The 144179-nt window shown below is 38.4% G+C and overlaps 5 protein-coding genes across 15 annotated transcripts; 4 read left to right on the forward strand and 1 right to left on the reverse strand.

The window, feature by feature from the left end:
• Nucleotides 1-3800: 3800 nt before the first annotated feature.
• Nucleotides 3801-48437, forward strand: pkn2b (protein kinase N2b). Of its 2 annotated transcripts, none has more exons than XM_060867790.1 (22): nt 3801-4254; nt 20544-20844; nt 26644-26789; nt 29640-29763; nt 31227-31381; nt 31977-32187; nt 32860-33045; nt 33403-33512; nt 35626-35769; nt 35919-35994; nt 36233-36407; nt 37737-37872; nt 38051-38184; nt 38292-38367; nt 38505-38596; nt 39405-39581; nt 40597-40659; nt 40745-40821; nt 42185-42327; nt 43046-43153; nt 43280-43360; nt 46986-48437. In XM_060867790.1, the coding sequence occupies exons 1-22, from the start codon at nt 4234-4236 to the stop codon at nt 47187-47189; spliced, it is 2940 nt and encodes a 979-aa protein (XP_060723773.1). In that variant the 5' UTR covers nt 3801-4233; the 3' UTR covers nt 47190-48437. The 2 variants fall into 2 exon arrangements, with proteins under 2 accessions (XP_060723773.1, XP_060723772.1); XM_060867789.1 differs by having other exon boundaries at nt 3802-4254; nt 37737-37878.
• A 1106-nt stretch (nt 48438-49543) lies between these two features.
• LOC132844396 (kynurenine--oxoglutarate transaminase 3) lies at nt 49544-57437 on the reverse strand. 6 transcript variants are annotated; one of them, XM_060867791.1, is made up of 14 exons: nt 57369-57437; nt 56634-56721; nt 56494-56558; nt 55563-55707; nt 53499-53648; nt 53322-53408; nt 53091-53216; nt 52878-52998; nt 51996-52072; nt 51781-51870; nt 50789-50975; nt 50606-50679; nt 50424-50510; nt 49544-50115 (listed from the first exon to the last, which is right to left on the reverse strand). In XM_060867791.1, exons 1-14 carry the CDS (start codon nt 57428-57430, stop codon nt 50059-50061), a joined length of 1416 nt encoding a protein of 471 aa, XP_060723774.1. In that variant the 5' UTR covers nt 57431-57437; the 3' UTR covers nt 49544-50058. The 6 variants fall into 6 exon arrangements, with proteins under 6 accessions (XP_060723774.1, XP_060723777.1, XP_060723778.1 ...); XM_060867794.1 differs by having other exon boundaries at nt 56634-56668; nt 57369-57421; XM_060867795.1 differs by having other exon boundaries at nt 56494-56553; nt 57369-57419.
• Nucleotides 57438-63609: 6172 nt separating this feature from the next.
• lrrc8c (leucine rich repeat containing 8 VRAC subunit C) lies at nt 63610-75069 on the forward strand. Of its 2 annotated transcripts, XM_060867797.1 has the most exons (4): nt 63630-63731; nt 64409-64574; nt 69239-69380; nt 70789-75069. In XM_060867797.1, coding segments are annotated over exons 2-4 (2415 nt in total). In that variant the 5' UTR covers nt 63630-63731; nt 64409-64572; the 3' UTR covers nt 73060-75069. The 2 variants fall into 2 exon arrangements, with proteins under 2 accessions (XP_060723781.1, XP_060723780.1); XM_060867798.1 differs by lacking the exon at nt 64409-64574 and having other exon boundaries at nt 63610-63731.
• Nucleotides 75070-87143: 12074 nt separating this feature from the next.
• Nucleotides 87144-97506, forward strand: lrrc8db (leucine rich repeat containing 8 VRAC subunit Db). Of its 4 annotated transcripts, none has more exons than XM_060867802.1 (4): nt 87144-87231; nt 88012-88057; nt 88154-88312; nt 94201-97506. In XM_060867802.1, the coding sequence occupies exon 4, from the start codon at nt 94203-94205 to the stop codon at nt 96723-96725; it is 2523 nt and encodes an 840-aa protein (XP_060723785.1). In that variant the 5' UTR covers nt 87144-87231; nt 88012-88057; nt 88154-88312; nt 94201-94202; the 3' UTR covers nt 96726-97506. The 4 variants fall into 4 exon arrangements, with proteins under 4 accessions (XP_060723785.1, XP_060723783.1, XP_060723786.1 ...); XM_060867800.1 differs by having other exon boundaries at nt 87153-87231; nt 87946-88057; XM_060867803.1 differs by lacking the exon at nt 88012-88057 and adding an exon at nt 87946-87974 and having other exon boundaries at nt 87153-87231.
• A 3103-nt stretch (nt 97507-100609) lies between these two features.
• Nucleotides 100610-107339, forward strand: znf326 (zinc finger protein 326). The gene is made up of 14 exons (XM_060867834.1): nt 100610-100762; nt 100850-100951; nt 101067-101116; nt 101590-101647; nt 101740-102046; nt 102476-102626; nt 103511-103527; nt 103712-103760; nt 103941-104022; nt 104223-104370; nt 105099-105192; nt 106299-106429; nt 106532-106627; nt 106713-107339. Exons 2-14 carry the CDS (start codon nt 100875-100877, stop codon nt 106797-106799), a joined length of 1347 nt encoding a protein of 448 aa, XP_060723817.1. The 5' UTR covers nt 100610-100762; nt 100850-100874; the 3' UTR covers nt 106800-107339.
• The last annotated feature ends 36840 nt before the right edge of the window (nt 107340-144179 follow it).

Raw genomic sequence — 144179 nt, forward strand, 5'->3', positions numbered from 1 at the left:
TTAAGAGCTGTTAAACTGCTTACTTTGCTTAAGTGAAGTTTGTTCGATAAACCCTTAGAAGGCTAGAGACAGAATCAACATAACTGAACAACTCAGAAGCAGAAGTTACCAAGATCATTGTGACCCTGGAACACGACTCACCTCACATCTGTGTCCCATAAGGTTCCCCTGTCACTCATGCTACACTAAACACGTGTTGTGGTAACTAATAATGTCATCAGCTAAAACACATGTGCAGGTTACTTTACTTCCTGAACAATTGCAGATCCGAGTACGTTACGCTTACAATCACAGGACAGATCCAGTGCAACCAAAGTCACACCAGCTCCTACACGCTTCAGACAGTTTTGGTGCTGACCTGGTGTCTAATTATTGTGCTCATACCTGCCCTTGGTAAACTTTTAAGATCAAGCCCACTTTGTTCTTATTTATACTTACCGTTAACACAGGGAGACTGTTGCCATTTCAAACCTCTGAATAATCTGCTGTGTGCATTTTTATAACCTATTAGATGAAAGCCACAAAAGATTATCATGTCTGATAGAGCACCACACGGTTTAACACAGGAAGCCCAATTGTTACCACAGGAAGCTTCTGGCCTTTAGTTTCCTTAAGAGCTCATGAGCAGAAGACACAACAGTGGCAAAAGTGGTTTCATAAGTAAAATCAATGTCTGGAGCAATAAAACCACAGGTAAAAAAATCTTGGTACCGTAGAATTTTTTGCATTCTACAATAAGTGGTTTGGTGACGTTTGAGATATGAGATAGAACCTGTATCCTTACTCTCTGTAGCTTCAACAGCATGAATTAGGTTAGGTGACCTGGTCAAAGTCAAAAGCAAATTAAATCTGTTACGGGACAAAGTCTAATTTTCTTATAGAAGTGCTGAATTTTCACAATTTTGCATCCATTTTTCGCTTCAGCTATGGAGAGCAGTGCCATCAGATATCTACTGCACAGCTTTAGCTAACATCAGTACTGAGAGCAAATAAATTTACCAAATGCAGATGCACACAAGCACGCATGCACACACACACACACACATACATTCTGTACCCTTTGTTTCTTGCTGCAAATGAAGCTCTTCTTGTTTACACCCACATTAAGGTCTATTGTTTTGATTAACACCAAGACACATTACTTTAATCACAGAGTTTCTTTAGTCTGTTATGTTGGCTAAACATGTAAAATATTATACAATTTACCTTTAAACACTTTATCTGACATTATCCTAATTTACAGTTCTGTTTATATATTACAATTTGATAGGCCAATATAATAGGTTCAAAATCACTTAAGTTCCAGCTTTCTTGTTTTGTAATCATGTACAGTGGTCGGAATGATTAATTGACAGATGTTATCAAATAAGGAGGAAGTGTTGTTGCGTGAGGGAGGGCACAGAATTGTTGACATGGTGGACTACAAAGACTCAGCCCTTAGACAATCATAAACCCTAGTGTGAACATAACCCAAAACACACACTACGAAAATCAGCAAACTTCAAACTTTATGTTGTACTGTACCTGCTGTGTTTAATAATTTTTTTATATTGAATTAAGACTGGGGGGCACTGTGGCTTAGTGGTTAGCACGTTTGCCTCCCACCTCCAGGGTTGGGGGTTCGATTCCCGCCTCCGCCTTGTGTGTGTGGAGTTTGCATGTTCTTCCCGTGGCTCGGGGATTTCCTCCGGGTACTCCGGTTTCCTCCCCCGGTCCAAAGACATGCATGGTAGGTTGACTGGCATCTTTGGAAAATTGTCCGTAGTGTGTGATTGTGTGAGTGAATGAGAGTGTGTGTGCCCTGCGATGGGTTGGCACTCTGTCCAGGGTGTATCCTGCCTCGATGCCCAATGATGCCTGAGATAGGCACAGGCTCCCTGTGACCCGAGGTAGTTCAGATAAGCGGTAGAAAATGAGTGAGTGAGTGAATTAAGACTAAAAATTTTGTTGTAACATCAGTGTTACTTTACAGCATGACAAGGTCACTTTATATTCATGTGGAGTAAGAATTCATGAGGATGAAATAATTAAATAGCAGCTGAAACTACATACCTGCAATGCTTAGAGTTATGTTATCAGAGATTAGCATAGGTGAGGTATGATTTGGCTGTAATACAGTATTGTCACATTTACAATGTAACTTCACATTTACAATGTAAACTTGCATGTTTGGTTTGGTATTGTAGTGAAAGCCAGACCTAGCTTTGCTAGACAATCTAGGACTTTTCATCAAAGAGTGTGCCAAAGAACCACCTACGTTACCAGATAGAGGTCACATTACATTAACCTCTTAAAAAATAAACAAAAATAATTGTGTTTCTGTGTACCCACTGGAAACCTGCATACAGAAATACACAGAGGTACATAGAAGTTCTGAAGATTCTGAAGGTTGTGGCCAGAAAAGTATTATCTGATTTTACAGGACACATAGTGGTTCATTCAATCATTTATCTTCGATTACTGCTCTATCCTGGTCAAGGACATGTTGTATCAGAAGCATATCTTGGGAATACTGGACATGAGGTAGGAATACACACTGGACTGGACACCATATCTTGACAAGGCAAACTCATTCACACCAAGGAGGAATGTTGGAGTTAGTTGGTAACTCACACTCATGAGTGTGACATTATGTCATATGAAATTAAAGAAATACCAAAGCAAACATTTGGTGTTACAGCTATTTAATAATTTGCAGTAACATTTTTATAAAGTATTTTATTATTAAAAAATAAATTAGTGTAAACATTCACAGACGATCTGAGGTGAGATGAACTGCTAGATGTCTTTCGGTGGAATTTGAGTGAAATCTGCGAGGGGGCTTCAAACATTTTTAAGCATTATTACACAAGTGATGTAATATTACTTTTATACAGAAGTTTTATACGCAATTACTATTGATTAAATGACAATTCAGACACAATAAGCAGAAATAATGTTTGCTCAACGAACAAGCCCTTCGGCCTAGCAAGCCAGCTGACGGTGATTTGTGTTCCCTTAAACATGCAAAAATGAAATTGGCTTCTATTTCTCTTTTCATCTTCATGTAACGAAGTTTCATATTTTAAGTCAGAAAATATATTGAATAAAACTATATCGTTTGCCATGTTCACCAATGATGAACAACACATGTGCATTGTTACTAGTACTCTGGTGCTAGAACCGGAAGTTTACATGGAGAACTCAATGCAGTGACAAGTAATAAAACGTCCCAGTGCAATTAAACACAACTGACCAGAGATGGGAGTAATTCACACGTGCAAGTCCGAGTCAAGTCTCAAGTCATGAATGTCAAAGTCAATTCGAGTCTTTTTTAATATTTGTCAAGCAAGTCTCAAGTCTCAAATTTGCGACTTAAGTCTGACTCGAGTCAAGTCGAGTCCCCATCTCTGAATCATGTAATTCAAGTCCGAGTCAAGTCTCAAGTCATAAATGTCAAGTCAAAGTCAAGTCGAGTCTTTTTTAATATTTGTCAAGCAAGTCTCAAATAAGTCTGACTCGAGTCAAGTCATATGACTCCAGTCCCCAATCTCTGCAACTGACAGATGGATAAATATGAATATAATTTTAATTTGGTTGGTTTCAGTGTTCTTTATCACTAGTTTAACTAACGGTTACTTCTGGGTCAGGTGTCAGAGGTTAAAGCTACAGTGCTCAGGGCTACTTAATGTCTATTCGATATAGATAGTAACGGTTTGGGAAAACAATGGCGTCAGGATTGTCCACACACGTTATATGCTGTGGTTAGAACACAAATCCATTCGGATTAGCCTTCAGCTCGTGTCTCCTCCTCTACATGGAGTTTCTGATCACGTGACCGAAAGTGGCCGATTTGGGCTCGCGCACAGGGAGAGCGTTTCCAAAATAATATCAGCCTACATTTCCCAAAATTCAATTTTACTCGCAATTTTTAATGACATTTCGTTTCGGGCTGAGCGCGTAGTTGTTGTTGTTTTTTTTAGTTAAATTTTTTTTATTTATTTTTTTTTTAGCATTATACATTCTGGTTATACTAGAAGAATTTTGGCGCACCAACTTTAATAAGCGACCGACATGGAAATTGGGAAGCTGGGACCGAGCGGCGGAAAAGCCACACAACAGAGAGCTAATTCAGTTCTCTAACGCGGAAAATAAACGATCTCAGGGGCAGAGGTGGTGGATTTTTGACGACTTCTTGGGACATTCTGCCTCCTGTTTGCTGTCCCGAGTTTTTGATTCAAAGTTGAGGGCAAAATGGCGGCCGATTCCGTGCAGGTAAGAAAAACTTTACATTTCTGTCTCCAAAACTACTGAGTTTCTTAGTAACAGCGCTTATGTACATTTTTAAAGCCTTTGCTCTTTGTCGAAGCTTTAATAAAGGGTTTTCCTTGTATCGATTTTACATACGTTAAGAGATTCCCACTGGAGCTTAAGGCCTTTAGGAAATAACTGCAGAATCCCAAATGGAACGATGTTCCCTACATAAGTGTTCTACATAGTGTGCGAATGAACGGCGATGTACAGCCTATACAGCACGCGCCTAGTGTACTAGGAAGCCATTTGGGATTTAACCAATGAACTAGAAATCCAACTGTTGATTCAGGTTTAAGAGGGAGTTGGTTTTTTTTTCTTTTTCTTTAGTCCACAGTGTATTGATCAAGAATGATATAATAATATAAATAGAATTGAGCTGTGCATTTTATTAATAAGACTTCATTCAAAAAGTACAAAGGAATTGTGTTAAAAACAGTTGTAGCTTAAATGTGGAATGGGAAACAGATCCAGTCAAACAGAACACTGATTTTTGTTCTTATGGTTTTTATAGGAATTATAGGAAAATGTTAGTTATCTGGGTTTTTTTGACAGCAGAGCTCCATGCTGTCCCACCCATTAGCTGTACTGGCTGATTCTTTATGGCTGAGGTAATGTTAATGCTCCAAAGCCCTGGATACATAACACACACACACACACACACACACACACACACACAGTGAGAGAGTTTATGTGCCTCAATCACACCTCTACAAATAATTCTGGATTGATTTCCAACCCATAACAATTAATAACAGCTGCCAAATGAATAGGCTTAACAGCATTGACTTCACTGTTTCTCAAGCATACTGCAAAACACAATAGTTCACTTATGTAGAACGATTTGTAGTGCTTTAGGAAAATGAACCACTAAAACAGAAACATTTTAGAAAATTTGAAAGTCACTCAACAGGAAAAAAAAAAGTTAAACGCAGCATTAAACAATAATGAGATTAACACAGGTGTCCAGGAAGGGAAATGCAATGTTTATGGTCTGATTAAAGCCTAAGGGTTCACCTCCATATTACTGTTTCACAATCAGACTGAGCCACGCATGGTATATCGCTACGTTTGTCAGTAATATTAACCAAGCCAGGAAAAACACCATACTAAAAAGCAGCTTCCTAAAATCCACCCAAGAGACATACAGGGATTTAAGAGTCTGTGTAAAGTATGACATGGTCTGTAATTGTGTCAGAATTTTGCCAGTTTGTGCTTTTGTAAGTTGTTACGTTAGTGGTGAGGTGGGGAACTCAAGTCCAGATCTATTATTAGCAGAATATCCTGTAGCACATCATGCTGCCAGCTCCCCTCTAAGCTCCCGAACAATGTTAGAATACAATAAATGCTTAACTGTATGAGTCATTCTATAAAACACATGATTTCCCATGCTGGTTTGAATACTGATGATACAGCTGGACTGATTCAGGTTGTAGGCTAATCGACAACTTAACAGCTGTGTTTAGTTAGATACTACATACTCTATATTTATACAGCTGATTTAAAAAATTTGAGGAGTTTTAAAAATGAATATGTACAGTATTGAGCATGTTACCTACTTTTTACAATAGAACAGATTTTCCATGAGTGTTAATGCTTGCACTTAAGCACAGATCAAAACCACCAGAGTGCCATCTGAACCTAACACAGATCATCAGTCGTGGAGCCTTTGCTATCTTATGTGAATGTCTTGTCGTTCCTGCAAATGTTTTTGGGATTCTACATTTCAACAAGGTTTTTGCTGAAAGGATAATGAAAGAATTTTCACTTGTAACCTCAGACTTTTGCCCTGCACTGTAATGCTATACGGTAAAAACTGAAACAAATGCCGCTGGTTCTGTTTAAACAGCCCTTTGCTGATATGATATTAACTTAAACAATATGACCATGTGTAAATAAAAGTAATATTGGTATAGATTAAATGTAATATGTCAATAAGCTTGAACGCTTTCAACTCCTAAAGCCTAAAAAGCATGCGTTGTGCACAGATGAGGCATGTCGATATTCGCTTTCTAGTCTTAAACCGTTTTAAGATTGTATCATGTCATTTTAATATTATGAAGTCTTATTGAATATTGAGAGAGAAATGATACCATAATATACCTTACTGTAAGCTTGTATATAATCTGTATTTTTCTTCATTATAATGACTGGATGAAAGGTTGCTAAAATCTATCTTGGTTGTTTTATTGTTAACTAGTGATGCAGCTATTTAATTATTTATGTGATTTTGCAATTGCAGATGTTAAAGCAAAATCAAGCAAACTTTGTGATATTTGAAGGAGCATTTTCAAAAGTATTGCACAGTACGAAACGATTTTTCACAGAATTTGGTCGTGTAACATTTTGTGCTTGCAGTTTCAATATGCAGTTTCATGAAGTTTTGTACAAAAAAAAGCACAATTACTCAAGCTGTAGAAAAAAAAAGCTGCAGCATAATGCATTTTTGGCCACAACAACCACAAGAAAATGACCAGAAGTCCTGAAGGAATTGTTTTTAACTATTTGTTCTGGCAAACAATGCCTCAAATATTAATTTAGGAATAAATAATAAGCAAAAGAAAACAAGGTAGAATGAAAACCATATGAAAAGCTTTTCTGGGTAGATGCCACTCTATTACTAATAATCAACATATTAAACACATTATAACGCATCAACTTGTCTCCAGCAGACCGTATGGTTAAAGAACTCACCAGGTTCCAAATATGATAATATTAATTCAGTGCTGATTTTATTTACTGTATTATTGAATGGGAGATTTGTGTGCTTCTACAGAACGTGTTAATATCTGAAATTCCTGTTTGTAACATTGCATACACTAAACTAAGTCTTATCCCTCCTGGTCACACCAACAGGTTTTCTCTACTCAAGTCAGCATGTGAGCAATGCTAGCTAGTGGACCGGAGCGGTAGAGGAAGCAGAGCTCAGCAATAGTAACACATTTTAGTAATTCAGCAGTTTTACAGTATCGTTGGACTTGTTTCACTAATTGCTAACACTGTTCCAGAACTCACACAGGCATATACACCAGAACATTTCCTATTCAGGTGCTCACTCATGTAAGGTATTGTGTTGTGTCAGAAATAGTTATGTTCACATGGACTCCACTGGATATTACTGAGTCTCCAACCTTCATATGGTTTTATGTAGCATCTTGATATTGTTTTAGGTGCCAGAACAAATCATTAAGGGTGGAACATAAGCTGCGTCCCAAACTATAATATTGTAACTGGCATCTCAAATGAAACACTTTTTTTATTTTTTTTATTTATTTATTTATTTTTTAAACTACTACCTGGATGTAGCTTAAAGTCAGTGGCAAATGATATCAAAGGCCCATAATATATAATGTGACACTGCTGGATTTTTAATAATGTTGAAACAGTGATCGGATAATTACACTTATAAGACGCCCACCAGCACTGTCGTTTCAGCCTCCGGTAGCCCTCCAACCCTTCCACTACTAAGCAAAGCTGTGAGTGTAGAGTGCATTTTTCTCAGTTGGATAAGCTCATTATCCGGGTGCTGGAAGTGCACCACTTCTTGTTGGGGTTTTCACTGTAAACACTCTACTCACTATTTATACTGCAGATTAGCGCATAATTATGTAATTTGGGACGCAGCTCCAGTCTGTGGACGTTTTGGGTTTATTAATAAATGTGTCAGTCATCATACAGCTTTTGTATTACTTCAATTATTCAATTTGTTGAACTGGTACCTAGTTTATAAAATATCAGTCTTTTTTTTAAGCAAAATGTGTTTATGATGCTTTAATCCCATTTTACAGGCTTTCTTTTTCTCCCGAATATCATCTGTAGCACCATTTAATACAGAAATGCACTAATACAGCATAGGTCAGTGAACTGGGATGAAAAATGTCAAATTAGGAGTAGTACTGATTCAGCGTTTCATGCAGAAACAACTTCACCTCTAAATGTTGTATTATTTATTCTCCCTATGCTAAATATCATATCTCGTGTAAGTGCCCTCAAGTACAGGCCGATATTTAGGTCATATTGCTGTGTAATGTTCAGGACTCATTAATGTGACTTCTTACTATCATGTCCATATTGTTAGTTTTCTTAAGAATTTTTCAGTGATTACTAAAATAATGGTATAATTTATAATAGTTATTGGATAACAGGCTTTAACATGAATAAACTAAAATAAAATTGGGATTAATGTCAAAATCTTTTGTGACGTCTTTACGGCACTTATTTGCTAGTTTAAAGTCTGTAACGTTGTCTGTAATTCTTAACGTTGTCTTAATGTTGCAGACCGCAAACACTTTGTCATGTTAAGAATCATTTCTCACTTCATTAGAGTTTTACACTTTGATGCTGGTTGACCCGATGGAGTTTTATTTCTCACCTGTGCGTTTGGTTCGTCTTGCAGTGCCGCTGTAGTAATGTACATGTGAACCTGAATGACAGTAACAAACGGTTTAGTTTAGACCGGATACAACAGCAAGAGCAGCATTGTTCTCATACTCAGTTGTGTACTTTATGCTTATCTGGAAGATTAAAAACATCTACTAGACAGCAAATTTGACACCCATCGTCCCTGTCTGTCCTGTTTTCACACTGAACTGTAAGGTTTAGCTAGTTCATGTGCTGAGATTAATCATAATAGGAAAACCGGGTAGCATTATTTTATTTGTGCTGTTTAGAACAAGATGGAAGTGTGAGGTTTGAAGCACAAGTTTTACACAGCGTGATGTTGACAAACTGCCCCTAACTATTCACATCGCTATTGTACCACTTGTGCCCCTTTTCCACCAAAAAGAACCGGGTGCTGGTTCAGAGCTAGCACTGGTGCTGGTTCAAAGTTGGTTCCACTGGCGAGCCTTCTAAGAACCGGTTTGTCTTTCCACCGGCTAGAGAGCCATCACAGAGCCGAGTCTGACGTCACTGCATACGTGTCACGTGTCCCGGCAACTTTAGCGCAGCAGCGGCAAACACAAACACATCAACAATGGCGGATGTTGCTTTACTGTTAATGCTCATGGCTTTGTGAACCTACATTAACACCCAAACGTGGCGAATCCAACATGTACGTGCAGCTCCATGTAATCTGTATAAACGGAGGTTGTTATCGAGAAAGTAAATAACGTCATTTTATTATTAACACAGAAAAAAGTTTAGCCTTAGCATGTAGCTACCTACTATCATGTGTGCTGATAATGTATCATATTGCGGTAAAGTAAAAGTATTAAACATTAGTATACTTAAGGTACATTATCAAATGCGCTAACAGTAGCCCCGCCCACAGCCCCTGACACAAGCGGTTCTTAAGTCTAGACCAACAACGTTTTGGTGCTACTTAAGAACCACTTTTCCTGGTTCAGAGCCGGTGCTTTGGCTGTCGGAAAAGAAAGAACTGGTTCTAAATTAGGCTCTGGCTCCGAACCAGCACTCAAACTGCCTCGGTGGAAAAGGGGCATTGATGCAGAGGGGGTTTACAGGGACACTCCAAACCTCCACAGTGTCTGACACATGTGGCAGCTAGACATGTGGTGATACAAATATTCATGTTGCGATAATTGATGAAGCTTTTCACGGTATAGGGCATTATCATGGTGTTGAATTATATCACAAAAACTCGAGTGGTGTTCTCTTATTAACAATAATGAAACTATCTGGGAAAGGTAGCGTCACTAACAAATGCTTTTTTTTTGGCTTTTGGCTTGGTAGCATTCAGTTCGAACATTGATTACATGCTCTATGTTGATGCTCCACACATGCAGCATGTCTGTGGTTGTCTGGAGTCTGTGATGATGTGGATGGTGAAGCTGATGTATAGATGACCACTTCCTCCACTGCTGGGCTGCATGTGGTTGCTGCATCTCATTGTCTCTGAGATTTATGCTTACCAACTTCCACTTTTACACTGTTGTACAGTTTGGATATTTCTGTGTTTGAAAAAAGCTTTTAGGAGGGAGCTTTATTAAGTGGAACTGACTTCTTCAGCAGTTTCTGAAATCCTAGTCAACATGTGCGTTGGTCTGATTGATATTTTTGCCCCTATGAGACGAGGGTCCATATGTAGCCTGACATTGCGATGTCTCTTTGGCTGAATGTTTGCTTTAGCTAAAGATAAACAAGCACTGCTGGAGTCGTGGCTACTCTGTAACATTGAGAAGAAGAATTTTACTTCATGCCTCTGAAAATTAAAATGCGAGATGCACACTTTAGCATAGCTAACAAAGGTCTATCAGTAAAAGAAAAAAAAAACTTTTCAAAAATACTCAATATTCAAAAACATGGAAAAATGAGAAGTACAGTGCTGCACTGGCTAATTATGTGTTCCCATGTTTCGCTGCCACTTTCCGTCCCACATGTCTTGCACAAAAAGAAATTGTTTTTGTCCGACAATTATTATGGAACCCCAAATATTTCTAAACCTCCAGCATTACCTATTCTAAAAGGGCGTTAAATCTTCGTCTTCAGCATTCCTCTTTCTACCGTGCTTCTCCTCCATGTGAGAATTGTTGACATGTCTCTTTTATGCATCAGACACGCTGTGCCATTTTAGGTTGATGGGAAAAGAATCTAATGTGTCTTATAAAAATCAAATTTTCAATCTGTAAATATTCACAGTATTATAGTCAGGACTCAGCCCGGGCTTTTGGCCATGTCCGTCTGTTTATGTCATGTGTCTGCCCCGCCTTCGTTTACTCCTCCCCATCTCTACACACCTGTTCCCTATGTATTAATCGTCGTGTCTATTTAACTGTCTATTTAAATGCGGAATCATCGTCAGTGTATACGTCAGTGTATTGTCAATGTAACATCAGTGTATCCTCGTTCTTTTTCCTGTTTAGTTTTCGTCTTTGTTCCTGTTTTATGTCTTATTAGTTATTAAACCCTGTTTATTTGAAGCTATCCTGCGTATGGGTCTGTCTTCCTCCTCCTGTTGTGACAATTATAAAGTGCCCACAATAATAATATCGTGCATTTTTATTACTGAGATATACCACAAATACTGGCACTGACTAAGTTGCAGTCTTTAACAGCAGCACAGCTGAAACTGTAATGTAACTATGTGCCTCTCTGTGCAGGGGCTTTAAAGACACAGCTGCGGACACAGCTAGGGACAGGAATGGGCTTTATCTGACGTTTGTTTGAGAAAGAGAAGGAGGGGTGGAGAGAGCCAGAGAACGACTTGAGCCTTAGGATAGAAAGCATACTGTGATTGGGGTTGAGCGAGAGACCCGGACTGCTGGAGGACAAGGAAATTAATTATTTAATGTTTCTTACAGGTGATTTGTGTGTCTCTGAATGCCTGTGTGTGTATAAGTGCAAGCGGGGCTAAGCTGTAATTAGAAGTTGTTATGAGCTGTTATGGAGGTCATAAGGATTCAATGTACAAATTGAATGTAAATCTTTCTTGGTGAAGAGAAAAGGGATTCACATTTGCCTCAGTGTTTTTCCAGAGAATAATATTTGACAGTTGACTGATTTGACAAATAAAGCATAAATTAACGTTCAATTTTGTTCTGAAAAGAACTCTCAATTTTACAAACCTGTAAAAGTCTGTGTTGTAAATAGGGTTGCAAAGGGCTGGTAAATTTCTGGAAACTTTCCACGGGAACTTAATCTGGGGAATTTTGGAAATATTCAAAATTGGAAACTTTACGAAAATTTACGGGAATTTATGGGAATTAATTGGAAATGTATATAAACTATATTATATACAAACATAAATAAACATTTTGTTTGGTCATAAGCAGACATGCATGCAAGGTAATACAAATTTTAAAAATGACATCTTGACTGATTTAATTGTAATTAGGACTTTATTGATTATTTCATTGAGAAACACAAAAGCATAATAAACATTATTATGCTTGTAATAAACATAAACTTAATAATAGTAATAAACATATTAGAGGATTTTTTTTTATTTCGGGGGAGTGTGTGTGTGGGGGAGGGTCATCAAATTATCTGTGCGTGTAGTAACACTCCTAATTTACTGCTTATTAAGAGTTAGTAAGGTAGTTATTAAGTTTAGGTATTGGGTACCATTAAGAATGTAGAATAAGGTAATGCAGAATAAGGCATTAATACGTGCTTAATAAGTAGTAATAAATAGCTAATATTCTATTAATATTCATGCTAATAAGCAACTAGTTAAATGACCCTAAAATAAAGTGTTACTGTGCATGTTATGGAAGAATGCAAGTACATGCAGGGGGTGTGGCCTCAATGGCATGTAGGGGGTGTGGCCTCAATGGCCCTCCAGTAAACAGTGTGCTGTGTGCAAGTGACCAAGGAATGCAGGGTACAAATTCAACTTAAATTGCATAAAATCTTGTTGTTTTAAACAAAATTATGCTGTTAAGATTTTTTTAACTACATTTAAGTTCCTTGTTATAGGCACCTCTGCATTTTTTTTTTTAAAATTCCCAGTTTATTCCCATATATTCCCGTTAATTCCCATGGAAAGTTTCCAGCCTTGAAAATTCCCGGAATTTTGCAACCCTAGTTGTAAACTTCTATCACGTGTTCTTGAGCTTTATTATATTATTACGTGTTGTCGAAGAACTCTGATGTCATGACGATCAAAAATGGCATCTTTGCCTGTGTTGCAAGATCCTGTTCATTGCATATTTGGGCTTTTTTGAGACAGTTGTATACTCTGGTTGTACTGTATGTCCTGTTTGTACTGTCCTGGTTGTACTGTATGTCCATTACCACTGAAACCTGGAGAAATGAAACCCATTTTTATTCAAAAAACCCTCTTTTTAGCAGAGTATCCTTTGATGGTGGACAGTGTGTGTGATTGAAGACAATCAACCGCAACCTTGTTATTGTGGACACTTTATTCCGTTTATTCTATTGTTTTTTCCCACAACTCCACCCATTTTAAGGTCCCACATGCATTTCCTGTGTTAGGTCATCTGTATATCCATAAGAGAGAATTTTGTGTAGCTAAGACACAGATTTATTTAAGTTTTTATTTACAGTAGCAGACTTTTTTTACACCTCAATTCCATTCATGTGAGTGTGTGTAATTTTAGAGATCCTAATCCACATTTAGGAAGGGATGTGGTAGCATAGTGGTTAAGGTGTTGGACTTACTGATCAGAAGGTTGTGAGTTTGAATTCCAGGTCCACCGAGATGCCACTGCTGTGCCCCTGAGCAAGGCCCTTAACTCTCAAATGCTCAGTTGTATAAACTGAAATAAGATTGTAAGTCAATCTAGATAAGGGTTTCTAAATGCCAGATTGTAAATTTAATCCTTTTCCAATACAGGTGCCTAATCTCGAGCTTTTTTTTTTTTTCCTTCACACACACACACACGCACACACACGCACACACACACAGTAGAGAGTTTACAAATTGTAGCTGTACAAATGTACCTTCGTCTGAGCAGCTCCACACTCACAAAATAAAAAAACAAAACACAACTCTTATCTGTGCCATAATGATTAGCTAGCTGTGTGCTAAGGTTTCTGACAGACTTGACTTTGAGTAATAAAATAAGTTTTCCAAGGAAAAAGTTACGGGTTCTTTTTATACCATTCACTCAAAGTTCAACAGTCTGATTATATAATGGTATCAAGGCACCAGGCAAGTTCCTAAAAAGAAAAAGTTTTACTGTTCCCAAACCTCATGCCAGCACCATGTCAGTGGAAAGATGGTCACTGGCTCATTCATGTTTTCTTACTGCATGAGGGAGAACAAGGAGCCACACAATAAATCTGCTGTGTTTAAACTATACTTATGTCTTACACTGGCTCTGTTAAAAAAAAATATATATGTTGTGCTGTCTGATCCACTTCAACTGTAATTTCCTTTTGTCCTTTATCTTGTAGCAGAACCAGTCCAGTAGACTGGTGCTATAATATAGAAACGGTTTCAGAGAGACTTGTGCAACCTGGGTGACCTTTGCGCGGTTGTACTCTTTTGCTAGCGTGAAGCAGTGTAGAGATTAAACATCTATGTGCCAGTGTTTTATGGAGCACCTGCTATCACTGCTATCAGCGTGTGGAAAGTAGCTACACAATGTGGCTGCGTCACCCATCAGTGTGTTTGGCTTTGTCTTTATTTTTGGAGTAAATGAGGAATAATCCGATTGATCTTGGCACTTATCTATTCTCAAAGTAAAAAATGTCACACATCCATTTTATTCTGTCTTTCTTTCTCTCTCTCTCTCTCTCTCTCTCTCTCTCTCGTAGCTATGCAAGTCATACAATAGATGTAAAATAGCAATAATCTGGATGTGTACATGTACATACCCTTTTATAATATGGCACATGACTTGTGTTTAGAAGTATCACATTCCATTACGTGCTTCCAAGTAAATTTCATACATACCAGTCTTGAATTAAGTGTTTCTTGTTAACTGCAAATAAAGATCAGATGTTTCTGTGGGATGATCATGACATCATCTTGGTTTCTGAAACCATGGGCCACAAACAGTTTAAAACATATGGTTAGACTGTCACTGTGAGATCAAGATCGTGTGAGGTGTACAATAGAATTTCCAGCATGTTCGATGTACAATGGAGTATTGTGAAAGTCATAACAAATGGAGGAAATGGGATGTAGTAGCTTAGTGGTTAAGGCATTGGATTACCAGTCAGAGGGTTGTGAGTTTGAATCCCAGGTACAACAAGCTGCCGCTATTGGACCCCTGAGCAACCCAAACATTCACTTACCCTCAATTGTATAAAATGAGATAAAAGGATGTCTGCCAAATGCCATAAATGTAAATGTCCTTACCAAGAATAGACATTTCTCTAAAATTTATTTAAAAAAAATAAAAATAAATAAAAGCACTAAAATTGATAATTGCACTATTCAAGGAGCTGCTGGAATATCTGGCATATACTTTGCCTCTCTGCATGTAACATTTTAGCACGTTGTATGTTTTGGGGAAAAATGTCAATCACCACAAACCATGTGGCAAAACCATGTGTGAACTTTTTGGACATAATTCTAAAATATATATATATATATATAAATGTTTAGTGTAAAAACAAGTCATTTTGATCACCCAAAATAAACTTACTCTTGGGTGAAACATGGTGGTGGCATCATGATGCAGTGGGGCTATTCTCTTCAATTGTGTCTGGAGTTCTAATCCTTATGAGAGAATCATAACCAGCTCCAAAGTCCACTCTGTTTTGGCACAGAACCTGCCGGCATTTGGAAATGAAGAAAAAATGGCATGTTTCAGCAAAATAACGATTTAAAGCCTAAATCTAAGTCAACAAAGGACTCGCTTCAGGAGATGATGATCATTGTTTTGGAATGGCCTAGCAGACCCAGACTCATAGTAAAGATCTGTCATGATTTATCGCAGTTTCATGTTTTATATAAAAAACACAGTTTGAACAGGACGTTTAATTTCATATCCACTCTACACACTGCGCAGCGCAGCTTTATTGCTAATCACATGCTCAGGATAAGGACCTTTTCTAAGCACTGATGACGTGTAACATGATAGATATGACAGACAAGTGCAATGTTTTTGAAGACAATCTCTCATTTTATTCGTTCGCTGCTGTCATATGTTGCTTGTGGAGATTCATAAGTTCATGTTCAACAGCTGGTCACAGACAACACCCTGGCCATCTATTTATAGGCAGATAATGAATAGAAACTACTGTTTGTTCTTCAACAAGATCAAAAAGGTCTACATGGGATTGTTTTTGGCAAGCAAGCATGATCTTGCGGCAAGTTTCGTAGCATGAATGAAAATCCGAAGAGTTTGTAGTACTACGGTGGTGAGAGTGGAGCTTAATATGGAATATATGTGCTAGTGAGAATAATTCACACTTACTGACTACAAACACTAGCACTAGGATTTGACTCACTCACACAGGGTTTTTTGTGTTTGCATAGGATTAAGTTCTAGTATGTGCAACACAAACCATATAAACCTTGAAAAAAAGTACTGTGGACACACTGGGGGGATAAAGAGCTCTCTGAATTTACTTAACAAGCTGTTAAGTACTTTTCCGTCTGTTTGAATTAAGCAGTATTAGCATCTGTTTTCGTTCATCCAACATGATTTGAGTCTGAATTTTCAAATAAAATCAAACATTGAGCAAGCATCTAGGCAGAGAATCGAACGTGTGACACGTGTTTCGCTTCAGCCACGTTAGCACTGCACTATTCTACTATGAATGTTAACTTACTTGTGATTTCACAGTGTAATTGGTTTACCTTAATCCTACATGAATTGATCTCACCGAATCATTTAATCATGTAATTAAGAACCTTTTTTGATAAACATATTTTTATGTAAACTGTATGTAATTCTTTTTTTCTTATACCTGAAATACCAATTATTTCCTTTTTTCAAAGAGATATGAGGCAGGGATGAGGCTCCTGCAAATTCCTTGAATGAAAATTAAAGCAAAAACATGTAAAAAGTCCATCTGAGGTGTGTGTAGTAACACAGAAAGCAGCTCCTTTGTGGCTTCTTAATAATGGCTTTCACCTGCCAGGAGAACCTGCTTTTCACATTTAAAGACTCCATGGAAGTGTGTGTCTCTCAGACGGTTACTTTATTTTAAGAATCAACCGGATAAGCACAGGCTTATCCTCCAGGCTTATCAGAACACTATTAGACACAGTAGACACTGATTTGCATGGGCCAGTTTCAGAGATTAGAGCCAAACCTGTAGTGGAAATGTCACATTTCGGTGGTTCTGGTTCTCGTCCGATAAGCTTGCGTGACAGATGAGTATTTGAAAACGGCAGGGTTTTCGTCTGAGATCTTGGTAAGACATACACATGTGCCTTGAGTCATGATTTGGCTTCTTTGTATGTTGCTTTCAGAAACAGGAAGCTAGGGAGCGACTTGAATAACTTGACTGATTTGCACAAGAGCCAGTAGTTACTGTGATACACCACGCCCAAGCCTAAGCTTCAGAAACTCAACAGTATCTCAGCAAAGCTGCCAAGTCCAGAGAATATTTTGAGAATGGCTTGTTGACAATTATTCAGTATGCACTGGCCACAGCCTGGTACCAGCACTGATTGCAGCAAATAAATCTGGGAAATGAAACTTCTAACATGTCTTAGGATGGGGAACAAATCTTAAATTCATTAGCTAGCCTAACTAAACGAGTAACTGCTTCAGAATCCAAACTCACTCGATTTAAAACAGGCAGATATTCTATATTGTAAGGGTCAGTGAGGTAGTGAAGTGTATTATATACGCAAATAATTGTACTATATATACACAAGTATGAACTTTTCCACAGATCACATGACATGGCCATTTTTTTTATACGTTCTATTATTTAGTATATACACACTTGTTTTACTGTTAGCTGATTTCTATCTTAGTTTTATATAGCGCATGATTGTTTTCTTTTCCCATTATGTGTTAAAGTCTGGCTAGGATCTTTTAAGTTTAGCCACAAAGGAGGCTTCTACCCTGGACCTCCTTGAAATCTGACGACGTTTCTGAAGCTTAAAAGAGAATATTTAGCTGTAAGTTTATATATGTGCCCACAAATTAGTGTCGCACCATGTACAATTAATTTTCTGAACGGTTTTATAGTCCCACGTTGCGGAGGCACGTAGTCATTGACTGTATCTTGACCTTTAAGTTTCTCTAATCGTATAGATTAGATCGTATGGAGGCATTTTGAATTCCAGCCTTGCCATGGTTTCACTGGTATAGCTTGGCCCAGGTCCATTATGTAACATTGTATAGCTGATCTGCAGCTGGGTGTGTATATGTATAGCCTTCGTTGCTGATAACACAACTAGAGTGACTATAAATCGCTACCAATCCTGATACAGTAGGATTAGTTCAAGGTGTGTAACTGACTCAACAAAAAATAATAACAGGAATGAACTTTGAGGAACATTTAAATCTTACACCAGACGATTAGGGCAAGAACACATAGTGTATATAATTGTTGTGTTGACTTGGCTGTATGACTTGAACAGCTCAACAGCTCCCAAAAATGCTGTGGCCTTTTCTTCATTGTGGTTACTGTAATCTTCTTGTATGGTAACATTTAAATTGCATGTTTTACAACTCTGCACAAATTTGTCTACAGCAATTACAAGCTCGTTCAGCTTATAAATCTTGTGTTTCTTTCCAAATTACCATGTTGATGTGCTCCAGGTTGAAGACACAAAAAAAGACATTTGCAGTTCATATGATTTCTGACATTCTTCCGCTGAAATTTCGTACTAATCCACAGGGCTAGTTTGCTGTTACAAAATGTTTGCTGTTACAAAACATTAACTAATTAGTGAAAGTTTATATAACTTTCCCTTCTAGCAGAAAGAGAAGCTTTAGGGCCCAGAGATGATAATGAATTAAATGAATTAATTCAGTCAGTAACTGCTTTATTCTGGTCAGGGTCACAGTGGGACCAGAGCTGATCCCAGAAACTGTGTGTCTAAGTTGAGAGTTGTCGATTTATCTACCTTGTGTTTGGGGAGGTGGTAGGAAATCTGAGAACCTCTCCCAGACAGTAACTCGAGCTCTGGATCAAACTCTGGACCTGTCTGTCAACCGCCGTCTGTGCCACTGTGTTGTATATCCAACAAATCTTAGTGGTTAGCACGTTCGCCTCACACCTCCAGGGTCAGGGTTCGATTCCCGCCTCCACCTTGTGTGTGTGGAGTTTGCATGTTCTCCCCGTGCCTCGGGGGTTTCCTCCGGGTACTCCGGTTTCCTCCCCTGGTCCAAAGACATGCATGGTAGGTTGATTGACATCTCTGGAAAATTGTCCGTAGTGTGTGAGTGCGTGAGTGAATGAGAGTGTGTGTGTGTGTGCGCCCTGCACTCCGTCCAGGGTGTATCCTGCCTTGATGGCTCCCCGTGACCCGAGGTAGTTTGGATAAGCAGTAGAAAGTGAGTGAGTGAGTGAGAGAGTGAGTGGAAGTACTTTAAAACTCCATGCATACAGGGCAGAGACAGGAATTGAAACTCCAACCCTGGAGTGTAAGACCCACATGCTAACCGCTAATCCTTGTCTGAATATAAAGCAGCAAAGTGATTCAGGTTCAAGGTGCCAGTGCTGTTTCTATCGTATTCATTCGTTAAACAGCGTCTAACCACACAAGACATCTGACCGAGATTACTGAATGATGCGATGTGGTGTATGATGAGCGTGGGAAGATGCTGTGGAGTTTGCATGATAGCGTTTAGCTACACTATATCTCCATTGCAGAATGCTTAACATTTCTAGGCTGCTTGACCACATCCCTGGATTAAGGGAAAATGACTCCATTCATTAAAATTACTGAATGTTGACCAAAATGATATATTACTGAAATACTTCTCTTTCAGGAGTGTGTCCCAGCAGTGTATCGCTCTGAAACACTCCACTACATTGTATATCTGCAATGAAAATATTTTTGAAGGTTGTTGTTAACCTTGAGTGTTATCACCCAGAACCATTTTGGTTACAGAGAGGACTTGATTAACTTAACAGTGCATGTTAGCAGGCAGTGCCGCTGCAGTATGTTTCTTTTATGCAGTCACTCTGTAATAACTGTGTGTGTGTGTGTGTGTGTGTGTGTGTGGTTTTTTTTTTTTGTTTTGTTTTGTTTTTTGACAGTATAAGCCATATGAAATTTAACTCACAGCACTGTTATTGTGAAGTAACACTGTTACTTCAAAATCCCATCATTCCCCTTATGTTCCATGCAGCAGGAGGCAGCATTTTGACCAGTGAGGTAATCTGTGGCAGCATGGTGGCACAGCAGGAAGCATTGCCGCCTCGCAGATCCTGAGCTTGATCCTCAGCGAGGCTTAATGTGTACATGGAGTTTTGCAAGTTCTCCCGTCTGTGTGGATTTACCCCTTCCGCCCCTCTACCAACTCCCCACCCCCATCGACTTTAAACATGCCAGTGGGTGAATTGGCTACATCCCTTGGTATGTGTGATGCCCTGTGATGTTCTGTCCAGGGTTTATTCGCACTTTCTTTCATGTCTCTGTTCTAGACAAGAATTTGCTTTCGGCACATTTGCATTTGCACTCTCGTATCCTGTGCTCTCAGTGTATCAGTGTGTTTGTGCAAGGCAAGGAGTTCCATTACACCTTTAATGATGATAAAGGTGACCAGTGAGAATTTTTAATTGATCTCCTGTGAATTTATTTATTTATTTATTTATTTATTTATTTTTGGTCAGCCATGATTTATCCTTTAATTTGTACTTCAAATGTAACAGCGTTTCAAGCAGTATAATATTTAAATACCAAAGAGGCCTGATTAACCAACATTGACTCTTTCTGTTTCCATTCTCTCCAACCCAAGGATGCTCAAGGCCACATGGTTTCAAATCGCCTGAGCATGATGGGACTCAGCATGGACCTGTCTGATACCATGGTGCAGCAGAAGCTGGACGAGATCAAGGACCAGATCAAGCGTGAGCTCCGCAAAGAGCTCAAGATAAAGGAAGGAGCAGAGAATCTGCGCAAAGCCACCACAGACAAGAAGAGCCTGGCTTACGTAGACAACATGCTGAAGAAGAGCAATAAGAAGGTGGAGGAGCTGCACCAGGAACTGCAGGAACTCAACGCCCACATCGTGGTCAAAGACCCTGATGAGCTCCGAGGTAAACTTCTACTTTTGGTGCAAAGCGACATAGATTAAAATGAATATTATTAGCCAAGTTACAAATAAAACAACCCACAAGGAACGTTAAAACACAGGAAGTGCATTGTTCAGTGTCCACATTTATAGCTCTGTGATCTAAAGTGATAGCAGTGCTGTAAAAAAGGGAACTCCTCAAACTGATTTTTCTGATAACCTTCTAGGTAAAATTACTCTTTGTCTTTAGGCATTAAAAGACACAAAAGTCACAATATGGGGAAAGAATGTGAAAACCTGACCATCACATCTGTGTATATACCTGTAAAACATCCCATTCCAGGTTAGTCCTGATTTGCTGGTAAAGTAACCGCTCATCTTTTGGGAAGACTTTTCACTAGATTTTCCCCTAAAGCGGGCCGTGTCAGCCTCAACAGCATTAGTTGCCCCTTTTCCTCAAGGCAGGAAAATTAAAAAACTTTAAAAAATTTAAAACCAGTTCTTTCTTTATCGACAGCCAAAGCACCGGCTCTGAACCAAAAAAAGTGGTTCTTAAGTGGCACCAAAACGTTGCTGGTCTAGACTTAAGAACCGCTTGCGACAGGCTCTGGGGGCTAGCTACTGTTACTGTTAGCGCATTTGATTAATGTACCTTAAGTATACCAATGTTTAATACTTTTACTTTACCGCAATATGATCAATTATCAGCACACATGATAGTAGCTAGCTACATGCTACCTTTTTTTTTGTGTTAATGATAAAATAATGTTATGTACTTTCTCGATTGCAAATTACATGGAGCTGCACGTACGTGCTGGATTCGCCACGTTTGGATGCCAATGTAGGCAAGTGAGATCAGACAGGGATGTTGGCTGGGGCTCAGTTGGTGTGCAGTGGGGTTGAGCTCATCAGCCAGTCCTTGACCTTCAATAAAATTTTTAACTTTACTGATGAACGAGCACATCCTTGAACTTTGCCCAGACTCAGTGTTTGAGTAAAAACAAATCTTCTCGTATGACTGTGCACTGTTACACCGTTTCTTTCACCTTATCTAAGTAAAATTCTGTCTACTTTGCAGGTTGTAACACTGTGTAAAGGGAAGATGAGAGAAATACTTGAAGCATAATTGCACTGACAATAAACAGTGCATTATAGTCTAATACATATTAGTTACACTCTTTACACTCTCACTCATTTACTCACTCACTCGTTTACTCCCTCTGTCACTCTCCTTTTTTACTCACTCACTCTTTTACTCGTTCACTCGTTACTCTCACTTTTCTCACTTAATCATTTCCTCATTCTATCACTCTTTTTATTCACTCTGATTCCTTTTTTACTTGCTCACTCACTTTTACTCACTCAGTCACTCTTTTTACACACTCTTGCTCTCCTTTTTTTACTAACTCACTTTTTTTACTCACTCTCTCACTCATTTACTCAACCACTTTCTTTTTACACTTGCTCACCCTTTTCTCACTCACTTATTCACTCTCACTCTTTTCCTACTCACTTGTTCACTCTCACTCTTTTCTCACTCACTCGTTCACTCTCACTCTTTTCTCACTCATTTGCTCAATCAATCACTCACTGACACACTCATTTACTCACACTCTCTGGCTCTCATTCTGTGTGCATGTGTGTGCGTGTTTGAGTAGAATGGTGGGAAAGATCTCTCAGAGAGCATAACAAGCCCATGGTTGCACAATCGCTCACGCTTTGTTAGGAAGCTTTCCTTCTTTGCTACATTTAATGAAGTTGAGCAGGAGGAGACCTGTGGGATTCACAGCCAGGGTCATGACCTCTGTTTGTATACATCCTCTCTTTTAACAATGGACGTTTCACAAAAGCAGCTTTATAGAAATCCAGATTCGATTTCAATCCTTAATGAGCAACCAGAGACAGCAGTGCATCCAGTCCTGTTTGCTTAAGTATTCTTTCTAGATGAGCAGCTCAAAGAGAAAGGAAACAGCTTTGGGATTTTAGCCTGTGGACAAAGCTTTCTTATGTAGCATCATTTACATGCCTTCTTTTTACATAACGCCTGCAGCTTGTCAGGATTAATTTCTTAAATGACTTGTTTGACCATGTTACTGTAACGAGGTTTATAATTTCCACACCTCCAGCGTTCCCCTCGGCGCCTCCGTCTTTTCCCTCGGCGCCTCCTGCGTTCCCCTCGGCACCTCCTGCGTTCCCCTCTGCGCCTCCTGCGTTCCTCTCGGCGCCTCCTGCGTTCCCCTCGGCGCCTCCTGCGTTCCCCTCGGCGCCTCCTGCGTTCCCCTCGGCGCCTCCGTCTTTCCCCTCGGCGCCTCCTGCGTTCCACCTAGAACACTGCATTTGATTCAGTAACTTTCTATCAGCCGCTGATGCAGTATGTGCATCTCGGATAGAATCACAACATTAATCCAAGTATTCCCCACGTAGTGTTTTAAGAATGCTAAGATTCATGCTACTCCTTTGTGGTACAACCTACTGTACCGTAGGGGAGCACTGATGTCCGAATACCTCTAGGTTCATTTTTAACATGGGAATTTATTTTGGTGGTTAAAGTCAGACAATGTTTTAACAGGATTGCCCTTATTGAGTAATAAGAATGATCCCTTTAGTTTTTAGAGCTTTTAATTTTTTGAAACGCTTCTTGTTAGCAGTCACGGTTTTCATTTGACCAATTCCTGAAAGCTCTCTTTGTTTCTCAGCTCTAGTAGTTTTGCTACTTGCATAATATTTACCAAGTTGTAATGCCTGCATGCATGACTCAGTGCCTCATCTCGGTTAGTTTCTGTTTCTTCATACTCGTCTGTCGTTCGTGGCTTCCGACTGTGATTTTATGAGCTGGTTCTTGAAGATGAGGAGGATGGGTTAAACCAAATTGAAACTTTCTCAGCCAAATCCGTTTGTAACCTACACAATAATACCCCCTGACTTTCTGTTTTTGCATCATTACACTTCCTACTGCAGTGTGGAGAAGCCTGGGTCACTGTAAGATAAGATAAGATATACCTATATTTGTCCCACAACGGGGAAATTTCTCTTTTACAGCAACAAAGAGAAAGAAATTCAATATATAAAAGAATATAGACATAATATAATATACAGTATATACACAACACAATGTATAAATACAGAGAAGAAAAAAAGTTGGACAATTTAAATGACTGATGGAAAACATGGCGTCTGCAGCTTTGAGACAGGAAAATACATTGTGTTGTATCTCATAATACAACTTCACAGCAACGCACCAATGCATTTTTCTTTATGTATTTTAGACTCCATCGTCCCTGCTCTCAAAGCTGCGAACGTCTTCTCCCTCAAAACAGGGGGCTTGAATTAAGACCGTGAAACAGCTGCTTGTTAATCTGGGCTGTTTCTCTATACAGGAATTTTCCACTTCTGATCTACACAAAGCATATGCACATGTAATCTCTAATTTAATTTCAGTTTTATTGCGTGCTTAGCTTGTTGAGTTTATTTCACAGTTCTCAGTTTGGTATTCGGGCTCTTGTTAACCGGTTGGCTAATTAAATATTGTGCTGAGGTCAGTTGATGATGGTCAGGGTGCATTGTAGGACTTATTGTACATGATCTCACTAGAATAATCAGTGTTGAGGAAGTGATTTGTTCATTTAATATTCTGGATTTGTCTTACTGTATATCACCGGTGGGCCTGTGTGAAGCTTGTGTGAAGCCTGTGTAAAGGCGAAACCTTCCTGTTACCTCTGAACGTGCGCTTGTGTGTGCTTGTTCTGACACGTGAGGATGATCTCATCATTCAGGATTTCCGAGCAGTTCTATTACGTGTGTGTGTGTGTATGTGTGTGTGGGTGGGTGGTTTGGTTGATGGTGTCAGAAAAGCCAGAGTGTAAAAATGATCTAATCTTGTTCTCAGTCCATAATTTACAGCACGTCAGCAGGTTTGACGGTCAGGTTTGCCAGCGCTGACACAGTGATCCCAGCAGGTTACATGCTTTCCAGTCTGTGTTGTCCAGAAAGGGTGAAATGTTGTCTGGAAAAACAACTTCTCGTGTTTTCCTTTTCCCCCTTTTACAGTTTGTTTTCTCCCCTGAGGTGTTCGGTCTGTGTGTGTCGTGTTCTCTCTCTCTCTCTCTCTCTCTCTCTCTCTCTCTCTCTCTCTCTCTCTCTCTCCCGCTCTCTCTCTCTTTCTCTCTTTCTCTCTCGCGCGCGCTCTCTCTCTTTCTCTCTCTTTCTAATTCGCTCTCTCTCTCTCTCTCTCTCTCTCTCTCTCTCTCTCTCCCTCTTGCTCTCGCTCTCTCTTTATAGACCAACAGTAAAAACTCATTAATGACGCCAGATTGTTCAAAGTATTTTGTCATGTTACCATAACGTGTTCTGTCTGCCATGTTTTTCAAGCTTATTCTGTGTGAAAGAGAAATGAGTTTTCGGTGCTGTAATTGTTATTAGTTTTAAAATATTCAATTAGCAAGGAAAATAAAAATCAGAAAAACAGTTTTCACACAGCAAAGACTGAGCTACGAGTCCAAGGATTTTTTTATTTATTTAATATTAGCGACGTTAAGGTCATGGTCAGGGTTAAATATCATTTTGAAACGTAATTTATTATTTTTTTTTTTTTATGTAGCAAATAGTTTACTGTAAAGAGGGTAATATGATATGACAAATAAATGAGAAACATCTTGTGTGTTTTGATGGTCAGAAAAGTAGAAAGTGCTTGTTCATATTTTTTTGAAGTGAACACTAGAAGTCTGTAATCCTGAACCTAGCTTTTTATACAGTTTAATGTGAACACAAAAAGCCAAAGATTATATCTCGCTATAGTTTAGTCTACCTTTTACTGTTTTAAAAAAATCACACACTTGTCACATTGCTTGATGTCCTGTGTTGTTTTTATATATTGTCCTGGGTTTTATAGTGTCAATTCAGTAATTTCATTCAGTCTTCCAGACATACAGTAGGTTAATCCACGTCTTAGACTAAATTACACCATCATGTTTTCATATATAAATGCTCTCTAGTCTAAAGCTGAGCTTAAGCTCTGTCTGGAAACCCAGCCCTTAGGCCTGAACTGATGGGCCAAACACAGTAATAATCAGTAATAGTCTGTCTAATGTACAGAAGGAACGGTGTATAAATCCTGTAGACATGCTTTGATGTGATGTCATATGAAAGTTGGACCTGTGCTATGATTCCTGCGGACGTGACCACAGCTTGTACTCGGACCTGCACTTGTTTAGGAAGTAAAGTAACCTGCACACGTGTTTTACTGACATAGTAGTATCAAAAGAATAAAAAACATATTGTGAATCGATGTTGTCCATATGCTTTTGTGATGAAGTAATTTGCCCTCAGGTTTTGATGGAATCAAGTTTACTTTGTGCTTTCAGTAAGCACCATATGTGATATGTGAAAAGAAACATCTCACGTGGCACGCACAGCGTAACAACAAAATAACTCTCGTATCAGTCCTAGCTCGTATCGGCTACATGGAAAAAAATAAAGATTGCTTTTAAAAACATAGACAGTTCTTATTTTATAGAATATTGGAATCAGTTCTACCTGATGCTTTTTTTTTTTCCTTCATTTTTGTTTCTCTCACGCTTCCTTCAAAACATGCAAGAGGATTGGTCAGAAGGTAAAATAAACAGTTGTGACTTGGCTCATTGATAAAAAGTTGAACAACTGTGTGCTAGTGGTTGAGGAAAAACATGTGAAAGCAGCCTTAGTTTATTTTATTTCCCAAAGCCCAGGATAAATTCATTACTACATGCTTTATTAACTGTGAAATAAAGAGCCATCTATTTATGACAGTGTTTTTGTTTATTTCTTCTTCTTTTTTTTTTTTTTTAAGTTTCAGAGTGCCCTTTGACTCCAGACACTCCATGCAGCACCAACAGCAGTCGCCTGGCAGCACTTAAGAAGCAGAACGACATCGAGCTTAAAGTGAAGCAGGGCGCTGAGAACATGATACAGATGTACTCCAACGGTTCCTACAAGGTAGCGTGCTCCCGTACCGCTATCAGTCTGAGTATCGAGGAGACGAAGTACACGTGTTTAGTGATGAAGCCGAGGATTTGATAGCTCCTGGATGGTGAAGTGGCATTTAGCTGCCGTTTTAGAACAAACAGGTTGAAGATTTTGTTCCAAAATAGTTCAGCTGATTTACTACAAATCCATCTTCCTCCACGACTCTGTCTTTGATCTCGAAGTAGGGCTTTATGTTATGAAATGAAAAGAAAAGCCAGTAACGTTGGTTGAGTTACTCTATAAATCCATAACATTACTGGAACCTGACAAAAGCAGATCATGGGCCAAATGAGCTCTATAGTGGAAGAGTTATAAAGCATCTAACATGGCTGTTAGTGTTCCTGTTAACTTGTACTTCAATATGAGGGCACTTATGATTTGTATGAATTAGAATTTGTGTACGTAACTGCTAATGTTTTCATGTGTGAACTTTTACAGCTCTCTTTAGTAACAACAAAGGAAATGGTACATACATATATTACTCCAACACAAGACGTTTAGGACCAAGAGGTATCCGTATAGGATCACACCTAATCTATAAAATGCAAATATTTCACAAAGACATGCAGAGACATTGAAACAGTTGGCACAAAAATGTTTAAAGTGCAGCAGTTAACTTTTAGCAGACTTCTACAAGCAGAGGTGCCTGATGAATAGGGTGATGCATCGAAATGTGGGTCTTGAAGGTCTTGTATAATGATAACAGTATCATATCTTCATATTGCCCTGCTACAGTCACTTAGTGTTTGGGTATTTGAAAAACTAGCTAATGAGTTTTGGTACAAAGTAAGTGTACACTAAGTGGCTTTTTTAAGTGTAAGTTCACATATTTATTAGCATCAAAACTCAAAATACAAGTTCTTTCTTTCTAACTGAAAGTACTAGTGAAGTAGCAGATGGAGGTTTTCCAGCAACTAAATCTCTGAAATTTTAACTTGTAACTAAATACAATTCTGAGAGAATTCAGAAATTCAGTCATATATATCTCTAATGTCAAGCAAGCCATTTGTTGCTAACCTTCGTGGTTTTTCACCCAGTTTCCAGCTCAAACATATGGACGTCATAGATGACCATGTTCTGACTTTCCACTCACAAAATCGAACGTAGCAGAATTTTGGGAATATGTGGAAACCATCTCGAATCATCCATCTATTTGTTTTGGAGAACAAGGGCAAAATGTCAGCAATAATATTGGTTGTGTCTCTACGACCAATGCTTTCCCCATATATTTCTCATATTTTTCATTGTTCTTATTTTGGTACAAAACCAACATGTTTACAGGAACAGCCACCCCAGCGTCTTGCTTTTGGCAGTTACTCGATGGACAGCACTGAAAAGTGGGGTTTGAGGATCAGTTGAGATTCAAGGTGGAAGGCACATATAATTCGTGAGCCTGGTCTGTGATCACTCATGTACTGTAGTGTGCACACTGCTATGTCACGTCCAAACCCAACACTTAGCAAGTGATTGAAGTCGTGTGTGCAATTCAACGATTTTGGATTTTCAAACTCATGTTGTGAATCCACTTGGCATAAAGGACAACCAGGGCTTTCTGTCATGGACTGAGCTCTATATATTCCCTTCCCTGAGTGATGTGAATGAGGTGTGTGTCTTTCTGTTCAGTGGCACTTGGACCATTTCGACCAAATTGCCTCTATGTAAGCTTGTGTTCAGGAAAATTATCTTTGCTATAGCTTCTGGAAAACCTAGTACGATTCAATCGCTTCAGGTTACTGAGAAGTTTCTCATGTAAAACACACTAACGCTTCCAAGGTGCAAGGAAGCTTAAGTGAATATAACATGAGGATAATATCTTAATATTAAATAGGTTTTAAAGGGATCATAGGAAATGTACAAAAGTTATCAAATCAAATTAACTCAATAAACCTGTTTTAAGTTTTGCCATTTTCCGGTGTTGTACAGAATCTTACTAGCACAAATTCAAGTAGTTCAGATAAAGAATAAAGTAAATCCATTCGATTTGGAAGCTGCTGGGGATTGGACAGCGTTTAGGATTAAAGCTACTACGCTGAAAAAGATGTGTTGTAGACATGTCTTATTAATGCAGGTGGTGTTTCATAGTAAAGTACCGTTTAACATCTTCCACTGAAATTGCATATGAATGCTATGAAATACTATTATTCATTCACATAAAATCCAATACAATGTCAGGTCTCTGGCTTAAAAATAATATTGCCTTCAGGGTATGTGATGAGATTTAAGCAACAATTTACTGATGATAATAATGATGAAATAACAGAATCTATGTGAATGTACAAATTATTTTTCACACAAAAATAGATTATTTAGCCAGTTTGGTTGATGCCTATAAGCTATGTAAATAAATACTAATAATATAACAGCTCTTGGCCACCTTAATTATGTTAAAGTAGCTCTCAGAGTAAAGAAGGGTGGAGACCACTGATCTAAAGCATGATAAACTGTTAGGCAGTGATTTCGATATGAAAATGGAGTATTAGCAGCTGCTTCACTATAAGTATGTACATATTTTGCACAAATTTGGCATGCTAATGACTCATAACCAGCTCTGTTCAGTGTGCAAATATATGGTACGTGTAGCTAATAGTGGTGTAAAAAGTAAAGATCACTGTGATGGTTGAACTCTGTATGATGATGAGCAAGTATGACAAATCCGTGGCTTCAGAAATAAGCTGAATTCTTTAATGACAGTTATAAGTGCATAGTGTGCCTGTTGTACCAGGATGAGGTTTTAAGCAGGATTTTATTAAAGCGTTATTTCATGCAATACTGTAAGCATAACAAGATTAAAGGACTGTTTTCTTTTCCTTTCCATTCTAGGATCGTAAGCTGCTTGCCATGGCCCAGCAAATGCTCCAGGACAGCAAGACCAAAATTGAGTTCATCCGGATGCAAATCCTCAAAGGGAGTCAGACCAATGAGATGAACTACGAGAATAATGAAGGTGAAGGTTAATGACTGTATTAACCCTGTAGTTCTGCTCGCTATATACTCTTGGGTAGAAAAGACATCTTTTTAGTTACACAGGGACAGGACATCTATTAGTAATAGATTACAAAATTGGGTCATTTATATTAGCCTACAATTTTTCCTTGCTAGATACAATATGAGAATGTTGAATGCAGTCGTGTCGTCCTCATGGGCATCATCTACAAACTGCACTCATGTTGTCCTCATGGGCATCAGCTACAAATACACTTGTGTTGTCCTCATGGGCATCAGCTACAAATACACTCGTGTTGTCCTCATGGGCATCAGCTACAAATACACTCATGTCGTCCTCATGGGCATCATCTACAAACTGCACTCATGTTGTCCTCATGGGCATCAGCTACAAATACACTTGTGTTGTCCTCATGGGCATCAGCTACAAATACACTCGTGTTGTCCTCATGGGCATCAGCTACAAATACACTCATGTCGTCCTCATGGGCATCAGCTACAAATACACTCATGTCGTCCTCATGGGCATCAGCTACAAATACACTCATGTCGTCCTCATGGGCATCAGCTACAAATACACTCATGTCGTCCTCATGGGCATCAGCTACAAATATACTTGTGTTGTCCTCATGGGCATCAGCTACAAATACACTCATGTCGTCCTCATGGGCATCAGCTACAAATATACTTGTGTTGTCCTCATGGGCATCAGCTACAAATACACTCATGTCGTCCTCATGGGCACCAGCTACAAATATACTTGTGTTGTCCTCATGGGCATCAGCTACAAATATACTTGTGTTGTCCTCATGGGCATCAGCTACAAATACACTCATGTCGTCCTCATGGGCATCAGCTACAAATATACTTGTGTTGTCCTCATGGGCATCAGCTACAAATATACTTGTGTTGTCCTCATGGGCATCAGCTACAAATACACTCGTGTTGTCCTCATGGGCACCAGCTACAAATACGCTCGTGTCGTCCTCATGGGCATCAGCTACAAATACGCTCGTGTCGTCCTCATGGGCATCAGCTACAAATACACTCGTGTCGTCCTCATGGGCATCAGCTACAAATACACTCGTGTCGTCCTCATGTGAGACAACACCTCACAGTAGGTGGATCCCTCACATCTCAGACTAAAGAAACTTGAATGAGTTCAGGCTAAAAAGTTCAGGTGTAATTGGTTTGATTCCAAAAAGATGCTATACCAAAGCAAAAAATAAACAAATCTTTGACACATTTATTTTTTGATTACATTCAGTAATATCAGAGGTAAAATTCTGCCCATATTACCTCTGTTACAATCTCTAAATTAGAAAGCTGTTTACAACACTGCATCTGTGCCTCACCATTAGTTACGTTTAAATGTTTGTGTTGAACTTTTAATTGCATACATTTACCGGAAGCTTTGTTTGGGTGTGTACTGAAGCTATTCTTGGTGACCTTTTGTCCCTGCAGTGCCTACAAACAGGTCTATAGTCAGTCCTCTGGATCTGCGGCTGGAGGAGCTACGACATCACTTCCGGATCGAATCTGCCGTGGCTGAGGGAGCCAAAAACGTCATGAAGCTACTCGGCTCAGGAAAAGTCACTGAGAAAAAAGCGCATTCAGAGGTGCTTTTAATTTAAGTTCATTTTATTTCGATATACAGCAATTATTAATATATACAGTTTTGATGTGTTAGCTGTGATAGATAGCAGCCATATGTTTAACTGCATCCGACAGAGATGGGAGATTCCTTTACACAAACTAGTTACTGCACACTGTGGATATTAAACTCATCATGGCTGAGAAAAGTGCAGGCCTTCTCTGTTTTTGAATAGCTAGTGTTCACATTGCAGTGTGAATTTATGCTGATGCTCTTACAACACTGTGTGGAATGTGAGTCAGACATTAAAGAGTCTTTGGCTCATGACCTCATGATGGTAAACCTCTTCAGTATTACACTGAAGCTTGATGTCTTTTCCAATACGTATTCCACAGTCCTGCTTAAATTTATCATCAGAAATACTTTACGATTTTTCTGAAGCTTCTCACACTTATGGACTTGTTTTAACAAAGAATAATGAACTTAATTTCACAGGTGTGTTTCATAGCGTATAAGAGAATAAGAAGTTGAATTCACTAGTCTCTAAGAGCATGTATAATGTGCACATTTGATTTGATGCACAGCTAGCGAGATAACAAATCTAACTGATCTCACTTCAGGCCCAAGCACGCTTTAACGAGTCGAGTCAGAAGTTGGACCTGTTGCGGTATTCTCTGGAGCAGAGGCTGAGCGAGCTGCCACAGAACCACCCAAAGGCCAGCCTGATCTCAGACGAACTCTTTATGGCGGCGACTCCTCAGAGCCCACGCCAGAGCATCATCTCCTCCCACAACCAGTACAGCACTGTGGCTAAACCAGCAGCACTCACGGGTAAACACACACACACACACACACACACACACACACACACACACACACACACTCTCTTGACCACCATCAATCAGATGGACATTCGTTCACCAAAGGGTGAAAGTATACCACAATGAGAATATTTTAACCAGTCGTGCTGTCCCAGTCACAAAAATGATTAATATTGGGTTACCAACAGTACTGTTTTATTTTTCCTCTCACAGGCACTAGAGGAGAATGTATGGTTTTGATGTCACTACAGAAATGATATCAGAACTACAGATGGTTCAGTAGAGAAAGCTGAAACTAAAATAAAGTTCAGCCAATAGTTTTGGTTTGAGGAGCTAAATATATATATATTTTTTTTATTCCCTCCAGTAGATCCATCATAATGTGACTTGGCAGACAATATGTTCCATCATATATTCCATAATAAATAATGCACTTGGAGGAGGCATCTTTGTAGACATTACTGTCTACATGGAGCAGTAACTATTGCAGCTATTTTTATGCTGGAATAGAAGACCTGCGTAATGCAGTATTAAGGATCAGCTGTCTGTCTAATTTGTGAAACACCACCTTTCAGACACACCACTGGATTCTGATCAACGGTTAAAATTAAATAATCAGCAGTATTATATTTAATAGAATACCCTGAATTTTTTAACAAAACATTTTGTGTGTTGTGTACAGGAACATTAGAGGTGAGGCTCATGGGCTGCCAGGATCTGCTGGAGAACGTTCCAGGCCGGTCTAAGGCAGCGTCTGTGTCCCTGCCTGGCTGGAGCCCGAGTGAAACACGCTCCTCCTTCATGAGCCGGACAAACAAGAACAAATCGGGCAGCAGCAGAAACCTCTCCAAAGCAGACGAGCTGTCCAGTTGAGTGCCTTCAGCAGTTCTTCTTTCTAGAAAGGATTGGTTGAGATATAGAAAGGGTTTCTAAACCCGGTACATTTGGAAAACATTGTATTTTTTGGCACTCTGTGACTAAATCGGGAAATCTACTCACAGGAAATTCAGAAATTCCCAAGTGCCTGAATATTCCATATAAAGCTTCAGCACTTGACTGAATTGCCAGCTTAGCTGTCTATCTCAATATTATACTTCAGACTGTTTTGGCAGATTAATAGGCAGTAGTTTAGCAATATTATTATTGTTGTTGTTGTTAACCAAAAGCATTTGGTTTGGCCTCATATCCAGCAATATCCGATCCAGTATTTGTGTTTTATCTACAGATGAGATCAGCGCTGTTCTCAAACTGGACAACACAGTCGTGGGGCAGACGAACTGGAGACCAATCAGCAACCAGTCATGGGACCAGAAATTCACACTGGAGCTTGATCGGGTAATCAAATACTCCACGGTGCACCTTAACACACGGTGCTGTATCTGGATATTATTTGGATGTTAAATTAGCTGATCTAATCACCTGGTATTTTTTTACCTTATCAACGTTTGTGTTCTGTGTGCATTATGATCAGATTTCTTACATGCAGCATTTAAATAAGCCTGCTAAGTACAATGCGGGAAGTCGGTTAGCTGACAACATGGCAGGTGTCGATTTGACAAGTGATTTTACTGTGCAGCCTGTTCTCTTTTTTTTTTTTTCCTGCTGAAGACCCACTTGTTGTCCACAGCTATCTGTTACAAATGACAAGCATCTGTTGTGTTTGCAGCAGTTGCAATAACAGCTGATGTCCCTCATTGGCTCGGTTCACAAAATGAGCACCTAAATTTAACCATTTATTCTTTCACCTTGAGTAAGCACTTTATGCTGGCTCGCGTCCTGAAAACACCAGACGCAGGGAAGGAATACAACCTTGAATTATGACACACACACACACACACACACACACCCATTCACATGTGCGATTGTGCACTCTTTCACACCTAAGGATAATTTTGATTCTCATAGCAATGTTTGTGTGGAAATCTGTGTAACCCAAATCAAGACGCTGACACTACTCATTGCACCATTACATCTTTTTGTCACTTAATTGTTTACATGAACTCCTGCATGAACAATGAATGTTTAAAAAATAATAATAAAATGTACATTTTTAAATGTAAAGGATTTTGCTTTACTGCTTTCTTTCTCTCTTAACGCCATCACATCATGTTTCAGCCTAATACTAGCATGATTATTTTTATATATTACAAACTTCTGAGATCTGATCGGTGTAAGTCAGACACCCTGTAGAGACACTCCAGTTGAGTTGTCAGTTAAGATGTTTATCTTTTGATTTAGAACAGTGTCTGATCACTGACCATTACCCATAATCCCTAACACACATTAGAATACCCATGTTCTCATACCCACACTGCAGCCATAGCTCTTGGCCCTCAAGAAATACACTGTATATTGGTACACAACCTAAATTCCTCTGGTCTAGTTACATTTCTGTTGGGACCAGTTCAGGCTCCTCTCCCTGCATAAGGGCCATTATATGTCCTTCACATAGAGCTACTCTTTTTGCAGCTTCGTTGGGTGCAGTATAGCCTTTAGTCTCCACTGTCTCATCAGTTGTGTGTGTTGTTCACTTTACTATTGCCACTTTACTGTATGGCTCTCTACAATCAGACACGGCTGGTTTGTGCGTAATGGTTGATCCGTTTGCTCTCTGGAAGCCACACTGCCCATATGGCCCAAAAACATGACATACCCCATAATTAAATGCCGAGGTCATACATGTCTTACCTGCCTCGAGTTTACATACTGATGCAAGGGCTTTGATCTCTGCCAAGTGTTTGGAACATTATATGTGCCTGTGATGATGTTATGTTCCACTACAATGTCCCTCTGAATAAAACAAGGTCTGTGGTTGGTGTAGAGAAACTGGCATGGCCCGATCTATGACCTCAACCCCACTGAACACTTTTGGGATGAACTGGAACACTGACTGTACCCGAGGACTTCTTACTTGACATCAGTACCTGACGTCACTAACGTTCTTATGACTGAATGAGCTCAAATCCTCACAGCCACACCAAAATATTGTGGAAAGAATACTTTGCTTGGTGATGGTCAAGTGTCCACATACATTCAGGTGTCCATATACTTTTTTATGCTCTGTAGTGTTCATTCAGTGCTTGTGTTCGACTTCAGGGGTTCAGAATTCAGTCAATTCACGATTGCTGAGTCTATTTGAGTGATTTTGTAACTTGCATAATATTCACTGTTCATTTTTAGTTTTATCATATTGTACAAAAATTGCACTTTTAAGCAGCTTCTACTTCGTATAAGCTCTCACCATATATTTAAGTAATCTGGGTTTTTTGTTTTGTTTTTAGATCTACATTTGTGTCTATATGATGTATAGGGATTTACTTTGGGAAGCATTAAAGATCAAAAGCTTTAAGTCACTGTAGACTCTATCTGCTGAAAGTCAGTATGGCAGTATCTGTTTTTTAAAAACCAACAGAAATATATTTTCTTTTATTATTATATTTCTGCGTAGTCTCGTGAGCTGGAGATCTCTGTGTATTGGAGAGACTGGCGCTCTCTGTGTGCTGTCAAGTTCCTAAGGCTTGAGGACTTCCTGGACAACCAGCGTCATGGCATGTGCCTCTACCTGGAGCCTCAAGGAACACTGTTTGCTGAGGTGCAGTCATGTTTCTCTCTATTTCTCTGTCTCTCTTACGCTCTCTCACTCAAATAAAGCATAACAGACATGACAAACTATATCCAGTTTGTATTTATCTATTTATTTATTTATTATTATAATTTTTTATTTTTTCATTTTCCACCCAGGTTACATTTTTCAATCCTGTCATCGAGCGGCGACCAAAACTACAAAGGCAAAAGAAAATCTTCTCAAAACAGCAAGGTAGGCTAATGTTCCTTCAAAACAATTAACAAAAGATAAAATGTTCTTTTTATCTTTTCTCCATTGATATCAGTGAGAGATAATATCGCACCCATGCAGATACTAGTACAGGATCCTAAATGCTAAGCTCTCACTGACCCTTGTTTAGATTAACTGACCATCTTTATGGTTGTTGTTCTTAACTAATGTAATCTACATCGCTTTCTAGTGTAATGAGTATTTTGGTTTCTCGCTGCAGGTAAAACATTCCTGCGTGCACCTCAGATGAACATCAACATTGCCACATGGGGGCGTTTGATGAGAAGAGCACTCCCAGTCAACAATTCCTTCAGCCCTCAGGTGACCGAGCTCGGATCAGCACTGAGCCCTGAAACAGGAATCCTCGGCCATCCGGACTCACCGTCTCTGTCCAGGTAAATCCTCGAGCACAAAATATAACCCATGCTCATGAGAGGTTCTCACTGGGTGTTGACGTGTACTGACCACTTCTGTAACTTGTGAAAGTGACGTGATGTACGGTATGGTGACCCATACTCAGAATTTGTTCTCTGCGTTTAACCCATCCAAAGTGCACACACACTGCAGTGAACACACACACCGTGAACACACACCCGGAGCAGTGGGCAGCCATTTATGCTGCAGCGCCCGGGGAGCAGTTGGGGGGGGTTCGGTGCCTTGCTCAAGGGCACCTCAGTCGTGGTATTGCCGGCCCGAGACTCAAACCCACAACCTTAGGGTTAGGAGTCAGACTCTCTAACCATTAGGCCACGACTTCCCCCTGTGCACAGTTGTTTTTAAAAAAAATAAGCCAAATTGTTAACATACGTACTCTCTCACACAGACCTATGGAAACATTGTTTTCTGTTTCTTTAAAAGCTAAATTTAAATTTAAATTAGCTAGCCATATGTTTACAGGGCAGCTGATCCTAATAAACTCCATAATTTGCTACATTTTCTTTAGCTTGCAAGTCTTCCAGATATAGTCATGTTTATCCAGGAAAAATATTTGTGAAAATGCAAAGTGAAATGGTTTGCAACGCAAGTATGTAGTCGAGGGTTATGAGACTAGATTAAGGGGCTGAACTGTGGTTTTTCTGCCAGTCCTGGGATTTGAACTCTCAGCCTTCTGGACATTAACACAGAACTCTAACCACTATGGTTAATCACTCCATCTTCAGTTCTCATCTAATCACACAAACACAGACAAAGCTCACATGGCTACTCACCAAAATCACATGACCAGTTCAAGCAAACACTTTCCCTTGTTTGGTTGGCAGTAATGTTTTGTGGAATGTTTCCGTCTTATGTCATCACAAATGATTGGTTTATATAAATTGTCACTGCATAGTACAGTGCTTCAAAATAATCATGGTCATGTTGCCTATTAACAAGGTGACGAAAACTCGTATTTGTCTTGAGCTCATAAGATTTATTATTATTATTGTTGTTATTGTTATTATATGATCTGTGAATCAGCGCTGTAAACAATTAGACACATACTATGCCCTTTTGTTTGGTTCATGGCGAAATGAATATATAACCTTTTATTTTCTGACTGAATCAGATTTCCATGTGATTTAAGTCCCTCTCGTTATCTGCACTCGAATGCTCTAAAGAGATGTCCTTCAGTGAGGCATCTGGTTTGGCTAGAAACACTCCAGGCCCAAACGTGGCCAGGGGCCAGGACTAAAACGGAAATTGGCACATTGTCAGCAGTGTTGTGTTCTGACCTTTTCTCTCAGTGATCCAACCGTGACCAAATTAGACTTCGACAAAGGCGCCACTCCTCCTCCAAAACGCCACCCTAGCCCTTCTGCTGAGCTAGAAGAAGAGGAAGAAGAAACCCCAACACAAGACAAACTCCCAGATAGGAAGGAGGTACAGGTAAAGTGTCATAAATGTAGTCATAATACACAAAATCAAGCACAACATCAAATTCAGTTCATTAGACCTTTTATGCACTTGTGCTTGTTTTAATGAATAACACTTTTCTGTTATGAGGTTGTGATGGGATGTGTAAACTGTAGGCTTGATTTTAATTGTTTTTTACCCTCAGGATGCATTAGCCACGTTTGACTTCCTGAATGACAGCCGGAACAGTACAGTGTCCAAGCCGGAATATGACAATCAGGTGGAAAACGAAATTCAGCAGCCTGATCTGGATCTTACAGAACAGCATATTGAACCAAGGTGCAATATACATGTTCTCCTCAGATTATAGCCACAGATTACAGCTTCATTTTAATAAAAGATTTGATGTGCACCAAGTCAAATCTTATTTATCCTGTGTTTTTTAGGGAAGAGCCAGACATCCAATTCAGTCTCAAAGACTTCTCTTGCGTGGCTGTCCTGGGTCGTGGACACTTTGGAAAAGTAAAAGCCATTTAATGGATAGTACATTACCTTAATGGATGTATTCTGTCTGAACAGTAGGCAGAAGAATTATTTATGTTAGTTTTATGTTTGTGTGTTTGAGTTCATTGCCTTAGGTCTTTTTAATTATTCAACAGGTCTTACTGGCAGAATACAAGATCACTGGGGAAATGTTTGCCATCAAAGCTCTGAAGAAAGGGGATATTGTTGCTCGTGATGAAGTGGACAGGTAAGCTGGACCAGTCCAAGGAAATGATTAAAATCAAAACTCCACTTTGCCGATGTTCAAATCAATGTTTATTATTCACTTCTTCAGCAATTTGTACACTTTTCGCTTTGGCAAATGGTTTTCTGCATTACCCACAATACCATGCAGCGGCCCAGTGATAGTGGCACCAGTGGGAATTCATCTCTACCTAAAGAGAGTTGCAGCAGCACATTAGAACCTCCATATTTCTTACTTCCCTTCCATATTTGTACACTGGAAGACAACATCAACAGCATCATACACATCATCTCTTGGGTCACTAACTAACCAAGCCAAGCCACAGCAGCAGAATATTTTGCAGCTGTGGTGAACTTTGAGTTCAATGTTTGTGGCCTCCACTACTACTAAATTGGATTTCTCATTAAAGCAACACTGAAAAATTGGAAATAAAATGCGCAAACCTTTTAGTTTTTATGTGCTTACTGGAAAAACCTGACCATTATCTCTTATGTCTGAGATGAGTGTAAATGTTTCCTAGCATTGTCCCCTCAAAGCACAAATCTGAATTCACATTAGAGCAATAAAAACATGACATCAACCACCGAATTAACACCAGAATCAATAGACACATTACAAATATTTCAATATAAAATAGGGACTCTCTTTCCTCACCAACAAACTAATCTAAACTGGCTTTTTAAGCAAAGTGCCAAATACGGCTGGGTCCAGCAGTTACAGTGAGGGTTGTTTATGTACTTCTTGCATTTTGGACGCTTCATGTGTGCCAGTTTTGCACTATGACAATGAGACGCTGCATTTTGTTCCACAGTTTGATGTGTGAGAAGAGGATCTTTGAGACAGTGAACAGCGTCCGACACCCGTTCCTGGTCAATCTCTTTGCTTGCTTCCAGACCAAGGAGCATGTGTGTTTTGTAATGGAGTATGCAGCAGGAGGGGACCTGATGATGCACATCCATGCTGACGTGTTCTCAGAGCCACGTGCTGTGTAAGTGACCACATTCACTACTGAATGAAAAAAATCTGGAAATGTACAGGAATGTTTTGAAGGAAGACTGTGTGAACAGACTATTGTCAAATGTCCTGTAATAGAAACTCAAGACACACGACTAGACGGAAGAATATTTTATTTAACCAATTTATCATTCTCTTTGTTTCAAATGTAGTTTGCTGCTTTTATTTCGCTAACAAATAGTGGATGTCTGTCTCAGTCAAAATATTTTCAATATCACGAAGTTTCTGGAACTATACTGGAAGGATGAACACCTTTCTTCAAAAACGTACTCCTGGTTATAAACTGGTTTTGATCATGGTGGTCGAGAGCGCTGTCAAATACTCTGGTCCAAAGTCAGTGCTGTGGAGATCTGGTGACTGTGACGGCCATAGCCTAGGATTCCTAACATTCGTATCATCAGAAATATTAAAGGTGCACCAGTCAGAGAACTTTGTTTCGATTAACAGTGAACGGTTCCTCCTAGAGGTAATGTGGACACACAGCATACCAATTAAAATGAGCGGTTACTGTTATTTATTTATTTATTTATTTTTTCTTTTAACTTGTCCACCATCTCTAATTCCACTTTCCAATTTGTATTTCTTCATGTGGAAGATCCTTGCAGTTTTGCAAAGTTGTTCATTTAAAAAATAAGTTCAGTATATCCACAGTGCTGTTTGGGTTTTGAGTAGGAGAGACTTTCAGTACTTTTTTCTACCTTGTGCAAAACTAAGAAGCAAACTTCAGACAAGTCTCGTCCTAGCATGTAATGAATGTTTTAAAAAGAGTTATGAGTTAAAACAGCATTATCTAGTTCTTTTTTAAAAATATAAAAATATCTGATGGATTTGTTTTCTCAGATAAGTGATTTTCCATAAGTTAATGTTTGGCTGCAGTCCCTGGCAGCGTTGCATCCAAAAACTGGCCAGTGTATCAGCTCATTACTCATAATAGTAAAGAAATGTTATCTACTAATATGCTGCTTTTTCCTCTCTTTTTTCTGTTACAGTTTCTATGCTGCCTGTGTGGTCTTAGGACTGCAGTTTCTGCATGAGCATAAAATAGTATACAGGTAATGTTCATTCATCCAAATGAAGTCTGAACACTTTGCCTCTGAACTGAAACTCATCTGATTATGATTTATTTTAATCCCCCAGGGACTTAAAGCTGGATAATCTGTTGCTGGATACTGAAGGATATGTAAAGATCGCTGACTTTGGGCTCTGCAAAGAAGGTAAGTGTGCTGTTTTGTGCCCTCTGGATTATCATGGCACCTGGAATACTTTTGAAAAATATTATTAAAAGATGTACTTAATGCAAGCATTATATTTATTGTCAAATAAAGCCCATAATTAACTATAATGCCTCCTTTATCCCATAGAGATCTGGCCCTTTCTGCTTCTTAACATGAATATTATCTATTCACATGGAAGTAGTAATCAGATACTAACAATATAGTAATTATTATTAATAATAATAATAATAATAATAATAATAATAATAATAATAATAATAATAATAATAATAATAACATAATTCTCCCAACTGTTTAAGATGCATGGTGATCCATTTAAGCAATAACGCACAAGCAAAAGTATAGTTATACTGAAAATCAGGTGTAATCTGAGAGCCTTCCTTCTGTATTAAGCCACTGAGTCGAGCACTGTAGCTAATCACAACCATGCTGTGAAATTCAGTATAACTGCATAATATCGAGTGCAATTATTTCTTTTATACAACAGTTTCATAAAAAATTAAGTTAATTTAAAGTAGGTGGGGGGACACGGTGGCTTAGTGGTTAGCACGTTCGCCTCACACCTCCAGGGTTGGGGGTTCGATTCCCGCCTCCGCCTTGTGTGTGGAGTTTGCATGTTCTCCCCGTGTCTTGGGGGTTTCCTCCGTGTACTCCGGTTTCCTCCCCCGGCCCAAAGACATGCATGGTAGGTTGATTGGCATCTCTGGAAAATTGTCCGTAGTGTGTGAGTGAATGAGACAGTGTGTGTGTCCTGTGATGGGTTGGCACTCCGTCCAGGGTGTATCCTGCCTTGATGCCCAATGACGCCTGAGATAGGCACAGGCTCCCCGTGACCCGAGGTAGTTCGGATAAGCGGTAGAAAATGAGTGAGTGAGTAAAGTAGGTGGCATTCCGTACATTTCTCTAGAAAAACATTCTGTTTATTGCAGAAATGGATTCTGAAGAATCCACACTCATTTCGGTGCATGACATTTATTCTAAGCCAAAAGTTAAATTCCTGAAGAGTATTGCTTGCCGAGTCTGCTGACAATGACTGACTGACTGACTGACTGACAGACACTTTAAAGCCAGTGACAATGTGAATTTCCCACTGGGATGAATAATGTAGTAATCATTAAAGGAAGTGGAATTTGTATGTATCGAACAGAGACGAGCAGAATGAAACCTCGTGAAATGTTCCAGTGCAGATATAGGAAAGGACTAGGGTTAACTGTTGTACAGTGTGGGTTATACCACAGGCCTGGTTTACTCTTGAATCAGAAGATGTGGACTAATTGTTTATGAAGGTCATTTTCTGTAACACTGACAGTGTATTTGTCTGTTTCTCTCTTACCGTGTATAGGAATGGGCTTTAGAGATCGTACGAGTACATTTTGTGGCACTCCGGAGTTCCTGGCTCCTGAGGTCCTGACAGAAACATCATACACACGGGCTGTGGACTGGTGGGGTTTGGGTGTGCTCATCTTTGAGATGTTGGTTGGAGAGGTGAGGATTTCACTGAAATATTTATCAGGAAACAATCACCAGAGCTTTTCATGAGGCTTAATGGAGAAGACTGATCACCTTTATTAATAATTGGCAGTTTACTCACAACATCATAACAGCTTTACAAAAACGTGCTTAAGGGCTAAGGGAAATGAGATGGACCAACAACATTGTGCACTAGCAGTCACACATTCAAACATGTATTTTTGAGGTATGACTTTGTCATGATTTATCAGCATATAAACGTAAAGTCTGAGTTCCTTCCCATAAAGTAATATGATAAATTCCACACAGTGTCCTTGAGAAACTTCTGTATTAAATGATGAAAGGGTATGACAATAAAGTTGACTTTGAATTTCAAAATGGCAAACGTTTTTACATCATTTAACTAGTAATAGGCTCATTAGTGTCACGAAAACATCATAACATTACCCATTAAAGTTTATGGAAGGAATGACCCACTCATTCTAGCCAATCAGACATAAGTATTTTTCACAGCCACGATATAATAGTGAATATTAGACTAAACATATTAGCTAATACTAACTTAATAATGATGATACACTTCAGTCACCTCTAAGCTGTATCTAATTCATTCCTTATGCAACTGATGTTGCAAATTTTTGTAGTATGTGAGTAAATGTGTATTCAGTTACATCACAAATGACAGCAACGTAATCTCCCTGACACTTTTTTTTTTCTCTTACTTTGCCTTTAGTCACCATTTCCAGGTGATGATGAAGAGGAGGTATTTGACAGTATTGTCAATGATGAAGTCCGTTACCCACGATTCCTCTCCACAGAGGCAATCTCCATAATGAGACGAGTACGTTCCCATATAACCCAAACAGAGTTGATCAAAAAATGAATTGTGCATTTCAAAAATGTTGATATTTATATGTTGGATTTTGATATTTTATGTCTGAGTACCGTTCTATTCATCTGTCTACAGCTGCTGAGGAGAAATCCCGAGCGACGCCTTGGTGCAGGAGAGCGAGACGCTGAAGAAGTGAAGAAGCACCCGTTTTTCCGAGTACGCTGAGTTTAAATTTCACTTTCTTCACCTGATATAAAACACACCGATTAGACACAGCAGAATGAAAACAGACTGCCATCTACTGACCTCACGTTTTAATTATTATGTAAATATATTCATTGCATTGCAATGAATATAATTATTATGTAAATATATTCATTGCATTGCAATGTGGATTGGGTGGCAGTCGAAGGCGGGAGCCTAGGCGACCCAATCCCTGGACACGGAATCTGGCTCTAGGGACATGGAATGTCACCTCGCTGGGGGAAGGAGCCTGAGCTGGTGCGGGAGGTTGAGAGATACCGACTAGATATAGTTGGGCTTGCCTCCACGCACGCGGTGAGAGGCGGCGGGCTGGTGTGGGCTTGCTCGTAGCCCCCCAGCTCAGCAGCCATGTGTTGGAGTTTACCCCGGTGAACGAGAGGGTCGTTTCCCTGCGCCTTCGGGTCGGGGAGAGGTCTCTCACTGTTATTTGTGCTTACGGGCCAAATGGCAGTGTAGAGTACCCGACCTTCTTGGCGTCTCTGGGAGGGGTGCTGGAAAGTGCTCCGACTGGGGACTCAGTCGTTCTACTGGGGGACTTCAACGCCCACGTGGGCAGCGACAGTGACACCTGGAGGGGCGTGATTGGGAGGAACGGCCCCCCCGACCTGAACCCGAGTGGTGTTCTGTTATTGGACTTCTGTGCTAGTCATAGTTTGTCCATAACGAACACCATGTTCAAGCATAAGGGTGTCCATCAGTACACATGGCATCAGGACACCCTAGGTCGGAAGTCGATGATCGACTTTGTGGTTGTTTCATCTGACCTCCGGCCGTATGTCTTGGACACTCGGGTAAAGAGAGGGGCGGAGCTGTCAACTGATCACCACCTGGTGGTGAGTTGGATCCGATGGCCGGGGAGGAAGTTGGACAGACTTGGCAGACCCAAACGTACTGTGAGGGTCCGCTGGGAACGTTTGGCAGAGTCTCCGTTCAGAGAGATCTTCAACTCCCACCTCCGGCAGAGCTTCAACCTGATCCCGAGGGAGGTTGGAGACATTGAGTCCGAGTGGACCATGTTCTCCACCTCTATTGTCGACGCGGCCGCGCGGAGCTGTGGCCGTAAGTTCTCCGGTGCCTGTCGCAGCAGCAATCCCCGAACCCGGTGGTGGACCCCGGAAGTAAGGGATGCCGTCAAGCTGAAGAAGGAGTCCTATCGAGCCTGGTTGGCTCGGGGGGACTCCGGAGGCAGCTGATAGGTACCGGAGGGCCAAGCGAGCTTCAGCCCGGGTGGTTGCAGAGGCAAAAACTCGGGTCTGGGAGGAGTTCGGTGAGGCCATGGAGAAGGACTATCGGTTGGCCTCGAAGAAATTCTGGCAAACCGTCCGGCGCCTCAGGAGGGGGAAGCAGTGCCCTGCTCACACTGTTTACAGTGGGAGTGGGAATCTGCTGACTTCGACTGGGGACATTCTTGGACGGTGGAAGGAGTACTTCGAGGATCTCCTCAACCCCACCGACATGTCTTCCACTGAGGAAGCAGAGGCAGAGGGCTCGGTTGAGGACTCGTCGATCCCCCAAGCTGAGGTCACTGAGGTGGTTGAGAAGCTCCTCAGTGGCAAGGCACCGGGGGTGGATGAGATCCGCCCTGAGTACCTCAAGTCTCTGGATGTTGTGGGGCTGTCTTGGTTGACACGCCTCTGCAACATCGCGTGGCGGTTGGGGACAGTGCCTCTATACTGGCAGACTGGGGTGGTGGTCCCTCTGTTTAAGAAGGGGGACCGGAGGGTGTGTTCCAACTACAGGGGGATCACACTCCTCAGCCTCCCCGGAAAAGTCTATGCCAGGGTACTGGAGAGGAGAATTCGGCCGATAGTCGAACCTCGGATTCAGGAGGAACAATGCGGGTTTCGTCCCGGTCGTGGAACACTGGACCATCTCTATACCCTCACCAGGTTGCTGGAGGGTTCATGGGAGTTTGCCCAACCAGTCCACATGTGCTTTGTGGATCTGGAGAAGGCATTCGACTGTGTCCCTCGTGGTGATCTGTGGGGGGTGCTCTGGGAGTATGGGGTCTGGGGCCCTCTGCTAAGGGCTGTCCGGTCCCTATATGACCGGAGCAGGAGTTTGGTTCGCATTGACGGCAGTAAGTCAGACTTGTTCCCGGTGTGTGTTGGACTCCGGCAGGGCTGCCCTTTGTCACCGGTCCTGTTCATTATTTATATGGACAGGATTTCTAGGCGCAGTCGGGGGCCGGAGGGAGTCCGATTTGGGGACCACGGGATTTCGTCTCTGCTTTTTGCAGATGATGTTGTCCTGTTGGCTTCTTCAAATCAGGACCTTCAGCGTGCACTGGGACGGTTTGCAGCCGAGTGTGAAGCGGCGGGGATGAGAATCAGCACCTCCAAGTCCGAGGCCATGGTTCTCAGCCGGAAAAGGGTGGCTTGCCCCCTTCAGGTTGGTGGAAAGTATCTTGGGGTCTTGTTCACGAGTGAGGGAAGGATGGAGCGGGAGATTGACAGACGGATCGGTGTATCTTCTGCAGTGATGCGGTCAATATACCGGTCTGTTGTGGTAAAGAAAGAGCTGAGCCGCAAGGCGAAGCTCTCTATTTACCAGTCGATCTACGTTCCTACCCTCACCTATGGTCATGAGCTTTGGGTCATGACCGAAAGGACAAGATCCCGGATACAGGCAGCCGAAATGAGTTTCCTCCGCAAGGTGGCTGGGCGCTCCCTTAGAGATAGGGTGTGGAGCTCGGCGACCCGGCCCCGGATAAGCGGTAGAAGATGGATGGATTTATTCAAATCAACAGAACCTGAAAATATAGAACCTGAAAAAGGATCATTTAGGTCATTAATGTTTAGATACTTTATCAGTATGATGAATTATTATAGTACAGTGTACCCTGTGATGTAGTTTAATAAGAAGAACAATATAAGCAATAACAGTAAAACTCAAATAATGTATAATAATTGGTTTAAAATATGATCAGTGTGGCTGCACGTTGTGTGTCTGCACATTGTGTGTGCGTCCTCTGTGTGAATTATAGCAAGGTTTCCGATTTATTTTATACTCCACTGACCTACAGGTGAAGGTTGGAAAACTCTGTCACTCTGGAGGCTACAAACAAAATGTGCTTCATTACCAGAAGCTGCTGTTGCACTCTGTGAAATTTCACTAAATTTAATCTGATGGATCATTAACCTAATTTTCTGTTTTCCTAAGAGAAAACTGGGCAAAGCACCTGTCTGAGGTTTTTTATTGCTCCTCTGAAGATGAAAGCCCAAATTCTTGCTAATGGTTCTAATATATTGCACATTTATCCGTCTTCCTGAATTTCTAATGTTTCCATTAATGTGTCTGCACTCTATATTTGTGCTATTGATCTCCACTTCAACTTTTATTATTCTCTGGTGTTCCCTTTATTGTGTCTAAGTTCTGGCTTCCATCGCACTCCATCAGTCAGTTCTGTTCTTTGTTCTCATGTGGTTTTTTCCCTGTTTGTTCTCCTCCTCTTCAATCATCTCTTCTTTGCCTGAATTATTTTTTTCCTTGTTCTGTTCTCTTGTTCTTTTAAGGGTTTTTTTTCCCTTCTCTGTTTTTCTCTTTAACTTCTCCTTCTCTCTGCTCTCCCCACCAGAACATGGACTGGGCTGCTCTATTGGCTAAGAAGACCCGGCCTCCGTTCGTCCCTACCATTAAAGGACGGGAGGATGTTAGTAATTTTGACGACGAGTTCACTTCAGAGGCTCCGATCCTGACCCCACCACGTGAGCCCAGAATCCTGACCACCTCAGAACAGGAGCTCTTCACAGACTTCGACTACATTGCTGACTGGTGTTAGCTTTTCCAGCTGACCATCAACAGTCCACACACACTCAATACTGTGAACCAAACAGACAAACGAGGCTCACTGTCCGAGCCAGAGGATGTCTGTGTAAGGATCCTTTTCCTCTCTCTGCTCTTAGCCATGCCAGCTGGCACTGTTTTTTTTTTTTCCCCTTTTAACAGAAAATATTTTATAGTCTTTCTTTCAGTTTCAGTCACAGTAGTTCAACTTTTTTTTTTATTTTTAAATTTGTCAAGAGCACTGGGATTATTCATGAGTCGTCTCCACAAGTTCTCCTCTTAACTGAAGTCCTCTTTTGCTGGCTGTTCCGAGAAAACACTACCGAACTTCTGTTCCAAGCTAATAATGTGCTCATTTTTCTCAGAAACACACAAGTCTAACCAAGTGAAACACTACAGAAGCGTTTTTTGGAAGCTCATAGACAATCCCCACTTTACAACACTTATCTTTTGATTCACATATTTATTTAGTGTCATCCTCCCACTGTGCCTTAAACTCGTCACAGATCGAGGGGCTTCCAGAAAGTCAGCATCAGGTACTGAAAACCTCCAACACAAACAGCCAAACCGTCTCTTTATGCAATCTGTGGAGTCCTTGGCTAAGACCACCCAAAAGACCAACTTCATTACAGACTGAAATGAAGAAAGAAGTCCATTTTTTTTCATCTTTGGTGGTTTTCAGATTTAATTTCCACTTAAACATGTATTCATATCATAACTGAAAAAAAAGTGTAACTTATAGTTTTATATTATATTTTTAGGAAATTAGCATCTTGGATCTGCTGTATGGTATGCATATGTGTGTGTTTTGTTTTTTTTAATGAATTTTATGGGTATCATTAAGGAGAGGGCAGCTCAAATAACAGAGCAATCATAAACCTGACAAATGGAATGTAAAAATGTATATTCATCAAAAAGAACACAAAAGTGTATATTTTTGGCAAACGGATATGCCAAAGTAGCCTGTATTTTTAATAGTCTGTTTTTAAAATGATCATAGAGTGACTACCAGATCTCTCCTGATATTTGATCAGACATGTTTTCACACAGTCTGTGGTGCTGTGTGCCAAGCAATAATCATCTTTTGGTGGATGAAACACCTGGATCCAACTGTCCAGTTCATGGACTGCTAATATGCAGCAGACTCGTCCCCTCTGTCAGAAGGAGATCTTATGGACTCTTGCCAATGATTTCACTCTGTGTATCACCAAACCTTTTTCAAATACACTCTGTACCCACATCAGTGTCTGGTCTCTGTCTCTTCCTCGTGGGTAAGGGCTGTTGAGGAATGTATGCACATAATAAACAGAGGCTTTGTTTTTGGTGAACACTTCGGATTAATTGACGGTGACTTTGATGCTCCATTTCTGTGCGTCATTTTTCTATTATTTCCTGGACCGCTGAAAACACAACAGCGATACTCTGCAGTAAATATTAGTTATGTTACTATGCACATTTTTTGTGCCCCCTGACATCACATACAGCAGCAGGTAGGTGAACAGGGCCAACAATCCAGTTGTGTTTGGACTTTGGTACCTCTCTCAGTGATGTAGTTGTGAACTTTAAATTCTCTGAATCTCAGATCTAGTTTAACCCCAGTTTTCTCCCAGTTTGGTTAATTGCCAGTTCCCACACACTGACTAGCTCTGCTCTATCAGACAGCAGCTACTGACCCGAAAGTGTTACTGCTAACATATGCTTCCCCTGATCAACTGCTTCTTTTCAAACTGCTGCTCATGATTCATCACAGGGCAGCAGCAGCATTCCACATTCTAATGAAAGTCCTAACTGCCCTCCTCCACATGCATGAACTCGCAGATGCCCAGTTTTTAAGTGCCACTGGGAGTGACAAGAGACTTAATGGCTTGTGAATAGTATTTAGCTTTCTTTTTCAATCCACTGGATATTAGTGACCAATGGTATGGTGTGATGTATAACTAGCTGTGCAAAAACCTATGAAGGGTGTGTCAAGTGATACAAACCTTAAAAGCATGACAAGAAAATTGAAGAATCTGAACAGTTGTTAAGCAGTGACACCCTGGACACATCTCTGACAACTAGTCGCAATGCAAGACAAAGAAGTAGAAATCAACAGCATCAGCAGGGCCACAAAAAATAAACACGTTGATTTGACTCAACAAACTGCTTAACTTTAATGCCCTGTGTTCATCCATCCCAGTTTATGCCTCAGAACATAAAATGGACTAAAATCTGAAATCAAGCTGGTAGTGCTGTATAATGCCATCTAACTTGTACGTGAAATACAGTACGTTTTCAGTTGTATAGAAAGCTACTAGTGAATCTTTATTATACATAACATCTCCAAGAAATGACACTCTAGAAACAGTCCAGTGTGAAACCCTTTAATCAGTTTTTCAAATTATATTCAGTTCTCAAACAAACGTACAATGTACTCTGTAAATATAGGAGACTACATTTAAAGGATAGAGAATTCAACTGCAATAGTATGTAAGTACAGGAGCCTCAATAGTCGAGCTGGTACAACACTCTTTCTAACCCTAAGCAATAGAAGAGAAGCCACAGCCAATAATTTCCACCTTAATAGTACATTCCAACAAGGCAGATGCTACAAATATGCTTAAGCAGGTAAAGAGGTTAATCATACAGCAACAGTAACCCATCATCTGCCTGAGACCTGTGATACTGTTGCTAGAACATAAGGTCAGTTGTTTGTAACTGACTTGTGCTTCCTCTGTGTCATTGCTTAGGGCTATAAATACTGCTGTACCCAACCTTGGGTGTAAATCCTAACACACACTGTCCAAGTTCATCAGAAAGTTCACGGATTGTTCTTACAGCATGTAGTGATGAAGGCTAATGCTGTGTTGCTGTAACATCCATGGTCAGGCTTTGTTCCAGTTCTTCAGAATGACCTCAGCAGCGTCCAGTGTGCTGTCTTGCTGTAAAGGAAAAAAAATAAAACACCCCCTCATTGGAAGCCATTTTTACACAGATAAACCCTTAACCTTTAAGCACTTAAATGACATTGCTTCGCTTAAAAAATGCTGTTAAAAAATGCTTAATTCTTTAAAAGCACAGAGGTATTCTAATAATATTTGATATAGAAGCAGCCTGCACAATGCTAAACTGGTAGCTATAAATGTCTAACACTTCAGTAAACTTCAGACATTAAACATGATATTTGGGGTAAAAGTGAAATGTTAAGACGTTTATGGCCAGTGAATTGCATTATTATATTCCTCCCTACCTTAATGAAACACAGTCGGATGTATTTCTCAAACTGCTTCTGGGACTCATCTCCACAGAATGCTGTTACGGGAATGGCTGCCAGTTTCTAAAAGAGAATATATTTAAGAATAAATCTAGGAATAAATCTGTATCAGCATAATTGTGAAGAATTCTGCTGAAAACGAAGCACTGCTGTCACACCTTCTCCTTTATCATCCACTTGACAAACTTGTAGTCATATGGCTCGTCACCTTCCACGCCTGAAAGATCCTGATCTACACAGGAGTTGAGTACAACACGGTGTAAAAAAGTTTATAACGTACCAAATTTTCAAAAAGCTGCTTCTCATATTTGATTCATTATTCCAACATAATATTTGCTCACTGAGGGCTGTGACATCGGCGAGTATAAAGTAGCCTCCTTCAGGAACTACAGGACACATCCCGGCCTGCTTCAAAATGGCCACCATTCGGTCTCTCTTTCCCTCCAACTCTGCGGCTAGGGAGGAGAAATAGCAGTCAGGTTGCCCCATTCGCTCACAGTCATGCAGGAGTCCACGTGCAACTGCCTCCTATTTCCGGACACAGAAGAACGAACAGTTCAGTACAGTCATGTTCAGTACAGCTACAATGTATTGCTGAGTTACTGTGAGGAAGTGTGCTGTATTTTCCAGACAAGAAGTCACAACTTATTACATTCTGACAACCTTTGAAACAAATTATTAAACAGATTCCTGTACCAGACATTTTTGCCCTGCCTCTAAACAGCACTCATGTATGTGTAGTTTATTTTAGTCACTTTAGTGCAAAGTCTATGCTACAATACAGGTGCTGTATTCACAAGAATTAGTGTCTTTTGCTCTCAGTCCTCAGCAACTCAGTGTGTTGACTTTAGCCATGTCTGGTTTCCTTGGCATGCAAATATTAGGTTAAATCCCTGTCACCTTTTACCATGGGAAAAACAACTTTCAGCATCAGTCGTTTTGGTCACCAGCATGTTTGGTCTGAATAAAAATGTATATAACAATAATAAAAATACAAATAATAATAATAATAATAAATTATACAACTAACAAATAGTTTCTTGTTTTTTCAGGCCAGGGATCCTTTCTCAGATGTAACCACACAGCACTGTTTAATGTTCAATCTTATAAATACACTTCTATATTTCAAAGTTGTTTGTCTGATCAATTCCCCATGTTCGTGCTCATCTGCCAGCACATCTCTGAGAATCAATAGAACCAAGCCAAAACATTCCTATTACTTCTGCAGTAGTGCACTTACTACAAAACCCTAAACCATGGGGCTTATTACAAATATAAACATCCCTTCACTGTAGGAGATAAGACTGCATTGTGTATGCTGTGTAATACGTGCCTGTAGAGGTGTTGGACAGGTGTACAGTGTGTTCTGCATGACAGTTTGGAGGTGTTTGACCAAGTGCTCAGGCCCTATTGACCAACCCAGCTGAAAGCAAGAAAAAAAAAATCAAAGTGTAAAAGATCAGGCTTTTCTGTATTACTTACTGTACATAAAATACAATATTAAAAGTAGGGATTAGTAAGAAAAATAAAGTCATCTCTCCTAATTACCTTCCAACCGGTCACACTGAATGTTTTTCCTGCGCTGCCAATAGTAATGGTTCGGTCCCACATGCCAGGAAGTGTTGCTATGCACAGAGAAGCATGGCATAATGTTTACAGCTCTTATTCACATCACATTTATTCATTCGGTTGGCACATTTTTGTTTTCCCAAATAGTTTGTCTAAGTGTGTCGGAATCCAATCTATAAATGTGGAATAAAAGATTTCAGGGCATGTTGTACAAGGACAATGATCAATGCTGTGGTGGTAACATCACATTGTTGATTATTTTCCTGGAACCTTTTATTCCTTAGAGCGAATAAAATTCAGCTTTATTCCATCCTAGTGAATGAGATATGGGCTATAAAGTGTATTATCACTTTATATCTGTCTACATGGGATTGCTACTCACCTGTATGGTCAAAGACACTGTATGGTCTTAGGAAGAGATATTAAATACATTATAGTGACCTACAATACCTGCATTTTTATTCATTTCTTCATGCATGTACTTTTGATCAGCGGATCTGGTAATGGGCGGTGCAGAATGGACACGACACTAAAACTGAATTCCACAAAGTGAACTGTGAAAGTTTCATAGGCGGCTTAGTGCTTAGCATGTTTGCCACGCCTCCAGGGTTGGGGTGTTTATTTCTGCCTCGGTCCTGTGTGCACAGAGATTGCATGGTTTCCCTTGTGCCTCAGGGGTTTCCTCCCCTAGTCTAAAGACATGCAGGCTGACCGGCATCTCTAAATAATCGCTTTTGAGTGTCCCTAGTTGATTGTGCCCTGTGATGGGTTGTCACCCTGTCCAGGGTGTCCCATGCCAGGTTCCCCATGATACTGTGTAGGATAAGTGGTACAGGAAATGGATGGATGGAACGTCCATACCTATCTTCACATGCTCATGCCCCTTGTATATGATCCATTCGTACACCTCATCGCTGAAGCAAAGTGTGTCATGTTTGATGCAGAGATCTGCAATAGCCTGCAGCTCACTCCTGCTAAACACCTGTTTATCAACACAAAACAGCCAGGAGAAACAACATGAACAACATGTTACAGTGTTTATAAATGAACTTCTCAATGAGAAATTAGCCTCACCTTCCCAACGGGGTTATTGGGAGTGTTAAGAACGATGGCTTTCGTTTTGGAATTAAATTTACTGGCAAGTTCATCCTGATCCAGAATCCAGTCTGCACTGCTGATGTCTGCCTTCTTACTGGATTTCTACAAGATATAATGAATAAATCCATGTTAAATTTTATTTGTCATAGTTATTTATTTATTTTAGAATACAAATGTCTTGCAAAACATCTAAAGAAGGAAACTCACAAGGCGAAGGGGTATAAAAACCGGTTTGGCTCCTGCCATTTTAATCATAGGAACATAGCAGTCAAAGAAGGGTTCAATTATTATAACCTGGACCGGGACAGGATAAAGAGCGCAGTTACACCACAAGAGGGCGGAGTTGAGCTTTTAATGAATTGCAAAAGTGTTGAGCTGTTGTACCTCATCTCCCTCTTCCACAAGGCCCTGAAAAATGCTGAATAAAGAGCCATAGCCTCCCACAGTCACAAGGACCTCTTTAAAAGGGTCGATCTGACGGTTGTACAATTTACTGTACACCTGAGACAGGGCTTTGACCAGAGCTGGGTGACCCTGTTAAAATAGATCATTATTCATCCTGATCAAAAAGCACACACACACACACACACACACACACCATGGTTTTCTGTAATGGCATTATTTTCCCAGATCATGAACCAAAGCAGATTCTTTAATACTGAGGCATTAATATTAGTTTATAGGACGATCCTGAAATTTCTATTTCCTGCTTTCAGTATTTGATGTATAATTTTCTGACAGACAAGGAGTTTGAACTAATAACCTTCCATTCACTCCAGTAGAACATTTTACAGCTGAGTTGTCACTGACCATAATGAGCAAAGTTCACTGTTAAAAACAAAAATCTCTCTGGTTTGAGATTAAGGCCAGGTTTATACATTATATGTACAAGATACAACTGCACACCCAAGATTTCACACATATCCTGTGTTCCATCAGCATCGGGGGTGAGCAACATGACCAAAGCAAATAATTCTCAAAGACGTTTCAACGATACACGTGTCATGATATATACAAAAGTGTTGCATTTTTAACATTTATAAATGCTGATAATGTATTTATTGTTTACAAAATAGCATTTTTATTTATAATAAATAAACTATTCAAAATTAACATGATACAATTTTTATTTTATATAATACATCAATTTTTCCAGTTTGTAACTATTTATAATTTTTTTTAAATTCATTCATTCATTCATTTTCTACCACTTATCCGAACTACCTTGGGTCACGGGGAGCCTCTCAGGCATCAGGCATCTCAGGCATCATCGGGCATCAAGGCAGGATACACCCTGAACGGAGTGCCAACCCATCGCAGGGCACACACACACTCTCATTCACTCACGCAATCACACACTACAGACAATTTTCCAGAGATTCCAATCAACCTACCATGCATGTCTTTGGACCGGGGGAGGAAACCGGAGTACCTGGAGGAAACCCCCGAGGCCCGGGGAGAACATGCAAACTCCACACACACAAGGCAGAGGCGGGAATCAAACCCCCAACCCTGGAGGTGTGAGGCAAACGTGCTAACCACTAAGCCACCTTGCCCCCCATTATTTTTTTAAATAATAAAAATAAATTACAATATTCTAGAAAGGCATACCGTGATATCATTTATGCCCTATTGATATTATATGATTATATCGCCCTGCTCTATTCAGCACCTCTAAATGGTGGGCATAGTACAGCTCAGTGTGACATGACCTCTGCAAAATACTAAACAAAGTAAGGCAGTGTTTCAAATTGCATAGTGTGTTTCCAATGTTCTATTTTATACTAGATTCTAGTTTCTGAATATTAATACTTAGAGCTTCCCATCACAGTGCTTGAATGCAGCCTTTATGAAATATGTAACAATCTTTCAGATGAATACATTTTTTTTTAAATGCCATAGTTCCTATTTGAAAAAGAACTTATGACAATCACGACAACAGTGGACCATTGGTTTAAAACCTCATCAATGGGTTTAAAATCTCTAGGTTGAACCAAATATAGAACTCACTAAACATTTTACAGGTTGACCTGGACAGAATAAGGTTTCAGCACTGATGTGCCATCTAGTGGATGCTACTTTTAATGTAGCATCCGAATGTACATTAGGTCTATAGGTTAGTATGTGAACAATGTAGTTGTCACATGCGCATATATACTGAGACATCAAGTATGGACCTAAGCAGAGCCACAGCTAGTTCCTATAAATGGATGTCCAGAACCAGAAGGGTGTCAATTCAAATCCCATGACTGTCAGAGAACCACCACTGCATCATGCTTTTTTGTTAATGCTAGAAAATTACCAGAGACATAAATATAAATCACAGTTATTCTTTGGTATGTATTTTGGTTCTCATTTAATCTTGTAAAACAAATGAAACAATTAAATGTGTAGAAATATCCTGAAATAACATGATCTGAGCTGGAAAAAATATCAAGAGTGTCATACAAAGCCTCGTGTGTACTGATTGAGCCGGTCCACCATTACAGCCTGTGCTAGACCATCTTTCACGTAAGATGGAGGGGGGATGTCTGGATAACCTTGACCAAGATTTACGACGGAGGGATCTGAAGCTATAGATGTCAAGTCAACCCTGTAATGAAACAGCAGCCATGAAAGCAGCAGTGATCACATTAGTTCAGGAAACATAACATTTTCAATGGATTCAGAAAGTATTCACAATCATTTGTTTTTTATATATTTTACATGGATCAAATGTACTTCTCAGACAATAAGAGGCCTGCATATAATAATCCACAACCACCAATCAACTTGTATTGAGCCATAAATCTTCACAAAAATGATAAAATCACTTCTAAATCTTTGAATGGTCCCAGAGGCACAGACTCCATCTATGTAATTATAGAAGGGTTTTGGAACCACTAGGACTCTTCCTAGAACTGCCTGTCAACCAAATACATTTACCAGGCTTGAACGATCTTAGACAGTGTTGACCAAAATCCTTATGGCTAAAACTCTAACAGTGTCTTAGAAGTCCACTGCAGATATGTGAACAAAACAAGCATCTCAAAAACATCCCATCAACCAGGCCTTTATGTTGGAGTAGCTAGATGCAAGTAAAATATATATAGCAGATACAGACTGGCACTTGAGACCAAATTTTAACTCTCTGGTCTAAACTCAAAGAGCTGTGTCTGGCAATCCCAGAGAACTGCTCATCAACTGGCTAATATTTCCTCTGCAGTGATGCATGATAGTAGCAGCATTGTTATATACAGATGCTTATGAGTTGCAGCGACAGAGAGACTTGTCAGGATTGACTAATGTGATAAATGTTTTACTATTCAGTATTAATTCACTCTATTACATCATAAAATGTGCAAAAATCGAAGAGGTCTGAATAGGCCTGTTTACTCACCATATGTTTTTGTGTAGTCCTTCTATCCTTTTTGCGTTCTTGTGTTTAATCGATGCCATACTGTACTGAAAGAAAACACAAATTCATCAGAATTTTCAAAAAACACCAAATACTACTAAATAAAAGGAGCTCATGCTTACGTGTGTGGAGGAGAACTTCCTTGTTGGATTAGACTCTAGAAAATAATAAACAGATCTGAAGCTATGTTGTATGCACCTGATATACATTCTGCAAAAACAGTAATAGAAATGAAACATATCAGTATAGTGAAGATCAGAACAGAAGGTGTTTAAGTTAAACCTGTTTTGATATTTGAATACAGTTTTGTTTTGTTTAACCCTCAGGGTTCATACAGTATCAGAAAACATCATCCAAATCCGCCACTTCGTAATGTTCTGAATGTAACAAATATCTACAATCTTATTGTTAATGCTCACTCTTTATCAATTACAGTAACTTATATTTAGAGTAAATGAAGGGCGAAGCTTTAATTGTATTAAGTGAAGCTTAATTACTCTTACACAATTACTGAGGATAAAATGAATAAATAAATGTCTGTAACATTAAATAAAAATGTGCTCATGAAACATTACTGTGTAGTGTGTCCAAGTATTGTACAACAGCAGGAGTAAAATACAATTCTTTTGGTTTTGTAGGAAAATGAGTCTTTGATCCCCATATATTACTGAAGAAAGGTGCATATGGTTACTGAGCAGTTCTACTTTCACTTGCTACTTACACATGTAATATTGCTGTTATTAATGTATTGAATTGTTCCAGCACTACTAAATAACTCTATCAACCTAAACTAACTCAAACAATTCACATGCGTGTTCATCAGCACTATTTATTAAAGTCTCCAACAGTAAACTTACCCAGTAGCTTCCTGAAGCACACTGTTTCTTACGTTTCGCAAACACGTCATTCCACGTGACATAATGCACTTTTGTACCTGTTTAAAATGCGCGGTCGATTTAATACGATTAAATTTGTGCTATACACTTCATTCACATAAAAAATAATTAAAAAAACAATTAAACAATGGATTAAAGATAAAGTATAAAGTATTTGTTGAAATATAAACAGCACAACGATGACGTCAGTTTGATGCCGGAAGTGAATTTTGTGCGCACACATTATTTTACCTTGCAGCGACTTTTAAATAAATTTATTCGGTGAAGATTTGATTTAGTTATTAAAGTAATGATGTTTTCTTCTTTTCTTTTCTTTTTTTCACTACTCTGGTTAACATGGTTAGCCGATTGTTATAGACTACAGGGTTATACGCACACACGTGTGTGTAAACATCATTTAATAAACATATGCGGTAACTTCCGGTCACGTGTCCAGCTCAGGGGAGATTTTCTCAGGCTATACTGAGGTATACTGAAGCTGAGGTTACTCTTCATAAACCTTTCAGAGCAATAATAGCCTGCTTTTTATTCTACTGTGGAAAGCATTTAATTGCTTTGGCCTTTGCTGGTTTGAAAGCTGGTTTGTATTTTGGCAAAACTCTTTATGAGATCAGTTAATTATGCCTCAGGCTCAGTGAAGAATGGAAGGTTTTTCTCCCTGTTGTACAACACAGAGGCAACTTTGGATTGTTTATTTGCCTTTCCATAGGAAATTTCCCCTGTATTTTTTTCTAATCGCTATGATTTTCCTTTGTTAGGATTAATATACCAACAAATATGATAAAACCTAGACCTATGCATTGCACTTATTTCATTAACAGACTTGAGGCGAAGGTGGTCTTGGACTATTCCATGTTTAAAGTCCCTGTGCTCTTCAGTACAACTCATTCTACTGTCATTATTTGGCTATGACTGTATAGCTATGTGCTTTATTTTATGCATTTTTAGCAACTCAATCATTAAGATGTAAGTGTCGACATATTTTTGGTTGTGTTGTGTAAAAAAGTAGGCTAAAAAATACAGTGGGCTGTTTAATTATTATGTTTTAAAGCTCACACGGGATTTATGGCACAGGCCTTAAGTCTGACACATGCAACTGAATGAATGTACATAATGATGGGAAAAAGTCATTAAAAAGCATTGAGGTGAGCTTTAGGGGCTGTAGCCAACCCAACACTCACACCCAACAAAATATTTATGAGGGACAATTATTATTATTATGGGAGCACGGTGGCTTAGTGGTTAGCACGTTCGCCTCACACCTCCAGGGTCGGGGTTCGATTCCCGCCTCCACCTTGTGTGTGTGGAGTTTGCATGTTCTCCCCGTGCCTCGGGGGTTTCTGCCGGGTACTCCGGTTTCCTCCCCCGGTCCAAAGACATGCATGGTAGGTTGATTGGCATCTCTGGAAAATTGTCCCTAGTGTGTGATTGCGTGAGTGAATGAGAGTGTGTGTGCCCTGCGACGGGTTGGCACTCCGTCCAGGGTGTATCCTGCCTTGATGCCCAATGATGCCTGAGATAGGCACAGGCTCCCCGTGACCCGAGGTAGTTCGGATAAGCGGTAGAAGATGAATGAATGAATGAATTATTATTATTTATTTGTTTGTTTTTGTGGGGGTGGGGGCAGTTTATTTGTAGTCTATTTTCGTGTGAATCCCATGTGAGCCTGGAATAGAAAGCACACTGTCTGTTCTGAAAAATGTTACTACTACACTGGTCAACATCTGCTGTAACTTAGGAACTGTTCAGAAGTTTGAGAAAGTCTCTTTGAGATTAAATTAAAACAACAAAATTGTTTTAGTTTAGTTTTTTAGACTGTCAGACCTTGATCTGGCCAGCTAGGGGTGAGAAGGGTCTGCAACCATGATCTGCAACCATGTCTAGCTAATGACATCCACATAAATGCCAGGCACCAAGGTGTCCCAGCAGAACATTGCCCAGAGATTAGCAAAGTTATCCAATACAGTTATGTCTATCGGCTTATAGGTAAATTACTATTATATTATTATTATATCTAGCACTATATTATTATACATTGTACATTATAATAGTATAATTTATATATCTTTACATACACAAATAGACTAGTAAATTAGTTCAACAATGCAGGGAGGCTATCTAGCAATGTTGGGAAAATTATATGCATTTCAACAACATTAACAGGACTCAGTTATTTGTATTATTCAGATATCACACTTTTTTGGCTAAATTATTCAATTCCCAGAAAATCACAAACAGTATTTTTCTATTTTTCTTCATTTGTTTTACTTCTTGTTGGGCCTGACAATCGGCTGACATATTGAATTTGACATTAGACAGAAAGAATATTAAATTGCTGTGCAGCACTCCTTCCATCCTTTGTAAATAATTCCACTTTAACGCACACACACACACACAGACGGTTTAGACACACTGATTCACAGCAGATCATAGTGGTGAAAAAGAAACTTGCCATAAAATACCTTTAGAAAGATAAACAAATCCTATAAAGGTTTCTTTTTTCTCTTATGCTATTTGAATTGAACTATGTTTCTTTCTTCACATGCAGAATAGATACCAAAATGACATTATAATTAACCTATGGTATTCAATTTTATATTTAATACAATCTTATAGTGGTGCCAGTGGGATTTAACCCTCATTTCAGCTTTGTCTAAAAAAGAGCATGCAGCAGGGTTTTACATTTGTATTTGTCCAGCTGTAACCTCATCAACCTCATCAACCTCATTTGCTTAGCTGTCCAAAATAAAAATTGTATTACAATAGAAAAGAATTTGAAATAGAAGCATTTTCACTAGTGCTCTCAGACCTTTGGATGCCAGTGTACTTCCACAGCTTTGGCATTCTTGATGATATCACCATTAACACCATCTTGCTTGCTCGAAAATGCTGAATGTGAAAGGAACCACTTGCTCTTTTGTCTTTAGGTGCTAACAGCATCAATATCTCTTACATTTGAGTTCATTTACATTTTTCCTATACTTAAATCTTTGCATTTATTTACTTTTTCATTTATTCCTCTCCCCAAATTTATAAGTTGTACCGTTACAGTTAATTTGCCTACTTTTATTTAATACATTTATTATACCACTGATTTATTTATGGATTAAATACATATGAATCCTGAAGGGTGAGATCTAATGGATTATCCCAGCTCTGCTGGCCTTTAGGGTCTATTTATCAAAATTAAAAGGAATTCCTAATGCCTCAGATTTTCATTTTCTCTGTGGTACTTAATTTTTAATTGACTTCCAGTCAGCACTGAATTGTGAAAATTGCTCTCTGTTGAGATGAGGGCTTGCTGGATGCATTTGGCAGTCTACAGTTTTTAAAAAGCTATATGGATTGTAAAACTAAATATTGTGTTTTTTCTTCTTGGTTAAGACAACACTGGTAATAATGTGTTTTTTTGGGGTTTTTTTTAACTTGTTTTTATTCCTTGTTGTGGATAATCAAAAATCACTTGACAATTTGTAAGAAATTTCTTTCATTCTTTAACTGTTCTTCAAGAGATTTGTAGTGTTCATCAGTGAAGTCTGGGAAAATGTATTGCTAAAATTGTACCTAATTGACTATTTTCTGCTGGAATAGTAGCATACTGTACAAAGTGGTGAGGAATGCTCAGAACAGATGGAGCTCCACTTCATTCTACTTAGTGATGTTGCACACGTTTCAAGATAAGACAACTGGGTGTTTTAATGCTACAGTTGGTGCGAATGTACCCAGAAAAAGAACTCAGCTTCGTATCATTGATTGAAATTCACAGACCTCTACAATGAACCATAATGAATCTTGAGGAAGTTAAGTGAGCTGTGCTTTTACAGTATGGGAGATTCCTGCTTTCATCAAGCAAATGTCCAAGTCTAAGCAGGGGGTGCTAAGGGTTTTTGTTCATTGAAGAAAGTATCTTCCACATATTCAAACAATGATAAGTTTACTACAGTCCTTTCTGAAGATTTTATGTACAATAAACAAACTCAACTCATGTAACCCTGAACCATTTGACCTACTTTCAGCTTCTCCCCTGCAAAACTCAAAATATATTAGTGATGATCTTAAATATTAAATAAGTTCAGTTTGCACTATGAAAAACCTGCAGGAACTTGACCTCAAAGGCAACAGACTCAAAACAATTGAAGAAACCATCACATTTTCCAGTACTTTCCAAGGCTTTTTATATCACAGCTAACATGCAACATCAAATACATCCCTGTTCACACAGGGGTTTTAGGAACCCTGGAGCAGCTTCACCTGAACTCTGAACTCTTCACATCTTCACAATGAATGTGAGTCAATGTGATTCGTAACAATCTGTCTGCTATCCCCAATGAAACATGAGCCCTGGAGTGAATGCAGGTCTTAAATATCTTCAACAACACTGTAATTGACTCATTAAAATGATGATGTTTGAATTTTTTAGATTGTATACATATTTAGCTACATTATATGCTACAAGTGACAATTGTTGGGGTCCAAGCACTATTTTTAAGGTATTAATAAAAAAAACACTTTATTGTAGTCTGCGTATTAGCTGACACAAATTTGGTAATTAAGAAAGCTTTCATATTTTGTAAATGGATTTTTACAAACAGTAGATTTTTCTAATGTTTCTAAGCATCTCATAATTAACCATTTAGCTACTGTAGCCTGCCTTTGGCTGTGGATCAAGGCTAGCCTAATTACAGACTAGAATAATCTTTTGGTGCTAATAAAACCTGATTATACCCATGATTGTCCGACTAAGACCTTTTGTACAGCTTTTCTAAACTCAGCAGTTATTTATAGGTATTGATATGTGTGTACATATATAAATACTGCATTTAGGAAACTTGAACTTTTGTTCCTTATATACAGTACTTATGCTCTTACAAATGGGATTTTCAAATGCAAGACACTACAAGAAACGTATTCTTGAGCTGGATATGGTCCTGATGGAGAAGCAGCTGAGAGTGTATCTGCCAAACTAGAGGAATGCCAGTACATAAAACCAAATGGATATTTAGTGGATGAGAAGATCCTGAAGAGACCAGAGGGACAAGAAAGAGTGCTTTCAGTAGAGAGGGAGGGACTGTGTGCTCTTACAGACTGATGGTGGAGGTAATTCACATAGTTGTAACCCAATAATCTGACACCAAATCCGGAGACAATAGACTGACCTGCATGTGTATGCACTATGAATCTGACTTTCTGCACCATGGTAACTTATTTCACTTTTGTTTGAACAATCATTCTAAAACTAAACAGGTTATATTGTTTATATTGGGTTTATTCATTTGATGAATAGATAATATAGATTTCAGTGCGCCAATAACTGAATCAGAACAATAATCAGAAAGCCATTCAATTCTTTTCCAATCAATCACATACTGCACATGTATTGGCATACTATGCCATAATACTTAACAAATTATAGTCAGTATAAAAAAGTATAGTGCTGTCATCTTTGGTAGCTATATGTGTTTGTCTGTTATATGCTATAAGAAGTATATCTTCTACCGCTTCTATGGTGGATGAGACATATTTAGTGAACATTGAGTCTATTGCTGAACATTTTATTTGGAAGTTGATCAGCATCCATGACTTTTTAATATGCTACATATATTCTTATATTGCTTTTGAATTCTCAAATTCTGTGCAGAAGGTGTTCAATGAATTTTCTATAGCAGCAGCTCTGAAAATAAACCCGGCTGCATTGCAAATGGTAGTTTCTAATTCATGCACATCATTGTGTTTATAGTAACAATTCATTCAAGTATTATAGTAAGATTAATAACAGACTAATCGAGATGTGTTATTTAACTGCATGAGTTTCCTTAGACCTCCCAAAACATACATTGGCTATGTTGAATGGGCCATAGATGTCATTCAAGTGATTTATGAATGAATAGATGAGTGTACACTCACTAACAACCAGTTTACTGTGGGGTTTTTAGGAACATGTTTAGGAATATTTTCCACTCTGCGACAAAATGCCTGTAGCTTTGTAGGCTACAGCTGATAGCGAACAACATTGTGGCGTCACTGACGTAAAATTACAGACAAAATCACAGCTAAATGAATGAAATCGAGAAATAAAAACATAGTGAAGTTTGTGTTGAAGATAACATAGATATTGACGACGAAAGCTTCCCTCAGGCGGCTGATGCTGGCACTGCAACTCGTTTTGTGATTTGTGAGAAAGATAGAGAGAGAGAGAGAGAGAGAGAAGAGAAAGAGCAAGAGCACGAGAGCGCGCAGATCTACACCGCAGTCCCAAGGACATGCTTGCTGCCTGCCTCCTTTATTTATCTCCTAAAAACCCGCTCGCGCTGTTCCATTTTCGGGGTAAGTGCTCATTTCTATCCTCTTTTTTTACTCACCGTTTCGTACTTAAACCGCTATTGTGACTCGATTTTTAAAAACACGCAGGCACAAATTCAGAAATATGCGTTTTGTTGTAAAATAAATGTTTGAACTTTGTTTTGTTGCCGCTCGCGCGCGCCAACAGCGACCCGTTCACCTAGAAATCGGGCTCCAGTCCATTGGCACGCGGCGTGTTTGGTTCTCTTCTGATGTATAACATTTTGTGTCACAGGGCCATCCGTCCAGTCTGCTAGTAATAGTGCTGGGAAATACGTGGTAGTGTGCGTTTATTAACTAAAAAGACACGCACACAGAACAGAAACCACGTTTTAGTCGAAGATGTATCTCTAGAGGCCAGGACTGCTATTTAAAAACCTGGATCATCTGTAATTGAATGTAAACATGTTTAAATCTTTTCAAGTCTACTCAGAGATTGTGTGCAAAGGATCACATGTAGCCTTCTGAGCTCGTAAATGTTCACATTGTGGTTCTACACAATAGATGCCCATGAGAATGTCAAGGCCAATGTTTTACATCTCATTTTTTACCTATTGTTTTAAATGATTCGTCCTCAACAGAGCTTTATATCTAGGAGGTGATTCAGAGACACATTGTCTTCTTCTCTGTTTTTTTTTTTCAACACCCATGTGCGAGAACAGTCACATTTCCTGCCAGGAAAGGGACCGATAGGAGAATAAAGAAGTGTAAAGCTTTCCAGGTCCCCGATGCTCAAGCTTGGTGTAATCTCACGGAACAGCAAGCAGCCCATGAAGATTATCAAAATAATCCAGAAGATTTGCTTTCCTAAGGTGATCTAAGTATAATGTAAGTCCCTTAGGAAATCCAACTTCATTTGAACTTTTGCAGTTGCATTATTTGGGTTTTAAAACAATGCATAAACAGCTCACACACCGCCCTTATTTGCTCTGCTTCCTGTCCTGCCTATAAGTGTCCAGTGTAGTTGTGTGTTTTTTTCCCTTTAATGAAGGCAGCTCTCATCTTTCATATTTTCAGGCAAGGATGGAACTGCATCACTACTCTTTGCCATAATTGTAGCCTGTTAAAATAACTGCAGTCATAGTTTAAAGTCCATGTGTGTATCACTGTTATTAATGCTTTTGGCTACACCAACACACCACCTCTTGAGTTTCAGACTCTGTGCCATGCATATTTAGAGAGTACAAATTTACTAGATTTAACACAGCTGGTGTGCTAAAACAACCACATCGTTTTTTTGTGAACGCTCTTGAAACATGTTTAAAAGAGGCATACACAGTGTCTAAATTTGTTACTGTTTTTACCCAAGATACACTGCTCTCTTAGTAATCAGGCGAGAATAATTAATGGGTCGATCTTTTTGCAGACACTTTGCTAGCTTTTCATAGTATAACATACTACTGTCAATGTGTGTTGGCTGTCTAAGCTAAATAAGGGAGGTGTGTGTGTGAGAGAGAGAGGGAAATAGAAAGAGAGAGAAATAGAGAAAGAGAACCCTGGCCTATGTAACTGTTCAGCATTTCACAGAGCCTGTTGTGTGCTTATTAGTGAAGACATGTTTATTCCGAAGAGCAGTAAACAGATTTCAGAGGAAATTCAAGGCTTGCAGCAGAGATAAGCTCTGTCACATTCATGTGTCCCATTCAGCTTAGCTTCTAATATACTTTTAAAACGAAATATAGTGTAGATATCTAAAGTTGGATGGTTTCTTGTGATAAGGAAATCTGAGTTATTGTGTGTCTGTGACGTCTTGCTTCAAAGAATGGTAACAATAAGCCGTACATCAGGGTGTGGCATGTTGTGACTTTTATATAAATCAGTCCACAAACTATTGAGACCAAGTCTATTGTGTGGGACACTGTATGAGATGATCACAATACAATCTTTCCCAAAATATATACTGTAATAGGCTTTGTAATAACTTGAATTTATTAATGTAATTAAGTGTGATTACTACTTTTGACTACTGCACAGGAAACAAGGCCACAGAAACATATTCTTCAGAGAAGAGAGCTTGAGTTAATAAGCATATTTATATGTCAATTTGGAAATTTTGTTTACTTGCAGCTCTTTTTATTGAGTTTGGCATTGTCAAATGCTGTGTTTCTATTGTCGGTTTAAGGTGATTGTTGTACTACAGGTCAGCCAGAACTTCGTCGGTGTTGAGTATGTCACCTTATGTAAGAATGACTCATAACCAAAGGATTCTGTTGTGTTTTTTTTTTTGGTTTGTGACAAATAATTGGCCTGAAATTGTGGAGTCTAAACCAGTATTATATGGGATCCTCACTACAGGGCCACTAAAAAAAGATTTTAAAAATAATAATTAGCACCATAACTTTTGTTACACATTAGATACACTGATGTTCTGAGAATCACATACAGATGTGTTGAGTAACTCTGTCGCTGTAATAAATATGCAATCATTTTAATGAACCACACAATTATGGAATATAACTGACACACGTTTGCTTTTCTATCTATCATAAATCTATTTATCATAGTACATAAAAAAAGCTGAACCTATTTTTTTACTTCAGAAGATTATATTTGCATATCACATTTGCATGTATTAACAGACACATCTTTCTTAGGTCTAGCCTCTCTATTTGTATCTCCCAATCACATTGGAGGTTCATGATTCTGACATTATTGACAGTTGGCATTATTTCTTTTCTTAGCATTAAAGGAAGTGGTGTTCTTTGGAAAAGATTGCCTGTATTATGTCATTTGTAAAAACTTTGCCGTAATTTTGATGGTTAATCTACAGTGTGGCCGATTTTATTGTCATTTTAGCTCCCGTCAGAATATGATAAGATGTGATAGTGCTGGCTTAATGAGAAGCCATTGTGGCCTTCTGTGTGCTAAAGTGGCCTTCTTCTCAAATGTCTATAATTATCCACAAGATATTTCTCGATTTCTATTGTCTCCTTACTGACTGCTTGTAAGACTCGACCACAGAATGCTTTTCACAAGTACTGAGAGCAGGATAGTGCCGGCATCAATAATTTATATATTCAACAAGGATATGTGTTGTTATGACAGGATGGAGGAAATATGACTGAACTTAGATTAAAGAGCACTTGCATTAGGTTCAGTCAGACACAACTAGATTGCAGCCAGATGTGAAATTGCATCAGTATGTCAAGCATACAGTATGTCAGCTACTTGTGATTTCTCTGGCCTCCCCAGCTCCTCTTGGCATGTTGGTTAGACAGAGGAAACCTTTGACAAGAGCTTGACTGGGTAAGGACCTGCAAAATGATTGTCTGGCAGGAAAGATTACTTGAAGGTATATGCATGAGATATATGGTCATGGAATTTAGTTTTACAGACATTTGCATACAAGTTTTTTATTATTATTATTATTATTAATATTATTATTATTATTATTATTATTATTATTATTATTATTATTATTATTATTATTACTTTAAACATTTACTATGGATGAAAATGAAATAACGGTGTTACATACATTTGGACACGGGATGGAAAATGAGACTGAAACCTCAAGACTGTAATAGTATAGTGTAGGGCTTCCTTTTGCACCCAATACAGCATTGGGAATGATGGATACAATTCCTGCACAGCAGCCAAAAGGATTTTGTTCCATTCCTCTAGCAGAACAGTGACCATGTCACTACATCACTACATCGTGCTGATGGCATTTACTCATTCACTTCTCTAAAACACCCCAAAGGTGCCCAATAATATTCCAATCTGCTGACTGAGAAGACCATGGGAGATATTTAGTTTTTATATTTTATTTAATTATTTAAATTTCATGTTCATCAAACCACTCTGTCACCAGTCTTGCTATGTGTATTATTGCATTATCCTCCTGATACATGACATCACCTTCACCAACGTTTGAACCATTGGGCACACATGGTCCTCCAGAATAGTTTGGGTAGTCCTCCAGTGACGTGGCAATCTAGCACAAATAGTGGTCGTAGGGAATGCCATGATATTGCAGCGCCTACCATCACAGATCCATCCTCATGCTTCACTCTGGGTGGTTGACTCCATGGTGTGGAGTAGATTCAAAGAAGCCTGTGTTGTATACATTAATAGATTTGTTTGGGTTTGTTTCTGATTTAAAAAAAGGAGTCTGGGTTTACTCTGCTTCCACTATACTGTACCAGCTGGGGGAAGTTTGCTTGAAGTATGAAGACTTAAATAAATGAGATTCAGAGAGAAATGTCTTCCAAAGTATATTGACACAGACAGAGTATATGTAGCATACAAATTAGGAAATGAAAAAAAATGTTTTGAATATGAAAACTGCCACGAGTTTTAGCGTTTCAGCTAAAGTGACAGTTTTACATTTGCAGACTGATTTGTTTTATTTCTTGCATATAATATCTCAAAAACAAAAGTAAGAAAAAAATGGCAAGACATCAAAAGAGTCTGCTTGAGATGGTTAAACAAAGTTTTGTGAGGTGAGAACAAGGTCATACAACAAAAATGTGCCAATACATTCAAAATGTATCAGACATACTGACAAAACAGTATGCTAATAAAATTGTCATGTAGTTTATCACACAACTAAAATATTTCAATACTGCCCATACAGCTAGCTGTTACCACAGACATATCATCATATGCAATTGGAGCATTTAGAGTTTTTAAGGAGATGCAATTTTCATACAGAAGACATCTGAAAACATTTTGTTTTATTTACCAGCATTAAACAACCATCAAACGTAAATGAAATCCATCGAACAGAAATGGCATTTCACTTAAAGGAAAAGACACAAAATATAGCAGGTGATCATTCGTTTCTAGTATCCTTTACTGTCATTGTGTGCTGTATTTTTCATACGAGTTCACGAACAGCTGCCTTGCGAGCCAATAGCTGCTGCTTATTGTTAAATATTCTAAGTTCCCTAGCTGTTTTCTTACTTTTGCTTGGTGTACATCTGGGGAAAAAAGATTTATAATTGTCAAATAATTGTCTCATTCATCAATACACACTAGAGTTCTTGTGGTAAAAATTAGTTTTTTCCTCCATTCTGATTTCTAGGACTTTCTTGTTGGTAATGTTGGCACCTCTGCTACTAGTTGAGGCCAAACTATTTAAAACTGGAGGCTTAGCTCATCAGCTCAATACTTGGTCTCTTCGTAAATAATCATTAATCTGATTAACTCTGATTATTGGTACAGAACATGTTGTTTTGGTTCAGAGATATAGAACATTGCTGGACAAGAAAGTGAAATGTACGCAGTACGGAAGCTTGGATTTCATGATGATACAGAACATGGAGGCGGTTTTAGTAAAATGAATTCCCAGTGCCATTAGGGCAGTTTAAGGATGGCATTCTAATCTCCCTTCCTGTTGAAACATGACACGCCTTAGACAAGACTGAATGATCCTTGCCTAATGTTTGCTCTTGTCAAAGAGAGCAGACTGCAGAAATGAATGACAAGCCCAGATACAGTTCAAGTTCATTAATTTGAGCTCATGTTTCCTCACTGTCTCCCTACAGGAAAATGATTCCGATTACGGAATTCCGTCAGTTCTCGGAACAGCAGCCAGCGTTCCGAGTCCTAAAGCCATGGTGGGATGTCTTTGCCGAATATCTCTCAGTGGTCATGCTCATGATCGGTGTGTTTGGCTGCACGCTGCAGGTTTGTAACAGGCCTTTCATCTTTCATGTCTCTTCTCAGTATTTGGATATAATTTGAATGTGGTTCCCACTCCATTCCTTGCTGGAGTGGCTGGAATGAAGGGCAATTAAGACATTCTTTGCAGATTGAGAATAAACAGGCAACGTGACTTAAGACAGAGCAATACAGCGTTCCTCTTGTGCGAGGGGTGGAAAATAAACGCCTCCACACCACAGTCAATTCACTTTAGCTCCATCTGTGCACAGACCAGCCACTGTTGCCTGACGTGTGCTTAAATAGTGGAGTGTTGGTTTGCTTACAGGAAGGAGAAGCAATTCCAGCTGGCGTACACACAGATCAGCTCCTCCTTTCCTTGCTCCCTCCTAAGCCCTGCCCTGCTTGTAAAAATGCAGTTTCTCCTGCAGTCTCCCTCCTTTCTCCTCCTCCAGCCAGTCATGTGTCCTCCCTGCTTCTTTCTAATAATTCCCTCAGATAATTCCGCTAATCAGTTAAAAACAACTGTGATTAGATCTGATGAATCTGATGAGTTTGCTTCTCAATCTTTGGCATCATTGCCGAATAATTTTTTCCTGCCACTATAGTATCATATCCCTGCTATGAATAGAACGAAGAAACACACAACCCTGCTGAAAGCCTGTGTTCTTGGAGCATGATTGAGTGGGCCTGGGGCACATCATGCAGGTTTTATGAGTTCTTTTAGGGCCGATGCTCTTATGCACAGTGAATTTAAAACGATCTGTGGATACAATGCCATTGATCTTTGCCCTTTGCCTTTATTGAGCACTCTGGCTGTTTTGGGTGGCTTTCGCTCTATTCTACAGTTTAGTGGTGCCCTTTATTTACGAACAAACTCCAGACAGGGCCTCTCATTCAAAGCAGATGGTAATTAACCTACCAGACACAAGGCTTTTCTCAGAGACCCTTCATTTTCATGATATGAATAACATAGCGATGACTCTATATCAAAAAGTAATTTGGGTTCATAACCAAAGCAGTAGCCTTGAATGAGCTGAAAATTTGTACTGAATGTCTTTGAGCATATTTGTGCCTTTTAGGTGAGCATGTCTCCCTCTGGAGTCTCATGGAGTCATGAGTGTAACCACTCATTTCCTGTGTGAATCACACTGATGTCTGAACACAAAAATAGAACATGACCATCCCATGCTGTTTCCTTTCCTAAATATTTTTGTTATTTGATTGTGATCTTATTTTTGCACAATTTCATTTGTTATTATCTGGGATGAAATCAGCTCCTTGGTCTTGAATGAACATTCCTCATTTTTCTTATCTTCCCAGAAGAAGAACCACACTGAGGCATAAGTGGTTGAAAAAGATTAGATAATCCATACATCAGAGTGAAACTCAATTATACTGGCTTCTGATATTACTCTCTCCATTACTATTTCAGGTAATGCAGGACAAAATCATATGTCTTCCTCAAAGGGTTTCTGCTCCAAACCAAACAGTGCCTTTGCTGAACCACACAGAGCTCGCAAGGGATCCGACCAATTCCTCCCTCCCACCTGTCTCCCCGGTGCCGGTATCCTATGAGATGAAGGGACTCAAAACCAACTTGGATCTGCAACAGTACAGCTTTGTGAACCAACTGTGCTATGAAAAAGCTTTGCATTGGTATGCCAAGTATTTTCCTTACCTGGTGCTCATACATACCCTTGTATTCATGGTGTGCAGTAATTTCTGGTTCAAGTTCCCTGGCTCGAGCTCAAAAATTGAGCACTTCATCTCCATATTGGGAAAATGTTTTGATTCTCCATGGACTACGAGGGCTCTGTCTGAGGTGTCAGGGGAGGGTCCAGATGAGAGAGACCGCAAAAAGAACAGTGCAAGTAGATCAAACCTTAATACTTCCACCGTGGAGGGTAATCTGGAGAAGACCCAGTCGCTGAGATCTATTCCGGATAGGATTGTAGTGGACAAACCAACAGTGAGTGCACTAGACAAAAAGGAAGGAGAGCAAGCTAAAGCATTGTTTGAGAAGGTTAAAAAGTTCCGGCTTCATGTGGAGGAAGGGGATTTGTTGTATCTCATGTATGTTCGACAGACTGTTATTAAAGTGATCAAGTTTGTTCTTATCGTTGCATACAACAGTGTTCTGGTGTCAAAGGTTCGAATTACAGTTCAGTGTGAAGCAGACGTGGAGAATATGACCGGCTACAAAAAGTTTTTGTGCAATCACACCATGGCCCATCTCTACTCCAAGCTCTGCTACTGCTATTTGTGTTTTGTAATAGTCTACGGATTAACGTGCCTTTATACATCATACTGGCTTTTCTACCGTTCTCTGAAAGAGTACTCTTTTGAATATGTGCGGCAGGAGACTGGAATTGATGACATCCCTGATGTAAAAAATGATTTTGCTTTTATGTTGCACATGATTGACCAATACGATCCACTATATTCCAAGAGATTTGCAGTGTTTCTGTCAGAGGTGAGCGAAAACAAGCTCAAACAACTCAATCTGAACCATGAGTGGACCGTAGAAAAACTGCGCCAAAAGCTACAGACTAATGCTAGTGACCGATTGGAGCTTCAGCTCTTTATGCTCTCAGGGCTTCCAGATACAGTCTTTGAGGTCACCGAACTGCAGTCCTTGAAATTGGAGATTATTAATAATGTCACAATCCCTCCAGCCGTTTCTCAACTGGAAGATCTTCAGGAACTTTCTCTGCACCAATGCACGCTCAAAATCCACACAGGGGCCCTCTCTTACCTGAAAGAAAACCTTAAGGTCCTGCGTGTGAAGTTTGATGACATTCGTGAACTTCCTCTTTGGCTCTACAGTCTTCGAAAGTTGGAGGAACTCCATCTGATTGGATCTCTGAGTCCAGATGCTTCAAAGAACATAACTTTGGACTCTTTACGTGACCTAAAGTCCCTTAAGACCTTGACACTCAAAAGCAACCTTACGAAGATCCCCCAGTCAGTTGTGGACGTGTCCAGCCACTTGCAGCACCTGTATGTGCACAACGATGGCACCAAGCTGGTCATGCTGAACAACCTGAAAAAGATGACGTATCTTATAGAGCTTGAGCTGATTCATTGTGACCTTGAACGCATTCCGCATGCCATCTTCAGTCTGACCCATCTACAGAAGCTGGACCTTAAAGAGAACAGTTTGCGCTCTATTGAGGAGATCATCAGCTTCCAGCACCTCCGGAAACTCACGTGCCTGAAGCTGTGGCACAATGCGATCTCTCACATCCCTGAGCATATCAAGAAGCTGGGCAGTCTGGAGCGCCTCGATTTTAGCCACAACAAGATCGAGATTTTGCCCTCACACTTGTTTCTGTGCAACAAGCTACGCAATCTTGACCTTTCTAACAATGACATCAGCTTCATTCCTCCAGAAGTAGGTGTTCTCCAGAGCCTTCAGTACTTCTCACTCTCAAGCAACAAAATCGAGATCCTCCCAGATGAGCTCTTCTTCTGCAAAAAGCTGAAGACCCTCAAGCTTGGGAGGAACAAGATTTCTGTGCTCTCACCAAAGATTTCTTACCTGACTTCACTGATTCATTTGGAGTTAAAGGGCAATCAATTTGAAGTTTTGCCTGCTGAGCTCGGCTGCTGTCAAACCTTGAAGCGCAGTGGCCTTGTGGTAGAATCCACCCTGTTTGACACTCTGCCTTTAGAAGTCAGGGAATATATGAAAGCTGAGTGATGTTCCTTAGCCTTGGTTAAAAAAAAATCTCCGATGTTTAGAAAAAAAGGAAACATTACAAATTCTTTTTAACTGAACTTGTATCTCACTTCCACACACTCAATATTTTGACATTTACGGGTGAGTACCTGCTTTTAAATGCTTAGATATTTGAAAAACACATGATATTAACAAAAGGAAACCTCTTTGGAGTAGAATTTAGTATTGTATTGTATTGTACTTCAAAGCTGATTTAGTTGTTTTAAGGATTTAAGACAACGTTACAATTGATCATTCATTTATATAAGCACCTTATTATGTAGAGTTCTCTACCATATCAAAGAATAGAGATTAGTCTCAGTGTTAACATGTATTCAAAGAGTCGTTGCATTGCATGTATTGCATTATTAATAATGGTGAGGATTTCGTATGTATAAGTTTTACAAATCATAAACTGAACCATGTTGGCCTGCCAAGCTGCAGTATTTTGCCTTTGTAAACGAAATGACAACATGTCTGCAGAGTCTTTTATGGTTGCTAACAGTGGTGATGGATTGAAAAGGGCTAATCTTGTGCAGTGAGTGTATGTCATAGTTAGATCCGATGTCACAACGTTTTTTTTTGTAGCCTATCAAGTTAAATGGATAAATCATTGTCCTAGACTTTTACACCAAAACGACTTTAGTGAGCAGCCAGCTCCACTTATAGAAGCGGACTGGAATACCAGGCTACTACACAGATTCTATATCACAGTTATTGTGTAACTTTTATGATATTTTACTATTTTTTTAGAACGAAACTCTGATTTTCTGCTTTTTGAAATGAATGAGTCAGATCACTCGAGGTGAAAGGACATGAAATTCATTGTTTTTAGGACGAGGAATTTCACTTTATGCTGAATATCTATGAGAACAAAGACCTGAAAATGTGTAGCCAATAGTAACCAAGTGGGTGGTACCATTGTCGCTCTGGTCAGCCAAAAAAAAAAAAATTAAACTTACTTTCATTTAGTGGTCACACCACCTTTACTTTTTCTATCGTCTTTTTTGTTTGGCACACGCTTTGGAAAGGACTTTCAAAGTTAGCTATTTCATTCACTGACGTATGTTTGGTAAAATATTTTTTTCTTTGTTTGCTAGTTTTTCTCTGCTACTACAACAGTTTGCACTGAAATGTTAACATCCCATCATCTTATTCAATAAAATTTAGCATGCTTATAATACATATGTATAACAAGTGCAGAAACTGTATCAAAATATACTCTAATATGTGTATATATAGATATTCTTTATTGAATTATGCAACTTACTTGTTGGGTCATTAGAGTGTTTTGAAGGTTTACGCACTGATGGTTAGAGGAAGTGGTGGCACCACAATTACTTAGGTGTTCTCAGGTAATCTGGCTAGTCCTTTTCTTTTTGCATCACAAGCTGAAGGGAATCTTTCAAAATATACCTCCTTTAAATACACTACAAGAGTGCTATGGTGTGCTGTTGTAAGCTATTTCTTTATTAACAAATTTTGTATAGTATTGCTAATAAGCATTTTATAGCTTGACTGATGGCCAGCTTTCCAGTTTTATTATTTTGTGTTGTACATACAATCTTTTTCTACAGTGATATTTCATCACTATCACTACTAACTCATAGGATCTTACCTACTTTATTTTTTATTATTTTTTTTTTAAATCTGTCACTACCTCTCTGCAGCTCACTTATTGCTTATTCAGCTATATCCAAATACATTTTTGTTGGTTTTAGCTAGCATATACCTAGGTTCTTTCAGATAAAAGGCATTTGTTTAGACAAATTATATGTACAGTAATTTTTATTAATATGATTTGGAGCTGAAAGTGTGCCTATTTAAAAGGGGGCATTAAACTTGGACTCTTAATTGCCATTAGTTGCCTTTGCACTGTTATACTGTAAGATTTTATACTCAAGTGCTTGCTGTAGTTTTCAAACTTTTCTTTTTTTTTTGTGCAAAAAACATTTGGTTAACACACAAAATAAAAATGAAGAATATTCTGAGCACGCTTTGTTTTGTCTTTGTTGCTGGAAAGTTTGTAAAGCAGTGTTTACCTGTTTTTTTTTTTTTTTTTTTTTTTTTTTTTTTTTTATTTTAAATGATGCGGCAATCTCAATATATACACTGACAAAGTTTAAAAAAAAAAAATTTGTAGGAATCTTGTAACTAAAGCAACATTAGGATCTGTTTTATGATGTTCTATATGAACATCAAATTCAGTGCTGTTTGAATCATCACCAAACACCACAGAACTAGTCACGTTTTCTAAATATGTTGCATGGAAAATGTTAATAGACTGAAGATGCAATTATATTTGAGGGGAAAAAATGCATTCTTCATACGGCTTGTAGTGACTGCTTACATACTGCAAAATGCATGAATGTGGAATACTGGTCATTAACCAGTATTATACATTAACAGCAACAAAAGTGATCACATTAGTTGCTAGCTTCTAACCATTCAAATTCGAATGCTCGCACTCAGACAAGTGTAAACTACTCATGAACTGTAGTGGATATTAATGCAACCCATCTTTCCTTTTAATCTAACAGAGCTCCTATGCTACAGACAAGACATGTACAGATATGAAAACCCGAGCTTTGAAGAGTGTTTTGGAAGTGTGTGATCATAAAAAATGCTCAATATAAAGTTGAGGTTCACTTCCATCTCTCTCTCACCAACACAGTGAAATATGTAGCTGATGGGACGGGGTGTTTTTGTCCTACTGAGCAGCATGTTTATGTAGCTACAGTCATATGCAAAAGTTTAAGAACCCCTGACAATTTCCATGATTTTCATTTATAAATATTTGGGTGTATGGCTCAGCAATTTCATTTTGATCTATCAGTAACTGAAGGACACGGTAATATTTCATAGTGAAATGAGGTTTATTGGATTAACAGAACATGCGCAATATGCATCAAAACTAAATTAGACGGTGCATAAATTTGGGCACCCCAACAGAAAAATCACATCAATATTTAGTAGAGCCTCCTTTAGCAGAAATAACAGCCTCTAGATGCTTCCTATAGCCTGTAATGAGTGTCTGGATTCTGGATGAATGCATTTTGGACTATTCCTTATTACAAAACATCTCCAGTTCAGTTTGATGGTTGCCGAGCATGGACGGCATGCTTCAAATCACCCCAGAGATGTTCAATGATATTCAGGTCTGGGGATTGGGATGGCCATTCCAGAACATTGTACTTGTTCCTCTGCATAAATGCCCAAGTAGACTTTGAGCAGTGTTTTGGGTTGTTGTCTTGTTGAAATATCCAGCCCCGGCGTAACGCCAACTTTCTGACTGATTCCTCAATATTATTCTCAAGAATCTGCTGGTATTGAGTGGAAGCCATGCGACCCTCAACTTTAACTAGATTCCCAGCACCGGCCACACAGCATGATGGAACCTTCACCAAATTTTACTGTGGGTAGCAAGTGTTTTCTTGGAATGCTGTGTTCTTTTGCCACCCTTGTTATGAACAAATAACTCAATCTTTGTTTCATCACTCCACAGCACCTTATTCCAAAATGAAGCTGGCTTGTCCAAATGTGCGTTTGCATATCTCAAGCGACTCCGTTTGTGGCGTGTGTGCAGAAAGGTCATCTTTCGCATCACTCTCCTGTACAACTTGTGCAAAGTGCGCTGAATTGTTGAATGATGCACAGTGACACCATCTGCAGCAAGTTGATGTTATAGGTCTTTGGAGGTGGTCTGTGGGCTGTTTTTGACCGTTCTCACCATCCTTCGCCTCTCCAATATTTTACGTGGCTTGCCACTTCTGACCTTCTGACCAAGAACTGTGCCTGGGGTCTTCATTTCCTCACTATGTTCCTCACAGTGGACACTGACAGCTTATATCTCTGCAATAACTTTGTAGCCTTCCCCTAAACCATAATGTTGAACAATCTTTGTTTTCAGGTCATTTGAGAGTTGTTTTGAGGCCTCCATGTTGCTGCTCTTCAGAGGAGAGACAAAGATAACAACAACTTGCAATTGGCCCTAAATACCTTTTCTCATGATTGGATGCACCTCTCTCTGAAGTTCAAGGCTTAATGAGCTCACCAAACCAATTGTGTTCCAATTAATCAGTGCTAAGTAGTTACAGGTATTCAAATCAACAAAATGGCAAGGGTGCCCAAATTTATGCACCTGTCTAATTTGGTTTTGATGCATATTGCACATTTTCTATTAATCCAATAAACCTCAATTCACTACTGAAATATTACCGTGTCCTTCAGTTACTGATAGATCAAAATGAAATTGCTGATTCAAACACCCAAATATTTATAAATGAAAATCATGGAAATTGTCAGGGGTTCTTAAACTTTTGCATAAGACTGTTGGTTAGAATTACATGCAAATGGCAACAAAAATAGCTGCAGGGGTTTGGTAAAGAATGTCAACAGGAGGCTGGTGGGATTAGTCAGACGTTCTTTAAGAACATGTAGGAGTGGAATTGTAAATCTCATTAGCACCTCTAGTGCTTTTAGTTATGTTTATTCATGTAGCCTGAATTGGCCATGAGACCGATTGTAATCAGTAAAAGTGTACTAAACATTTCTGGTCACTGAATTGGTATATTTTATCCATTTTTGGGTCTATTCATTTTCCCCCCGTATGACAAATTGTATACCTTATCAAAAAAAAGGTAAAAAATAAAACCCTTAGAGCTACTGTTTAAAAGATTTAAAGCTACACTACAGGCACCTTTCCAGGTAAAAGGCGCATACTACATTACATATACAAAAGTTGTGTGAATGAGAGTCTCATCGTCCCAGAACAAAATTTAAATATTTCATTTACTTATTTCATTGATTCCATATGAATCATGCAAACTTACAACCACTTCTTGATAGTCATTTTAGACAGAATTTATTGAACATGTTGACTGATTTAATATTGCCTGTATCCTCTAACACTACTAAATGACAAGTGAGTTTGCATCCAATAGTTAGACACAGCTCAGTATGCCATGCCACTCAGTCCGAACGCTTTGGTTGTGAGCGGATGTGTTAGCAATGTCACATGATTTTTAATGTGCTGTCCTGCTTTTAGAAGAAGACGACTGACAGTGTCAGATGCTGAAGCTATTTATGTGCTTGGTGGAATATTACAGATTTCTGTAGAGCTGCAGCTGAGCATGAATGGTGATAATGGACAGTGTTTGTTTGGGTTTGTCAGGTCAGCATTTTCTCTGTGGTTGTGTCTCAGCTAGAGTAAAATGATGTGAAAAATGAAGTGGCGAACATGAACTGGGTTAAGTAATTCAATTATTTATTTATTTTAGTTTTTATTATGCACTTGATGTAGTTCAATCAGTAATGTTTGGTTCCTATATAAATAATGTAGACTGTTGGTTTAATTAAGTACATAGTATTAAGATGCTAAATGAGAGTTTGTGATTGAGTGCATTAAATGCAATTAGACACCAAGATGGCAGCATAACACAATAAAAGGCACCAAGATGGCAGTATAATGCAGTAAAAAAATAAATTCAGCAGCGAGTACATGAACTAGACAAGGGTTTCCTGGATTTTCCCAAAAGGTTTCTTTTCTACACACTTCCTTAAAGCTAGAGTGCATAGTACAGCTTAGTTAAAAAAAGGAAAATCTATATTGGTCATGGAGGAAAATACACTTAAATCCTGGTGTTTCTGAGCTGTTGTTGTATGATCTCAGAGTAATTCAGTCAGAGCTGTCAGGTTTACCAGGGCATTTCACATGAACCGGTCATGCACCACTTCAAATATGACCCATATCATCGTGCCTAAAATAATAATAGAAAAGACCTTTCCCTTCTACCTTTTTTGTTCTGTAGACCTGCTTGAAGGTTATCATGAGACAGAGCCTTGTTGAAAAAGAAAGGCTTCTGTGTTCTATCTAGCATTCAGCACCTGTTACAGTCACATTATTAAGTTTGAAGCTTTTACTCAGTTTTAACACTTCTGTAAAAGCTGGAAGATCTTGATAATATTGGAAAATATAATTAGATTTTCTCTACTGTGCTGCATCCCAAACCACATACTACCATACTGAGTAGTATGTAAGTACACCAATAGTGTGTGTGTGTGTGCGTGTGTGTGTTTGTGTATATATATAAATATTTAGGCATCCTATGTAGTGTGCAGAATGCAGTGTGGACACAGCCCTGAAACATTCATTCATCTTCTACCGCTTATCCGAACTACCTCGGGTCACGGGGAGCCTGTGCCTATCTCAGGTGTCATCGGGCATCAAGGCAGGATACACCCTGGATGGAGTGCCAACCCATCGCAGGGCACACACACACTCACACTCATTCACTCACTAGGGACAATTTTCCAGAGATGCCAATCAACCTACCATGCATGTCTTTGGACCGGGGGAGGAAACCGGAGTACCCGGAGGAAACCCCCGAGGCACGGGGAGAACATGCAAACTCCACACACACAAGGTGGAGGCGGGAATCGAACCCCGACCCTGGAGGTGTGAGGCGAACGTGCTAACCACTAAGCCACCGTGCCCCCAGCCCTGAAACAAAACATTACAAAATATTCTTCAACAAGAAGCTTGCAGTAGCCTTTTAATCCTAGAGAGGGCAACATTTCAAATGTGTGTTTTTGTTGTTGTTTTTTGTTTTGAAATGCTAGGTCTTTTTATAGCTGTAATGCATTAATCACGTAAAAATTAAACTGGACCAACTGAATCCATTATTACTCTAAATAATTATTACATTATATGAGGATATATTTTCTCTAATTTTCTATGCAGAATTTGATTTAGCACTTGTCTGACTCTATTGGGAAAAAAACACATGGTGTTACATTGTGTGTATGTGAGAAAAGCACTTTCCTCACCGCTCAACACCTTGTCTTCACCTCTCCACAGCTCAAAAGCTGGATTAAATTCAAGCACAGTTGTCACAATACTGGAAGTATAACAGTGGAACTTTGGGAGTGGGACAATATGGAGAATTATTATATGAATGTATTGTAAGGAGCTTATGTAAAGCTACCCAAGGAATTTGATTCAAGTTAAAATTGTAAAAAAAAAAAAAAAAAAACGCAATGCAACAAAGTATAGAGAAGAAGCCACAAGCAAAGACCATAGATTCTGGAAAGACGTTGTACTGAGAAATGTTTTAAGACCCTTCTCTCACATTGGAGGGTTTAATAATTGGGGGAATTCCTGATAAGACATTTTTCCTAGCTTTTTCCATTTTTCCTTACCACACTTCCAGTTATGTTGGAAATTGAATGCAGACTACATTTGTTTAGTTTTTTGCTTTTGTGCCTTAGGGAATAAAAAATGTGCTTGTATAGTTCCTGATAGTGTAATGCCAAATTATTACATGCTGGTGCAGTGTGTTTATCATGCTGCCAATGCACACCTCCTGTGCCTTCTTACCTTCTTTGGAAAGAGGGTTTTAATAATGAAAGGGTACAGCCTCATTTCTCAATCTGCTAGAGATTTCATGTCTTTGTGTGCAGAATATGATTGCCTCTGGCTGAGTGTAGTTAAAGCAAAGGGCTTCATCTGGTGTACTAGTTAATGTCTCTGCACTTGAATAAACACTGCCATTCTCTTCAAGCATGGCCAATGAACCTGAGGATTTCATTCAGTCTGCTGTGGGAGAAGTCTTTGTCACTCTGTCTGAAGGTTAAACAATTTAGTCCTGGGCTCATGTGATTGTACAAACATGCAGGGGAACAGTTATGCTGCACTTAAACCTTAAACCACCCACCCACAAAAACTAAGGACAAAGACAAGTGTATCAGTTGTATTTATGCACTGTTAAACTCATGGAATGTTTATTAAACTGTACTTGTCTTCTATTTGTTTGCCTTCAGATAGTTATCACTGTTTTCACATGAGGAAAGCTTATCACTGTAGAAATATCATCACTTATTATGTATGAACTGCTTTTTAAGGACTTGATTATCATGGCCATATTTTTTTTTAACTAAAAAACACTTTGAATCTAGATTACTAGTAGAAATCATTCATTTTGAATAATGGATCTGTATACAATTGTGTTGTAGGAAAATTCAAGCTCTCAACACACAGCATTGTTCATAATGTACAAGGAGCAGAGTCAATGAAAAATGCACATTACAGATCAATTGAAAGTCTATTCTCTGAACGCATGTTGTGTACTTGAACAGAGACTCCTTGTTGCTATTGCCAAAGATCCTTTTTGTTGTCTTTGAGAACACACGCACATGCACCCATTTCCTCAACAGGTTCAGACCACTGCCATCTCATTTGTATTTCGTCTGGTTAGAACTGGCTCAAACCTGCCTATTTAAACAGTATAAGCCGAGATGTCTGTGTGTCTGTGCTTGGAGTTTGTGAGCACAGCAGATTTAGAGCTGGAATGTGTGATTCACATTGTCAGTATGTGTTCTCCTTGCAGTATTAGTTCTACTTGACCTCAGTGCTGCATTCGACACTATAGATCATAACATTCTCCTAGATGGCTTACAAAATTACACAGGTATTCGTGGACAGGCTTTAAGTTGCTTTAGCTCCTACCTGTCTGATCGATACCATTTTTTAGAATTAAATGGTGAATCTTCCAGTTTATTGCCAGTTAATTATGGGTCCCTCAAGGATCAGTCCTACGACCTCTGCTTTTCTTGATATACATTCTTCCGTTAGGGAACATCATTAGAAGACATGGGATTAGTTTTCACTGTTATGCTGACGATACACAGTTATATATCTCATCAAATCCAGATGAAATAGCCTAATAAATTGTCAAAATTAACTCGGTGCGTTAGAGAGATAAAAGATTGGATGAGCTGTACTTTTCTGTTGTTAAACTCCGATAAGACAGAAATACTACTTATTGGTCCAAAAACCAGTACACAGAAACTCTCACAATTCAACTTCCATTTAGAGGGATGAACTGTTACTATTAGCACAACAGTGAAAGACCTGGGTGTTATATTAGACAGCAAATTGTCTTTTGAAAATCATGTCGCGCATACTACAAAAACAGCCTTCTTCCACCTTAGAAATATTGCCAAGCTGAGAAACATCCTCTCTGTATCTGATGCTGAGAAGATATTTTATGCATTCATGACCTCTAGACTGGCCTATTGAAATGCATTACTAGGTGGTTGTCCTGTATCTTTAATAAATAGGCTACAGTTAGTCTAAAATGCAGCTGGCAGATTTCTCACTAGGACAAGAAAGTATGATCATATAACCCCAATTTTATCATCTCTTCACTGGCTACCTCTGGTAGTTCCCACAATTTCTAAGTCTACTAAAGGTGGTAGTGCATTTTCTTATTTAGCTCCCAAACTTTGGAATAGCCTTCCTGATACTGTCCGGGGCTCAGACACACTTTCCCAGTTTAAATGTAGATTAAAAACTCATCGTTTTAGTCAGGCATACACATAATACATCCCATAATATTGTGCACTATTACAGCAGACTTGCAAATATTATGAACAGCAGCTATGTTAATTCCTCTCCACTGCTTCTCTCTTTTTACCCATCCCGAGGCATCCAGAAATTGTACCAGCTCCGATCGTCTTCCATGCGATGAAGATTTTGGACCTCCACTGAGATGAGGCCGACTCGGAGAATCCTGAGGCATCTAGAGATCTACCAGCTCCAGTTGGACTCTGCGATACTATTGACGAGATGTGAACTCCATGTGATCTTTTGCATCAATACAACATTTGTCAGTCTGTATATTTATAATCACACCCTCTAGTGTCACCCATATGAGGATGGGTTCCCCTTTGAGTCTGGTTCCTCTCAAGGTTTCTTCCTTTACCGTCTAAGGGAGTTTTTCCTTGCCACTGCTGCCTGAGTCACCTCAGACTTGCTCATTGGGGATAAATACATACACATTTAAATATATCTAATATTAATCTTGAATTCTGTATTCTATTAATCTTTATATTATTCTTTATATTAACCTTTTGTTCTATGTTTATGTTCTGTAATGCTGCCTTGAGACAATGTCAATTGTAAAAAGCGCTATACAAATAAACTTGAATTGAATTGAATTCTGCTCAACTCTGAGAAAATGAGTTTAAGATCCTTGTTTTATTGTGTTCCTTGTGTTCTCTGAGTTCCCGAGCATATGGTCACCCAAACTGTACAAATGCTGACCACCTCTAAAGTGGAATATATATGTACATGTTATATGGACATGTTTGTAAAGGTTGAGATGCACATTCACAAAACCTGCAGGTGAACCTTTTATGTGGCTTAAGGACATTGTTTTGTAAAACCACAAAACAATGTCCTTGATTTAAAAAACTCACAACCAACTCCTTGATCTCTATGATGGTGTTTGTTTAGGTATGTTCTGGAACAGGTTTATTTATTTGAAGCTCATATGACACTATCCCAGACAGTCAGTTTTAGCTAGAATTCTACACCTATTGAATCTTGTATGTGGGTATAATAAAGAAAGGTTATTTCACACATACACACCATACAAAGTGATATTTAGAATGGCACAGTTAATGGGTGTGAGTTCTCATTGTGGAGGGTTTAGCCTGCTAAAGAATTCAATGGTTAATTTGTGACCTGTCTTTACAATTAGCATAAGATATGCTAATATAATGATGCTGTATTTATACATGGATGCAGTTTTGAAGCCATACAGAACAATGATGTGAAGTACCTAACAGGACTTAAACCCTGGCACGGTATAATTATGCCAGGTAACATGCACCAAAATACTGATAAGCAGTGTTGTAATGTAACGGAGTACAAATACTTCGTTACTGTACTTAAGTAGAAATTACACGTATCTGTACTTTACTTCGCTATTTAAATTTTTGTCAACTTTCACTTTTACTCCACTACATTTCCTAGATAAAATGTATACTTTTACTCCGCTACATTTCCAATAAGCATCTTCGTTACTCGTTACTACAAAATATAATCAGAAGAAATGTGTGCGACTGCAATAAGGGAGGTTTGGCGAATCACTGCTCCTAGATTGCATTACACTCCGCACTCTCTATTTCAGCGTAATGTTGTCAAATGTAGGAGGAGGCACAACTGAAACCGCCATGGAAGCACCTACTGGAGGGAAGGGCATTTACTAAATTCCAGGGGTTTCGTTACCATGACGTAAAGTGGGCGTGTTTCCGGAGGTCTTGGAAAAACGACCTCTTTCAAAAAAAAGAGCATTCTACAAAGGACAAAACAGTCATACAGGTAGATTTATTTTAGAAAACAAATAAACAACCAAAAACTACAGTTATGATTATGGTTAGGGTTAGATTAACAAATAGGCCAGGCCTACCCGATGACGCAATATCTGTTACGCTGTTCTGAAATCCCTGGAAATAAGTGCCTGCCCTACTGGAGGACCTCCCGCTATCGTAGACGACCACCCCGACAATAGTCCAAGATGAGTAAGACTGAATTATGGCAACTTTGAAAACCAGCTTCTTTTGAAGATGAACAGACACCTTTTCAGTTTCAACTAATGACTGGCGTGTTAGAAGCTGCTGGACATAGATGGCCTGTGTGTGTGTGAGATGGTGACCTGGAGAGTAAGCCCATACCACATGACCAAAATGTTCTCCCTACAAGCAGGTCTTTTTTTTTTTTTTTTAAGAAATAAGTTTATTTATTATTTATTTTTCATTTTTACCTGAAGTTCATACAAATGTGAAATTTCTGTTTCTGTTTTTTTTCTTTGTTGTCAGCTCTAAAAATATGCAGTTTGTTCTTTGAACTTGAGAATTGTGCCTGAAAAGTCCTGGAAAAGACTGTGATTTTGATTTTTGATTTTTATGAGTGAGATTAAGATGATATGGGAACCCTGAATATGCTTTATGCTTTACTATAAGAAAGCTACAATAAAGTTCACAATCAAAGTTCTAATTGCTTGCTTTTTTAAAAAAAATACTTTTTACTTTTACTTCAAATACTTAAGTACATTAAATATCAGAAAATTACTTTTGATACTTAAGTACAGAATATATCAGATACTTTAAGACTTTTACTTGAGTAATATTCTAAAAGGTAACTTTCACTTCTACCAAAGTCTTTTTCTAGTACGATACTTGTACTTTTACTCAAGTATTGCTTTCTAATACTTTATACAACACTGCTGATAAGTAAGGTCTTATAATGTTATTTAAAATGATTACGGATATTTTCTAGCAACATATTTAATTTGTTTTGAATTTTCTCATCTGCTAATTCCGAACCACTTGCTAACTCCCCTATCACACAACAACCACCACCCAGGGAGGGTGAGGGCAAGACAAGGACAGATAACTTTCCACTTCTGTAAGTCACCCTGGAAAAGGAAGTCTACTGAGTCTTATCTCCCATCTCATGCTGCGTCACAGAGCAGATGAAATGTCTAACCGCCTTCTTCCACACCAGTGAGTTTACAGGCACTCATGATTGGTTAGTATCCTGATGACTAACAGGGGAGCGAGTAATGATGTCCCTCTCCACCAGAGAACACAGCAAAAAGGATGGTGTAATGTTGCATTCAGCTTGGAATTAAGAAGTCTAATGAACTTGGTGGATTCAAATTACATAGTGGGGAGAAACATGGACGCCTCCAAGAAAGCACATGTTTTGTTAACAAAAGGATGCTTGGTTAACATAAGTGTTCATGAAATTAAAATATTTATTTTCTCAAAACAGTGAACTGTATGGTAAGTATTATAGATTTAAGCTCCTCATGTGCTTATATTGATTGATCTAAAGTAAATATTACTAGAAACTCATTTAAAGTAGAGAAGTGGGTTTTCATTTACCATTGCTGGTATGAACAACAGATGAGCTGCAACAGACGAATTGTTTCCCAACAACCAGCCACTGATCAATAACCAATCGCTGGTCACCACTGATTTCAGTGACCAATCACTAATCATCCTTATTTCCTCAACAACCAATTACTAAACTCTACTGGTCCTGTTGATGAATCAACATGTACAGGAATCTTTTGGTGTGTTGGTGCATAGTAATAATAAAGAAGAAGCAGAAATATAAGAAACAAAATATTATTATTATTATTATTATTATTATTATTATTAATAATAATAATAATAATGTTTATTAACAAAGTTTTACAAAAAAAAAACAAGCAATTGGATGTAAGCAAAATAGAGACATGAATTGTACACTAATGCAGGATGTGCAAAGTGGTCAGTGCAAATATACGATTAGAAATGTTTCATATATTCTAACTGAAAATAAATTAACTTTTCATTAGTGCAGGATATACAATAGTGGACCAGTGTGAGAAAGGAAGGTGCATTAGAACAGTAAGGTTTGCGAACATTAATGTAATGTGTCTGAGCAGTGGTGGGGTAGTTTATTAATGTCAAGATGGCGAAAAACAGACCACGCTGGGTCATGGATGTTGTTGATTAGGCCAGTTGCGGATGGAAAGAAACTGTTTTGGTGGCATGAAGTTTTAGACTTTATAGACCACAGGCTTCTGCCAGAGGGGAGTGCCTCAAAGAGACTGTGTCCAGGATGAGAGGGTCAGCCACAATCTTAACTGCCCGCTTCAGGGTCCTGGAAGTGTACAGATCCTGAAGAGGTGGTAGATTGTAGCCGATCACCTTCTCGGCAGCGCGAAAGACTCTCTGCATTCTGCTCTTGCCTTTGCCAGTGGCAGCAGAGTACCAGATGGTGATGGAGGAGGTGAGTATAGACTCAGCAATGGAGGTGTAGAAGTGCACCATCATAGCCTTTGGTAGGATAAACTTCAGCTGCCACAGGAATCCATCCGCTGCTGTGCTTTTCTTTTTAAATTTATTTATTTTTCAATATAGCTTTCCAAACTAAAATTTGTGCTTTGTGAATAAATAAATGGTTGGTTTGAACATTTTAAACACATAAATAAGTAGTTTCTGTGACCATAATCAAAAAACTTAATTATAATAAGAAATAATGTATAATCTAATTTAGATAATCTAAGAAGAATTTAATCTTCTAGTCTGATTTGAGGTCATTGATGGCAAAAGTGTTATTTATTTATTTATTTTGAAACTATTTTGAACTTCTTTCTTCATTTTTTCCTTTGTGGATTAGAGGTTTCAGTGTTCCAGACGATGCAGAACAAAGGAGTGTAAAACGTGTAAAAACGTGTAAAAGTCACCTGTTATGGACAGGACACTTCCTAGGAAAGGTTTCTGAGCTCGTGCTGTACTTCTCTTCGCTTGCTCGTGAGTAATCATTAAGTTTGTTCCTTCAACTCCACTTTTATCATTATGCATGCTTAATTGTTGCCATAAGCAAAAGATAATTGAATATTGTCGGTTTATACTTAAAGGTGCGGTTTCTGATGTGATACAATCTCAACAAGACATAAATCATAAATCCGATATTGTTCTCTAGATGAATCTGTTTTTATAAAAATTCTTTTGTAAAAAAAATGCAAAAAAAGTGCAAAAAACAAACAAAATAAAAACAATAAAACAGTTAACTTGCTCTATTATTCATTCATTTGTTAATAATTAATGAGTCATTTTGCATCAGACTTACCTACCTCATTTTTAGGGTTATCGTTAATTTAGTGTCACACTGAATATTAAAACCAACCAACAAACAAAAAAAAAATAAAAAGCTTGATTTATAAACCATGTAATATTTCTATTCACTTGTTTATGAGTGCCGGGGCTGAATTCCAAATAACTCCATACTCCCTACACAAGCGCACTCCATAGCGCATGGAATAAAAAATTCCAAACCCTCCCTAGCGCACTCCATCTCCAACAAGGTGCCGTTTGTACTTCATCCCGGATTTTGTAAACTTAAGCACCTCCCCGATAGACTTCCTGTATGTAACCATAAATTGTTTCATTTATTTCTTGTTGATACAGTCCTGCTCTTTCTTTTCTCTACATGTTCCGTGCTCGCATGGCTATGGATGATTGTAGCTTGCTAAAAATGGCCACGTTGGATTGAGGTGAGTGTTTTGTTTTTTTAATCTAATTCAACGCGAGGTTGGAGGAAGGAGAAGCGGAGGCGTCAACAAACTGGTGCAGACTGGTTAGTACCGACTACTGCATGTAGGAGAAGACAGAGGACGGGGCAAGGTGTTCGTGTTCGACACATAAATGGTTCCATTGTCATTTTCTTTACTAGGGAAGAAACGTCCATTTGTTTTCCAGTCATCTCTCCACCCTTAGAATGAGGACTGTAAAGGACAAGGCTGTGCTTTGCGTTGCGCAGTATTGTCACTACGCCAAGATGGAAATGAGATAGTGGATGGTGGGTCATAAGCAGGATACGCTTTAGGATGCAGTAAGTAATCTGTTTTTATATATGATTAACCGGTTTGTATTGATTCTGGTCATTTTTCCTGTGAAATTCCAGAATACAGAAGCTCTATGAGGTGGGTATGAAACCTGATACTGAACACCTGCATGCCTTCAAGCGCTTATTCTAATGAAACATTCTGTACTGCCTTGTTTTAGGCTACTTGTGCTTTATTACACTTAACTATGTATTTACTCGTCACTCAGACAAGTAATACTACACAAACAAACACAAATATAGTCAGGGTTTTACAAGTAGCATGCAACAGCACCTAATAGTTTTCAGCTGGACCCTGTTTGATATGATACGTTGTGATAGAGTATAAAGATATAATATAACACTTAATTTATTGTTATTTCTGACTTATGACTACCTGAAGTGACTTTAGACACTGTCATTTTTAGGACATATATACAGTCTACTTGAATGAATGAATGGAATTATTCACTTGTTGTGACTGCATGATGCAATTATCCAATAGGATTTTATTTTAAAAAGGTAGCAGAATCATCATGCACACTTTCAGGGATTTTCTTTCACCATCCCAGTCATTGTTATCAAACAACACCTTGACCTGTAGACACTGCTAGATTGATCTGAAAACTCTCCAATCACATTGTGTTCCTCTGCCTGAGCTCTTCACTGGTCTGCTTATGGTGTTCCCCACAATGATTTAATCAGCTTGCACGTACTTGAACAGCTGTGATTTGTTACCACTTGTGCCACTTTAAAGGGCTATGAAAGACTCCACAAATCAGTACATCTGGTACAGCCAGTGACCTAGATAAGAGAGAGAAAACCAAGGGGTTAAACAAGGCTCCACGGTTATACACACACACACACACACACACACACACACACACACGTGGGTACAACATTAGAGTGCCCAACACCATGAAGCAGTTAAAGCTATTGCATAACGTTGCCACAGATGATGAGATTTCCTGTGTTGATCTTCAGTTCTCTCTGTAAGCTCTGAACACCTAAACTGGTAAGATTAGATTCATTTACTGATTATCAGTTGTAGCCTAGATCTGCATCGATATAGAGATTCTGTCATGTATTCTCCTTAGAGAAGGTGATCACATAGATCTGTCCACTGTTTGACAGCCCAATAAAAGTAGGACAAATGGCATATAGAGCTTTTGCACTGATTACAGATCATAATATCTGTAAGAATATTGCAAATTGTGGCTTAAAATCCTTAGAAGTTAATGCATTGAGAAACTGTATCCACACACTCACATGTTTTGTGGAGATATTATTACCTCCCCTGTAAATAATATTTCTCAACTGCTCCTTTTAGAATCATTTTTCAGAAGCACATATCCTGACAAAGATCAAGCAATGCTGCATGATGGGGAATGTCTTACTTTGATGATTTATATAACTTATTGAGAGTGTGGCATGTGACCTGATTATAGATGGGGCAGCATGACTTTGCCATTTAAGAGAATAAATGATATCCATCTTTTTATTTTTTTTTAATTATTTTTTATTTTTTTCTGATCGGCAGCATCTGACGTGCATTTTGCTCTTCAATCATAAATGAAGTTCTATTTGTAAAGAGCATACATTATGGTAGAGTATGAAAAATAATTATTGACAAATACAATAAACACTTACAGTATGTTGCATTCAAGTCAGATCTATAAATGGCGGTTAATATGGTTATTAATAATTTGACTCAATGGTAGCTGAGTGGTTTCATTACTCAGTGTTGTGAAGCTTTGCAGAGTAAATCAGAAGAGCTTTTGTTTTCACTCTTCTGTCCTGCCTCATTTTTATGTTGTTTTAGACCAAATTGTGTGACAAATGAGTCAATTCATTTAGAGGCCAGGGACTAGTTTTGAGAGCAACATTGCTCCTATGCAGGCACGGTGGCTTAGTGGTTAGCACGTTCGCCTCACACCTCCAGGGTCGGGGTTCGATTCCCGCCTCCGCCTTGTGTGTGTGGAGTTTGCATGTTCTCCCCCGTGCCTTGGGGTTTCCTCTGGGTACTCCGGTTTCCTCCCCCGGTCCAAAGACATGTATGGTAGGTTGATTGGCATCTCTGGAAAATTGTCCCTAGTGTGTGATTGTGTGTGTGTGCCCTGCGATGGGTTGGCACTCCGTCCAGGGTGTATCCTGCCTTGATGCCCGATGACGCCTGAGATAGGCACAGGCTCCCTGTGACCCGAGGTAGTTCGGATAAGCGGTAGAAGATGAATGAATGAATGAATTGCTCCTATGCAAACTAGGATTTTTTTTTTTAGAAGCTAGCAAGTCTGAGCAAGGAAAAAAAAATTCATGAGATCTTAACTTGCATGCTCATTAGGATCGGTCTGTTTCTGATCTTGTAATGTCTGGTCATCCGAGGACACTTATTTAGGAGGCAATGTTCCAAAAGTGTACAACTTAAATGAAAACAGTTGACCAACTAGAGACCAACCAACCAGACCAACTAGAGCCTTACATTTTAAACATGTTAAAGTTCACAGCTCATTAGCATTAATGGATCTGTGCCTTTCATGCATCTATACTTTGGAATTCTGAGAACTAAACCTTCATTTAAAATATCAGTAAGTATCTGTAGTCTCATATCCTGTCTAAATATCTATATTTTTCTACATTCTTGGCTAGCTCCAGTGCCGATTAGTTCCGATTCCACTATTTTTAGAAAGCCCCTTTTGGGCTGTTTAATATATTGTTTGCTTTAGAATACACTGAATAAATTTGCCTACTATATAAGGAATAAGCTCTATTTATATCCACTCATCTATGATGAGACCTCATCATATCTGCATTAAGTATCAGTATACCAGCATTTAATACAATAGCACTATAGTAAATTGAAGCAGTTACTTGGTCATAATGTGATTGTATTTTACAGTATGTCCCTATTATGTTACATTGTATAGGCCTTGTTTATTTAACATGAGGCTTTTTACTGCAGTGCAATACTGTATGGTAAAATATTTAAACCATGTTTTGTCTATAACATGTATTTCTAACTAGTCGTCTTGGATATTTGGTGCTGTTTTGAGTATTAAATAAGTCTAGCGCCAGTAAAAGAGACTGATAATGAGTCAGTCTGATGTGTAAAGAGTGAGATAATTAAGCTGGGTGTCTAAAATCGCTATTGTCACAATGCAACAGTATGTGTCACTATTACGTACTGTCTGTCTGGTTGTTGTGAGCTATATTTCTTTCAAGTTTTTTAATGGCAGGCATCTTTTATTACAGAAACTTCAAAAGTTTTGCCTTTTAACAGAAGTCTGCTAACTGAGATGACGACTCTTTAAAGACATAGACATTAAGTCATTTTCACGTGGAGCCTTGCTTTTTTTTTTCTTTGATCAGAGAACAGGGAAGAGAACAGAGAACATTTTCTCCCCAAATAAGTTTTTAAAGCACGAATGTCTGTCACATTGTCCCGGTGAAGAGACTTCATGTCCCTTTTACTCTATAAACAAATCCTACATTAATGGGATAATTCTATGCAGATGGTGATTGTGTGTTTCAACAACTGGTTGGTTGTTGTTTTTAATTTATTCGTTGTCTTTCTGTGCAGTAATCAATATAATTTCATTTAATTATGCATTAGTTAATGAACACTTGTAGGATTGTTTACTCCTGTTCTAGCACCGACTAAATTATTCTGCAAGCACATGTTGCATTTTCTTCTGGTTTATAGGTTGGAGAGGCTTATTTGAGTATATCATTCAGACATGCAAATCCCATTCACATCTTTAACTGCTCTGTGTCCAGCTGTCTAGACATCAAGGCCATCTTAATGTACTGTACAAAAGAGGATAAGACCTTACAAAGGAAAAGCAAAGAACAAAGTAATGTCTTGAATGGTTAGTGCAGTGAGGGGAAAAGAACGTGGCTGCTGTAGGTGATGCAGGTCTTGACATGCACTTTAGATCTCAGAGTGGAAAATATGCAGGACCTCAACTGCTTCCTGCAGCAATTCCTTACACTATTTGTACTGGGAGGGTTGTGGCCCAGGAAGTAATTGTACAACCCATAGCCTCTTTTCCACTGAATGATTAAACTCTTACAAATTGCCACATTGTGTGTATCTTATGAGTAGTTACTGTTTCCAAGTTTATTTGCCATGCCTATAAAGCAGGACTAGGCAGTTTTAACTAAAAAGGCAAATGGAATAGGTGGAAATAGGTGGACCCGAGTGCTTTTTCCTAATCAGTTTAAATTATTTTTATTATTACATGTGTGAAACAGGATGCCAAAACATATTGATCTAAAAGACTTGCATACAGTACCATTCCAAACCCATTCCAACATCAACTAGAAGGAGACTAGAACACCAGGATGTTGGCCTTCAGCTAAAAGAAAAATTTCCAAGAATGAACTAAAAGACTGAAATGGGAGGGGATCTTTACTGTATGTTCCAAGTACTGTGTCTAGGTACAAATTAGTGACTCGGTACGAATTTGAATCTTGGTAGAATATTGCATAGAATTACATTAAAACATGTTTATGATTGCAGAACTATTTTGAATAGTGCTATAAGTACATTGTTGTTTGTGCTCTTTATTTGAGTTAATCAGAGACCCTGCTGTCAGTTCATTGAAAACAGTTTTCATAAACAAAAACAACAAAACATTAAGTCTACTTGCAAAGAATTTTTGTCTTAATGCAAAAGAGGCTAATGAACAAAGGAAATGTATTTAAATAATGAGCATTTCTACTCCAGTAAGACTAACTATAAAAATATTTCTTTTGCTCCTATAACAAATGCTTTATACTTTGTAATTTTCTTTTTGCCATTTTGAAATTGTGTTCTTCTTTGAATTTGATCTTATGCCCGGAGGAGGGAAAGTCTCAGGCTTCACGACACGGCTCAAAATTTGATAATACATGAAAACATTATTTTTGGCCAGTCCACCACTGCAGCAAGCAATGTGTGAGTGTGAGTGTGTGTGTTTTTTGTTTTTTTAATAGTTTTGGATTGATGATACAAACAAGTGTTATATAGTTGGTTAAGCATTTGCAATCTGAAGGGCTCTCTCATGGAAACTGATACTGGGCTGAGCCTTAACACCCTACTGTCTCCTTTATAAATGTTTATCTTAATGCATTTCATACCGTTAGGTGTGGACTACACCCAAGTCCTGGCAAATGGTTGCTGGCAAATTACTTAGCAATTAGAGTTAATTATAAAAATACATACATACATACATACATACATACACACACACACACACACACACACACACACACACACATATATATATTGCATACTGCATATTTTGCATATATATATACGATTTGGTGTCTTTCTCTCAGAGGTCAGTGAAAACAAACTACGTGAAATCAGCTTGAATCACGAGTGGACATTCGAGAAGTTACGACAACACGTGACACGGAACGCTCAAGACAAGTTAGAGCTCCATTTGTTTATGCTCTCAGGTGTTCCCAACACAGTGTTTGACCTCACTGACTTGGAAATATTGAAGCTTGAGCTAATCCCCGAAGCACGGATAAAATTCAGTATATATCAGAGGAAGGAATTTTTAAAAATGAAATTTATTACATATCATAAATGTATGTAATTTTAATTTTCAAAAAGTAGTATAATAAAGCAAATTTTATATAAAAGGATTTATGTAAACTAGCATAACAAGAATATTAATATTTACCACTTATCTGCTTTGTGTTGGATATTTCAGAACAATGTGTGTATATATAGATCAGGCTTATGCATATAGTTCAGAATCTGGTGAAGACACTCTTTATGTAAACCCAGATTTAATTGTGCAATAGTGCCTAAAACTATATTTAACTCAATTGTGGGTATATAGAATCTTAGCTATTAAAAACAGTCACTGAAATGCTCATCAGTGGTGTTCTGTTCTTTCCCATAGGAATGTTCACCCTCACTGAAGTTGCTTCTCTGAACGACATCCAACCAACCTATCGCATTCTGAAACCATGGTGGGATGTGTTCATGGACTATTTGGGCATCGTAATGCTTATGGTGGCAATATTTGCTGGGACGATGCAGTTAACCAAAGACCAGGTTGTTTGCTTGCCTGTTCTGGATTCATGGGAAGAGTCTGTCACCACACAGAAGCCACCAGAAACAGCTTCTGGCCTTGGGACAGGAGGAAACAGAGTGACATTAGCAGCTGCACCTTTAACGGGCAAAGGCCAGCCTGACACAGTTGTCCACCAACTGCATTTCTCTCAGCAAGCTACCATACATCCTCAGCCAACTGGGGTGAAAACTAACATGGACTATCAGCAGTATGTCTTTGTCAACCAGATGTGCTACCATATTGCTCTTCCCTGGTATTCAAAATACTTTCCCTATCTTGCTCTCATTCACACAATTGTCCTCATGGTCAGCAGTAACTTTTGGTTCAAGTATCCAAAGACTTGTTCAAAAATTGAGCATTTTGTGTCAATTTTGGGGAAATGTTTTGAGTCCCCATGGACCACTAAAGCATTGTCTGAGACGGCTTGTGAAGACTCAGAGGAGAATAAACAAAGGATGACAGGAGGACTCTCCTTACCGAAGCATTTATCCACCAGCAGTGAGGAGGGGAGTCCAAGCCCATCCACACCAATGCTGGGAAAAAACAGTGTTAAATTTTCCACTGAAAAGCCTGTTATTGAGGTTCCAAGCATGACCATATTGGATAAGAAAGATGGTGAGCAAGCCAAGGCACTTTTTGAAAAAGTGAGGAAGTTTCGTGTGCATGTTGAGGACAGTGACTTGATCTACAAACTCTACGTCGCTCAAACTATAATTAAGACGGTCAAGTTCATTTTGATCTTGTGTTACACAACAACATTTGTTGCATACATTGATTTTGAGCATGATTGCAAACCAGATGTAAAACATTTAACTGGCTACACCAAATTTCAGTGTACTCATAATATGGCATTCATGTTAAAAAAGCTGCTCATTAGCTACATTGCCATCATTTGTGTTTATGGCTTGGTATGCATTCACACTCTTTTTTGGTTATTCAGACGCCCTCTGAAGGAGTACTCATTTGAGAAGGTGAGAGAGGAGAGCAGTTTTAGTGACATACCAGATGTAAAGAATGACTTTGCATTCCTCTTGCACATGGTAGACCAGTATGACCAGTTATACTCTAAACGATTTGGTGTCTTTCTCTCAGAGGTCAGTGAAAACAAACTACGAGAAATCAGCTTGAATCACGAGTGGACATTCGAGAAGTTACGACAACACGTGACACGGAACGCTCAAGACAAGTTAGAGCTCCATTTGTTTATGCTCTCAGGTGTTCCCAACGCAGTGTTTGACCTCACTGACTTGGAAATATTGAAGCTTGAGCTAATCCCCGAAGCACGGATAACGGCAAAGATTTCCCAGATGACCAACCTTCAAGAACTACATTTATATCACTGCCCTTCCAAAGTTGAGCAGACTGCATTCAGTTTTCTCCGTGATCACCTACGGTGCCTTCATGTCAAGTTTACAGATGTTGCAGAGATACCCCAATGGGTTTACTTGTTGAAGAACTTGAGGGAGCTCTACTTATTAGGACACCTCAACTCTGAAAATAACAAAATGATTGGCTTGGAATCCCTCAGGGACCTGAGGCATCTGAAAGTGCTACATCTGAAGAGCAACCTTACTAAGGTCCCAACAAACATAACAGACTTAGCCCCACATTTGATCAAACTTGTGGTGCATAATGATGGTACTAAGCTCTTGGTATTGAATAGTTTGAAAAAGATGATGAATCTTGCTGATCTTGAGTTGCATAATTGTGAACTGGAAAGGATACCACATGCCATTTTTAGTTTGACAAATCTGCAGGAGCTAGACTTGAAATCCAACAATATTCGCACTATTGAGGAGGTCATCAGCTTCCAACACCTAAAAAGGCTGACTTGCCTCAAACTTTGGCACAACAAAATTATCACCATTCCACTGTCCATAGGTCAAGTAAAGAACCTTGAGTCCCTTTATCTTTCTCACAACAAACTAGAGTCTTTGCCTGCACCTTTGTTTAGTTTACCTAAGCTAAGGTATTTGGACTTGAGTTACAACGCTGTTGTTGTGATTCCAATAGAGGTAGGATTCCTGCAGAACCTCCAGCACTTTGCCATCACAGGAAACAAGGTGGAAGTGGTGCCAAAGCACCTGTTCAAATGCACCAAGCTGCGTACATTGTGTTTGGGCCAAAATTGTATCTCGTCACTACCAGAGAAAATTGGCCAGCTGGTGCAGCTGATACATCTAGAGTTAAAGGGAAACTGTCTGGACCGCCTTCCAGCTCAGCTTGGACAGTGCAGACTCTTGCGCCGAAGTGGTTTGATTGTGGAGGATCACCTGTTTGACTCCCTGCCGATAGAGGCCAAAGACAGCATTAATCAGGAAAGTAATGCGACATATGCTAATGGAATGTAGGAGTTTAGTAGTGAACAGTCTCTATATCTCCCTCTGCTGGTCATTTGTCCAAAAACCAGAATCCATGATAAATGGAATTATACACAGTTGGCACAATGTTTTTCTTTATTACCATGGTTTGTACAAGTTGGTCAAGATGGTGGCTGAGGACTCGTTGCAACTAAATTAAATGCTTTAAACAATCGGAATTAACAAAGCATATTAGAGTTGATTCTGTTGTCTACAGTAAGTAGTAGAACATATCTGATGTACTAACAAATCTTGGTGATTTGAATGGAAATGTTTTAAAAACAATGATTTACTCTGTTTGCAATATTTTCAATTCCCTGATACAAAGACAACCATTGTATGTTTCAAATGCAAACTGCTCTTTTTGCACTCTTTCATGTTTGTTGATTATGCCGCCATGTTTTGTATTCTAACTAAGAGCTTTCCACACAGTACAACCCACATTGTGGTGCAGTTACTGACTGTATTTATTAATTTTGAAAGAAATCTGGAAATGAAAAATATTTGTGTATGACAACAAATTATAAGGAACCATTAGTGCACCCAATGCATGGTCTTTGCTGCTCATTACACTTTAGCATAAAATGATTGTTCTCATAATTAGACATACTATTCTACTTCCACATGTTAGCCAGAAGACATGTATAAGATCAGAATTTATGTTAAAACCTTCTGCTACACATTGTAATGATTACTCTTAAGTGGCAATACAAATGCTTGTACTTTATAAATTTTTTTGCTTCATAAAAGGTTTACCCACTGTTTTCAGTTACCAGCTACTCTATATGCCACTTCATGTTCAGATTAGACATGAACTTGACAAATATTCATGACATGTATGTACATGTTCAATGTGCAATATCTCACATTTATAAAATTACAAGTGCAATACTAGCACAAGTAAATGCCAAATCTATAGCATCAGAAGGTGACTGGACCAGTCAAACACAGCAGAAAGTAATTTATGTGAAATCAGCATTCTGCACATTTTTAAATTGTATATATTATCACAGTTATAAAATATATAAAAGTTATTTATATTCCTAATATTATTTGATTGCTCATAACATTTAAAATTTTTAAAGGTAATATTGAATTTACAGTATTATCACATTCTCAGATCTGAATTCTCTAATCTAATTGCTCAGAAGGTGTTAATTAATTTTGCTTAGCAGCAGCTTTGACAGTAGTAACACATTCACAAGGACTTGCTTATGCACCACATAATCTAAGAACAAATTATAATTGTGTATATAAGAACTGTTCTGTTATTTAACAGTGAAAAACAAATGATCATTGATATTGTATAGCTTTTCTTAACATTTGTGGAAGGGGTCTTTGGTGTCAGTGCTTTGGAACCGCTAGTACATTTTCCTCCAAAAGAGAACCTTCAGAACAGAAGACTTCACACTTTCCAGTTGCTTGGTAACATGACAGGTTGGTTTTTCTGCATCTATTGAAGAAAGACAAAGATGACAGGCTGGTGTATAGCTACAACAATATAAGTGATAACATTATATGTAGTTAAAAACAGTTAACAGCACTATGTTATTCTTTAATAAATACATTTTTGTAGTATAAGAAGAATAAAACAATCAGGACATGCTGGGTCACCGTTACAAGAAGTTGAATATTTTCCTATAACAACATGTCCTTTAGTGGTTAATTCTTGAATGTTTTTGCTGGCTCATTTTTAGCATTGCAGTATGACAGTTGAGCACAACATGCATCTAGGGTTCATTCAATTCAATTTCAAAAAGCCTACATGTCCGGTTATGACACATTTCCTGGGTTAAGTTCTATAGCATCTAATTCCAGAAAAGGTCATTTCATAATAAAGTCTTGTTTATTTCAAATTTTATTGAGCAATTTGGAAGTATACAATTATGTACAATTGTTCTATAGCTTCTGACATCTCTAACAGCTGTAGCACACTGGACAAGAGCTTGCTGCCAGCACTCAATTTACTAGTACTTACTCCTGGAGAATGGGAGTGCTGGAAGAACCAGAAAAGGAAATTATTTTTGTGTGGTCTGCAGAGACAGTGAGTAGGGACTGCAAATTAGGCTTTGGGGTTTTATTGTCTTGATGTTGCAAAGCTACACCCTGTTGTCACTGGCACACAGCTATTCCTCAGTGTACTAACTACACACAATTATGTGAGATACAGACATCCTGTAATGATTTATCATTTTGATATATTATCTCAGTGTCATAACTATGCTTCACTAGCTATTTATTTACATACTGACCCACTGACTTACACACATACTTGGATAATTCTCTAATTTTTACTACAAGTAGGCCAGCACTGTTATAGTAAACCCAATTTTCTACAAAGTAAACTACACATGTAGTAGTGACTGACATTCAAACAATGCACACAGCAAATACACAAACATAAAGTATGAACTCCAGCTACCAGCATGTCTTTTGGAGGTGAAAGGAAACCGTAGACCCCAGAGAAAATCCATATGGACATGGTAAGGACTGAAACTGCACAGACAAGTGTAGTATTGAACAAGGGACCCTGCAACTGTGAAGCAAAACAAAAAAACATTAGAAACCTTTAATGAAATTATAATGGTTTCAACTACAAATACTATTAAAAGCGGCAGCTGTTATTCATTAAAACTACTTCCAAATGGTTTCCAAATTTCGTAGTGTGTTTTGTACACAGTTTATTAAATATAGTATTTGTGTACATCATTAAATCATTATCATCAAACCAAAGAAAACACTGTAGAAATGTTCTGGAATCTGGATACTTAATAATGACTTAATAGTCCATTTTGGTGTCCAGTAGATAACAAGATGTGATCTACAAGATGCCAAAGGTGTTCATTGGTCTTTAATGGTACCCACTATACATAAAATGACACCAATAGAAAGGTATCCATTATCCAACATAACATGACACCAAATAGAAAGTAACCACACCATTACAGTTTCATTACAATGAACCATTACATAATTGAAGGTAGGTTTGTCTTTTTTCAGCTGGCATAAATCTAAAACCTGTATAAAAAAGTATTAACTCCGTTAAAGCATTTGCTTCCCTTCACCTCAGACAGAAACAACTCTATGTATTTTTATCTCCCCCTAGAGGAGTGACAAACTTGTAGAAAACATTGAAGCTACAGTAAATGAACCTCAGCATGCTTTGTGTAGTATTTAAAATAGTAATTAAAAAGTAAAGTAGTAAAATAGTAATTTTTCAAATACACGAAAAAGAGAAACATTTTCCATATTTTTGTATAAAAAAGTATATATTATATAAAATCATTACACGTTTAATAAGAGCTAAACCTTTATCACGTGTTTTTTTTGTGCTTAGTGAGTAAACTGGCTTGATTTTGGAGTTGGCGCGCCCTCTTGCGGACGCATTTTGTCATGACAAACATCTCCAATCACGTTATGCAGTCTTTATATTTATCTTTTGGCTCAAAATATAATAAAAGTAAGCGACAGGCATTAATACTGGGGATAATTTCTTTAAATAAATTACACGCATGTTCATATACCTGGTTTTCTATTTCCTGAAAAACGTTGTTAAGAGCTCTTTGAATTTTTAAAGGTTAAGACAAAGGTGCTACTTCTTTAAATCCTTGCTGAAAGGTAAATCCAGGTGTTGGGTTCTATATGGAACCTTTAATAATTTCTTCAAGAGAACCCACTAAAGAACACTTTAATGTGCTGGATGCTGGTGGATTGAATGAAGTAAAGCTTCTCTATTGATTTGCTGGTAAGGAGAGTTTTCCAGCACACTGTGCCTCTTGCTATCTGCTCTGATTGGAGCCATCAGCTGGAGATTGAAGTCAGGTGTGTTGGTTTGGGGAGAACCAGCAGTGAATTGTGGGTTTCAAGTAAAAGAAAATCAGCTCTTTTGCTTTCTGATTGTGTTGAATATTGCTGTTTATTTAGCTGTTTAGCTGTAGATGTCTCTGATTTATTGGAAATTTTGATTGATTTTTTTATTGTTATGTGCCTAGCTAAGCATAACCTTTAACTCATATAAAGCCCTACTGGTAAGAAGTTTGGCCTAGATGTTTGATGTGGAGGTTCAGTAGCTAGAGAGAGTCAAATAATAGTCAAATTTTTTTTATTATTTTTAGGTCAATAGATACTTGATCCAAGGTTATGTCTGGTGATTCAAGAGGAAAGATCTCTGAAATTGCTCCAAGATCATTTGAAAAGTCTTATGGTCTTTTTCAAAAGTAGGTTCTTTGTCAGACTCTGGAAGCTTTATCTGTGTTTTTGTAAATAAAATCATCTTACAATTGCGGAAATGTTATATCGGGGAAAATCAAATGTTGAATGTTCTTTTTCAAGATATGCAGATGGAGCATCATCAGTATTATCAACACCTTGCAAGGATGCAGGCAAGGCCATCTGTCATTTATTTATCTCTCTCATTTTTCTCTTGCAAACATGTAGAAAGTTTTCTGTTGCTATTTATCTTCATGATGTTCTGATCCAGTGTCTGATATTATTATTATTATTTTTTTTGTTTGATACATTAACATTTATACATACTGTGAATGAGCATTTATTACTATTACTATTAATTATTATTATTATTATTATTATTATTATTATTATTATTATTGTTGTTATTGTTATTATTATTATTGTTGTTGTTGTTGTTGTTGTTGTTGTTAACAATAATAATAATAATAATAATAATAATAATAATAATACATAATTTACATAAGTTATTTTGGTCATGTTATCATCTGAGAGAAAGACGTGTCATCATGGCAATGGGGTTTACACAACTTTTTTGCTAGGTTGCTTTGCCTTGTATGTGTGATAAATGAACATCATACAGATCTTTGTCTTCTCTTTTAATTAGAGGAGTGTGACAGTTGGCAACAGTTCAGATTGTTCCCATCCAGCTCTTCTGAGATAAGGTGAGACGATCCTATTTTAAAATCCTGATTATTATACTAGTTCAATAATATGGCCAATAATCTTCATTCTGCTTTTTGCAAACGTACCCCAGCTATGGTTCCTATGAATTCTTTGGTCTTGGAGCCCCAAATGCTGGACATGATGGAAGTTCCTGTGATGGCACACAGACTGCTGCTCTGATGGATGATATGCTGTTAGACTGCCATTTGCCTTATCGAGGTTCCTCTAGGAGGTCCAGGTCACCATTTTCAGACAGTGATAGCAGTCAGCACACCTCCTTCAGCGATATGTCAGGATCGTCCACTTTATTTGACACACCGTGCACAAAGCCTAGACCCATCGGCTCACGTGGGAGAGGAGGGGATACTGCTGCAATGTGTAGAGCGAAAAGCAGAGGGGTGAGTATGATGCTGTGAAGAGAAAGAACAGAATACCTGGGGAATAGAAGGCAAAATTAAACACACAATTGTGCTTCAGTATTGTTTCAGTCAATATCAGAATCTGTGTATGGAGCTAACCACATTTTAGTCTACTTTTACCCAAGGTTTTTCTTGGTCATTCTTCTTAGTGTATTTTATTGGACCACAGATTTGTCAAGTGCTCCAATAAAAAGCATAGTGTTTTTTATTTTTTTAATTTTAATAATCATATAGAGGAATATATCCTTTAAGAAGTGGGTTTTCATACATTCATGCTCACAGGTTGAAAAATGTAGAGTCAATGAGACATCGGAAACTTGGTAAGAATCCAATAATTGTGTAACTGCACAGTCTGATAAAATGAATAATGGGTGTTGATAAAATGTAAGCTTTTGTACATCTGAACAGATCTTCAGGTCAACAGGTGCTAATAACATCCAGAGCTTTTATTCAAACATGGCCACAACAGCATCACGTGGCACAAAACGGATGCTGATGGCTCCAGTCCCTCCGGGCAAGTTTGCCAAGAAGCAGAGGGTTGAAATGAGCATCAGGGCAGGTTGGTCTTCATGATTGCTGTTGTAAAGGATTGAAATATTTTGATACTTATGATTCAATTTATAATTGTCAAGGATGGGAAAGGTTACAGCGAACAAAAATGCAACCAAAAACTGATAAACTGATGAATGATTTTTCATTAAACTTTTTCAGAAAAGCAAACTAATCACTCAATTGTTTCGGGGTGTTCTTTAAAAACTGCTGGTTAATAATGTTATTTTCCCATCCCAGTGTCAAGTAAAGAAAGTGTAGGCTAAACCAAAACTGTTAGGTTTAAATTTCAATGGACTACAACAGAACATGACCTCAGGTTCCACTCCTGTCGGTGGTCCTGTAGGCCATCTTCAACTGTACAGTTTGTGCGTCTGTTCCCATGACAGCCTTGGATTCCTGCCCATGGATATTGTAGCCCATTCACTTTAAAGTTCAATGTTTTGATGTTTTTCTGTTCATCACATTTGTAAGGAGTGATTGTATGAGCTACTATTTCATCTCTGGTAGCTCAACCCAATCTGGCCATTTCCACATTCCTATTTAATCAACAAGGCTTTTCCACCTACAGAACTGTTGCTCGTTCAATGTTTTTTCCTCACACCATTCTGTATAAACTCTAGACCCTTGTGTTTGAAAATCCCAAGAGAGCAACTGTTTCTGAAATACTCAAACAGGCCCATTAAAGTCACAGTAATCATACTTTTCTTCACTTTAATGTGAACTTTAGCTGAAGCTTTTGTCCTGTAACTGTATGATTTTATGCATTGTGCAGCAGTCACATGATTGGCTATAAGATGACTTGCAGGAATGTACATGTCCCAAACTAGACACTTGTGTATATTCAGAATTATGTGTGTTGTATTAATTATTTCCTCATTTTCTTATCCTCAGGACTGAATTTTGCAAAGGTGAGGGGGAAACATGTATAATTACTTTCCTTTTTCTTCTATGTATTCTTGTTCACTCATTTATTGTATTCTTTACCCCCCACACACACACACACAAACACACACAAACACACACACACACACACACACACACACACCACAAACACCACTACCACCCCACACACACACACACGCCATTTTAAAGGACAGCCATATTTCCTCTGACGGAAAGGATGCGAAAGAAAAAGAAGCTGGTATGTAATGTTCTGTTTTCTCTGGGTTTGTGCTCAGTGTCACTGGACTCACTGCAAAATAACTAAATGCTTCTTAAGACGTGGAAGACGTTAGTTCTACAAATCAAGATGCTTGGGAATTCCTCTTTAGTCTATACTTTTTATATTAAACATTTTCCATGTCTGTGTTTCTGCCATCAGTGGAGGAGAAGCGTGTTAGAGTCAGAGAGAAGAGAAGACGTAGACGAGAGAAGAACTGCGAGAAATATGGAGACAAGCACAGGTAAAACAAAGCTCAGACTTGCCTGAGTGTTGGGCATTGTTTTGATCTTTAGGTTTTGAGTACCTACAGCATACCCAGCAAAGTTTGCCCCATAATTGAGTAACGATCCAAACTATTATTTTTACCTCTGAGAATGTTTTATTTGCCGTTTCAAATTGGGCAACTGCCTCACTGTTCAAAAATGATTTGTTTTTCTTCAGATTAGCTTTCACATGTACCTTTTGTAAATTTCGCACGTTTGAAGACAAAGACATTGAGAAGCATTTTGGAAGCACATATCACCAGGAAACACTGGACTACATTCGGCGGCAGGCCAAGTTTGATGATCGGGTCATTAGCTTTCTCCATGTAAGACTCACATATATAAAATACACAGAGTACTGTGCAAAGGTTTTATGCAGGTGTGCAAAAATCTTGTAAAGTATAAATGCTTTTTTTGTTTGTTTTTTTATCAATGAACAGAATAGAAAATAGACAGTTTTTAAAGGAACTCCGCAGGTAGGCTGTTCCAGACATCTTGGAGAACTAACCACAGATCTTCTGTGGATGAAGGCTGCCTCAAATCTTTCTGTCTCTTCATGTAATCCCAGACAAAATTGTCACTATCTTAGGAGATAGTTCTTAATGACATTTTTGGAGTCAGCTGGAGTCATTGTCCTGCTGCAGAATAAATTTGGGGCCAGTCAGATATCTTCCTGATGCTACTGCATGATGGATATCTGCCTGTATTCCTCAGCAATGAGGACCCATTAATCCTGACCAAATCTTGCAAGGAACATCCACCATGTTTCTCTGTTGACTGCAGACAATAATTATTGTACTCTCTCCATCCCTTTGGCAACCAGCCTGCCAAATATTTCAGATTTTGGCTCCCCAATCCAGAGCACCTGCTGCCATTATTCTGTACCTTAGTTCCTATGTTTTCATGCATAATATAGACAAAATATTGATTCAAAATAAAGATTCTTAAAACCATTCTTGCTTAACGGCATTTTTTTCCCACCTGCCTAAAACCTTTGCACTGTGTGTGTGTACATGAATGTGATCATTCAATTTTTCTCTTGATTTTGATTAAGGACTGTATGGTACACAAGTTTCGTAAGACAGTGTCCGCTCTGTGCAAGCTGCGCAGCCTTTCAGAACAGAAAGCAAACCAGAAAGTGATGGAAGGTAGGGTTTCTTTCATTTGTATTTCTTTATAATTAAAAATTGTTTCTTTAAATCCCTCCATCACCTTCCTTCAAAAAGGACATGTTTCTTATTTTTGTTAAGAATAAGAATTATGACAGACATAACTATGAATAACAGATGCAAAATATCAAATAATCTAAGCATTAGAAATATCAAAGAATAAGAATGTACTTAAAATGCCCTCAAGATTTTTGTGTTGGTGCTTTAATAAGATTCTAGACTGATGCTCCATCATTCACTTTCTTTTGAGTGTAGGAATTGTAACAGCTGTTGAATTCACAAATTTGTGCCATGAGGTTTATAATGATGCACAACTTCTAATGCATTTAGAATTTATTCAAGGCAAATGATACATGGGTTCAATTTAAAAATGTTATTACGTACATATTGTGTTATATACCATATATTGATTATGGTAACAATTTTCACAAAAGAAAGTCATTTAACCTTAATGGAAGTAGTTTCGGCTGTCCGTGCTTTATAGTAGTCTTCAGAACAAGGGTTTTTTCCTTTCACACTTTAAGTTTATTTTTCGGGGTCCTGATAACTTCTAGACAAGACACTAGAGTGGTGAGGGAACTACTGTTTATACTCTTATAACCTTACATGGAAATCAAAATTGTTTAAAAGCCTATAATATCTTTATTAAAGGACATAAAGAATAGCAAAACTAAACACTTCATTTTGTACTGTTTTTGAACATCACGTCACACCACCCTGTTTATTATATTAATATAACGACACATCCCCATGTTGGATTGTGTGATCGCAGAAAAGAAGGCAAAATCAAGCAAACTCTGCTAGATTTGGTAAGTCATGCTTTTTCTCAAAATTCCCGTAGACTTCACACAGATTTGAGTCAAGATGCATCATGGGACTCGCATCATTATAACACCCGTTCAGACAAAGCCTTCGACTGTTAATGTTTATCGAACTTGAGTAGCACTATCATAGTCACATCACAAACTGTGAAAAAAAAAATTAAACAAAATTGAGCATTTTAGGCTGTTGCAATTTCAGAAAACTCAATTATTATGAAAGGAGCTCTGATGGAGTCCCCTCTGAATCTTATTTATGCTGTACAGGGGTGACTGAAGATGACTACATGAGGAAGGTGGAAGTGGTGCACTGTATGGCCTGCAACATTTACATTCCTGCTGTCTTTACTTCTGTCCAGCAACATCGACGTTCCCCTCTACACCTAAAAACCAAAGTGGTACATCAGCTATGGACTGGGCTGTAAATATTTGAAGATTTGTACCAGCCAATTATTTTCACTCATTTTAAATAAATATGGCTTTATTTGTGTCCTCTGAAGGTTTACAAAGAGCAGCTGAAACGGGAGAGTGTATTGACGGCTAAAGCCATAATAAATAATGACACTGTTAAAATCCGCTATGAGAGATACATCAAGGTGAATGAGCTCAAATTTTTTGTAATGTTCTAGATAAGGTGGTGATGTTATGTGTGTGATTTTTTATTTATTTTTTTTCTTCCAGGGAGAAGACCCTTTTGTAGTTGATGCCAAAGACACAAGCTCAGATTTGTCTGAACCTGAGGATGATAAGATGGAAAACGAGGACTAACGAACATGCTCTGATGCTTGTTATACATGTGTTGCTTAATCCATGTGATTTCATCCAACATTAGGATCTGTAAAGGTCTCAGGTTGTGTTGCTCCTTTATAAGTAGCAAAAATAGTTCAGGTGGAGTTGGTACCTCTTAATGTAAGTGTTAATCATTCAGTTAAACATTAATGGCAGAGTTTCAGGTGTTGATATAATATTGGAATAGAGGTGGTTACTGTTAAGTATTGCATTTTGTACTGGAGTGTTGTGTGTGGACTGCGTGTGGGACAATACATCCATGCAATGAAATTTTTAGTCCATGCTTTGTGTCTATCCCTTCTTTCTTCCTTCCTTTGCTAGTTTCCAGTCCATGTAGTGTTGTGCCATTTCTAAGGGAACTTTTTGAGTATGCCTTAAAATGCTTTGTATCCCTTTGTGTCAGTGAGCTGTTGTATGTCCACTGTTGTATTGAAATGACACAAATCACCACCGTCCCCATCTCATTGTCCTGAATCATCCATTCACTCATTATGTATCTTTGCAACATATGTAAACGGTATGAAACTGCACAAGCCAGATCTGTTCATTATTTGTGTATATAAGTTATAAATAAAAGAGATATGAATATAATAAACAAAAAGAATTGATACCTAAACTAAATGTTTGCTGATAAGCAAACAATGAGCATTTTGGTTATTAAAGTGACTTAATGATTTTTAGACTGATAAACAGCTGGCCAGGACGTACAGATCTGTCAGTCATCTATAAACAAACAGGTTCCTTCTTATTGTTTTATGTTTCTTACAACAATCTGATAACTTTATATTGAACAAAAAATATTTTTTCTAGAAAGATTTATTTCAGTCACACACATGTACATTAACTTCTTTATGGAGATAAGCACAATAAAGTGCTCTTCTGATTCACATTCATAGTACTGTGCCATTGTTAAACGAACAAATACTGGGATCTTCAGACATACATAACAGACTGTAATTTTTATCATCAGAAAATGCAACATGTTCTTTGCAGACCATCTCAATTTTAGATATCGCTTAAAAGTAGGATTGCTACTAAGGATAAGCCTTTTAAAAAAATAGACGCACCTAAGGTGTCTGAATCCGACATAGCTCACGGTCTAAAGGGCTTCTGAGTCGCTTGCGGAGGCCTGTTATGGCAATGTCATCATACTGAGGAGTCAAGTCACCTCCTCCACAGAGAACACATCATTATTTTCTTTGCATCATGATGCCCCCTTACCCGCTTCTGCCTTGTACTATCCAGTGTCCTGTCTGAGATATCTGCCATCTTTGTGGTTCTTTCTGTTTCCTCTAATGAGACAGGAGCTCTGTGTCAAATACACATGCTTGTCAGAAGCTTACAATAGCAGCACCTCTGTGTGTAGCAAGACAAGTTTGTGTCTCATGAATTCAACGAGACAGTAATCACAAAGGCTGCAGCAGTAAACAAACTTTAAAACTCAAGCCTGAGGTGATGAAATGGTGCAGTCTTCAGCTTCTGTTGTTTGGTAAGCAAGGATAGATAATATGTCTCATTCAGGAAAAAAGAAACTAATTTGTGGTAAAAGCAAATTAATTGTGTAGTAAAAGTAGCATATGATGTTATTCTAGCAATTGTCCCAAGATTCACTGAAGGACAGAAATGGATCCGGTCACGTACAGTATGGAGATTTTGTCATTTGTGTTTTTCTGTAAATGCATACTGTTAGTAGGGCATTAAGTGGAGATGGCCTGCATTTTCCTTGGATCTGTTAACTAGTGTGTGTTGCCCAGAGGAGAGGAGCTGGGATTCAGCATTGGCACTTTGTAAGCACTTGCACAGATGATGAGCAGTAATTATGCTTTAATTATATCTTTAGGGCATCTCTCTCTATCTCACATTTATACACACACAATCCTGCATGAAAACCCCCAACCATTTCCAAATTAAGACATATTTTAAAAACATTCAGTGATGTAAATCAGCTCAACAAGGTCTGCTAATTGGCATGTGAGCCTTGTGCGGTCATTTTATCTTGGCAGCTTGTGAGACAGCCGGGCACCAATTGGGCACCAATTGGCTGTAATTGGGACAAGTTGTTGTTAAAAAGGGCATCCATTGCTTGAGTTTGACAGGCGCTTTGGCCCTGCTATTGCCCAGAGTGAGGACTCGCTTGCTCCCCCTGCTCCCACAGGCATCAAGGCCTCCTCACTTATTAAAGGAGCCTGTCACCACAAAGTGACACGTGTCGTGATTGGATCTGTCTGTGTCTCTGGCTTGTTAGTACACAGGGTCTGAAAGATGACTGGGAAGACTTTTTTCCATTAATAACTGTTAGTTTTATCCTTCAGAGGCCCTGTCTTTTTTCTGCTACTACTTCGTCTTTGTCCTTTTGTCCTTTTACATGTTCACTAGGTCCCTTCCTCAGTATGGGAATCTTCATCTGGTTTTCAACGATCTGCAAACTCTCTGTTGTCTCCCTGAGGTGCTGGCCCTGTTGCTCAGGGTTTCTGAGCTTTTTTAAAGCTCAATTTTCACTCAGGCCAGTCGTGGTGTACAAACACATACACATAGGGTACCTTTGTTTTCTTTATGCCACCCTTCGGGAGGACCAGCTCATCCTTTTAACTTTTTCCACAGGTAAAATTGCAAACAGTCTCTCCTGGGCCTCATAGCACCCCCTCCTGAGGTAAAATCTATAATGGAGTTTGGATTCCAGCAAGAGCCTCAAAATGGACTGCTTTAATCCACATGGCTAGCACTCAGAAGGTCAGGTGAGACCACAGGAGAAAAGGGCAGAACAACACCCCCTGATTACACAGCATAAGGGCACCCCACAGACTCGACTACTTTTACAAAATAACCTGTAGTTGGTACATCATGGCTTCTTAAACTTTCACATTTTGGTGATGAATTATTCAACATGTAAACTCACTGAAATATGGAACGTGTGAGCCAACACAAACTCAATATACTCTACCCAAAGCTCAAGGATACTCTGAGCTTTCCAACTGAGGCTTTTATTTATAGACACTTTATAGGTATTTATGATTTGTATCCACGAAGAAAGCTAAATCTGGTTTAAAATGAATTCTTAATGAGGATCTTGAATAACAAATTGGTATGTACAATAAATATCAACCCCAATGATTATATAAATCCCTGAATTGAACATTAGAGGGCCCTGAAGTATAACTTTGCAACACCCAGGTAAAATAAAAAGCTTGAAAGTATTTGTTTTAATGTCAATTCAGCTTTATCCTTAATGTCAATTGATGCATATATTTTCCTCTTTTTTTTTAAGACTACTGTAAAACATTAAGGTGAACCAAAGGCTCAGATCAAAGTCAATGATTTCTGATCTGTATATATAATTATAATTATTAGTTAGAATTGTAATATTTTTTAATTATATTTAAATTAAAAAAAACATGGAATAACCATGGAATAAATAAAAAAATATCATGGAAAAACACCAATTCAGTGAATTCATTTGGTGATACCAATCTGTCCAGTTAGGCAGCATAAATGATTGTGAATCAGTTTCACCTGCTTTGGTGCAAATGAATGTGACAACAGGTGGGCTAGAGAGGCAATAGCAAGACAACCCACAAAAAGGGAATGGTTTTGCAGCTTTTTCACAGACAAATGCTTTCTCTGTATCCTTTCTTATTGATTTGTCTCTAGTTTTGTGTTTTGTTAGGGTCCTTTTCACTACTTGTTACAACGATAAGCTCTATCAGGATGGAACATCCATACATGCTGTTAAAAGTAGGCTTGGTGTATCTCCCAGAACAGTTTAAGGAACATGGAGGAAATACCAGGAGACATGTCTTTACATGAGGGGAGCTGGACAGGGCCATAGAAGGGCAACAACCCAGCAGTAGGACCAGTATCTGTGCTTTTGTGCAAGGAGGAACAGGAGGTACACTGCAAGAGCCATACAAAATGAACACATTGATGTAATTGACTGACCCCCACATTCCACAGATCTGAATCCAATTGAGAATCTCAGGGACTTTATGTATAGGAGCATCCAAAGTAGCCAAGAGCTTTGACCACAGACTGTCCAGGAGCTCACTGATGCCCTAAACCAGATCTGCATGTAGGAAGAGATCCCCAGTACACTATCCACCATCTCATCAGGAGCATGACCAGATGTTTTCAGTAGTGCATACAGGCATGTGGGGGCCATAAACACTGCTCACTTACATTATGAGTTGCCGTGTTGAAATTCAGCCTTTTACTTTTTAGACTACTTAGATTTTTTAGGTGATTTTAAAACCAGATCCCAATGGGTTGTTTGGTTTCATTTTGTTTTCAACAAATTCCTATGTATAAAACCTTTGTTCAGCAAGGTCCAATGTGTGATTTAAATCTTCCCTTAATAGTGAGTAGTGTATTTTCCACAACACACTGGAACATTGTATACAACGAGGAAATGGTTGGCTGAAGATCCCACTTGTCCTCTGTACAGACCATTGTCACATCATTTTGTTTTCAACAAATTACACTATGTATGTACATAAAAATTCTCACCTTAAATATTTAGTTCAGTTTATTTAATTAAAAGGTACAGTGAAATCCAATTGTTTGAGCAGTGTATTTACATACTAGAAAACACCTAAATAGCTTGAATTATTGCCAGTGACAACCAGCTTGTTTTTTTTAAGCTTATTTCCAATATTTTAAAAACTCTCTAATGGTTCATTACATCCATATCTGACAATCTTTAATAATTTATCATCTCTCTGTAAAAACACCCTCTGCCTGCCTTCCTTCTCTCCATGTTTGCTATTTAGAGGAAAAACAGGGAATCACATTTCCAACACAGATATAATTTTTGATAAATTTCCCATTTAAATCACTTAGCTACAGTGTTTTAAATTCAAATGAAGTGAACTGCTTGGTGTTGTGAGATGCAGCAGGTTTTCCCTGTGGTGACGCTGTGTTTGTTGCAGAAGAATCTAAATCTTTTGTTCCTTTTTACGAAAGAACTCTGAGACATTATGCTACCTGACAGTTAAACGACGCTGTTGCCAAACTTGTTGAATTCCCCACAGAAGTTTCTCTAAATATTCGTCCTTGCGATCAGTTAAACATCCCCTGGAGGCCTGGTGGAGTTTTCCCTTTGAACAAACCTGAGGGATCACACGGTGAGGGACTCCACCAGGACCTTCAGGTCTTAACAGAAGGTGCTGCTGGGAATTTCTCTAATGGCATGATCTGTAATTTCTTCTGCCATGGTAAAGACAAAAGAGAGAAGTGAGATGAGAAAAGAGGGAGAGGGGGATAGAGAGAGAGAGAGAGAAGGTTGGGAATACACTTTAAGAGAGAATCTTTAGCTTGGCTTAATTTCCTGTGCTTGAGCAGAGCAGTGGATCTTTTTCAGACCTTACTTACTCAAGATAGAGCCAGGGGCACTCAGAGAGCACACATCACCTAGATTTGCCTTCCAGCCCACCTTCTCTAGTGAAGACTCTCTGTTTCCCTTGACAAAAGACAAAAGAGCATTTTAGAAATCAAATCTCTATTTGCCAGCGGGAATAAGCAGTGTGCTTCAGTTTGAATACATTCACAGCAATGTACTGTAATTGCTCCAAACACTGATGTGCTGAAACATGTGCTGTTTAATGCTAATGTTAAAGAGGCATTAGCAAATGGAAGCAGGATCTCTGGGTAAAGCATTCCCACTGAAAGACCATTTTGACATACAGTTGCTTTCTTTGAAAAAAAGCATATGATTCAATATAACATGCCCAGAAGCATACTAAAGCAAACATTTACTTCCTAATTTTATCTTTGACTTGCTAATTAGAAATGCACTTATTGCCTAATTTGTCTCTACTTAGCTCTTTGTAAACATAGCTCATAACTTTGCACCTACAGGGCAGAAGGTTCTGGTTAAAGTCTGAGGAATATAAGGTGCTTTACTGGTTAGTACGAAGACAATTCTTTCCTTAGAGACAGGAGGGATGGAGAGATGTGCCACTGAGGAATTTAGCCTGGAGTGTGAGTGCAAAAGTGGATTTTAGGAGCGCCGAGGTTTACCAACATCATGTAGCATTGCTTTGTCCGCAGTGTCCATCAGCCTGGTCTCTTGAGTGCAGCAGGTATGAGACACACACTGCAGGAAAGTGCTTTTTTCCAAGCCAGACAAAGAATGATGGATTGGGCCAGACAGAGTAGACAATGCATTTATTACAGAGGAAGTAAAAAAAAGGCCTGGTAGGAAAAAAAAAACATTGAAATATTTAAAGACAAATGTATGTCTGTTTTTAGTTGTTCATTTTTCATTACTTGTCATATACTCTGTATATAATATTCGGTAATAGCTGATCTGTCTGTAATTTTTCATACAGTGGGTATTAAAGTTCTGAATTAGTTTTTAACTGAAAAAATGAATGACTTGTGTGTGTTTGCTGACCTTGCTTTGACACCGACCTCTAAATCATCTGTGGTTTCTGCATCTTTTGTCCAGAGGAAACTAAATCAGGTTACCTGTCAATCTGAGGAACCTGAGACTCTAACAATGTAAAATAATAATCGCCTTTTCCTCTAATAATCACCACCATTTCCTTTGTAGAAGGCAATGAACCCTGATGATCGGCAGCGGCGTGTTCAGGGATTTCTTCTTTTTCATCTAGGTTATATTAATTAATGTGTGTTTTCTCTTAAATTAGCCCTCAGAGGAATGCTAACTCAAATTTTTGTATTTATGTAAGTAATAGGCTGGAAAAGAAAATGCTAAACTGGAATATTTATGCAGTCCAACACTTTGCTCGGAGAATAAACTGCACGGAAAACGTTACGTGATGAAATATGAATGTGTTCAGGGTGCAAAGTTAATTAAATATTTACAACTGAGTGTTAGTTTATAACCCCAGTTAAGATGCCAGCCATCTACTATAACTGTTCAAAATCACTCCTCTTTTTGCCTACGAAAAACTCCAAACTCTAATGACCAGTGTTAAGGAGAAATCTTGGGTTCTGTCATTGAACAGGCCTTAATCAGTTGCTATTGTAGGTCGTCTGAAAAAACTCACAGAGAGAGACAGAGAAAGAGGGAGAACCTCATGGGGACTGATCTTATGTCAGGAGATAGCAGATTTTTTACGCTAAAGAAGATACTCAATCCCACCAAAAACTAAATTATTAAAAGCACTATATGTTTTTCAAAGGTCTGATTTAGCTTGTAGGTTGGTGGGAATGTTTCTCACTCTCAAACTGAATCGTTTCTGTTCCACCCCCACCCCTCTATGATTCTCTGCACGCCTGCTCAAATGGCCCTTTACTTTCTAAGCATGCTTTTACGGCCTTTGAAGAGTTATTTTGGTTGATCAAAAGGATACGTCTGCTCGGTAAAGCGAACTGCGGCTATTCGCCGGCTTGTTTAATACTCCTCCCTCCTAGGTTTGGCTTATAAATTTATTATCAGTAACGTATACGGGGGCTCTCATGCCTCGCTGAAGCCTAGGAGCTAAGAGTCGATGCTGTGCAGAGAGATAGAGGACAAGACAAAATGAGAAGATGTGAACAAGAGCAAAAAAAAAAAGGCAAGAAAGAGGGCTGGGATGCAACACTCACTGACAGGGAGAAGCTGGTCTGAGGTATTAGAGCACTGTCTTTATTGATGACTTACTTTATTCAGAGAACGGAGAACTGATTTGTTAACATCATGTAAGTTAATTACATAGAATTAGAACTTGGATTCATGCATTGGGAACACTTTATTTAGGTATTCCAATGTACACACTATACAAAGCAACTTCTACTAAGCAGAAAGAACTATAAACTGGACCCTCCAAAATAAAGTGAAAAAAGGAAGTTGATAAACCTCAAAAATGACTCAAAAATAACACTGCTTGATTTATTTCTTTTGTGTGTGTGGAAAATCCTACACTAAGCTGTCTTTCTAAGTCTAGTGCATTTTGGAATTAATTTATTTGTTTGCTCATTAATTGCTTTATTATTGATGTGGAGGATTGTAGGCTATCCTGAGAACACTATGAATGTGGCGTGAACACTGGTGAGTCCATCACAGGGAACCGTTCACACACACATATGCACTCTGGGGTAATTTTGATCAACCAATCCACCTGACTGCTTGTTTCTTGGGGGAGTAGCAAAATTGAGTAACTTACAGCTCATAATCCCATCCTGAGCTTGGAATTCTGATTGTGTGGACTTTTGCATGGATACTCCTACCAATAAAAACCATGCTGGTAGGTGGATTGGTACCGTAAATTGCTCCTGTCAATCACTGTGTTAAAGTGGAACAAGCTTTCCATCCAGATATACTGTGAAGATTCTGTCACCCGAGAGCAGTATGTGGAAGTTGAGTCATGTCATCTGAACTTCTTTCTAGATAGATCGAAAGGTTTCAGCTTCAGTTTGAGGAAAGGTGACAGGCATTACAGATGACATGCAAATCACATTACTCATTTATAAAATAGCAACTCAAATTAATTTCTATTAATTTCTATTGTAAAAGCTGCAGCTGAGTTTTTAATATTTTCCCTTTAAGACAAATAAAGGGAGGCTAGTAAGGGAATGATTATTCATAGCTACTATATCATGCAATAACAGGTACTGCTTTGTCTCTCAACATTAAATATTAAATTTTATATTGTAAATGTTTAAATGTTTTATGTGTTGAACATATAATACATTAGATACACTTTAAATTGCAAAGTTTCAAATAATTTAAATGTAATTGTTACTGCTGTGGTAAAAGTGTAATAAATTACTTTAAGTATAATGATTTGCTATTATTGATATGTTGGTTTGAGCTACCTAATGTTCCTTGTCTTCCAATAACAGTGCATAAAACTACAAAGTTTATAATTGACTAGAATTATAGCATCCTAGAGGAATTGATATATCATTAAGTTTGCTTCTTCATGTATTCTTCTGATGCATAGTTTTTGTGAACTACACAGGACAAAACTGATGGAATGAATGCTAGACACACAAATATCTAGCACTTAAGTATACTATGGGCCTTAATTCTATATGGGCTTCTATAGTATTGCACTGTATTGATAAAACGGCAAAATGATAAGGGTTTTTCTTCATATTTATACTCAAATACAATATAATCAATCACTCAATCAATCAATCAGACAATAGTAATGTGAATCAATTGTATAAAAAATTCATTTTGCCCTGCGTTGGGTTGGCACTCCGTCCAGGGTAAGCGGTAGAAAATGAATGAATGAATGAATGAATTAAGACATTTTAAAAGAACTTTTCATTTTTCTTATTCATATGAAATCCTATTCACCCCATTCAGTAGAAAACCAGCAAAACTCCTCATTAGAATTGTTACACATTTTGGATAACTTTGGGTTTCACTGCCATGTTGCTGTCATAACTGGCAGCTTATACTGGATCCTCTGAATGTATTGCAGTGTGGACATGCTAATTTATTATTACGTTTCACTCATTAAAAATGGTTATGTACAAGCTAAATACAATAAAAATGTTGCTCCTCCTGAACACTTCACGTCCAGGCATTCTCTCACTCATCTTCCTTTCCACCTGGCCCTGGTAATGAGGGCCGGGCCGGGACAAAGCACCAGATAATTACAGCAATAACACACGCAGGATGTCACTGATAAAGATTGGAAGTGAGGCAGCTTTCTACTTTGTGTCAGCAGCCTGGTGCTCTCGTCCCCCTGATCCCAACATCGCCTCTTTCATCTCCTCCACTCGGCCATGAAAAATTCATCCAAGACCTCCGGAAATATTTATAGGCAAAACTTAGGGAGAAATGTTTGTGCTGAAAAATTCATCACCATATGGGTACCTAACAGATGTATACGACTGTAATGAATTTGATTGCTCACAATTTTTATTAAATTTTCTTTAATTTATTGCTCTCCCTTGAATAGTACTGATCAACTATTATAGTATACAAGGTAAGTTTATATGGGAGTTTCCTATTTCAGGAATATGTAAGGGTCTATAGGTTTATAATGAGTTTCCCATTCTAAAGGCCAAAAGACAAATGTGTGTTTCTGTTGAGTTTGAATGAGTTTGCTTTATGTGTAATGCACATCAGGGCACTGCCACAGGCCCTGACTTTACAGTGCATGACATATGAGGGCTTAAAGGACCCACAGCTGTGCCAAAGGGATCTAAAAATAATTTGCCACAAGGTCTCGTTATGCCATGAATCTGCTTGCTGAATATGTCATCTGTACTGGTCAGAACTTCATTTAATACTATCCTTGCAATTTTTCAGTACTAAAGAATATTTTGTGCATGTGCACTGTCAACTGATATTTAATGGAGACACAATCCATGAAATCTGTCTCATTTAGTAAGTAAAGTAATAATGTATTATAATTTCTGTGCATGCATCAACTTCTGGTTGGCAGGATCTGTATATATGTACTTCTATAATTCCTATCATAGGCAATTAAAATATATTATGTACACAAATTTCTTTTTTTAAATTGACCTAAATATAATTTTTTTAAATTGACATAATGTCAGTAAATATAAATAAAAGACTCATCTTTGAACTTATTATAATGCGTAATATAGCATTAAGTTAACATTTGCACCTGGTGTTCAGCTATATGTCAGCTCTTGAACTTTGTGTGTTCTTTAATGATGCTTTGTAATTCTTCTCTATTCTCACTTTAAAAGAATAAGACATTTATATTTTACATGTATGGCATTTGACATTTGGCAGACACCCTTATCCAGAGTGACTTAAAGTAGTGCCTTGAAGTCTCTATCAACAAAGCACTGTCCGACCCAATGCTTGTATGATGGGCCCTGGGTTCCTCCTGGTGCATGAAAATGTCTGGCCTCATGTGACCAGAGTGTGTAGGCAGTTTCTGGATGATGAAGTCCTGAATAAAATTTAGAACCTTTAGGCTGTTATGTATTGGAGCATCCAAATCTGCCAAGAAGCACCACTAAGCTTACTGATGCCCTGAACCAGATCTGGAAGAACCATGAGAATACCTCTCATCAGGAGCATGCCCAGATGTTGTTAGGAGTACGTACAGGCATGTAAGGGCCATACACACTAATGGCTTACAATATGAGTTGCCGTAATGAAATTCATGCTAGCTGGTTCAACCTGTAGCTTAAAATGTTTACTTGGATTTTTGGTGTGGTTTTGAACCCAGCCCATAATGGGATGTTGATTTTGGTTTCCACTTTTGGTGGAAAAATGATTTTGGTCACATCATTTTGTTTTCAACAAATTACACGATGTAAAGATTTCTGACTTGAACTTTTCTTCAAAGAGTTTCGATGTGTGATTTTACTCTGCCTTTCATATTTTGAACAGTGTATTTTCTATACCTGTTCAGTTTCAGGAAACTTAACAACCAGAAACTGGCCAACTGAAGATCCCTCCTTCCTCATTATTAACTCATCAATCACTTTCAGTGTTTGGGTTGCTTCTGATGAGCCAACCGCTTGGCGACCCCACTGTTTCCCTGCCATGCCAGGCTAAATTGTAGAACTCCTGACACAGAGAACACAGTTCAAATACCCCCAGCATACTCAGGATTTAATATTCTGTTTCCTTTGTAGAGCCTAGCACATTATTTCAAATCTTTTGTTTGTAATGATTAGGATCTTTCAGAATTCTTACTGAGAAGCAGGAGTAGGACAAAGTTTCAGTGTAAACCACAGCCTGCTTTTTTATGTTCTTTCTTACCTTCTACAAGTTTTTATTTTCTTTCTTCTTGTTCCTCTGTTTCCATGGAAGTTAGTTCATTTCAGCTGTTGCTTGTTAAGTCTACACTAAATTAAACTGTGTTGCATATAGTGCTTATAACAACTACAAGCAAATACAAGCCTGTATTTTCTAGCTTCTTGTTTAGTTTGTCTCATTTTCAGGTTTTTGTTTCTGCAGACCTGTATGAGTTAAAATCTTTTGGATATATACATGTATATATAGGAAATCCCCGTTTCCGTCAGTGTTTTGATGCAATGGATTTTGACTTTGATTAATGAGGTACTGTTAAATATTTTTGAATATAATTTAAGCAACGTTATGCTATTTTGTTTCCCAGGTCCTGTGGAAAAAATTCCAACCACTTCTAACAAGTTTTAATTTGCATTATATTTTTGTATTGTATCACTTTCAGAATAACATTCTCCTTTTTTTTCAAATTAATGCTAAATTCTTAAAACTACACTTGAATTAGTGTTAAATTCTGTGTTAAAATATTTTAATCTTTAAATATCAGCCCTTTCTCTCTTTCCTTCAGTATGACTCAGTTACGTATATACTGTAGAAGTCCTGTGTTTGTTTTTATTTAGCACAGTTGTCTCAGTTTTGTGAGTAGCACAGACCTGTTTTTTTGTGTTTTTTTTTTTTTTTTTTACTGAAAAACAATTTTCTTTAGACTTTCTCCATTGTCAGAAGTGCTAGAGGGGCCACGACTTTATCGTTCTGTCTCTCCACATTATCAGGACAGTTCAGCGAGCTGGTATCTAGCTTCTGTCAGGAAGTACCTCATGCTGAGATGGAAGGTGTTGAGGTGATGATTGCTTCCTGACCTCCCCTCACTCCCTCCATTACATCCACAATGAAAGACATCGTTTCCTTCTCACCTATCTCTAAATGGGTAAAGGTGCCTAAGCACACCACATTCCCTTTGATTTCACATCTGTGCTGTCATTTGATCCTTAACTTGGCTCAGTGCTGCACCCTTTCACTTCTCCAGCTTAGAGGATGTGTCAAAGCTCAGCGACCGAACCGCCACTGACGTCCATGGCCTTTCCAGTGCTTCCTTTGATTGAGACCTCTGACCAAAAACACGAGAGCCACACTTTATGGAAGTGTCTTTATGGAAGTGTCTGAAGATGCTTTTGCACTTTCAGATACAGCAGAAGACTTTTAATGCAAATGAACAGTGTTCTGATATGACGCAGGTCATGCTGGCAATGTGCTGCTTAAGATTGAACAGTTTCCTTTTTGTGCTAGTTCTATCCAGTTTCTCACAAATATTCAAGAACTTGTCATGTACACAGTTATATACATTATTCAGCTTGTGGTGGGAATAAAAACGTGGGTTACTCCTTCTTAGACTGTGCATAGAAATAAACTTAAGAATCCAAGTTTTAAAAAAGTAATGAATAGAAATGATAAAAACTAGAGATTTAAAAATGGATAAATAAATATGAGCACAGTTTAAGTGGAGCGACCAGAGAGAACACAGTGGTGCCATCAACAGCTACTGGAGTAAAACGTTAAGATAAAGGATCTAATTGACCATAAATTTACCATCAATAATACTGGTGATCACTCTTGACAAATTATGAACAATATTTCTTTCTTTTGCTCCTTCAATATTTTATTCAGAGATACCCCTGGATGCATCACACTGAGAAACAAAAAGAGGAAAACTATTCTCATGGACTCATAGTAGGGATTTGAACTTAAAATTTCCTCATTACAGTCTATAAAACACTTTTTAGATGCTTTGGGAAAAGGTATAAAGGGATCAAATGTACTGATATGGACTTTTATATCATTGTGCCATTAAGCTATGCACTTTTACATGCATACATTTGATCTCTTTTCTATTGTGGCATGTAAATGCAAAGCATCTAATGCTGTGCATTGTTTAGCTTTTTGTTGTTGTCATCATGATATGTAATCATGGTAATATTGGTGTTTTGTTCGTACAGACCATGGTACAACCTTTCATCAAGACTAAATGTAGGAAGAAATGCAAAATGAGCATTTTTCATCTTGTAATCTTAGATAGCAAGATTTAGAAATGTTCTGAAGTAACAGTGATTGAAATCTCTGGCTTTTGTTCTTTTTGTATCTACAGCAGTTCTTTTACAAAAACACAATTATGAGACTTTGTGTTACTTTATTGATTGTTGATCCTTCCTCCAGAGAGCAACACTTTATATAAAGCTTAAAGGAGCCAGAGTCCATAGAGGATGTGCATCTGCCTCTGTACACACCACTTTACACTTGTAGCCACTGACGGGAACAGACACACACATTCAATTTACACCATTTTAGGACAATGTAAACAATATAGACACTGACAAGTGAAAGAGAGAGTGAAAAAAAATACTGAGCCTCAGGAGTACAAACAGTCCACTGTATGATTTCACAATTAGATACTAGAAAAAGAAAATCCTGTTGCATGAAATATTTCATCTTAATGATTGTGTTTTAAAGTTGAAGTAATAGCGAAAATACTGCTATGCTACAACCCCGAGGCAAATTGGTATATGTGTAGATTTATCTTCAATATTGAAACTTAAATGTGAATGCATTCTCAACGTGCTGATATACTTTTAATTAAAAGGTCAGGGAAAAAATGTCTCCATGCAGTAAGACTAAAAAGAGTGAACCACAGTTTCACTTGAAGGCAATTAATCCCCATAGAGTCCCTTCAGAAAGTCAGAAGTTCACTAATTCCACTGATGGCACATGAATCTTTCTTGTGTTTATCCTCTTGCTGAACATGCACAAAGCCTCCAGGAAAATGGGTCAAAAGAAAAGCTCATTAGGCAGTTTAATAGACGCTTGTCCTCTCTAATGCTGGCAAGATGAAATAATTTCTGTCAAGGCCCATAATAAAGCATACATTTGACAAAAATAGACTGGTTTGAAGATGTTGTTCAATCTGTGCTTGTGTAAATACCAAATGAATGTCTTTGCTGATTTGTCCTAAGCATAAGGGCACTCTAAGGCTCTTTAAAATGCATAATGTTATTATTATCAGCATAATATAATCAGTATAATCAGTGTAGTACTGTAAGTACTGTAGATAAGGAGAGTGCTATTGGTCGACCTAGGAGCAGTTATAACATATGAAGAATTGGGCAGTAAGTGATCTTGCTAGAACAGATCTATTAGAAAGTTGAAAACAGGTATTAATGCCAGGTGTAGTTTAGGAGTTAAAATTCTTTACTTGGAGAGTTTGGATTCTGACTCATTTGAAAGTTGCTTTGGATAAAAGTTTTTCCCAAAGGAACAAATGTAAATATTTCTCCTTAACAAAATGACCCCTTTTCTATAATTTATTTATTTATTTTATTTATAACTTAGTCATCTAATACTTTAGATTAAAAAATAAAGTTTCTATAATAACACATTGCTCGATTTGGTCTTTTACCAACAAAAACAAAAGATCAATAAACACCTGAATCAGGTACCAAAGTATCACTAGGTCCAACATACAGGCACAAAATACACTGATCATCAATAACAATAAAATCAATGAGAGGTGAAGTGAAAAACACTGATTATCTTATTACAATGCACTTGTCAATGGTTGGGCTGTATTAGACAGTTAGTCACTCAAAGTTGTTGTATTAAAAGCAGAAAAATGGTCAAGCGTTAGGATCTGAGAGACTTTGACATGGGCCAAATTGTGATGACTAGAAAACTGGGTCAGAGCATCTCCACAACAGCAGATCGTGTGTGTGTTCCCAGTCTGCAGTGGTTAGAACTTACCAAAACTGCTGACCTTATGTCAGGGTCAAGGTTCACTAATGTATGTTGGGAGAGAAGACTAGACCATCTGGTATGATCTAACAGAAGAGCCCCTGAAGAACAAATTGAAAAGGTTCATGTTGTGCATGAAAGAAATCTGTTGAAGCACACAGATTATCACAGCTCATTTAAAAAAATTTATTTTCTCTAACAAATTACAGATGGCTTAATTTAGCCATTTACCAACAAGAACATAAGATACGTAAATACCAGAAAAAGACACAGAAGTACCTACAATTGTACCTTCATCAAATAATCCAGATACTATTGTGCAGTTTGGAAATGCTCCCAAAAGTGGCACAAACAGAATCTGTTTATAGAACTTGTTCATGATTTGCACTCACATTTTATAACACACTCTTCCTTGAGAAAAACACCTCTTGAAACTGTGGTGATGACCTTGAGTTTATTGCACTCTGTTATTCATTTTGTTGATCAGGGAAAGTGAAAATCTGCAGTAGTATTTCTTATTTATTGTGAGTCCAAGTCAGATGGAATTACATAAAGACAGAAAATAAAAGAAACAATGAAGAGATGCAAAAAAAAAATAAAAAATGCTAGGAAAGTATCCCTTGTTTGCAAATACTTTTCCTTCCTCTATGTTACGTTGCTGTGTTGATGGCTAATATCATTAAATGAAAAGAAATACTGTTTTTGATTGTAAACGTCATAAGCAACAATTTAGGTGTCAATATAGAAATCTTCAAATAATATTTACCCTTGATTTGTAGATGCTCCTCAAATGCCTTATTTGAACCTAGGCAGCAAAGACTGAGAGAAGAATTTGGAAAACTGCGCACCATTTTTTTTTTTGGAGAAACTCTTCGAAATAATGACCTTTTGTATTCCAGGACCTTAGCCACAAATCTGTTGTTCTTCTAAGAGTGTTGAAGTCAAAGAGGGATTAAAGATAGAAAGAGCAAAAGAGAGATTGCAAGAATAAAAAAAACAAGTTTTACTGCAGAGTGGTGGGAGAAGCGTTAAAACCTGTGGTCTCGGAGCGAGTAATCTCGGGCTCACAGCGAGCCGTGGCCTCTGCCTCAACCTCTCCTCTTTCATCTTCCCTTTGTCGGGACGAGTGCACTGATACTCTCCTCTCATGCCGTCCTCCTCTCTTCTCCCTCTCTCCTGCTCTCCTTCACTGTGACTCCGAGCAAGATGATTACTTTCTGGTGAAGCTGCTCCACAGCTCACCCCGTCCATCTTTCATCCATCTCTTCTCCTTTTCTCTTTTTCACTCTCTCAATCATTCGCTCGCCCACTCGTTTCTACCCATTTTTTTGCACTCTCTCTCTCCTGTACCCGAGAATCTCTGCTTAGAAGACATCAAAGGGTATGATCACAGCCTGATGGTTTAAATCTTTAAAGATGGAATAACAGCCAGAGAACATCGCACGTCCCTTTCGTCCCTCACTCGTGTCACCGTGTGCTGCAGTAACAGCAGCCAGCAGAGGGCAAATCTTAAATTTGGAGAGATTTTTTCTGCCCAGTGAGGGGTCACTTTGCAGTATTTTTTCTTTTTTTTTTACTTAGGTGACTCCATGTCCTCTCAACAGGCTCTAAGAAAGCAGTGCTGGTGCTGTGATCACAATCTAGCTGATATTCTGTTTGAAATGGGAACGGGCTCATTTTCGTCAGGCTCTTTTGCTCACTAGGGGACGTCCCAGGCGCTATGGCATGCCAAGGGTCATCATTAGAAAAAGCCTCCTGCTGAAACCCAATGACTTGTGGCTAGTTTCACTTTTATTTATTTTTCCTTTGTTGTATTTATAAGCATTAATGAAGAAAATTTTATACAACCCACACAGCTGCTTGTGCAAACCTCATGAGCTTTTTTCTTCCTTTTATTTTTTCCTTTATTTTCCTTTTATCTTTCTTTCTTTATGTAAAGTTTTCTCTCTACATATTATTCAGTAAATTCTGGCAAAGAGCCTTGTGTGGAAAACAAACAAATTATTCACAGAAATGAAGTTCATTGTGTGTGTGTGTGTGTGTGTGTGTGTGTGTGTGAGAGAGAGAGAGAGAGAGCGAGAGAGAGAGAGAGAGAGAGAGAGAGAAAGAGAGAGAGAGAGAGCGACAGAGAGAGAGAGAGAGATGCTCATTTCTTATTTTTGAATTCAGAAAGATTTCATGATCAAAGAGGGCTCAACATCTCCCAGCTGTTCAAAGGGACTTGTCTAAAACAAATGTGATGTGACCGGGGATAGAGGTGCTCTCATTAAGTGCTGAAGCAGATAACGACAGGTGAAGACAGGAGCAGCGCTAATTCTTTCCCCTTGCAGAACATGCTTTTGTTTGCTTTCCCTTCATCCTCCCTCCTCGTCCTCGCCTACGCATTGCCCTTCATATTGATTATGGAAGGAAGTGCAGAGATGAAGAGGGATTTCTGTGAGAAGTGTGATTTAGCTGTTTTGTCAGAGATGGCCCCTGAACAATGAGGGGCTGATGGCTGTTTGGATACAAAAGTCACAGCAAGCTAAACAACTTACTTTGACTTCTGCGGGGATTCTGCTCTCTTTATCGGTTTATATTTCAAAATGAACAGCTAGAAAGAGGAGCCAGCATATCAACTGGAAAGTGGACAAATAATAAAGCCAGGCCATTATCACTGATTTCTAAAATCCTTTTGAAAATATGTTGTGCCCAGACATACACATTAATCTTAGCATGTATTTCTACTACTGCTAAAATAACTACTACTAATAAAAACAATAATGATAACGATATGCTTGTTATTCAGTCAGAGCCAAGTTTCATTTGATTTCTTCCTCTACCTTCTAGAAACTTGTGAGTAGTAGTGCTAACCTGCACTAAATTTGTGTGTGTGTGTTTTCATACAATATTTTATTCCCTGCAATCCGTGATCAATCTATGAGCGGTATAATTTAGAAACAAACCATTCATTTATTCCTCCTTAATAACTATTTTCATCCATGTAACTCAAAGAATGCTTTCCTGAACAATTATAAGCAACTTTATTGCAAAACATGGATCAAATTTAAAGGTATGCATACAGACACAGAATAACTACTTTATAATACAAGCTTGAAATATATAAATAATAAATAGAAATAAATAATAATAATACAAAAATGAGCGGGGCACGGTGGCTTAGTGTTTAGCATGTTCACCTCACACCTCCAGGGTTGGGGGTTCGATTCCTGCCTCCACCTTGTGTGTGTGAAGTTTGCATGTTCTCCCCGTGCTTCGGGGGTTTCCTCCGGGTACTCCGGTTTCCTCCCCCGGTCCAAAGACATGCATGGTAGGTTGATTGGCATCTCTGGAAAATTGTCCGTAGTGTGTGATTGTGTGAGTGAATGAGAGTGTGTGTGCTTTGCGATGGGTTGGCACTCCGTCCAGGGTGTATCCTGCCTTGATGCCCGATGACGCCTGAGATAGGCACAGGCTCCCCGTGACCCGAGGTAGTTCGGATAAGCGGTAGAAGATGAGTGAGTGAGTGGGTAATACAAAAATGATAATTAACTAAAGATAAAGATATAAGGATTATAATGAAAGAGGTGGGTAACTATGAAGCTATGCAAATATACTTAACAAATGTACAGTAGTATCTGAGTAGTTATTAGTGCAGAAGTTTGATACTTATCTGTATGAACGTGAATAGTGCAAATGTTTGACAAAAAAAAACATTTGAATAAAACTGCGCTAAATATTGCAAACGAGTAGAATGTGAAGTTTGAGGAAAACAGTTAAACTTCCAGTCAGTGGTTCCAGACTTGCCTGGATCGTAACTGCATTCCACTCTTTAGTTTTTTTTTTTTTTTCTGAATAATAATCTTCAAGATAAATAGCTAAATAATAAACTCAGCTAGGAAACAGTGCAACTTGCACACTTTTTTTCTACCTAAAGAACAAAGGCTTTTGAATACCAATGGATTTACATATTTACCTTCTTGTTGGGGTGCACTTTGATTCATTTGGGAGAAATAATAACAATATGTGTAATAATAAAGGTTGCAGGTAATAATTAAGATTGCAGGTCTTTTACATGTGTGAGATCAAGGACAAAGCCCAGAGAAGTGTTGAATTTAAGGCTTTCATTCACACAGTAGGGTGCACAAATTCCAAATCCACTCACTAATTTGATGCCTTGAGAAAGTTAACTTTTTAGGTATCACATCAAGATTGCGTTGTGTCTGTTGGATCAGTGTTGCGTGCAGGTAATTTTTGGTTCTTGCATTCCACTACTATTTTGTTGCCACTATCGGCTGTGTCTGCTCAAGCCAACACACCAAGCACGTGTGATATTGCCCTCTCGCAATACATAAGCAATAGAGGAGGCCCTGAATAACACAGTGAAGCAGGTACATCTGTTTTATTCACAAACCATACTTTTCCATTGCTTCCACAGTATGTCGGTACAAAATATGAGCAAAAGCAAGTAAATCTAAAAACACAAATTGTGTGAATAGCAGGGTTAAAACTGTACATCACATTAGAGGCTGGATTTTCTATCCTCTGTGAATACACCATCATTATGTTATAACCTCCCTGTGACATTTCATTTTTCTTTTTATTGGGAGATGATGACAGGGATCACCTGACCTTTTGTTTGTTTGCAGGATGAGTATGGAGCCAATAATAAGACCATTTTCATTCTGTTGGTGTGTAAAAGGCATTTGTTTGATTTCTGTCTCTTCCTGATTAGGACGTGACTAAAAGATAATTCTTATTCCACTTTTAAAAAAATACATTGATTTAGGTTTTTAGCCAGACTCTTATCTTGCATCTAAATAGAACCATATTCTCAACCCCTTAAGGTGCAAGGTTATTTATTTACCTTATATGTACATATTCAGCACACAGTGAAAAGTACCTAGTACCACCAGTGTAAAGTAAAAAGGTGGAAAACAGCAGGACAACTCCAATTAAACCTCTCTGAGGACAATTAGCATCAGTTAAATGCAAGTATGTGAGAGTATTGACTGTATGGGTTTGATTCCATCTCTCTCTCTCTCTCTCTCTCTCTCTCTCTCTCTCTCTCTTTATTTATATATTACATGCAGTAGCCTGTTCCTGATCAGTATGGAGATCTTGCAGGTAAACATGCTCGAGCTGTCCACTAAACTAGCAACCCATTCACCTCTTCAGCTCATACATGAGTAGCCTCACACACAGGCTAATGATGAGCTGCTGAAAAATGTAGGAGGGGAGAAAGTGTGTAAAATTGGAGCTGAACCTTCATATATCTACTGCAGCAAAGCAACAGAGGGATTTTTCTAAAGTTAGGAATGAAAGACAGGATTTCAACGTTGACTGGTAGTGTCTGATGTATAAAGAAGGTACATTTTAGATTAGCATTCATGTTCAGTTGAAGGAATAAATGAATGTCAGGTGTTGAATGGTTTGAGTCAGATTGCATACAGTATTAACAGAAACATGCACAATACCTATGCACCAACAATATTACTATAAACAAAAACAATGATGTCTAGAGCCGTTGAGTTGTCTTTATTTCATTGTTGTAAAGAATGCTCAGTTATTTTCTTTGAAACCTGCTAGCTTTCCACCTCTGCTTCCTAAGGGTAGATAGAGATGCACAGATTTATGCAATTACGTTCATGTGCACTAGAGGGCAGTATGTGACCTGAAAACACACCTTTGTGGACCTTTGACTCACGAGGGAAGGGAAAAACACAGACCGAGTCAGTTGTGGTAACTCAGTTTCAAATGCTCATAGCCATTATTAGCCTGAATACAGTCTATGTCGAAGTCGCACTGGACACACACACTCCTATCCCTTTTATTCTCTGCTTTGTGCGCGTTTCTAACCCAACTGAAACAATGATGTAAGCTGCTGTAAGTTGCTGCAGGTAGTGTGAGGATGCTCCTATTAAACATTTGGCCATGGCCTTGACAAAGGATGCTGCGCTGCACTTTTTCACAGCTACTTTTTCCCACTTTTTATAAATAGTGTGTGTTCCATATATCACTTATGGATATGCTCAAGTTTCTGCATCTTCTGCTCTTGAAGAAATTATTCAGCAATAACATTTGTTGACATTTATACTACTTTGTTATCACAGTCAATATAGCTGATTGGCCAGGACCTGTTTTATGTCAGAAGTTTGCTTTTTTGTTTATTTAAAAATGTATAATTCTGGGCTACTGACAAGTAATGCTATATATCAATGACAGTAAAGAAAATGTTTTTTGTATTACAAAGATTTCCATTGCATGTTTTTAACTATAACTATTTCTGTATGTGATTTTTACCACTTTTACTCTCACTATTAGTGATGACATTGCCTGCCATATACAATGGCATAGTAATCATTACGTTGGTTAGAGGAAATGTTCTGATTGTCTCTGCATCAGCTTATAGGGTCAGTAGTGCAAGACCTGCTTGCTAACTAAATCAATTTTGAAGCTACTGAAAATTTCAGCATTCTTATTCTGAAATAATAAACGTACATATTGTATACATTAACATGATTATATCACATACATTCAATATATACGTTTTGGATAGAGATTGTGTCATTTTCAAATTTCTGTTTACATGAACAAACAACTACTCTAATGGCGTATTACGGCGTATTGTTTATTATAGAACAGAGTCTAGTGTGGTTTCAACCTTGACAATTATCTAGGGGCCACCTTTACCTCTTAATTCAAGAAGCAGAAGTGTGTGACACCCAGCACTGCTGGCAGAACAGTGTCAATTACGAGTGGCTGTAGATTATTTGTAAATTAAATACGGGACTTGCAGGGACCGCTCGGGCATCATGGCTAACACCTTGTACCGAAACAGTAACAGCTGCCAAGGCCTTGTCCGCTGAGAGAGCGAGCGAGAGAGAGCCGTGTTCATTAGGCAGGACTATCTCTCCTGGGTTCTCCCACCTGCCTTGATCACGTTAACATTAATAATACATGGCCGAACGCAGTAATACAACCAGTGTGTTCACTCCTCTCCACACTCTCACATGGCTCTGGCCTTGAATCATGGAGGGGGTGGAAAAAAAAATCAAATCTCCCCTCTTTATCTAAGACAGCCTCTTCTGTTATTACTACCAAAAGGTAATGTGTCTCAGCACTGTTTGCGCACAGAGACACAACAAATGGGTTTAGCCTTTTCCTATTTGGGTTCACTGAGCCTTCAGTACCATGTATCGGCCGAGGGATCTGCGAGATGAAAGTTGTCAATTTGGAGCTGGCGAATGTTCATTTCCTGTGTGCCACAACCGAGGCACCTCGTAAGAACAAGATGTTTTATTCACAGATAGAAGTTACAAAGAACAAGAGGGAGAAGGAGGGAGACAGAATATGTCTAGAGATGATAGGATTTTATCCGACACAGATAGGCCCAAGCTTTTATAATAAAGTTGAAAAATAAACCTCCAAGTGACCATAAATTTTAATGCTGGCTGAAACGGTTCAGAGAGATCACTTTAAATGATTGGATTTGCCTGTTAAGACTGCAATAGAAGGATCTGCATAGACTGAAAGCACCTGTAATGAAATCTAAATGTGCCATGGCCTCTTTCAAACAGTGGGTTTTTTTGACGGCCAGGCTGAAAGAGAAAAGATGAGCGAAGAATAAAAAAATGGTCCCAGATCATGTCCTTGTTAAAATTCACTCAATCATTTCCTTTTACGGTTCTAGGTTTAGGCGGTCAATAAGATGAATGGATTGACTGAATTGTAAGCGCGGCTACTGGCTAGCTTGGTAAATATGCCTTATTATAATTTAATGTAACGGTCCTAAGCCTGAGATCATATTTCCATTTGGAGGATTCACAAGTGAGCCAAATGGCGAGGTAATTAGTGTTCCTGCACACGCCCAGTACATTAAAATGTTAACAGTGTTGGAGCTGTGTGATGGCGAATACAGAGCCGGGGTTTTCTTACAGCATAGGAGACAGGGGGTGACATCCCTCCTAATTGGGGACATCAGGGTTCCTGCTGATGTTTCTTATCTACAGTTCAGATCTCTACTTTTTTTTATTTATTCATCTATCTCCCTCCCTTTCTCACTCTGTCTCATGTGATTCTCATTAGTAGTCTTGCTGTGATTGCGTCCCCCTCGTTTGCATTTGAAGTGGCTGTGCCATGCATGAGGATTCTTACTGTGTGGCAGAGAGATGGATAGTGAAAAGGAGGGAGAAAGAGGGGAAAGAGAGAGTTGAGTTGCGTTGCGTCGCAGCCTGACATCTGGGGCCACCTCTTTTATTCCCAGTGGCAACGGCATGTCATTACCGGGATTAGCCTGATCCCATACGCCCTAATGATCAGCGTGTTAATATATGTGAAACCAGTTCTGTCTCTTGACTCATTACCACCAATTTGCCCCAAAATATACATAGCCAGTCTCATAGTACTTATTACCATTTATTTTTTGCTAATATGTTATCTCTCTCTCTTTTTTCCTGCTCTGGAATTTAGTGGTTTAATTCTAATTTAACTGAAGAATCAGTCATTGGAGCTGATATTTTATGTTTATCTTTTGGCTGTTCCTGTTAAGGATTGCAACAGCAGATTTTTAATTCTATCCCAATTTTACTGTTCCGGTGAAGAGTGCCCTGGCTTGTGCAACCCCCCAGTGGCTGAGTTGGTTCCTGGTTCAGATACTGAACTTGGGCCATTTTGTATGGCATTTTCACAAGCCCTAAAAAACTTGTGGAGGTGCATATATTCATCTGTATTATTTATATTATGCTTTTAACAATGGCAAGACTCCCTGAGACAATGAATTTTACATTATTTATACCTCAGAGAACAGAAAGGGACAGTGTATAGCTTCAGGTTTTTTTGGTTAAATAATTATTCCATGATTGATTTTTTTTCCTACCAATTTTTAGGATGTATTCATCATCGAGAGTCAAGCACCTTTCCCACTCAGAGACAACCACACACACACACACACACACACACACACATGGATGGGGACTTGTGTGTCCAGTGCAGAACCGGCAGCCCCATAAATACAGAAATGCATTCATGCCCCGGGGCGGTTTGGGGCTGTGCTGTGAAACCGGGCAGAGGCGTCTTGCCTTCAAGAGAACTTCTCCAGGCATCGTGGTCCTTAGGGGATGTTTCCTGTTTCCTGTGACAGTTGACCTCTGACACTAAGAACTCCAGCAGGTGAAAAAAGGCATAACACCAGCGCTTCCTCTGTCAGGTCATGTGCTTGCTCTGCAATATTGCTTCAACAAACTGACTTCTCAGGTTTGATATGAAAAAGTTAATGTTTTTTGGGTGGGGATAAAACAGGTAAACATCGTGTTTAACTTTTACTAGCTTGCCTACAAGGTGCTGAAGACAAAGTGAGTGGGTGTGTGGACACTAAGCTTCCTCAGCTGCAGGAACACAATCCAGGAGGGTGTTTAAACACGTCAGACATCTGATTTCATCTGTGACAAAATATTAATTAAGGCGTCTCTAAATGCCAGCTTGTTAATTGGTTTGCACCTGCACACGGAGCTCAGGTTTATGATTAATTTTATTTTTCCAACCTCCCCCTCCCTCCATCACCCCCGACTCATACAAGCACAGGAGTGGAGGGTAAATATTGAATCAGCGACTAAACTCTCAGATCTGCGCAAGAAAGAGAGAGAGAGAGAGAGAGAGAGAGAGAGAGAGAGAGAGAGAGAGAGAGAGAGAGAGAAACAGGGAGCAGGAGCCAGAGATGGGTGAGAGTTGGGAGTCTTTCCTAATTAAGACTCTCTAATCAAGCTCAGAGTGAAGGGGTCACTCCCTGGGAGTAATTTGTGATATTAAAGCACGCTGCTCCACTCACTCCATTTGTTGTTTCGTCCTGGCGAGAGCTGATTCCTTTTAATAACACTGCACATTATGCAAATGGGCATTTCAATATTGCACTTCATCACCGGCGATCCTCTCTTAATTCAGCAAAAGGCTGAGGGTGTGACCCTGTCATTCAACCTGATAGCTCTCCTCACCGAGACGCAGGCTGTGAACAAAATCTAAATCTCTCACTGCCTCCTGTGTGCTAATAGCATGCTAATGATAATAAGCATATGGCCTGCTGATTAAAACTAACATGCAGCAGAGGCAAAGCATTATGCTGTCTTTTAACTGTGCACTTTTCCTAACTTCAGTGCACATGATTTACTGGATTTGCATCAAGAGGTTTAAAACCAAATCCAAACCACCATAAAAACAAATCTCACTTTTTTATGTGGAAGTTTCAGATCAGAGTTTAGCAAAGGAACAGCTACTGGCAACTTAATTGAGAACTAAAATTATGATATTTATATTTAGGGAGGCCAAGATAGTCAGAATACTGTCGACTTATTACACAAATTTTTAGTTAAATTTTTGTTTTATGATCTTCTAGCTAGAAGAGATTGATAGATCTCACTTATGTCTCTGTAGATTATATTAATATAGTTTGTTCCTATAATAGCTCATTAACAGGGACTTTTATAGTGGATGAACCTTAAGATAAGTGTTGTTCTTTATAAAAGTCAGTAGGTTTCCCATCAAGGGAGTTAGTATCTGTTACCACTTGCCTTATATCAGCTATATATCGTCTTTCCCTCACTTGCATCTCAATTTACTCTCTTAGTTATTAGTTAAGAGAAAGTTTTTTAGCTTGTTATAGAGCATGTTACAGAGAAAGATTAAACTTCTCTCTCTTGAAGAACATTAAAATGAACTGTAAAAAAAGCGTGATTGTTAATAAATAAATACAAAATTAATACAAACAAACAAACAAACAAACAAACAAATAAATAAATAATACTCCTCAGTTGTAATAATATGGTTGCGTTTTTATTCTAGCACAGAATCATCATCAAAGATGCTCCATCAGTCTGCCCTGCATCATGACCATGAATGTGTGTTAACCCTTGATAATTAACATCAGCAGCAGTCATTGTGTAAGAGTAATTGAGCTGTCACTGCTCTCGCAGCTGCAAAACCTTTGATTGTGCATGATGACAGGTGCATTTTTGTCCCTTGTCAAACAGCAGTATCTCAATTATTCTTATGAATCATATTTAAGGCTTCACTGTAATGTTTTTTGAAGTGCTTTCTTTGGTGCTTCACCCTTCAGCGAGCAAAGTTGGAGCTGGTTTAAATGTCTGCATTAAAGCTGGTATGGATATTTGTTTTGTGATGCAGATATTAGGATACACCAAGCTGCAGTGATTTGTTTTTCCACAGAGGTTTCAGACTAACATTGCCCCAAATACATCTTGGGTGTAAACAATACATTTTCAAACGCAATAGTGTAAACAATAAGGTTTTCCCATATTATATCCAGTTTATTCGGTCCTCCGTAGAAGAGGTATGCTGGGAATGTGCTCTCCTTGCAAATCATAGCTTATGACAGAAATTGTTCAGAACAAAAAACATTTAAATTTCAAGTTTGTCCTTTTCATGTTGTATTCCATAAGAAATCATCTCTACTGTGATAAAACACTTGCATCTTGACTGCTATAAATTAGCTCCAGCTATCAGGGTCTATGAGGTTTCTTTTCAATCACTTTGTTAGTGTCACACTTGGAGACATAATCATATTACTGTATCATGGATCTATTTACAGAAAACTACAAACATGATTTTGAGGAGTGTGTGAATATAGAGAGTGAGGCTTTGCACCAGAAGTAGTTGTTATTATAATGGCCCATTTATTCAGCCTGCAGGATTGCCCTCTTTATATTCCTTTTTTTCTTCTAACGGACTACTAGGAATGACATAAAGTAGGTGATTGTGAGAATTTAAGTAGCAGTTTAAATTGAAGTGCTTCAGTCCATGTACATGTTGATGCTGCTTGATAGATGAGTGACACTGCTTCAAAAACTTGTTCAGTATGAATTAATGGCTTGTAATGAATCATTTCCCTCAGATAATTTACAAAACGGTGTTAAGCCATGCTGTCTTCTACACTTTCATCCTACAATTAAAAACCACTGTACACTGTTTCTGGCATTTCTGAGACCTTTCCGCTTTCTATTTACTATAATTTTTTGTTTGGTACATGTGACACTGCCCCCTAGTGTACACAGTCAGGTTTCCTAACATACTGGCAAATATGAAATAAAGCCATTTACCATGTATACATATTGTCACTGATGCCATAAACATCTGCTCCAGTTTGAAGACCACACGCAGCCCCTTTTTCCTCTGAACCACCCTGATTTATCCTGATGCTATGTTTCTGCTCCCTTCACCTCTTTGATGCTGGAGATAGTCCCACATGGATATCCTAAAGATTTGCACTTCCCAAAACAGCTTATGTCTTACATTTACTTCAGTGGATTTCACCTACATACTGTAAATTGATAGCTAGGTACTGCTCTGTAATCATAAGGCTGTCCAGTATTCATCCTTTTTATACAAAATGTGCTTAACCTTCTTTTTAACACATTTGGTACAGTTTGACTTTTTAGCATACAGATGCATAATGCTGCTTAATTCCATACACCCCCAAGAGGATGGGTTTCATTTTGAGTCTGTTTCTTCTTTTAGAAGATTTTCCTACCGTACATGTATTTTACGTTTTACGCCTAATATTTTTTCCCGTCCTTTTTTTCTGACACCTCTGGCTTATTGATTAGCTGAAGATGAAACTTGCTAAAAGTGCTTTATAAATCAAATTAAATGACTAATTCCAATATGTGGCTTTCTCATTGGGGATCACTCTGGAAGACAGGGAGCACTCTTTTCTATTTAATCTTTCAATTAATGGCACTTGGCGATTATCACTCCGTTGTCATGGGCTTCTTTACAAGCTGTGAAATCTCTTCACCACAAATGTGTGCTTTTAAACCCACCGGGGAACGCAGACACACTTGGACATTTTTAGAGCTAGAAAAATATGTGTTGATATATTTATTACTTCAGATTGTTTTACATAGCTGTTCTACTGTAGAGAGATGTGGGCTCTTCCTGACATGAAGTGATTAAAAATAGAGTGAATATCTCTCTCTTTATCTGCCGAAGAACAAGAGATCTTTGTGAAAATGTGAAGCTAAATTTAAAGATGAAAATATGACAATACAAGTGAATTACTTGTAACAGATACTTTTCATGACCCGAGGGTTATAAAAACTGGGCAGTTATTACAAAATAATTACAGGACCTTTAGAGCTCTCTTAAAATTTTAGGTCGAAAAAGATTTCTAAGGAGAAAAACAAGAAATGAGAAGACAAAAACAAAGACTGGCAGGATGTTAAAAATGTAAATGATATGTATAATTAACCACATACCTTCTATTTGTTTCATTGCTGCTGTTGATTAATTTTAGTAATATTTACTGAATAAAATGCTTTAAGAAAAATAACCCTATAGTAAACCATGGCCCTTGGTTTTACAATGTTAGCTGAATGTGCAATTTTATATGAAGGTCATGCAGACATTTTGCTGTAGTTTGTACAGCTGTACAGCATTTAAAATGCAGTTTTTTTGAGCATTTTGGCTGATGTTACAGTGCTGCTGATGCTGTCCTACATGCAGATTGAGGCCATCGGTGCTCAGAGGGAGACAATGACCCAGCGTTAATGGGAATCAGACGCTTCGCCAGGTGTGAATGAGCTGTGAATGAGGTGAGAATGAACAGGCCCAAAGACCTGCTGAGACCCTGGAACCACAGCACCCCCCCCCCCCCCCATATGCTTGTAATGTGTGTAGTGTATGGCATTGGATCTGATGGGTGTGTGGATTTGAATAACCTTAGTTATTGAGTAAAAACTGACTAGCAATCTGAAAGAGATACATTATGCATGAATGCTTATAAAGATATTCATTTAAAGTAAGTTTCCAGGTCTCTAAGTCCACTACCAAGAAATGTAATTCATCCAATATCAGAAACAAGCTGAGTTAATCCAGCTTCTTAAAAAGGTTATTTTTTTTTTTAAACCAGGGTAGTGAGACAAAAATATCTTTGTGAGTGAGCCAAGGCAGGAAGGCAGCACAATAGTGCAGAAAAGTAGTTATATTTTATTAGAATGTATAACTATTTTCTGTCAAATTAATGCAACAAACAAGGGAATTATCAAAATGTTTTTTCTTTATTTTGCGCAAAAATCAACTGTACGATAAAATGAGCATTTACGCCACATGCTACATCTGCAAAGCCAACAGCATTGTGGATGACCCCATACACCCCTCACACACATTCTTCACCCTCCTGCTGTCTGAAAAAAAGTACAGAAGCATTCGTTCCCTTATAACCACACAGACACACACACACACACTCAGCTGTGTGGACTGTACTGACCTACACCAAATACACACTCTTCCAGTATACATCCATTTACACAGCACCACCATATAAAACTGTTTACTGTACATGCTGTTTTGCACATTGTTTTTGCTCTTTGCACATGCTGTCTTTCACATTTCAGTCGATTTCTGTTTTTTACAATGCATTACAATTCCAGTATTTCTGCACATGCAATATAGAACATATAGTATTTACACCGGTTGGCGCTGCTTTTGTGTATTGTCTTTTGTGTAATATCTTGTATTTTTTGTTTGCACTGTATTTTGTCCTGCACTGTCTTTTTGTCTTTTGTCTTGCACTGTTTGCACCAGGTTGCACAGATGCACTTTTTGTGGCTAGGACTATTTACTAAGACCATAGCACTGTCTACAGTATGTTTTATGTAGCACCATTGTCCTGGAGAAACGTCTCATTTCACTGTGTACTTCAACAGCTATATATGGTTGTAATGACAATAAAAGCTTCTTGATTTGACTTGACATGAAATGAAATTACCTTAGTTTTAGGAAGTAAATATGTAATTACCTTACTTTCCTAGTAGCTTGTTGTGTAGCTTACATTACCAGAAGGGTAGTTAAGCTGTTGCTTAGCCATTTAAATTCATGACTATCTTAAAGCTAAAGAACAGACATGTTTCACACATTAAAGCATTATGCAATTTTAATATTGCAAAATGCTATTAAATGTACCACCCTGAATTTAAGTGATGTGTCCATGATACTTTAAATAAACTTTAAGATTTTATGGCTTTTGATCACCTTAAGTCACTAAAGTGATGGCTGATGCATACCACATTTTCAGTATATCAGTAATCTGCTGGATGTACAGACATTTCTCTCCAGCATTACACTGAACTCACTGCTGGTGCATCATTATGCCAAACTGGAGTGTTTCTGCACAGGATCTATATATCTGCTCGAGGGGAGCCCAAAGCAAGAGCCAGAGACAAGATCTGCTCGGATGGCAGATGAATGAGCCGTTTCACTGCGGATGATGGAATGGAGCAGCCTTGAAAGAATCGCTGCAAACTCACAGCACGGCTGTACTTCAGAAATGTCTGGAAAATTGGAGAATTTAGGAGTTTTAAACAGAACAAAAGAGGAGCAGTTTTATACTGTCATAGTATTGTGCTGATAGAGTTATGTATTTGAATCTGGTATTCACTGTGGTTAAAAAAAAAACACTCTAGTTTCTCATAGGCTGTGCTGTAAAAATACCTCCTTTATTTGCTTATGATCACATTTTGGCCATTGCCACTGAAAGGGCATTTAGGAATGTTTACACATTATCACAGTATGAATGATAGAGCTTAGAAATAGGGTAGTACTTTGATAGAAGATATTTTAATTTTCTCAAGTGGTGCACAGAAGAGGAAAAGTAGCCAATTCATTATAAAAACCAAATTGTGGCCTCAGTTATCTAGGTCACTCGAATTAATTGCACAAAGGTTGCTGAATTATTAAATGTAATTGGGATACCTACTTGGGAAAGGCTGCACTAAACCCCTCCATTAAGAAATAAAAAAGAGATCCTTAAACCACACACAATTTGGTGGATTTGAAATAAGTGGGACACGAAGAAGTCGCTGGAAGCAGATCTCAGATTAAAACCCAAGATGCTAGTCAGGCCTGAGCTTCTGAGAAGTATTATAATACAGAGGACATGGGTTGATGGTTGGATGCTGAAAGCATCAAGATAAAGCTGGTCTTAACTGTCAGCTTGAATGCGCCAGTACAATGTACTCTTTGTATTATCAACAGTTAAAAACAATTAAGATTTTAGAAACATAAATTAATTATTTTTTATTCATTATACTTTATTCAAGTCAAATTAAGTCAAGTCAAGAAGCTTTTGTTGTCATTTCAACTATATATATAGCTGACACAATACAGTACATATTGAAATGAAACAACGTTTCTCCAGGACCATGGCGCTACAAAAAACAACAGAGGTCTACATAAAAAAAACAGCACAGAGCTAAGGACTAAAAAGTAAACTGAATAGTATGCAACCTAGTTCAACTATGTTCTTTTCACAGAACATATGCTTGCTTTTTGTGTTTTCAGGTTGTCTACCCATCTGAGACTCTCATTAGCATGATTTCTCAAGAAAAGTTGGTTGAATGTTTTGTTGGATTTATATAGAATCTATCATTAAAACCAGCAGATGAATTGATCAAAATAGGGTCATGATCACAGCAAGGTCACAGGTCTGGAACAGTTTTATTTGAATAGCTCCCTTTTTATTTGAAAGATATTTTTAGGCTAGTTTTGTGCATACAATTTAGTAGCAAAGAAGGACTAGACTTCCTGGTTGTGGAGGCCTGTTGGTGCTGTTGGTGTAGAGTGTTTTGAAACAGTAAGAACACACCCATAGATAATTAAATCATATTTGAGAATGATGATCAGTTATAACAGAATCAAGCATTTTCTTTTTTTATTTATAATTCTGTTTAAACTGTTATTTATTACTTGAAATAAAGTGTCTTGTTGCAGCTTAATGAACAATGTACCATAGCTGTCCATTTTATTAGGAACACATTGGAATACATTCTGTATTTTATCCAACCAATCATATGGCAGAGGTTCAGCATAACTTCACAACCGAAGATTCTATAGCACTGCCTATTTTTTTCTGGTCATAAACTGTCCAGTGTCCAGTTATGTTTGCTTGTGCTCAATGTAGCATCAAATGGCTGACAGGAGACGAAACCGATGTGTTTTTTTTTTGTTGTAGCCCATCCACATCAGGATTTGATGTGTTGTGCTTTCTGAAATGGTTTTCTGCTCACCATGGTTGTTAGGAATGGTTATTTGAGTTACCAGAACCTTCTGACTTTTCTCAGTAAGGCATTTAAAGGCATTTTTAAAAGTATATTTTTGCACCATGTGTGTAACTCTAGAGGCTATTGTGGCTAGAAATCCCAAGAAATCAAACCAGCCTAGCTGGCACCAACAAATATGCCATGATCAAAGGCAACAAGATTTTATTTTTGTTCCAGTTTTGGTGTTTGACGTGAACATTAACTAGTGATCTTGACCTGTATTTGTATTGTACATGATGGTGATAATGTACAGGTGTTTCTAATATGTACACTTAAAGTAAATATAAGTAATTTGCCGTTGTTTTCTTTCAGCTACAACCAGTTAGGGGTCGCTACAGAGATGATCTGGTCTGCATATTTGATTTGGCAAAGGTTTTACACCGGATGCCCTTCTTGACGCAGCCCTCCCATTTTATCCGAGCTTAGGACCAGTACTGTTTAATATAAGTAATATAAACCCATCTAAATCCCCAGTAAGTTCAATATTAATCTCAATAATCATTAAATCATGCAACTTACTTAAAGACGGGTGCTTGTCTAGATTATGGAGATATGAAAATGAAAAAATATATAATCAAGATTTAAAAAAATATATAATCACACTACCCTTGAGGGGTAGCAGGTTAAATTGAGTTGAAAATGAGATTTTAGCAGTCCCCTGTATAATAGCAGTGAGCAGAACTTTGGTGCTGTTCTTCGTTAATGGAGTGAGAGCACTAGAGGATTTGGTGTTAGAGCGTGGAGCAGATGGAGAGCAGCGTCTCCTACATGATCAGACATGAAGTCAATTAGATGTGTGAGGAGAAAGGAGAAGCATATACATAGAAGGGACAGAGCAGGGGCGTTAGGCAGTGCATGAAGGTCGACGCTAAAATGGAGGTCAGTTGAGGGAATCAAAACAAGACTGTCACTCAGGATGCAAAGACTGTCACAAGTTTAGGGCAGGTATGGGCGTGAAAGTGTGAAGTGGCTCAGAAATGGATTGTATTTTTATGAGGCTAAACTGCTTGTGTATGAAACAGAGATGCCATTTTCTCCATACTCATCGTAAGTGACAGTTTCTGACAAAGTCCGGTTTAATCTGTGTTCTTGTAAATTTAATATAGGCATTATATACTGCATTAATACACAACAAGTAACAATGAGTAACATCATTTGTATTAACTGTTGTTTATAGAATCTATTACTAAAAGTAATACATTTTTTAAACAGTGCTCATTGCAGACTTAACTCCTTCATACCTGGTGACAGGTCAGAAGTTCCCTTAATGAATAATAATCATGGATACTATATTAATAACAAGGTAATAGTTGAATTTTACCATTAATAAACCATATAATCCAGTGTTAACAAAGCAACTGTCATCTCTATTATTGCTGTTTGTTGAAATATTAACTAACTAATATTAACTGGCTTTATTACTACTGTAAAAGTAAGTGTTTGTAAAGTGTTTGTTAAAACTTGGTTCAGTGTGTGTAAGAGCTGAAACGGGTTTTCTTTAATTAGTGTGAATTTATCTACACTAATTAAAGCATTAGTTCATAGTGCTGGCCTTACATTTATTCATAAACGGAGTAAACATTGCTTAATTCAAACATACTTGCTTATGGGTTAATGATGTAAATGAGGAACAATTGTTTCCATAGACATCTATATTATTTGACTAATTTTACTATTTAGTTAATTTAACTGTCTTAGCTTTTACTGTTGCTCAGAATTACTTATCTGCTAAAACAGATTGACTAAGACAAATGTTTTTAACTGTTCCATGATAGTTTGATGTAATACACAACACATGCTTTAAGCTAATAGCGAGTATGAATATTGTTCATCACTTTTAGCTAATGAAGAGAGCCACAAGCATGCAGCTTTGCAAATCTCTCTCTCTCTCTCTCTCTCTCTCTCTCTCTCTCTCTCTCTCTCTCTCTCTCTCTCTCTCTCTCTCTCTCTCTCTCTCTCTCTCTCTCTCTCTCTCTCTCTCTCTCTCTCTCTCTCGTCTGTGTACTGGTCTGGTCTTTTAAGTCTGTCCCCAGAGAAAAGCCATTTGCCTGCATTACATTGTTAGTGCGCTTGTTAATAATACATTGATGAAGAGGGGCTTCTGTATATTAGGTGGCAGCCCCTCTGATAATAGGGCCCTGGAAGGAGGCCAGAGATCTGGTGCTTCTCTAAAATCTAACCTGAGGTTAAATAAGCTTTTGTTACAGAGAAAGAGGGAGAGAGAGAAATAAAGAAAGAGTGTCTGGGTGTGAGTGCCCCCCTTCCTACCCCCATATCCCATGCCCTGGGAGATGTAAATGACTTTTGTTGAAGACACACAAGTGCAAATATGAAAAAAAAAGAGAAAATAGCCTTCAAAGGAAAAAAAGGCTGTGTTTCATTTCACGCCTTGCTTCTGGATGCCTGCATTGAGGGCGCTATATTAGCAGTTGTTAAAGAAATCAAGAGCCCAAATATCAATGCTGCATCAGAAATGCAGTCGAGTAATAGATAGATGGAGTGCTGAGGCACAATCACGTTTTTTTTTATCTGGATTAGTCCTGCAGTTAAAATAATAGTTTGAACACACTGAGAATGCAATGCAATGCAACACACAGTATACCACCAGTGTAACCAGACCAAACTCAGAAGACATTACCAGAAGCCTGGTCAGAACAGCTTGGTGTAAATATTTTAAGCGCCCTCCATTATTTTGGACAGAACTGCACAAGTAAGGGCTTTACTTGGCCCTGCTTGTTTGCCTGCCATGCATGTTGTTTTGCCAGCCTGCTCCTGTTTGTCTGTTTTCCTAATATCACTCTTATAAATGTCACATTTAGGCATTTACCAAGTCAGGTACTGTCCTTTACAGTTCTTATACAATACAAAATGACAAAATGGAATGCATTCTGATTCATTTTCAAACGCTTTCTGATTCTACATGGACACTGTAAAGATTCTCCACCTCAGCAAGTGATTTTAATTAAATACAGAAACATATTATTATTATTATTATTATTATTATTATTATTATTATTATTATTATTATTATTATTATTATTTTTAATCATTATTAACACTATTATAAAAAAACTTTACACATTGTTCTTTTGCCATAAATTTAAAATTAATTAAAATGAAAACATTGCATGAATGAATAGATGTAAAGGTGTTCCTAATAAAGTATTTGATAAATGTAAGTTATACTCTGTAACATAATTATCTAAAAATAAAAATAATCTGCAACATTAGCTATAATAGTAATTGTGTAATCTACTGACTATTTTTACAATTGTGAATTTTACCGCATGAAATGTACCAATATCTTAAAACATATTTTTTGTAACAACATGTTTCTATTTTCATTAACAGTGAGACAAAAAATTTAAATTATATGTAGTCCTGTGGTTATATGAAGTCCTGAATCATTGATGGGTCCTGAATGCCAGAGATGCCGCTCCCTGTAACAGCCGCTAAGCTATGATTGGTCAGTTGCTGTGTAAGTGAGGATGTTAAAAAAGGGTAATGAAGATAATTCATTCATTCATTCATCTTCTACTGCTTATCCGAACTATCTCGGGTCACGGGGAGCCTGTGCCTATCTCAGGCGTTATTGGCATTAAGGCAGGATACACCCTGGATGGAGTGCCAACCCATCGCAGGGCACACACACACACACACACACACACACATTCACTAGGGACAATTTTTCCAGAGATGCCAATCAACCTACCATGCATGTCTTTGGACCAGGGGAGGAAACCGGAGTACCCGGAGGAAACCCCCGAGGCACGGGGAGAACATGCAAACTCCACACACACAAGGCGGAGGCTGGAATCGAACCCCGACCCTGGAGGTGTGAGGCGAACGTGCTAACCACTAAGCCACCGTACCCCCCGTAATGAAGATAATGATTCTAATAATTAAAGCTACTTAATTTTAGGATGTTTATTGGTTAGCACTCAACAGAAATAGTTTACAGAGTGCATTAAATGGTGGAGGGAATGTAAATCAGATCACCCAGATGTAAATCACTCAGATGTTTTCAGATTTGCCTTCTCTGCTCATATCAACATGAGAAAAGTGGCACTTCAGAATGTCTTGTTTCAAAAGTAACTTCTGAAAAGATCTTCAATTTATTAAGTATGAGTTCTCGAAGAGCTGCTGATTGAAAGCCAATGGGATAGTCCTGCTGCTTTTATCTCTGATGTTAAAGAAAATTATGAGGATCTTGAGCCAAGGTCTTTTGGATAAGTGAATAAATTTATTTTTTTAAAGAATCACAGCATCTTTGGTCCTTGAAACCCACTGGGACAGAGACGTTTTTTCTCTGAGCTTCACTTCACATCATCCCCCATCTGCCTGTCTCCAAGCCAGGGTTCATGAAGAGGAATAGGCCTCAAACCCTCAGCAGGCCTTTAAGTTGATTTATTTATCAAGCCTCACTGTCTCTCTGTCTGTCTACTCCTGCATGAAGGATGCCCAGGGGTGGCTCTGCGTGGTGTGGTAGGCCTCTCTACACACGTTTTCACACATGCTTGGTGCTGTGGCATCAGAGTTACTGCCCACTAATGGCTTTCATCAGTCCAGCTCTTAAACATTCTCACTTATAAATGTTGGACTTCTCTGCCAGGGCTCATCAAAGCCAGCCAGGCCATTACTTTCCCAGTTGCAGTCTGCTTTTGTTACTCTGCTTTTTTTCCATAGTGCACTCTGTGGCAGGAGTATCCTAAATCTCCGATCTATATGTCCACAGCTGTTTGTCTTTGCTTTGGGAGGGCACGCTGTCAGCACACTAAGGCTGTGTTCAAACACACTTACCAAACACACACAGAGCCAGCATGGATTTCCCTGTTGACCTGGTGTTTCAGGTCTGTA

Source organism: Tachysurus vachellii, chromosome 4 (genome assembly GCF_030014155.1).
Source record: "Tachysurus vachellii isolate PV-2020 chromosome 4, HZAU_Pvac_v1, whole genome shotgun sequence".
Classification (NCBI taxonomy): domain Eukaryota; kingdom Metazoa; phylum Chordata; class Actinopteri; order Siluriformes; family Bagridae; genus Tachysurus; species Tachysurus vachellii.

Excerpts from the sequence above, each read along its gene's own strand:
- znf326 (XM_060867834.1), top strand. The coding sequence starts at position 100,875 with ATGTCTGGTGATTCAAGAGGAAAGATCTCTGAAATTGCTCCAAGATCA. Across the intron at positions 104,023-104,222 it reads AAATATGGAGACAAGCACAG|ATTAGCTTTCACATGTACCT; the intron begins GTAAAACAAAGC and ends GTTTTTCTTCAG. Across the intron at positions 106,430-106,531 it reads TACACCTAAAAACCAAAGTG|GTTTACAAAGAGCAGCTGAA; the intron begins GTACATCAGCTA and ends TGTCCTCTGAAG.
- lrrc8c (XM_060867797.1), top strand. Across the intron at positions 69,381-70,788 it reads TGTTTGGCTGCACGCTGCAG|GTAATGCAGGACAAAATCAT; the intron begins GTTTGTAACAGG and ends TTACTATTTCAG.
- pkn2b (XM_060867789.1), top strand. The coding sequence starts at position 4,234 with ATGGCGGCCGATTCCGTGCAG. Across the intron at positions 20,845-26,643 it reads AGACCCTGATGAGCTCCGAG|TTTCAGAGTGCCCTTTGACT; the intron begins GTAAACTTCTAC and ends TTTTTTTTTAAG. Across the intron at positions 32,188-32,859 it reads TAAACCAGCAGCACTCACGG|GAACATTAGAGGTGAGGCTC; the intron begins GTAAACACACAC and ends TGTTGTGTACAG.
- lrrc8db (XM_060867802.1), top strand. The coding sequence starts at position 94,203 with ATGTTCACCCTCACTGAAGTTGCTTCTCTGAACGACATCCAACCAACC.
- LOC132844396 (XM_060867791.1), bottom strand. The coding sequence starts at position 57,430 with ATGTCACGTGGAATGACGTGTTTGCGAAACGTAAGAAACAGTGTGCTT. Across the intron at positions 52,073-52,877 it reads GCATGAGCATGTGAAGATAG|CAACACTTCCTGGCATGTGG; the intron begins GTATGGACGTTC and ends CTCTGTGCATAG. Across the intron at positions 51,871-51,995 it reads TCAGTGTGACCGGTTGGAAG|CTGGGTTGGTCAATAGGGCC; the intron begins GTAATTAGGAGA and ends TCTTGCTTTCAG.